The sequence below is a fragment of the Pleuronectes platessa genome, chromosome 17 (genome assembly GCF_947347685.1).
Source record: "Pleuronectes platessa chromosome 17, fPlePla1.1, whole genome shotgun sequence".
Lineage (NCBI taxonomy): Eukaryota > Metazoa > Chordata > Actinopteri > Pleuronectiformes > Pleuronectidae > Pleuronectes > Pleuronectes platessa.
Genome location: NC_070642.1, coordinates 12,556,183 through 12,694,550, shown reverse-complemented (window position 1 = coordinate 12,694,550; position 138,368 = coordinate 12,556,183). Strand labels below are relative to the sequence as shown.

Sequence of the window (138,368 nt, the reverse complement as noted above, 5' to 3'; positions counted from 1 at the left end):
TCTTACTGTTACACAAACATACACTGAATATGGTGGTGGACATGTGAGAGCAGCATGGAGATTCAATCTGACAGATTTCAGTATGAAGATGGCTGCTCCTCACTGTGCTTTTTGTTGTGTTTGTCTGAAATAATATAACTATCATAATTCAATGTGCTCTATGGGTTTCTATGCTTGGTTGCTTCTTGGTTATATAGACTGTATACAGAGATGGGTGACATGAGTGCTCCACCTGGTGGCTGGCTGCAGTATAGGTTAGACAGTCTGCCTCCTACATGTTAGTAGATGGCAACTGGCTGAAATGACAAAGTCAAAGAACTCGTCAAATTCATTTTATCTCAAAGAGGATATTTGTTCATCTGCTGCTATAGAAACTTGGAATTGGTCAAGTGTGTGTGATATTAGTACTGAGGCTCCATCCCCTGATTCCTGCTGCACAGACTCTGGCTCCTTATTATGTTATTGGTGCAAGATGGCATAATTTGGGGGGTTTGGTCGGGGGTCTGGTGGTCGGTAGGCTGGACTGAGCACCAAGCATTCTATTCTGTTGTCACTTAAGTGAGGATAACAACAGCTGAACCATATCTGTCAACGACTCAAATCCCTCTTCATCCATCTTCCGTAAGAGACGGAGATTCCCACGTCGTACATTCAGAGATGTCAGTGGAGAGACAGAGCAGAGAGAGGAGCAGCCATGCATCACACTCGCTGCCAAACACCGCAGACTGGCAGGAGGAGAGAGTTTCTCTCTGACATTTAGAGACTGGTGATAAAGCGAAAGGGCAACAGGAGTTGAAAGGGCAACAGGATAGAGTGACAGAGTCAATGTAAGACAAGTAACATTTCTATATATCATACTTTCAAAGAATAAACTTACATCTTGCTGTAAGTTCAGGATGAGCCCCCGGTAAATGTAGGGTGTGTCTGTATGCGTCTGTGTGTGTGTGTGTGTGTGTGTGTGTGTGTGTGTGTGTGTGTGTGTGTGTGTGTGTGTGTGTGTGTGTGTGTGTGTGTGTGTGTGTGTGTGTGTGTGTGTGTGCGTGTGTGTGTGTGTGTAACAGGCTCAATGTAAGTGATTTTAATAACTGATAATAACAATGACTCAATTTAAAGAGCAAATTTCTAAACAGATTTACAAGGTTGTACACAAGTTAAAAATGAAGAATTGAGACAAACCACAGAAAACATGAACCAATATCAACCATAACCTCTTTGTTTTGGATTTGAACCTCGTCTCATTAAACTGTGAAGCGGCCTCAGGTGTCCACATAGGCAGAAACTAACAGAGAAGAGGATTGCTGAGGCCTCCACTTCCTCCTATTCCTTTTCCACTTCCTCTTCCTTCTCCTCCTCCTCTTCCTCCAGGTGTCTATAATATTGTTTTACTTTATGGTTTAACAATTAAAATAACATATGTATGTGGCATGTGTTAATTCTCAGGACAGGTGTTTTATATATATATATATATAATAATAATTTATATATGAAAGAGTAATAAATATATATATATATCGCTTTTAAATCTATTTTTAAGTTGCTTCAGGATGCGTCCAGCTCTTCTGGCACCAGGTGCGTCTAGACAGACCTGGGCACAGACTGTTTATCCACCAGGTGACAGACTTGATTTCCTCACACACTGGGACAAATCTGGACAGGAGAATGTCAGTAGTTCTTATAGGCTGGTGAATGTTTGGTATTTAAAATATGTCTTCTTTAAATGATTGAAATCTCTGGGCTGGGTATTTTCTGTAGAGTCCCTGAGGAGTGTAAAGCTGTAAGGTGTAGTAGGTTCTGCTAATCTCAAAGAGCCTGTTGATGCCTGATTTGAAGGTGCTCCGCAGAGGCTGCGACACCTGCGGAGATGGGACTACTTAATGTTGAGGTATTAGCTGCGTAAAGACGGGGCAGGGCTTGGACACATCATCATTACCTGGAGGGTTTCAGGGCTTTCTTTCTTTTCGGTCCCGGGGCCAGAAGAGCAGGGAGGCTACATGGATTGGTGGACTTGGTTGGCAGCGTGTATTGCCCTGCTCTGGATCTTGTGCTTCATAGACGGTAAGAGGAGAACAATTGGAGGGCTTGGAAGCTTTTCAGGAACTATATCTTATGGCGGAAACAGAATTCATTCAATTGAGTTTTACAGGATAAAATAAATGGACTTTATCTTTTCGAATACATGCAAATTAGGAAACTTTTATATATATTTTTTCTCGGTACAAAACGGTTCATTTTTCAGTTGTCCAATCATGTCAACGGATACATGGCGCACAGGGACCTTCCTTTACGCACGTTTCACGCAAATAAGCTTTACTACTGAAATTTTTTAAAGTTGAAAACTAAGAGGGTCTCATTTATTGTGTGGCAGAAAAATTGTGGTTTTCTTTAATGTGGAAATTTAAAATACTGTAAAATACAACTATACTAACTATATAGTAACTAAATCACTGCAAGACATAATCTTGAGATAAGTGGTAGTGTAATGGATTGAGAAAAGATTTCATGTTGTATTACTGGTTAAATACTTTTGTTCAGGGTTATTTTTTTAGAGGGTGGCTCTTGTGCATCCTGTATGCGTAAAGACGCGCTCTCTATGCGTGCTGAGGTGATGGCTGCCTGTGAACAGCCTTTAATCCAGACATCTTAAATACCTTTTGAGATTTAGGGCTCTTTATGCTTATTGAAATGTGGAAATTTCAGAGAAAACAACTGGATTTTACGCTGCATTGCAGTAATGAACATTTTCTGATTGTGTTTATTTGACGAGAGGATGGATCCTTTGTGCGTAAAACAGGTGATAGCTGGGCCCACATGGCTGGTGAATAGACTTTAATCTAGACGCTGTTAGTAATGGTTGTTGACATTAGCCACGGTGTTAAATTAGACTCCGGGTGACCCTGTTACCCTCTTATCCCCAGGAAACGCCGTGCTTGAGCTGCGGCTGCTCTTCCATGCGCTGACCAAAGCCGCTTGTCACCTGTACCTGGCCCTGCTGCCGCTGCGCCGCGCCGCCTCCCACTTCGCCGACTTCGCGCGGTACCTGGTCAACCATTTCCAGCACACCCCCAGCCCCACCGGCTGCCTCCCCCATGTCCAGCCCCCGGCCAAGAAAGGCACGCTGCACATGCTGGAGGGCATGTGCGTGGTTTGCGAGACGGTGCCCAACCTGATGGGCGCGGCGCTCAGCCTGGGAGCCGCGTTCTGCCACATGATGCAGGGAGGCTTCTACGTCCTGGCGGCGACGCTGCGCACCATCCAGGTCAACCTGTTCTCCCAGATGAACGGCGAGAAGGACAGATGGGACAAGGAGCGGGTCCGAGCCAAGGAGTGCGAGAAGAAGCTCAACTCTCGAGTGCTGGAATACATCTCGGTGTTCTGCCAAGACCCGGTCAGCGCTTTACGCATCAAGGTCGACGTGCCACCCGTGTATAGATAATCTTTGACCAGCAATTCACCACTAAAATGGCACATAATGAGGCCTTTTCTCCAAACTACTGAGGGTCACAGGTGCAGGGATGCAGAGATGTGACAGGAGGTTGACCTCTGACCTGAGGGAATGGCTCCAACAGAGTCAGAGAGGAAATTATGTTCTAGTGCGGGAAAGATGGAAGAATCCTTGGTGCAATTTGTTACAACTGTTTTACCTATTTATTGTGATGTAACAAAGTTAAAATAAACATCTCAAACTAAGTGATTTGTCATCATTATTGTAATTAGACCTTTAACGCTACATGAATTTGTACATAGTTGAGTTGTTATTATCTAATTGCACTGACTATCTCAGGATGTCAATCAATAATTAATCAAAGACAGAATGTTACAAATATATTAAGACAAGTAAGTTAGTCATTCAGTATGTCAAAGTAAGAAGCCCAGAAAAACACTTGTGTCTTTCTAAAAATGTCCTTCTTTCTGATTATAGCCATAAAGAAAATCTGCATAATGTCACTTTTTGGCATTTAATCTTAGCCCTGTTCTTTTAGACAAGTTAGGGTTGAGAACGAGAACCCAGAGACCGATTGGAAAGCAGCCAAGTTACGTATCCTGAATCGATAGATTTTGTCTCAGCAGTTGTATTGGTGATGGCTGCAGGAAAGGCACAGACCGAAGGCGAGGAGGAGGTACAAAGATGTGATGACAGGAAGGGTGAAAAGGGTCGAGCAGGGGTTAACAGGACTGTGGGCTGATTCCAGAAGATGGATCCGTTCCAAATGGAGACTAAAGTCTTGCGTCAGGTGTCGTCTGGAGCATCTGGGGAGGGATTTTCCCAGCTACAGTGAGAGAGGAGAAGAACAATCCCTCAGGCTGCTGTTTGTGTGGCGTGGTAAACAAAGTTAAGCCTTTTGAAACGGCTGCCAGGTAAACTACAGCAAAATACTCAAATGCAAAACCTCAAAATACACGAAACAGCTTCTTTATCTTCTTTTAAATCCCACAACTTACAAAGCACGTCTCCAATCTTTCTGACGGCAGCTTCGTTCACAATGAATTCGTTCTCCTCGGAGCTGTGATGAGAAAACAGGATACAGAAAGTTAATGTGTGTAACTCCGCCCATCAGCTTCTCAACCACTTCAGAAAATGAGCTTAAAACCAAACAGACTCTCAGGGGCTGATCTCATTACTCACGCCCTGGACTTTGTCACAGCCTCCAGCCGCCGCAGGGCCAGCAAAAGGTTTTTCTGGGTGTCCGATGAGAGGGCCTCATAAGTGTCCAGCTCACCTGCGAAACAAACACACACGCTTAGCAGCTGGAGGTGGCTGGAGAGGTCAGAGGTCGTTTCTCATGCTTTCTGTACTTACCTGAGAGGATGAGCCTTGTAGCCAGGCTTCTCACCGCAGCTAGGAACTGTTTCTCTGTGAGCACCTGATCGCCTTCTTCACAGAGGTACCTGAGCATCACCTGCATATAAAAACACACTTCATCAAGCAGAGGATCATAAACTGACAATGTCAACTGTGGGTCTAAGAGAGTTTTCAAAAGATGACAGGAAAGGATTTAAATTGTTATTTTCAACTACCGAGATTAAAAATGAGAAATTATACATTGTGGTGCTGTCAGACAGAAAAGGCGTGACCCAAAAAAACCAAACAACATTTGTCAGTGACAGAGGGAGAGTCTATTCATTATTATTTATTAATTAATGTATTGCTAAACTTTACTTTGCAAATACCAGCTTTAAAATGCACTGGATTTAAAGACTAAAATATTGTCCATTTAAAATGAGATTAGAGCCTATAAACTAGACCTACTAATGACCAGATTAAGAAACTAGTCCAATGTAACTTTCTGTTAAATTCAAGCTCTACATTCTGCTTTAAACCCTACATCATATATTTATCTACAGTTATTCATTCATTTTTGCGGACCTGAAAGTTCTTACTTTGTAATATACTGTCTAAACTAAATACATGATCCACGAGAAGGAAATGTTCTGCATTCAAATAAATTAAAAAGTTTTAATTTCAAAGGATAATCTGCACTCTAAATTTAAAAACAGTCTTTTCTACACAATCTTTCAAATATAATGAATTTGATCTATGACCATGATGTGGAAAAATATCAGCGATGGAAGAAGTGAAAGGACCTGGTATGAATCTATGAAGGGTTGAATGAGAGCCCGCAGGAACGATAACGTCTCCATCCCCCCCGCTGAAGGCGTCACTTCCTGCTGGCTGATGTGGGCGGCTCCACATTTCTTCAGGAGGGAACACGCCTCCTCAAAATCCTGATTGACAGACACACACAAACACAATATCAGCTACCACACCTTAAAAAGCCATCATCCGAAAAAATAAGATTACTGGTTAATTGGTTTAACTAGATAACGTGGGATTCTATCAGCTGACCGGGGCCTAACGGGTCAGAGGTGGAGCTGTGAGCTAACATTTCATACATGATTTAAGAAGGCCATAATCCTCTCTGTCCCGAGATGCTCGGAGGAGGCTGAGCCCTGACAGATGAGCCGGTTACCTGAGACAACTCGCCCGGGATGGAGACGAACTCGTAGGAGAAGAGCTCCTGTAGGAAGCAGTAGAAGGCGAAGAGCTCGTCTGTGAACAGAACGGAAGATCAAGATGGAGCGCGAGGAAAAGCATACAGTATATGTAGAGTTTCACAGATCTGTCACGTCTGATCCTCACCCCTCTGTGTGCTCTCTGTGATGTGTAAGGCTGTGGCGACCAGGGCCGGACGCACAAAAACGTGCAGCGACTGATTCCTGTAGGAGGCCAGCATCAGCACCGCGGACGCCGTCCTCATCATCCTCTCCTGTGGGCTGATTGGATGCCTCCTCGCCGGCTCCTCCTCCTGAACCAGGTAGACACGCCCGGCTTTCTGATGAACTACAGAGCGATGGAGGGCCACGGCGGAGGACATCACGTCTGAGTCAGGGGTTTGTGCTGCAGAGAGCGATCACAACATTATCCGTCTTCTATAGGCTGGAGTTACACAAGGTGTGGGCAGGAATCAGGATAGTAAATGTACATGTACACGTGTGTGTGAATCTTCACATGCTAAAGACGTGTAAAGTGAGACGGTGCGGCGGGGGCCACTAAGGATAAGTTCCTGTAAGTGCATTAATCCAGTGAACATCTCCTAAGTGAATCTGATCACTTGTGCCAACTCACATTCATCTAATCTGTCTGATCTACATCAGGCTGAGGGAGCGTTCAGAGACTCCAGGTGAGACGTTGCACTCTCTCTCCTTCCTCTGCATCTACCTTGTCTGGCTCGCTCCAAATGCAATATGTACGCCACCTATTGGTGACTAAAGGGACAAGAAAGTAATCCTCACAAAGGGCCCAGAGTGACACTGATCCCACTCATGTGATCTGGCTCGATGCAGCTCCATTTGCAGATATAAAGTTAAGTATATTTAACATATTTCTTAACCCTTAGGGCTCCTTTGAAATAAATAATAAATAATAAACAATTAATGACAAATAATCATATCAACACCTTTGTCACAAAAATGTCAATTTTTTTTTAATTTCAATTAAGTATTTAATTAACCCACATAGGTTCAGATCTCTGCAACAAAACAAACTCCAGGGTTTTAACCCTTTAAATTGGAGAAAATTTCAGTTTTAAAAAAAATTATTAAAGCACAACATTTTTTATACTACATAATATTGGGATTTGTAATGGAGGGGTATCACAGCCTGGAAAATGTCACTGACTCGCATCTGGTTGGAACATGCAGGGGGCAGGATATGACGTCTAAATTCCACAGCACATAGACATCGACCCTGATCACCAATAACTCTTGAGTCTTCTTTCCTTTTCGAGAGCAACCGACTCAGACACAGACAGATGCGTTCTCACATACATCCCCTTCGTACCTCAGTGCACGTCTGAAAGCAGCTTCATGTTAAATCTCACCCACCAGGCCAGTTCAGACGAGCTCCGCAGTCCAGCACCAGCTTCCTGAGCCAGAGGGTTTTTCCAGTGAGCTGATGCCACAGCAGACCCTCCTCAGTTAGTGCTGTGATCGGAGCCTGGAGCAACATGCAGGCCATCAGAGACCACGGGCTGATCACAGAGCCCTCGTCCTGGACCCGCACCACAAGATGAGCCAGCCAGCTCACACAGGCCTGAGCCTCCTCAGTGGGCTTCTGAGGCAGATCCCTGTGAATAGCAACAAAGAGGGAGAAGAGGAGGGAGTGAGTAGGAGGGAGGACGAGACAAACAGACAAACAGACTATAGGTGCAGTTAGACAGCTTTTTCTGTTCGGCGGTTGTTGTTGAACTCTTTATATTTATTGACTTTTATCCTGTTTTACTTGTGTTTGGTTATTGGATTTGTGTTGTTTGCTCCTTGAGTTAAGTTGTGTTTTTTTTTCTGTGCTTTTTGAAACATGCACATCCAGTGAAACAATCTTTTGAAGGCTGCTGCATTAACATAACAAAACCAAACATTTGAAAATGAGAGAATCTATAAACCTTAAAAGCTTCTGTTATTAATAAATTATTTGCCAGTGACATTTCTGTCACCAGGAATCTTCCAAGGAGGTTCTGATAAAAGACGTTTGATTGTTTGACCATGACTTCTGCTTGTAGTGGTGTTTTTAGGACACCTCTCCCTTTCCATGTACTGAAACTTGTCGTCTGAGCCTGTTTTTTAAATATCTCCCGTGTTTCGTCTACATTTGGGTTCTCATCGTGCTCTGGATGTTAAAACATTTGAGTCAATATGAATCAGTCAAAAGACTTATTGTCACTTGAAGGTTAAACTCAATCTGTAACTTTCTTAATATAATAATTACAAAGCTAGTTAGAATATAATATTTGGATCTTTTCTGAGGGGGATTTACTGAAAATTCTCACAGTGTGAAAAGGGAATTTGAACTCTTAACCTCCTCATTTCTAAAATCCCATCTCACGCCCTGGATGCTGAGGGTGGTACACATGCAGATGTGGAAGAACATGTCAGACCTGGGTGTGAGGTTGTACTGGCAGCGGTTGATCTTGCCCTCACACATCTGTCTGACTGATATCGGCCGGCCGAAGTTCACATGCATGGCGCCGTAATCTTCCTGGAGCACTTTGGTGGACTTCAGCAGACTCTGCAGAATGAGAGAGGGAGAGAGAGAGAGAGAGAGAGAGAGAGAGAGAGAGAGAGAGAGGCTGGGAGTGTGTCACATGCATGTATAATCAGCTTTATTTACACATGACCCCTCTGAGTAGGAGTCACGTGGACTGATTGTTTGCAAAGGCAATAAATGGAAATCTTCAAGAAACAGGGACGCACTGTGGTGGTTTCTTTGGGCTTGGGGACGCCCAGCAGCTCGTGGGCATGCAGCGACTCCTCCAGCACCCTGTCGTAGCTGATGCTGATGGGAACCAGTGTGATGTCAAACACCTCACTCTTAAAGTAGGGCTCCAGCACCATGTGCATCATACCTGAACACAAACACACAGCGGGCAGATGCATAAAGGTGTATACAGTACGTGCACCTACTAACAAATACAAGCCGAGGGCCAAAGGTAATGGAATAAAAATATGAAATGAAAATAAAAAAACATTGTGCCATTTCGCCACTTAAATTTTATTTCTAAAGTTTTCAAATAATCATCAATGTACGCAGCGGTTGTTTACTGCAGAATAATTATATTTTTTCAGCTTCACGGGTCTGAGAAACTGTAACTTCTGATCAAACTAGAATGAACAACCTGCAGTTGAGGACATTATAAGAGGTCATCTTGACCTTTGACCCCTGACATCTATTCAATTTGAGTTCAAGTGACAACTGGTTAAAATATATAGAAATTCCCTAAAGGCAGACCTGAGATGTCACATTCGAGAGGCCAGAAGTATTGTGAGGCCACCGTGACCTTGACCTTTGACTTCCCACATTTGTTCAGTTAATCCGTGAGTTAACATTTGTGCCAAATTTGAATTTGTTCTCTTTTGTGAAGTCACTGAGACATTTAACCGTTGACCTGCAAACTCGAACCAACAAAGAAACTACCCTGAGACACACACCGAGTAAACATGTTAGACACTCACCTAACTTCGGCGTCATCGACTTCAGTGTGCGACTCCTCAACCCTTCCACGTAAAACTTCATGGGAGCGTATCCTGTCTACAGAGAGACATCAAACCGTTGGAGGCGTCTTTTGACAGCAGTTGACAAACACTTTCTAAAAGAGGAACCAGTTCGGTGCTACAGGCGGAGAAGAACGCCACATCTTACCCTGACAATGGTTTTGACATATTCTGATAGCACTGCCCAGTACAGTTTGTCAGAGCCGATGGCGCGGCGGATGAAAAACGCCCCAGAGCGCCGAAGTATCTCTCCCACCATCTTCATCTCTGCAAGACCTTTACGGGAGAACAGAGAATTGACCGGAGGTATTGTGATATGAGCGTATGTGACCTACGCCTACTACCTATGCTCTGTTGTTTCAATCCTAATAGATACTTGCGAATTACTGAAGCGATAACAGGAACAGGGATGTCGTAGGTGAACAGGATGTAGGAGATGACTAAGAAGTCCAGGTAGCTCTTGTGATTGGGCATCAGGATGACAGGCGTCTCCTGGGTGGCTTTTTGGAGCTGTGGGGACAGAGGAATCAAAAACACAGATGAAGTGTTGTGTCATTGGCGGTTTGTGAGGAAAGTTGTCCATTCAGTGATTGGTCCTGACCATGCTGAGGCCCTCCATGTTGACGTAGATGCTGCTGAAGAGCCTCTTGGCCACCTTGGTGATGGTGTAGCTCATCAGCCGGAGAGAGCTCAGCTGCAGGTTTTGAGACATTTCCTCCAGAAGCCTGCGAGCCTGTTCCCTCACCTCCACCACCGACGACCCCGTCTCCGTGGCTATCTGGGCAGGGGGTCAGGGAGGAGACTCCATGATGCTTCAGCTGCAGAGTGAAACTTCATGTTTTGTTTTAAATCGAACAGTCTCACCTCCTCGGCCACGTAGCGTAGATACTGAGACTCCAGCACGGCTTTGTTGAGCTTGGCCGTGGAGCAGCGCGGCCCTCCTTGGTAGGGATGCAGGTTAATGGTCCTGAGGGCATGGCCGAGGTCGTAGCTGCGCCTCCTCTCCTCCAGGATATCCACAAACTCCTCCCCGTGATCCATCTTTGCTCTGCCTGAAGCTGTGTCCTGAACGGAGAGGAGACGTGCTGATGTTAAAGTTGCTCCCTGGATTCTCTATTTTCCTCTCTGCTTCCCCCACTTATGGCTGTTACTGGTTAGTTATCCTGATTATATTTCATCCTTCTATACATTTCATTATTGGTGGTTCTTTGTCCTGAATAAATAACACAATTAGAATAAAGACATGTTTTTAGAGGTTACGTTGATGTGGATCCGAATAAAAACCAGCAACACAGACTTTCAATTTCTATTTAAAGGGGACATATTATGAAAATTCCACTTTTGTAGTGCCTCTACACTTTAATTTGGGTATCTGGCGTGTCTACTAAAAACTCTGGAAAAAAACAACTCCCGCGATTTGTTGTGGTTCCTCTATGTCAGAAATGATAAGCTAGATGGCGTCGAATGGGATTCCGACTGGAAAATACGTCACAGTCTCACTACGTGGCCTTGGAACCCCCCTCACCATCATCTCACCGGCCCGGCTCCGTCGGCACCGTCTCCCCGGGGAGAGGGTAGAGTGTGTTAGCCAGGCCGCTTCTCCCCGGAGCCGGTGAGATGATGGTGGGGGGTGGTCCAAGGCGGACCCCGGGCTGACACTGCCGACACTGTGCATTAGGGTGTAGCTCAGATCCTGCGAAAAGCGTTTCGTGTACCGGGGGTCTCCGCCTCGAGGATCGGCATGTTTATGCGGCCACTTAAGGCCGAATTATAGTACTGCAACTGCAACTGCGGCTGGCAGTTGCATCGATTGACTCGTTTTGGTTTATGGTTCCCCAAGGGTTGCTTGTGTTACAAAGCAATTCCCCGCCAGGACACTAGGCGGAGTAACGTGTTTTGTCGAAGACAACCTTAGAGACGCCTTCTTTCTTCTTCGTTGACTGTTTATTTATATCCCCACTCCGGCTCCTCATAGCCTTTTTCTGGCGGACAAATCCGCCAGTCAGTGACGGTTTATACAAGTGGTCATACTTTCGGGTCTCTTCTGCCAAACGCTCTTCTATTTGGTCCATATTCGTTCTTCTAAATCTTCAGTGGTTTCTGCCGGTATTATGGGGCATGAAACCCGAAATGCGACTCCGGAAAGGATGTAGTTAGCAGACCAATCACAGCCTTGCGGGCTGCGTGAGGCTTGCGGAGCTTTGACGTATAGTTAGAAAAATTGGCAGACGCACTCAAGCCGCAAATGGGGGTACGCAAGACACACAAGGGGCTCTTGCGTGTCTTGCGTGCCTACGTAAAATCCGACTATAAATCAGCCTTTAGCTGTCTGAGGGGTAGCAGCAGCGAGCTAGCTAGCTAGCAGCAACTTAGATCGAAATCTACGAGAGGGCAGCTCACTGGGAGCATTAGAGACTTCCCTGCGGTATAGCCGGCTCAAGTATGCAGCGAGTTAACAGGCGGCAAAAGCGACATGGGGAGCGGCGGTGACACGGTGCGATCCGGGCTGTCTGAGGCAGCGACGTTAGCTGATCCCAGCCACTATGTCATTGCATCAGCAGATCCGCCGCTGTCTCGGACGTCCCCGCATCGCACCGTGTCTCCGCCGCTTCCCCGGCTACACCGCAGGGAAGTCTCCAATGCTCCCAACGCATGCAAGCCGCAAGGGGCACGTTGCGTGTCTTGCGTGCTTGCGCGCCTGCGATAAATTCGACTATAAATCGGCCTTCAGTGGCCGCATAAACATGCTGACCGTCGAGGCGCAGACCACGGGACACCTCTAAAGGCCGAATTATAGTCCTGCGACTGCAACTGCGGAAGGCCACGCAGTTGCATCGACGGACTCGTTTTGGTTTATGCTTCTCTAACGTGTGGCGCGTGTTGCAACGCAATTCACCGCCAGAACACTAGGCGGAGTAACGTTTTTTGTCGAAGACAAAACACACAAAGAAGAGACGTCTTCTTCTTCGTGGACTGTTTATTTACGTCGCCAGTCAGGCTCCTCATAGCCTATTTCTGGCGGACAAATCGGCCAGTCAGTGACGGGTTATACACGTGATCATACTTTCGCATCTCTTCTGCCAAGTGCTCATCTATTTGGTCCATATTCGTTCTTCTAAATCTTCCGTGATTTCCGCGTATTATAGGGCATGAAACCGGAAGCTAGACTCCGGACGGGATGTAGTAAGCAGACCAATCACAAGCCTTGCGGGCTGCGTGAGGCTTGCGTCGCTTTGTCGTATAGTTTGAAAAATTGGCGGACGCCCGCAAGCCGCCAGAGGGCACAAAAGGGGCGTGTTGCGTGTCTTGCGTGCATGCATGCATGCGTACAACCCAACTATAATTCGGCCTTAAACGTTGACTCAACAGTGTGAAAGGATCCTGCTGCTGCACCAGCTCCAGCTCCCACTGCTCCCACTGAGGCTGCACTGGGGCACTGGAGCTGTCGCAGGCAGGCTCTGGCCCACCTGACTCTGGTTCAAAACAATATGGTTGCAAGATTGTATATTCGTCTCCAGTAGCCATATTTCTGAAGGGGTAATGGATAGCTAAAATCTGGGCACTTGCATCTCGTGAAGGAGGGAGGAGGGGATGGGGGGCAGGGCACTCAAAACAGGTCAGTCTGAGGAGGGCTGTATTAGACAGGGTAAAAAGGTGCTGTTTTAAATTATCCTTGTGGTATTTTGACAAAAGTATGTTATTTCATTTAGACCCCAAGGAACCATATCAACTTGTGGTAAAATGGGTATAAGGTGGGTCCTTTAAGTATCAAGTTCAAACATAAGAAAAAACAAGCCATTATTTGGTTATTAATCAATATTAGTATAAATAAAATCAGTCTTTGAAGTGACATTCCGTATAGAACTGTTCTACATCACCATTAAACATGGCAGTTATAGAACCGTGAGAAAAGTTATTTTTCTGCATATTATGGCTTCACCTGGAGATTTGAGTATCTCTCCGTAGAATGATTTAGGGCTCGGCCATAAACCTATATCAATAATTATTGCAACATAATTTTCATAAATAGCAATAGCAGACTTTAACGTCAATAATAAAATACTACATTTATCTTGATAATTATCAATATCAACTGATGTGTAACAAATTAATCCTCCAGAGCAAATTCATTGAGATTTACATTTTCACTGAAGGAGCAGACATCTTGTGTTCAAAGGTTTCTCTTTTGAAATTGAAAGAAAAAGCTTATCCATAGGGCATAGATTTTAGAGGAAGTAACAGTAGGTTTTGAAAAGTCTGCAGCTACTTAAGATGTAACAAGTGATCTGCAGGACAACAAACTGTGTCTTACCGTGTGCGTCATTCTCCTTCACACTAACGAACACAAAAACAAACACTCACAAACACACTGACAAAGACGCGCCGGGTCATGTGTCTCTGTCCTCGTCCCTTTCAGTTTCCCTTTCTTAAGATTCCTTCCTCCTCCGCACCCCGTGTTGGCTGCAGGCTGCAGCAGAGCCCTGGGGTCCAGGCCAATGATGTCGCTGGGATTTAGAAACTCCTCCTCCTCCATATTGTAAATGTTCAGCCCCCATGACCTCTAATAACCCCCACATAACATTTAAAGTTTAAATATAAATACATTATTAGTCACGACAAAAATGACCAAAACATACATTTACAATCATATTAATAATAATAATAGTCCTGACCATAATAATAATACTTTTAACCTTAATAATAATAATAATAATAATAATGCACATGCACGTACTGTGCACAACCAACTAATGTTTGTATACAAACTGCTTATACATAAGTTAGATTCTGATATCCACAGTTGCTGAGATGAAATATTAATTATTTTCAAGTTGGTAATAAGATAATAATAATGGCAGTGAATCTACATAACTATTAACCAAATTAATTGTTAATTAATTCATGAATTAAGCAAAAGGTCATGAGAATGAATTGTTGAGGAAGAAACCGAGGCTGGAAACATGAGGCCTGATCCGATCAGCCTGCATCCCACATGAACACATTGAAGAAACCGGTTATTGCTCTTCAGTCTGATTCAGTGTTTATGAAAGTGGATAAACCATCAATGTTATAAAAAGGTAAATGAATTAACCGACACTTGTTGTTGTTCCAAGGCATTTTTATTGAGTTTGAAAAACAGATTTAACAGTGAACCGGTCGATAGAGGGATTGAGCAAATTATCGATCCTGTTCACAGTTCAGGCAAAAAATAAAACACTTTGAGGCTATTTTTAGCTCTTTCATATAAAGAATAATATCAGCATAGTAAAGCGTTATATACAAACTCTCATAATCTACAGGTGTACTCTTAGCACTGACGATCAGGTCAGCGATGTAGGACATGTGGACAGCTGCAGCTCAGTCGCACCGTCAGTCACTCCGCCCGCCAAGAAGTGGCTCAGCAGGCCTCAGGAGGTCAGCTGCTGGAGCCGGGACTCTGCGGAGGAGTCGTTCCCTGATGATCCACCCGGGGGAGCTGATTCCTCCAGAACGTGAAGTGGCTGTAGGTGTCCGAGCAGACACTCAATCTTGATCTTCTCTGCTTTCTTCTCGATAACCTCCCTGTCAAACACACACACAAACACACACACACACACACACACACACACACACACACACACACACACACACACACACACACACACACACACACACACACACACACACACACACACACACACACACACACACACACCAAGAGAATGTAACAACAACCAGCACAACACAACAGCCCTAATGTCACAGAACAGGCTGCTGGGGCTCAGAAGGACGGGGCCGACAGGAAGCATGGTGCCTCTCTCATTGACCCAGTGCAGGTAACCTCTGGTCATGTCAGCCATGCTGAAGGCTCGAGCTGAGCAGTACAGGTAAATCCCATCTGAACCAAGATGGCGGCTCCCCTTGTCTACAACTGAGCAAAGACTCTTTCAGTAATTGAACTATCATTTTTATGCCTAAAAAAAAAAAAAAATTCACCTCAAAACACCGCAAATGTTTTAAAATTATCCTTTGAATGTTACCTTTTCTCTTAGATGGAGAGTCAGACTTGCCAAGCGGCCGCGGCAGCACCTCCTCCAGGTCGGCCATCATACGAGCAGGGGCACTTTCCACCGTCACCACCTGCGACTCTGAGGGGACGGTCTGAGAATCCTTCCTCGTGGATTCTGACTCCATCCCAAATGTGACAATCATCTGTTTTTCGCGCCGTACCTGGTCAACCATTTTCAGCACAACCCCAGCCCCTACGACTAACTCCCACATGTCCAGCCCCCGGCCAAGAAAGGCACGCTGCACATGCTGGAGGGCCTGTGGTGTGCGAGACGGTGCCCAACCTGATGGGTGTGGCGCTCAGCCTGGGCTCTGCGTTCTGCCACATGATGCAGGGAGGCTTCTACGTCCTGGCTCATCTCTCGAGTGCTGGAATACATCTCTGTGTTCTGCCAAGACCCAGTCAGCGCTTTACGCATCAAGATCGACGTGCCACCCGTGTATAGATAATCTTTGACCAGCAATTCACCACTAAAATGTCACAAAATGAGGCCTTTTCTCCAAACTACTGAGGGGTCACAGGTGCAGGGATGCAGAGATGTGACAGGAGGTTGACCTCTGACCTGAGGGAATGGCTCCAACAGAGTCAGGGAAGAAATTATGTTCCGGTGCGGGAAAGATGGAAGAATCCTTGGTGCAAATTGTTACAACTGTTTTACATATTTATTGAGATGTAACAAAGTTCAAATAAACTTCTCAAACAAAGTGATTTGACATCGTTATTGTAATTAGACCTTGATCGCTACATGGACGTTGGTTCATAGTTGAGTTGTTACTAGGGATGCACCGATATGGAAATTCTTGGCCGATACCGATACTGATATATGTTTATTTTGTTTTTGTTGTTATTCATTCACCCTTTTGTGCCAGGAAAATAATTAAATAATTATTTAAAAAGCAGCACAAATTCAATCAGATTTATGAAACAATCTTTGGTTTAATTAAACTTTATTTAACGGAGACATATTATGCCCATTTCATCACAGTTGATATGGTTCCTTGGGGTCTTAATGAAATGTCCGTAACATATTTTGGTCAAAATACCACAAGGATCATTTAAAACAGCACCGTTTACCCTGTCTAAAACAGCCCTCCTCAGATTGACCTGTTTTGAGTCCCAACAGCTACTGCGGCCGCTTACCCGCGCTTCATTGAATTTCTTCACTTTGACATTCAGGGCACTGGGCAGAAATCACATCGCGTCAACACCCACCGTGGGCCTTCGCGATGCTTTGTTTTAATTAAACAGTCGGATTCCCCTGGTCCGCACCGGTTCTAAGTCAGCTGCTAGGCGCCAGCTGAGGCGCACCGCCGGAGGGGGCCCCCCGCGTGAACGGAGGGTTCCCCCAGTGGGCGCCGTAACTGAGGTGATCCGCGAGAAAGGCCCGACACGCGTCCAGAGTCGCTCCCGCCGAACCTCTTCAACGGCGACGCTGTGAGGCGCCGCGGACGAGGACCTCCGCCCCCAAAAACCTCGAGGTGTACCCACATGAGCTCCGGCGGCGTGGAGAGGGGGGCGACTGCTCTCCCAGCCGCGGCATGTGGCCAGCGGTTTTACCACAAGTACCAATGAACATCGGCCAATGATAACGGTGAAAGTCAAGTCTATTACCGATACGCCGATATCAGTAAATGGGGCAAATACCGATATATCGGTGCATCACTAGTTGTTACTATCTAACTGCATCTACTATGTCAGCATGTCAATCAATAATTAATCAAAGACAGAAGGTTACAAATATATTAACACAAGTTAGTCATTCAGTATGTCAAAGTTAGAGGCCCAGAAAAATCCTTGTGTCTCTCTAATAATCAGCAATAATGTAAATTTTTGGCGTTTTTTCTTAGCCCCTGTTCATTTAGACAAGTTAGGGTTGAGAACGAGAACCCAGAGACCGATTGGAAAGCAGCCAAGTTACGTATCCTGAATAGATAGACTTTGTCTCAGCAGTTGTATTGGTGATGGCTGCAGGAAAGGCACAGACCGAAGGCGAGGAGGAGGTACAAATATGTGATGACAGGAAGGGTGAAAAGGGTCGAGCAGGGGTTAACAGGACTGTGGGCTGATTCCCGAATGAGGATCCGTTCCAAACGGAGACTAAAGTCTTGCGTCAGGTGTCGTCTGGAGCATCTGGGGAGGGATTTTCCCAGCTACATTGAGAGAGGAGAAGAAAAATCCCTCAGGCTGCTGTTTGTGTGGCGTGGTAAACAAAGTTAAGCCTTTTGAAACGGCTGCCAGGTAAACTACAGCAAAATACAAAAATGCAAAAAACCTCAACAGACACAAAACAGCTTCTTTATCTTCTTCTAAATCCCACAACTTACAAAGCACGTCTCCAATTGTTCTGATGGCAGCTTTGTTCACGTTGAATTCGTTCTCCTCGGAGCTGTGATGAGAAAACAGGATACAGAAAGTTAACGTGCGTAACTCCGCCCATCAGAGGTGAATACAGCTTCTCAACCACTTCAGAAAATGAGCTTAAAACCAAACAGACTCTCAGGGGCTGATCTCATTACTCACGCCCTGGACTTTGTCACAGCCTCCAGCCGCCGCAGGGCCAGCAAAAGGTTTTTCTGGGTGTCCGATGAGAGGGCCTCATAGGTGTCCAGCTCACCTGTGAAACAAACAGACACGCTTAGCAGCTGGAGGTGGCTGGAGAGGTCAGAGGTCGTTTCTCACACTTTCTGTACTTACCTGAGAGGATGAGCCTTGTAGCCAGGCTTCTCACCGCAGGTAGGAACTTTTTCTCTGTGAGCACCTGATCGCCTTCTTCACAGAGGTACCTGAGCATCACCTGCATATAAAAACACACCTCATCAAGCAGAGGATCATAAACTGACAATGTCAACTGTGGGTCTAAAGCAGCGTTTTCAAAAGATGACAGAAAATGATTTAAATTGTTTATTTCTGTTACCGAGATTAAAAATGAGATGTTAATGCAAATACCAGCTTTAAAATGAACTGGATTTGAAGACTCAAAAATATTCCCATGTAACTTCCTATTTAATTAAAGCTCTAAATTCTGCTTTAAACCCTAAATCATATATTTATCTATAGTTATTCATTCATTTTTACGGACCTGAAAGTTCTTATTTTGTAATATACTGTCTAAACTAAATACATGATCCACGAAAAGGAAATGTTCTGCATTCAAATAAATAAACAAATTAAAATTACAAAGGATAATCTGCACTCAGTGATTCTGAAATTAAAATTGTATTTTCTGCACAATCTTCCAAATAAAAAAGCCTGAATTTGCTCTATGACCATGATGTGTGAAAAATATCAGCGATGGAAGAAGTGAAGGGACCTGGTAAGAATCTATGAAGGGTTGAATGAGAGCCCGCAGGAACGATAACGTCTCCACCCCCCCCTCTGAGGGCGTCACTTCCTGCTGGCTGATGTGGGCGGCTCCACATTTCTTCAAGTGGGAGCACGCCTCCTCAAAATCCTGATTGACAGACAAACACAAACACAATATCAGCTACCACACCTCAAAATGCCATCATCCATACAAATAAGATTACTGGTTAATTGGTTTAACTAGATAACGTGGGATTCTATCAGCTGACCGGGCCTAACGGGTCAGAGGTGGAGCTGTGAGCTAACATTTCATACATGATTTAAGAAGGCCATAATCCTCTCTGTCCCGAGAGGCTCGGAGGATGCTGAGCCCTGACAGATGAGCCGGTTACCTGAGACAACTCGCCCGGGATGGAGACGAACTCGTAGGAGAAGAGCTCCTGCAGGAAGCAGTAGAAGGCGAAGAGCTCGTCTGTGAACAGAACGGAAGATCAAGATGGAGCATGAGAAAAACATATTGTATATGTAGAGTTTCACAGATCTGTCACGTCTGATCCTCACCCCTCTGTGTGCTCTCTGTGATGTGTAAGGCTGTGGCGACCAGGGCCGGACGCACAAAAACGTGCAGCGACTGATTCCTGTAGGAGGCCAGCATCAGCACCGCGGACGCCGTCCTCATCACCCTCTCCTGTGGGCTGATTGGATGCCTCCTCGCCGGCTCCTCCTCCTGAACCAGGTAGACACGCCCGGCTTTCTGATGAACTATGGAGCGATGGAGGGCCACGGCGGAGGACATCACGTCCGGGTCAGGGGTTTGTGCTGCAGAGAGCGATCACAACATTATCCGTCTTCTATAGGCGTGAGTTACACAAGGTGTGGGCAGGAATCAGGATAGTAAATGTACATGTACACGTGTGTGAGGATCTTCACATGCTCAAGACGTGTAAAGTGAGACGGTGCGGCGGGGGCCACTAAGGATAAGTTCCTGTAAGTGCATTAATCCAGTGAACATCTCCTAAGTGAATCTGATCACTTGTGCCAACTCACATTCATCTAATCTGTCTGATCTACATCAGGCTGAGGGAGCGTTCAGAGACTCCAGGTGAGACGCTGAGTGACACTGATCCCACTCATGTGATCGGGCTTGATGCAGCTGCATTTGCACTGAATTCATTCACTGATATAAATTTAAGTATATTAAACATATTTCTTAACTATTAGGGCTCTTTTAAAATAAATAATAAATAATCATATCAGCAGCTTAATCACAAAAAATGTCCTCTTCCTTAAACTCAAATAAAACACTATATACATTTCCTTTATATGTATATCAATTATTTATCAATTTCAATTATTTAATTAATCAATTAACCCACATCAGTTCAGATCACTTCAACAAATTTCAGTATTTTAACCTTTGAAATTGGAGAACATTTCAGTTTTTTAAATAATATATATATATATATATTTAAACACACACAAAAAAATGATACTCTACGATATTTGGATTTCTAATGGAGGGGTCTCACCCACAACATCTCACCCACCAGGCCAGTTCAGACGAGCTCCGCAGTCCAGCACCAGCTTCCTGAGCCAGAGAGTTTTTCCAGTGAGCTGATGCCACAGTAGACCCTCCTCGGTTAGCGCTGTGATCGGAGCCTGGAGCAACATGCAGGCCATCAGAGACCATGGGCTGATCACAGAGCCCTGGTCCTGGACCCGCACCACAAGATGAGCCAGCCAGCTCACACAGGCCTGAGCCTCCTCAGTAGGCTTCTGAGGCAGATCCCTGTGAATAGCAACAAAGAGGGAGAAGAGGAGGGAGTGAGCAGGAGGGAGGACGAGACAAACAGACTATAGGTGCAGTTAGACAGCTTTTTCTGTTCGGCTGTTGTTGTTGAACTCTTTATATTTATTGACTTTTATCCTGTTTTACTTGTGTTTGGTTTTTGTATTTGTGTTGTTTGCTCCTTGAGTTAAGTTGTGTTTTTTTCTGTTCCTTTTGAAACATGCACATCCAGTGAAACAATCTTTTGATTTTTTAGGACACCTCTCCCTTTCCATGTACTGAAACTTGTTGTCTAAGCCTGTTTTTAGAATATGTTCCGTGTTTCGTCTACATTTGGGTTCTCATCTTGCTCTGGATGTAAAACATTTATGAATCAGTCAAAACAATTATTGTCAGTTGAAGGTTAAACTTATACTTATGTGCATCTGTAGTTGGTGTGTTTTTCCGAGGAAAATCCACAACCATAGGACCTGCTGCCTGAGGTTGGAAGGTTGATCCAAAGTTTAGGGGCCCTAACAGCAGGCTTTGTGTCCTTTGGTTTTCAGCCATGATTTCAGCACCGCTTTACCAGAAGATCAGTAATATTGTGTCATTCTAAGTTATTTAAAATATAATATTTGGATCTTTTCTGAAGGGGATTTACAGAAAATTCTCACAGTGTGAAAAATGGAATTTGAACTCTTAACCTCCTCATTTCTAAAATCCCAGCTTACGCCCTGGATGCTGAGGGTGGTACACATGCAGATGTGGGAGAACTTGTCAGACCTGGGTGTGAGGTTGTACTGGCAGCGGTTGATCTTGCCCTCGCACATCTGTCTGACTGATATCGGCCGGCCGAAGTTCACATGCATGGCGCCGTAATCTTCCTGGAGCACTTTGGTGGACTTCAGCAGACTCTGCAGAGTGAGAGAGGGAGAGAGAGAGAGAGAGAGAAAGAGAGAAAGAGAGAGTGAGCGTCACGAGCCAGAATAATCAGCTTTATTTACACATGACCCCTCTGAGCAGGAGTCACGTGGACTGATTGTTTGCAAAGGCAATAAATGGAAATCTTGAAGAAACACGGACGCACTGTGGTGGTTTCTTTGGGCTTGGGGACACCCAGGAGCTCGTGGGCGAGCAGCGACTCCTCCAGCACCCTGTCGTAGCTGATGCTGATGGGAACCAGTGTGATGTCAAACACCTCACTCTTAAAGAAGGGCTCCAGCACCATGTGCATCATACCTGCACACAAACACACAGCAGATGCATAAAGGTATATACGACTAGACTAGAATGAACACCCTGCAGTTGAGGACTTTATAAGAGGTTTTCTTGACCTTTGACCCCTGATGGATTTCCATGACTTTTTGATAACTTTAAGCCAAATTTCCATGACTGAACATTTTGGGAAATCTCTGTGTATACGGGAAAAAGTGACAAAATGTAGCATTCAAACTAACAATGAGAATTCCAAGGCATATAGTATACCTTAAATGACACAAACCCAAGTATGCCTGTTTGTATTTTGAGCCTATTTCTTTAAAAGCATATGAATTTAATTTTAAAACTCAGCGTAAATTAATGAACGACATGAAAATACAAATATAACAAATTCCTATGACTTTTCCCAAAATTTTGGGAGATTATTTTTTCCCATGACTTTTCCAGGCCTGGAAAAACACATTTTAAAATTCCATGACTTTTCGAGGTTTTCCATGACCGTACGAACCCTTGCTAAAGGCAGACCTGAGATGTCACATTCGCCACCGTGACCCTGACCTTTGACTTCCCACATTTGTTCAGTTAATCTGTGAGTTAACATTTGTGCCAAATTTGAATTTGTCCTCTTTTGTGAAGTCACTGAGACATTTAACCGTTGACCTGCAAACTCGAACCAACAAAGAAACTACCCTGAGACACACATTGAGTAAACATGTTAGACACTCACCTAACTTCGGAGTCAGCGACTTCAGTGTGCGACTCCTCAACCCTTCCACGTAAAACTCCATGGGAGCATATCCTGTCTACAGAGAGGACATCAAACCGTTGGAGGCGTCTTTTGACAGCAGCTAACGAACACTTTCTAAAAGAGGAACCAGTTCGATGCTGCTGACAGAGAAGAACGCCACATCTTACCCTGACAATGGTTTTGACATATTCCGATAGCACTGCCCAGTACAGCTTGTCAGAGCCGATGGCGCGGCGGATGAAAAACGCCCCAGAGCGCCGAAATATCTCTCCCACCATCTTCATCTCTGCAAGACCTTTACGGGAGAACAGAGAATTGACCGGAGGTGTTGTGATATGAGCGTATGTGACCTACAATGCTCTATTGTTTCAATCCTAATAGATACTTGCGAATTCCTGCAGCGATAACAGGAACAGGGATGTCGTAGGTGAACAGGATGTAGGAGATGACTAAGAAGTCCAGGTAGCTCTTGTGATTGGGCATCAGGATGACAGGCGTCTCCTGGGTGGCTTTTTGGAGCTGTGGGGACAGAGGAATCAAAAACACAGATGAAGTGTCGTGTCATTGGCGGTTTGTGAGGAAAGTTGTCCGTTCATTGATTGGTCCTGACCATGCTGAGGCCCTCCATGTTGACGTAGATGCTGCTGAAGAGCCTCTTGGCCACCTTGGTGAGGATGTAGCCCATCAGCCGGATAGAGCTCAGCTGCAGGTTGTGAGACATTTCCTCCAGAAGCCTGCGAGCCTGTTCCCTCACCTCCACCACCGACGACCCCGTCTCCGTGGCCATCTGGGGAGTGAGTCAGGGAGGAGACTCCATGATGCTTCAGCTGCAGAGTGAAACTTTTCAGCACGTTTTGTTTTAAATCGCACAGTCTCACCTCCTCGGCCACGTAGCGTAGATACTGGGACTCCAGCACGGCTTTGTTGAGCTCAGCCGTGGAGCAGGGCGGCCCTCCTTGGTAGGGGTGCGGTTTGAAGGTCCTGAGGGCATGGCCGAGGTCGCAGCTGCGCCTCCTCTCCTCCAGGATATCCACAAACTCCTCCCCGTGATCCATCCTTGCTCTGCCTGAAGCCGTGTACTGAATGGAGAGGATGTTAAAGTTGATGTTTGACACCTTTAATAGAAGTTCCCTGGATTTTCAATTTTTCCCTCTCCTTCCCCCACTTATGTTTGTTATTGGTTAGTTACTTTCACATGTTATTGTTAATACATTGACATGTATCTCGTCCTGCTCTACATTTCCTTCTTTGTAGTTTGTCCTGAATAAATAAACACAATTAGAATAAAGACATGTTTTTAGAAGTTACGTTGATGTTGATCCATTTAACAACCAGCAACACAGACGACTAATATTTCAATTTCTGATTAACTATCAGGTTCAAACACTCTGAGAAAAACAAGCCATTATTTGGTTATAAATCAATATAACTATAAATAAAATCAGGGTTCTAACAGAGTCATTGAAGTTACTTTCAGTATAGAACTGTTCTACATCACCATTAAAATGAAGGTTATAGAAACGTGAGAAAAATTACTTCAGCAAGATTCTGCATATTATGGCTTCACTTGGAGATTTGAGTATCTCTCTGTAGAATGATTTAGGGCTCGAGCATAAAACAATATCAATAATTATTGCAAAATTATGTTCATAAAAAGCAATAGCAGTCTTAAAAAGTCAATAATAAAATATGACATTTATATTGATAATTATCAATATCAACTGATGTGTAACTGTAGAACAACTGAATCCTCCAGAGCAAATTCATTGAGATTTACATTTTCACTGAAGGAGCAGACATCTTGGGTCCAAAGGTTCAACTTTTGAATTGGAAAGAAAAGGCTTATCCATAGGTTATAGATTTTTCTAAGTGAGAGGCAGTATAGGAAAAAAGGAAAAAAGATCAAATCCATTCTAATAACTAGGGCTACGTTGTAGCACTTGCGGGCCCGAGCACCCGCACGTTGAAGCCTGTTGCGGTCGGTGGAGAGAGCGATCGATGACCAAGCGCACATCATCGATCGAGCATGCACTTCTCCACAATAAATGCGTTTTGCGCTCTGCGGCAGTAGGATTGCCAGTAGGTGGCGCCATCACTATTATTACGCACAGACATCTATTTATCTGTTCATGTAGGCGCTCTGATGTAGCGTGAGCAATTTTGTGTCAATCGGACAATGTTAACACAACTTAATATTCACACTGATCAGTAGGTGGCGCTATGACCCTGAACTAATATTTATATGTGGAGCTGTTCAGATTAGTATTGTGATCATAGGTCAGTAGTTTGGAGCCGGTTGAATAATTCAGAGTGGATTAACAAAGTACTTCCTGTTTCCTGGCGAATCAGTAGGTGGCGCTATGACACTGAGGAAATATTGACACATAGAGCTGTTCAGGCTTGTACTCTTATCATGTGACAGAAGTTTGGTAGTAATAGGACAATGCACAGTGGAGTTATGATAACATCGTGTCCTTTGGCGAAGGATGATCCTTCGCCGCACCTCAATGTTTAAATGGTTTGAGGAAATGTCACAATTCTGACCTTGATTCAATGACTTGACTGAGCTCATTTGAGCTGTATATCGTAAAGCAGCCAGGAGCAGTTCATCAAAGTATAAAACATGTCACTTCCTGTAGCCACCAGGGGGCGCTGTAATTTCAAGTCATAATTTCTGTGTAGATGTCATCAGGATGGCACCCTTGTCTTACATGTCTAGTTTGGACTCGATTGGACAATGTATGTCCGAGATACAGAACCTCGTGTTTTGATGGCGTTTAATCAAACTCAAGACGCCACGCCACGGTCACACGGTGTGACGAAAGGTCAATCTCTTAATCACTTTTTATCTCCATCTTGTTGTGATGGCACTGATCTTAATTTGAAGTTAATCTGATGAAAGCCCTGGGACAAGTGCATCAAGTAAAAATGTGGAATATGGAAAAAAAATGGCCACTTAATCCAAAATGGCGGCCTCCCTGTTTGGTCAAGCATACCTATCCAAGATATTTTTTTGTTTGTTATGAAACGACACATGTCCCGATAGATTTGTATAAATGTCGGCCATCGTAGTGCCGGGGTTGCCCTATAGGGGGCGCTGGTCAGTTTTTTTGCCACGCCCATTTCTTAAAACCATATGAATATCTTCAGGGGGGGGCTGTTGTTACACACATGTAGTTTGAGAGAGATAGAATCATGAACACTGAAGTTACAGCAATTTCGTGTTTCACGGCGAGTTGATGAAATTTAATGCCACGCCATTCATATGGCGTTTGACGAAAAGTCACGGTAATCTTATGTCTTCATTGTCAATGTCTTGGGACCCATTTGATACAGTTTGACATGGTTGAGGTCAGTGGATGAGGAGAAATTCATCCAAGTGTAAGACAAGCAAAAAACAAGACATTTCCTGTTGCCACCAGGGGGCGCTGCGGTTTTAAGTCATCATTTATGCATAGATGTCATCAGGCGGGGACTATTGTTTTACATGTCTAGTTTGGACTTGATTGGAACATGTATGTCCGAGATACAGATGCCCGTGTTTTGATGGCGTGTAACCAATTTTTAACGCCATGCCACGGTCACACGGTGTGATAAAAAAAAAATCCCTCAATCATTTTTTATCTCCATCTTGTTGTGATGACACTCATCTGAATTTGAAGTTGATCTGATGAAAGCCCTGGGACAAGTACGTAAAAGTAAAAATGTGGGATATTGCCAAAATGGCCACTAAAAGCAAAATGGCGGACTTCCTGTTGCGTTTTTCATAATGCTCCATGAGACTTTTTTTCATGACTGGTCACGATACACCTATATCCAGATTTTGATGAAAATCCGTTATGTGGAAACCTAGGGGCTGGTTCCAGGGGGCGCTGTAGAGCCATTTTGCCACGCCCAATTCCAATTACTCCAGAATACTAAAATATCCGCAGACCTTGAATTTCCTGCAAAGTTTCATAACTTTTTGAGCATGTCTAGACCCTGAAAAAGCCCCTCAAAGGGAAATAATAATAATAACTAGGGCTACGTTGTAGCACTAACGGGCCCGAGCACAGGCAATTTCAAGTCTGTTGCGGTCGGGGAAGAGAGAGCGATCGATGACCAAGCGCACGTCTCTGCCTTGCTTGCGTTTTAAGCTCTGCAGCAAGAATAAACGCTTCACTTCCTGTAGCCAGCAGGTGGCGCTAGGATTTTAAGTCATGGTGTCTTTGTAGATGTCATCAGGTCGCGACTCTTGTCTTACATGTCTAGTTTGGAGTTGATTGGACCAAATATGTCCAAGATACAGACGCTCGTGTTTTGATGGCGTGTGATCAGACTTTGACTCCACGCCATGGTAAGAGTTTAGTGTTTTCCTATTTTGTAACAGGTAAAAATAGCAGTTAAATGTCAACAGTTGTCTTTATTGTCGTTCTATTATTTAATAAATGCAACAAACTATAGTTTTTATATATATATATATAACTTTATAACCTGTGTTATCAATAATGTTGTGCGGCACCAGACAGCTTTAAATTGGGGGAAGAGTGGTCAAGCACAGGCAATTTCAAGTCTGTTGCGGTCGGGGAAGAGAGAACGATCGATGACCAAGCGCATGTCTCTGCCTTGCGTGCGTTTTAAGCTCTGCAGCAACAATAAACGCTTCACTTCCTGTAGCCAGCAGGTGGCGCTAGGATTTTAAGTCATGATGTCTTTGTAGATGTCATCAGGTCGCGACCCTTGTCTTACATGTCTAGTTTGGAGTTGATTGGACCAAATATGTCCAAGATACAGACACTCGTGTTTTGATGGCGTGTGATCAGACTTTGACTCCACGCCATGGTTAGAGTTTGGTGTTTTCCTATTTTGTAACAGGTAAAAATAGCAGTTAAATGTCAACAGTTGTCTTTATTGTCGTTCTATTATTTAATAAATGCAACAAACTATAGTTTTTATATATATTGTATGACTATATATATATATATATATATATATATATATATATATATATATATATAACTTTATAACCTGTGTTATCAAATATGTTGTGTGGCACCAGACAGCTTTAAATTGGGGGAAGAGTGGTCGAGCACAGGCAATTTCAAGTCTGTTGCGGTCGGGGGAGAGAGAACGATCGATGACCAAGCGCATGTCTCTGCCTTGCGTGCGTTTTAAGCTCTGCAGCAACAATAAACGCTTCACTTCCTGTAGCCAGTGGCGCTAGGATTTTAAGTCATGATGTCTTTGTAGATGTCATCAGGTCGCGACCCTTGTCTTACATGTCTAGTTTGGAGTTGATTGGACCAAATATGTCCAAGATACAGACACTCGTGTTTTGATGGCGTGTGATCAGACTTTGACTCCACGCCATGGTCAGAGTTTGGTGTTTTCCTATTTTGTAACAGGTAAAAATAGCAGTTAAATGTCAACAGTTGTCTTTATTGTCGTTCTATTATTTAATAAATGCAACAAACTATAGTTTTTATATATATTGCATGACTATATATATATATATATATATATAACTTTATAACCTGTGTTATCAAATATGTTGTGCGGCAACAGACAGCTTTAAATTGGGGGAAGAGTGGAGGAAATAGTAAAGGTTGCCTACCCCTGCCTTAGGTGACAATTTGTGCCTTGGTCAAACCATGATCCTACACTGCCCTCTAGTGACTTAATATTGCGGTACAAGTAGGTTGTGCCGGCAATATAAAGCCACTAGAGGTCAGTATAAGACCATGAAACACATACATGGTTGAAATGAAAACAGGTCTTTTCATTTTGCACATCAAGATTTTAAGCCTCACCACGGTCACACGGATTGATGAAAAGTTTAAATTTTGATAACTTTAGATCTTCATCTTGTTTTGTAGAGTCTCATCTAATTTTTAAGTTGATCTGATGAAAGCTCTCCGAGTAGTACATAAAAACATAACACGTCTTAAAAACAAGACATTTCCTGTTGCCACCAGGGGGCGCTGTGATTGTAAGTCACAATTTCTGCAGTGATGTCTTCTGGTCGCGACTCTTGTCGTATGTGTCTAGTTTGGACTCAATTGGACAAACTATGTCTGAAATATGGAAGCTTGTGTTTTGATGGCGTTTCATCAAACTTTAACGCCACACCACGGTCAGACGGTTTTGCTAAAACGTAATCCTTCAATAACTTTAGATCTCCAATTTGTTGTGATGACGATCGTCTAAATTTGAAGTTGATCTGATGAAAGCTGTACGACAAGTACATCAAAGAAAAAATATGGAATATGACCAAAATGGCCACTAAAGTCAAACTGGCGGGCTTCCTGTTGCGTTATTCATAATGCACTGATGGACTTTTTTGTGCATCTAGTCATGATACACAATAGTCTTTGTTTTTTTTGAAGATCGGTGAATGTTAAATGAGGGGCTTTTCCGTAGGTGGCGCTCTTGAGCCATTTTGCCACGCCCTTTTCAAAATACTCCAGAATACGTAAATTTTCGCCGCCTTCGAATTTACTGCAAACTCCTACAACTTTTTGAGCACATTAAAGCCCTCAAAAAGCCAATTCATTTAAGCTAAGAAAAATAATAATAATAATAATAATAATAATCATTTCAATTTCAATAGGGCCTCCCACCGATTTCGGTGCTCGGGCCCTAATAATAATAATAATAATAACTAGGGCTACGTTGTAGCACTTGCGGGCCCGAGCACCCGCACGTTGAAGCCTGTTGCGGTCGGTGGAGAGAGCGATCGATGACCAAGCGCACATCATCGATCGAGCATGCACTTCTCCACGTTGCATGCGTTTTGCGCTCTGCGGCAGTAGGTTTGCCAGTAGGTGGCGCCATCACTATTATTACACACAGACTTATAGATCTGTTCAAGTAGCCGCTCTGATGTAGCGTGAGCAGTTTCGTGTCAATTGGAAAATTTTACCACAATGTAATTTTCACACTGATCAGTAGGTGGCGCTATGACCCTGAACTAATGTTTATATATGGAGCTGTTCAGATCAGGATTGTGATCATAGGTCAGAAGTTTGGAGCCGGTTGGATAAGGCAGTGTGGATTAACAAAGTACTTCCTGTTTCATGGATAATCAGTAGGTGGCGCTATGACACTGAGGAAATATTGACACATAGAGCTGTTCAGGCTTGTACTCTTATCATGTGACAGAAGTTTGGTAGTGATAGGACAATGCACAGTGGACTTATGAAAACATCGTGTCCTTTGGCGAAGGATGATCCTTCGCCGCACCTCAATGTTTAAATGGTTTGAGGAAATGTCACAATTCTGACCTTGATTCAATGACTTGACTGAGCTCATTTGAGCTGTATATCTTAAAGCAGCCAGGAGCAGTTCATCAAAGAATAAAACATGTCAATTCATGTTGCCACCAGGGGGCGCTGTGATTTCAAGTCATAATTTCTGTGTAGATGTCATCAGGATGGCACCCTTGTCTTACATGTCTAGTTTGGACTCGATTGGACAATGTATGTCCGAGATACAGAACCTCGTGTTTTGATGGCGTTTAATCAAACTCAAGACGCCACGCCACGGTCACACGGTGTGACGAAAGGTCAATCTCTTAATCACTTTTTATCTCCATCTTGTTGTGATGGCACTGATCTTAATTTGAAGTTAATCTGATGAAAGCCCTGGGACAAGTGCATCAAGTAAAAATGTGGAATATGGAAAAAAAATGGCCACTTAATCCAAAATGGCGGCCTCCCTGTTTGGTCAAGCATACCTATCCAAGATATTTTTTTGTTTGTTATGAAACGACACATGTCCCGATAGATTTGTATAAATGTCGGCCATCGTAGTGCCGGGGTTGCCCTATAGGGGGCGCTGGTCAGTTTTTTTGCCACGCCCATTTCTTAAAACCATATGAATATCTTCAGGGGGGGGGCTGTTGTTACACACATGTAGTTTGAGAGAGATAGAATCATGAACACTGAAGTTACAGCAATTTCGTGTTTCACGGCGAGTTGATGAACTTTAATGCCACGCCATTCATATGGCGTTTGACGAAAAGTCACGGTAATCTTATGTCTTCATTGTCAATGTCTTGGGACCCATTTGATACAGTTTGACATGGTTGAGGTCAGTGGATGAGGAGAAATTCATCCAAGTGTAAGACAAGCAAAAAACAAGACATTTCCTGTTGCCACCAGGGGGCGCTGCGGTTTTAAGTCATCATTTATGCATAGATGTCATCAGGCGGGGACTATTGTCTTACATGTCTAGTTTGGACTTGATTGGAACATGTATGTCCGAGATACAGATGCCCGTGTTTTGATGGCGTGTAACCAATTTTTAACGCCATGCCACGGTCACACGGTGTGATAAAAAAAAAATCCCTCAATCATTTTTTATCTCCATCTTGTTGTGATGACACTCATCTGAATTTGAAGTTGATCTGATGAAAGCCCTGGGACAAGTACGTAAAAGTAAAAATGTGGGATATTGCCAAAATGGCCACTAAAAGCAAAATGGCGGACTTCCTGTTGCGTTTTTCATAATGCTCCATGAGACTTTTTTTCATGACTGGTCACGATACACCTATATCCAGATTTTGATGAAAATCCGTTATGTGGAAACCTAGGGGCTGGTTCCAGGGGGCGCTGTAGAGCCATTTTGCCACGCCCAATTCCAATTACTCCAGAATACTAAAATATCCGCAGACCTTGAATTTCCTGCAAAGTTTCATAACTTTTTGAGCATGTCTAGACCCTGAAAAAGCCCCCCAAAGGGAAATAATAATAATAATAATAATAATAACTAGGGCTACGTTGTAGCACTTGCGGGCCCGAGCACCCGCACGTTGAAGCCTGTTGCGGTCGGTGGAGAGAGCGATCGATGACCAAGCGCACATCATCGATCGAGCATGCACTTCTCCACAATAAATGCGTTTTGCGCTCTGCGGCAGTAGGATTGCCAGTAGGTGGCGCCATCACTATTATTACGCACAGACATCTATTTATCTGTTCATGTAGGCGCTCTGATGTAGCGTGAGCAATTTTGTGTCAATCGGACAATGTTAACACAACTTAATATTCACACTGATCAGTAGGTGGCGCTATGACCCTGAACTAATATTTATATGTGGAGCTGTTCAGATTAGTATTGTGATCATAGGTCAGTAGTTTGGAGCCGGTTGGATAATGCAGAGTGGATTAACAAAGTACTTCCTGTTTCCTGGCGAATCAGTAGGTGGCGCTATGACACTGAGGAAATATTGACACATAGAGCTGTTCAGGCTTGTACTTTTATCATGTGACAGAAGTTTGGTAGTGATAGGACAATGCACAGTGGACTTATGAAAACATCGTGTCCTTTGGCGAAGGATGATCCTTCGCCAAACATCAATGTTTACATGGTTTGAGGAAATGTCACAATTCTGACCTTGATTCAATGACTTGACTGAGCTCATTTGAGCTGTATATCTTAAAGCAGCCAGGAGCAGTTCATCAAAGTATAAAACATGTCACTTCCTGTAGCCACCAGGGGGCGCTGTAATTTCAAGTCATAATTTCTGTGTAGATGTCATCAGGATGGCACCCTTGTCTTACATGTCTAGTTTGGACTCGATTGGACAATGTATGTCCGAGATACAGAACCTCGTGTTTTGATGGCGTTTAATCAAACTCAAGACGCCACGCCACGGTCACACGGTGTGACGAAAGGTCAATCTCTTAATCACTTTTTATCTCCATCTTGTTGTGATGGCACTGATCTTAATTTGAAGTTAATCTGATGAAAGCCCTGGGACAAGTGCATCAAGTAAAAATGTGGAATATGGAAAAAAAATGGCCACTTAATCCAAAATGGCGGCCTCCCTGTTCGGTCAAGCATACCTATCCAAGATATTTTTTTGTTTGTTATGAAACGACACATGTCCCGATAAATTTGTATAAATGTCGGCCATCGTAGTGCCGGGGTTGCCCTATAGGGGGCGCTGGTCAGTTTTTTTGCCACGCCCATTTCTTAAAACCATATGAATATCTTCAGGGGGGGGCTGTTGTTACACACATGTAGTTTGAGAGAGATAGAATCATGAACACTGAAGTTACAGCAATTTCGTGTTTCACGGCGAGTTGATGAACTTTAATGCCACGCCATTCATATGGCGTTTGACGAAAAGTCACGGTAATCTTATGTCTTCATTGTCAATGTCTTGGGACCCATTTGATACAGTTTGACATGGTTGAGGTCAGTGGATGAGGAGAAATTCATCCAAGTGTAAGACAAGCAAAAAACAAGACATTTCCTGTTGCCACCAGGGGGCGCTGCGGTTTTAAGTCATCATTTATGCATAGATGTCATCAGGCGGGGACTATTGTCTTACATGTCTAGTTTGGACTTGATTGGAACATGTATGTCCGAGATACAGATGCCCGTGTTTTGATGGCGTGTAACCAATTTTTAACGCCATGCCACGGTCACACGGTGTGATAAAAAAAAAATCCCTCAATCATTTTTTATCTCCATCTTGTTGTGATGACACTCATCTGAATTTGAAGTTGATCTGATGAAAGCCCTGGGACAAGTACGTAAAAGTAAAAATGTGGGATATTGCCAAAATGGCCACTAAAAGCAAAATGGCGGACTTCCTGTTGCGTTTTTCATAATGCTCCATGAGACTTTTTTTCATGACTGGTCACGATACACCAGTGTCTAGATTTTGGTGAAAATCGCTTATGTGGAAACCTAAGGGCTGGTTCCAGGGGGCGCTGTTGAGCCGTTTTGCCACGCCCATTTCCAAATACTCCAGATTACGTAAATTTTCACCACTCTCTAATTTACTGGAAAGTTTAAAAACTTTTTGAGCACGTTGAAGCCCTCAAAAAGCCAATTCATTGTTCGGAGAATAATAAGAATAACTAGGGCTACGTTGTAGCACTAACGGGCCCGAGCACAGGCAATTTCTAGTCTGTTGCGGTCGATGAAGAGAGAACGTTCGATGACCAAGCGCTAGTCTCCGCATTGCATGCGTTTGCGCTCTGCGGCAAGGATGATTGCTCCACTTCCTGTAGCCAGCCGCTGGTGCTGAACTAGAGGTAAGTAACCTTCAAACTATACAACATAACCTATTGCTTTATCTATCATCATATGCTTACATGCCTCAAGTTTTGTGTAATATGTAATTGTTATAAAAGTTACCGTTTATTTATCACGTCTAATGAACAGATTGAAGCAAGTTAACTCCACAGTCTTGTTTTGGTTGTGACTTTATTTATTTTTTTAATAAGTGACTATCAATACGCTACACGTGTACGTTGCATGTGATAATAACTGTTTCACCATTATTCTGATACAGGCTGATATATCCACCATTACTATTTTCACATTGTTAATTTAGTCTGTCATGGAGTTGTAGAGTCAATTAGACAGTATAGATAAGATTATAATGTCCACACATCAGTGTTGTAAACACTTCTCCAGTTAATTATATAATTATGTTTTCACACTGAGGGAAGTGGAGAGACTTGATGTGGACTGTTATCAACAGCTCTGTGGGAGATCATCACCTTGAATATTACAGATGAGGTAGAAAGACATTTTATCTATGTGTATAATGTTGTATTTCTTTCTCACGTTTTATCAAAAGCGATTTAAAGTATGTGCATTTAACCATTAGGATACAAACCCAGACCCCAGTACATTGGTTCTATCTGAAATATGTGGTGCTTCATACACAACACAAAACATTCATAACAGTGCGCTTCTGCTCCTCATTAATGCAGCTCCTGATGTCCTCAGCAGCAACATGGTGGAGATCTGCAGCGTCATGCTGGTCAACTGGAAGACAACTGATCAAGATTAAAAGATTAAGATTAAGATCCATTTATTCGTCCCAAACAAATGCACAGACATGCAAAGGCACACTCATGCAGGTAGGGAAATTTAATCTCTGCTTTTTACCATCTGGTGCAGGACACACAGAGCAGTCAGCGACCATGTACGGCGCTCGGGGAGCAGATGTTTGGGGAGTGAGGTGCCTTGCTCAGGGGCACTAGAGAGGGTAGGGAGACTTTTGGATTTTTGGACAGATCAATCCAGGTTCGTCTTTTAAGTACAGATGGCCTGCGAATGTCATGGAGTTTTACAGTGAATTAGACAGTTTAGATATGATTTTAATCTCCAAACATCAGTGTTGTAAACAGTTCTCAAATTAATGATATAATTATGTTTTCACACTGAGAGAAGTCGAGAGACTTGATGTGGACTTCTATCAATAGCTCTGTGGGAGATTGTCACCTTGAATATTACTGATGAGGTAGAAAGACATTTTATCTATTTATACAATGTTGTATTTCTTTCAGTACTTTTATCAGAAGGGACGTAAAATATGTACATTTAACCATGAGGATACAAACCAAGACCACAGTACAACGGTTCTATCTGAAATCTGTTGTGCTTCATACACAACACAAAACATTCTTTAACAGTGAGTTTTTTCATCTTCATAGATGAAGAACTGCAGCACCTGATGTCCTCAGCAGCAACATGGTGGAGATCTGATTTGATACACTTTAGATAAGAACCCAGTGTTTTATATTTCTGCTTTGTCATAAGAGACAGAACATGGTCATCACAGCTGTGTCCTTCAGGCTCGTCTGTCCCTAATAAAATGATAGGAAACATGAAAGTATGTCATAATTATAGAGAAAGAGTTACATATGAACAAAGTGTGTATTCTTATTTTCGGTGGATATTCAACTATGTATTTGAATATGCTTTTGGATTAAAACGTGCACTACCATGACAATGAATGTTTAGTATGGAGCTATTTCACATTAAAAGTATTGCATTATAATTTAACACATTATGTATTATGTGCAATACTTTGTAAGTAATGAAAACAGGTCTGTCCCTGGAGTCAGTGTTCAGTCTGGTTGGATTCAAGTTGTGTCTCACGCTGGACATCCTAGAGGAACATTGAACACAAATACACAGATATGTTAAGTCATACATGTGCCATGTTATCTGCTTAACAGACTTTTACATGGTAATAATAAAATATTAATTCAAAGTTAATCAGATCATAATCATTTCAGCTTAGGAAATAGGTAGTGCATATTAGCCTACAATTCTGTATGACACTGTCTGTTCTAGTAAAGTTACAAGGCTATGATTTACTCATATTTAACAAAAGAATTCAGTGAAGTCTGTCTGAGATTAACGATTTAAATACTGAAGGTGGGAGACACGGTTACTTTTCACTGTAACACGTTACAACACTACTCTGAAGAAAGAGCTTTAGGACACGTAATGCTCCTTTGAACAGCTGCTCTTGCAATGCAGATGTGACTTTAAACACTCAGGTTTCTCAGGTTTCAGTTAGCATCGCTAGCCCGCTAGCGCAGCTAACTTACAAGCCGACACACAGTCTCCTGTCTCAGAGTCATCCGCATAAAGTAACGCTTATATCTGCTGGGTGGACCCGCTCATGTCGTTTCATGTCGGTGTTTGTCGGTAATAACCCCAATCGAATCGCAGGACAGTTACTGCACCCATGCGAAGATATTGTTTAGCCTCGGGGCTAGCGCAACTATGCTAACAAGTTGCTTTAACACACGCTGCAAATCACTTCTAACAGATCGAAATAAAATAGTTAACTTCACTTACCACAGAAACGAGAGAGCAGTCGCCTTTTACGTGTCCGTCAGATGAACAAGCAGAACAGCAAACTGTGCTACTGATTCGATGTGTGAGTGGACCATCACCACAGACTCAGCTCTTACTGAAGGAGATTGTCATGATGCGTTCACTTGCAGCTGTGTTAAATTGCGTTTCGTTTTTCATGTCGAGATGATGACCTCAGCTGCCAAGCAGTTAATCATCATGATGAAAAGTCACAGCAATCTTATGCCTACACTATCAATATCTTGAGACCCATTTCACACAGTTTGAAATGGTTTCGCAAAGTGGCTGAATAGAAATAACTCCAGGTGTGAGTTGACCAAAACAATGCGGTCTAATGATGCGTTCATGGTAACTCCGTTAAAATGAATTTCGTTTGTCATGGTGAGCTGATGAACTTTGATGCCCCGCCATTAACAATCCGCATGATGAAAAGTCACAGTAATATTATGCCTACATTATCAATATCTTGAGACCCATGTGACAAAGTTTGACATGGTTTAGCACAGTGGCTGGGGAGAAATAGATCAAAGAGTAACACCTACCAAAACAAGACATTTCCTAATGCCCCCAGGGGGCGCTGTCCTTTTAAGTCATGATTTCTAGGTAGATGTCTTCCGATCGCGACTCTTGTCTTATGTGTATAGTTTGGACTCGATTGGACAAAATATGTCCAAGATACAGAAGGCCGTGTTTTAATGTTATTCATCAAATTTTAAGGGCACGCCACGGTCAGACGGTGTGGTGAAAAGTGTTTTTTTTGATAACTTTACATCTTCATGTTGTCTTGAGGAGACTCATGTAATTTTTAAGTTGACCTGATGAAGGCCCTACGACAAGTAAATCAAAGTGTAAGACGTATAAAAAAAAAACATTTCCTGTTGCCACCAGGGGACGCTGTGATTTTAAGTCACGATTTCTGTACCGATGTCTTCAGGTCGCAACTCTTGTCTTATGTGTATAGTTTGGACTCGATTGGACAAAATATGTCCAAGATACAGGAGCCCGTGTTTTGATGGCGTTTAATCAAACTTTGAGGCTACACCACGGTCAGACGGTTTTGCGAAAACTTAATCCTTCAATAACTTTAGATCTCCATTTTGTTGTGATGACGATCGTCTAAATTGTAAGTTGATTTGATGAAAGCTGTAGGAGGAGTACTTAAAAGAAAAAATATCGAATATGACCAAAATGGCCACTAAAGTCAAACTGGCGGGCTTCCTGTTGCGTTATTCATAATGCACTGATGGACTTTTTTGTGCATCTAGTCAAGATACACAATAGTCTTTGTTTTTTTTGAGGATCGGTGAATGCGAAATGAGGGGCTTTTCCGTAGGTGGCGCTATTGAGCGGTTTTGACACACCCGTTCCCAAATACTTCAGAATACGTAAACTTGCGCACATTTCTAATTTACTGTACACTTTAGAAACTTTTTGAGCACGTTAAAGCCCTCAAAAAGCCAATTCACTGAGCGAAGAAAAATAATAATAATAACTAGGGCTACGTTGTAGCACTAACGGGCCCGAGCACAGGCAATTTCAAGTCTGTTGCGGTCGGGGAAGAGAGAGCGATCGATGACCAAGCGCACGTCTCTGCCTTGCGTGCGTTTTAAGCTCTGCAGCAAGAATAAACGCTTCACTTCCTGTAGCCAGCAGGTGGCGCTAGGATTTTAAGTCATGGTGTCCTTGTAGATGTCATCAGATCGCGACTCTTGTCTTACATGTCTAGTTTGGAGTTGATTGGACCAAATATGTCCAAGATACAGACGCTCGTGTTTTGATGGCATGTGATCAGACTTTGACTCCACGCCATGGTCAGAGTATGGTGTTTTCCTATTTTTTAGCAGGTAAAAATACCAGTTAAATGTCAACAGTTGTCTTTATTGTCGTTCTGTTATTTAATAAATGCAACAAACTATAGTTTTTATATATATTGTATAACTATATATATATATATGAATATATATAACTTTATAACCTGTGTTATCAAATATGTTGTGCGGCTCCAGACAGATTTAAATTGGGGGAAGAGGGGACGAAATGGCTTTTTCAATAGTTACATTTTGTGTCTTGATCAAACCATGGTGTTACACTGACCTCTGGTGCCTTAATATTGGCACTACAGGTGTAATTCAATATTAAGTCACTAGAGAGCAGTGTTGGACCATTAACTACAGACATGGTGTTTTCATTTTGTTTATCAAATTTATAAGCCTCACCACGGTCACACAGATTGATGAAAAGTTTAAATTTTGATAACTTTAGATCTTCATCTTGTTTTGTACACATGCATCAAATTTTTACGTTGATTTGATGAAGGCCCTACGAGAAGTGAGTCAAACTGTAAGACATAGAAAAACAAGACATTTGCTGTTGCCACCAGGGGACGCTGTGATTTTAAGTCACGATTTCTGTACCGATGTCTTCAGGTCGCAACTCTTGTCTTATGTGTATAGTTTGGACTCGATTGGACAAAATATGTCCAAGATACAGGAGCCCGTGTTTTGATGGCGTTTAATCAAACTTTGAGGCCACACCACGGTCAGACGGTTTTGCGAAAACTTAATCCTTCAATAACTTTAGATCTCCATTTTGTTGTGATGACGATCGTCTAAATTGTAAGTTGATTTGATGAAAGCTGTAGGAGGAGTACTTAAAAGAAAAAATATCGAATATGACCAAAATGGCCACTAAAGTCAAACTGGCGGGCTTCCTGTTGCGTTATTCATAATGCACTGATGGACTTTTTTGTGCATCTAGTCAAGATACACAATAGTCTTTGTTTTTTTTGAGGATCGGTGAATGCGAAATGAGGGGCTTTTCCGTAGGTGGCGCTATTGAGCGGTTTTGACACACCCGTTCCCAAATACTTCAGAATACGTAAACTTGCGCACATTTCTAATTTACTGTACACTTTAGAAACTTTTTGAGCACGTTAAAGCCCTCAAAAAGCCAATTCACTGAGCGAAGAAAAATAATAATAATAACTAGGGCTACGTTGTAGCACTAACGGGCCCGAGCACAGGCAATTTCAAGTCTGTTGCGGTCGGGGAAGAGAGAGCGATCGATGACCAAGCGCACGTCTCTGCCTTGCGTGCGTTTTAAGCTCTGCAGCAAGAATAAACGCTTCACTTCCTGTAGCCAGCAGGTGGCGCTAGGATTTTAAGTCATGGTGTCCTTGTAGATGTCATCAGATCGCGACTCTTGTCTTACATGTCTAGTTTGGAGTTGATTGGACCAAATATGTCCAAGATACAGACGCTCGTGTTTTGATGGCATGTGATCAGACTTTGACTCCACGCCATGGTCAGAGTATGGTGTTTTCCTATTTTTTAGCAGGTAAAAATACCAGTTAAATGTCAACAGTTGTCTTTATTGTCGTTCTGTTATTTAATAAATGCAACAAACTATAGTTTTTATATATATTGTATAACTATATATATATATATGAATATATATAACTTTATAACCTGTGTTATCAAATATGTTGTGCGGCTCCAGACAGATTTAAATTGGGGGAAGAGGGGACGAAATGGCTTTTTCAATAGTTACATTTTGTGTCTTGATCAAACCATGGTGTTACACTGACCTCTGGTGCCTTAATATTGGCACTACAGGTGTAATTCAATATTAAGTCACTAGAGAGCAGTGTTGGACCATTAACTACAGACATGGTGTTTTCATTTTGTTTATCAAATTTATAAGCCTCACCACGGTCACACAGATTGATGAAAAGTTTAAATTTTGATAACTTTAGATCTTCATCTTGTTTTGTACACATGCATCAAATTTTTACGTTGATTTGATGAAGGCCCTACGAGAAGTGAGTCAAACTGTAAGACATAGAAAAACAAGACATTTGCTGTTGCCACCAGGGGACGCTGTGATTTTAAGTCACGATTTCTGTACCGATGTCTTCAGGTTGCGACTCTTGTCTTATGTGTATAGTTTGGACTCGATTGGACAAAATATGTCCAAGATACAGGAGCCTGTGTTTTGATGGCGTTTAATCAAACTTTGAGGCCACACCACGGTCAGACGGTTTTGCTAAAACTTAATCCTTCAATAACTTTAGATCTCCATTTTGTTGTGATGACGATCGTCTAAATTGTAAGTTGATTTGATGAAAGCTGTAGGAGGAGTACTTAAAAGAAAAAATATCGAATATGACCAAAATGGCCACTAAAGTCAAACTGGCGGGCTTCCTGTTGCGTTATTCATAATGCACTGATGGACTTTTTTGTGCATCTAGTCATGATACACAATAGTCTTTGTTTTTTTTGATGATCGGTGAATGCTAAATGAGGGGCTTTTCCGTAGGTGGCGCTATTGAGCGGTTTTGACACACCCGTTCCCAAATACTTCAGAATACGTAAACTTGCGCACATTTCTAATTTACTGTACACTTTAGAAACTTTTTGATCACGTTAAAGCCCTCAAAAAGCCAATTCACTGAGCGAAGAAAAATAATAATAATAATAATCTTTTCAATTTCAATAGGTCCTCTCACCGATTTCGGTGCTCGGGCCCTAATAATAAGAATAATGCCTACAATTTCAATAGGGCCTCTCACCATTCGGTGCTCGGGCCCTAATAATAATAACTAGGGCTACGTTGTAGCACTTGCGGGCCCGAGCACCCGCACGTTGAAGCCTGTTGCGGTCGGTGGAGAGAGCGATCGATGACCAAGCGCACATCATCGATCGAGCATGCACTTCTCCACGTTGCATGCGTTTTGCGCTCTGCGGCAGTAGGTTTGCCAGTAGGTGGCGCCATCACTATTATTACGCACAGACATATATATCTGTTCATGTAGGCGCTCTGATGTAGCGTGAGCAATTTTGTGTCAATCGGACAATGTTAACACAACTTAATTTTCACACTGATCAGTAGGTGGCGCTATGACCCTGATCTAATATTTATATGTGGAGCTGTTCAGATCAGTATTGTGATCATAGGTCAGTAGTTTGGAGCCGGTTGGATAATGCAGAGTGGATTAACAAAGTACTTCCTGTTTCCTGGCGAATCAGTAGGTGGCGCTATGACACTGAGGAAATATTGACACATAGAGCTGTTCAGGCTTGTACTCTTATCATGTGACAGAAGTTTGGTAGTGATAGGACAATGCACAGTGGACTTATGAAAACATCGTGTCCTTTGGCGAAGGATGATCCTTCGCCGCACCTCAACGTTTAAATGGTTTGAGGAAATGTCACAATTCTGACCTTGATTCAATGACTTGACAGCTCATTTGAGCTGTATATCTTAAAGCAGCCAGGAGCAGTTCATCAAAGTATAAAACATGTCACTTCCTGTAGCCACCAGGGGGCGCTGTAATTTCAAGTCATAATTTCTGTGTAGATGTCATCAGGATGGCACCCTTGTCTTACATGTCTAGTTTGGACTCGATTGGACAATGTATGTCCGAGATACAGAACCTCGTGTTTTGATGGCGTTTAATCAAACTCAAGACGCCACGCCACGGTCACACGGTGTGACGAAAGGTCAATCTCTTAATCACTTTTTATCTCCATCTTGTTGTGATGGCACTGATCTTAATTTGAAGTTAATCTGATGAAAGCCCTGGGACAAGTGCATCAAGTAAAAATGTGGAATATGGAAAAAAAATGGCCACTTAATCCAAAATGGCGGCCTCCCTGTTTGGTCAAGCATACCTATCCAAGATATTTTTTTGTTTGTTATGAAACGACACATGTCCCGATAGATTTGTATAAATGTCGGCCATCGTAGTGCCGGGGTTGCCCTATAGGGGGCGCTGGTCAGTTTTTTTGCCACGCCCATTTCTTAAAACCATATGAATATCTTCAGAGGGGGGCTGTTGTTACACACATGTAGTTTGAGAGAGATAGAATCATGAACACTGAAGTTACAGCAATTTCGTGTTTCACGGCGAGTTGATGAACTTTAATGCCACGCCATTCATATGGCGTTTGATGAAAAGTCACGGTAATCTTATGTCTTCATTGTCAATGTCTTGGGACCCATTTGATACAGTTTGACATGGTTGAGGTCAGTGGATGAGGAGAAATTCATCCAAGTGTAAGACAAGCAAAAAACAAGACATTTCCTGTTGCCACCAGGGGGCGCTGCGGTTTTAAGTCATCATTTATGCATAGATGTCATCAGGCGGGGACTATTGTCTTACATGTCTAGTTTGGACTTGATTGGAACATGTATGTCCGAGATACAGATGCCCGTGTTTTGATGGCGTGTAACCAATTTTTAATGCCATGCCACGGTCACACGGTGTGATAAAAAAAAAATCCCTCAATCATTTTTTATCTCCATCTTGTTGTGATGACACTCATCTGAATTTGAAGTTGATCTGATGAAAGCCCTGGGACAAGTACGTAAAAGTAAAAATGTGGGATATTGCCAAAATGGCCACTAAAAGCAAAATGGCGGACTTCCTGTTGCGTTTTTCATAATGCTCCATGAGACTTTTTTTCATGACTGGTCACGATACACCTATATCCAGATTTTGATGAAAATCCGTTATGTGGAAACCTAGGGGCTGGTTCCAGGGGGCGCTGTAGAGCCATTTTGCCACGCCCAATTCCAATTACTCCAGAATACTAAAATATCCGCAGACCTTAAATTTCCTGCAAAGTTTCATAACTTTTTGAGCATGTCTAGACCCTGAAAAAGCCCCCCAAAGGGAAATAATAATAATAACTAGGGCTACGTTGTAGCACTAACGGGCCCGAGCACAGGCAATTTCAAGTCTGTTGCGGTCGGTGAAGAGAGAACGTTCAATGAGAAGCGCTCGTCTCTGCGTTGCATGCGTTTGGGCACTGCGGCAAGGACTATCGCTTCACTTACTGTAGCCAGCAGGAGGCTCTATGAACTAGAGGTAAGTAACCTTGAAACTATACTACAACAAAACCTATTGCTTTATCTATCATCATATGCTGACATGCCGCAAGGCTTTTTTAATATAAAACTGTTATAAAAGTTACCGTTTATTTAACACGTCTAATGAACAGATTGAAGCAAGTTAGCTGCAGGGTCGTATGTTTGGTTGAGACTTTATGTTTTATTATAATAAGTTAATATCAATATGCTACACGTGTAAGTTGCATGTGATAGTAACTATGTTTCACCATTATTCTGTTGAAGGCTGGTATATCCACCATTACTATTCCCACCGCGTTTATTTAGCCTGTCATGGAGTTTTAAAGTGAATATGACAGTTTAGATATGATTATAATCTCCACACATCAGTGTTGTAAACAGTTCTCAAATTAATTATATAATTATGTTTTCACACTGAGGGAAGTGGAGAGACTTGATGTGGACTGTTATCAATAGCTCTGTGGGAGATTATCACCTTGAATATTACAGATGAGGTAGAAAGACATTTTATCTATTTTTACAATGTTGTATTTCTTTCAGTACTTTTATCAAAAGCGACTTAAAATATGTGCATTTAACCATTAGGATACAAACCCAGACCACAGTACAACGGTTCTATCTGAAATCTGTTGTGCTTCATACACAACACAAAACATTCTTTAACGGTGAGTTTTTTCATCTTCATAGATGAAGAACTGCAGCACCTGATGTCCTCAGCAGCAACATGGTGGAGATCTGATTTGATACACTTTAGATAAGAACCCAGTGTTTTATATTTCTGCTTTGTCATAAGAGACAGAACATGGTCATCACAGCTGTGTCCTTCAGGCTCGTCCGTCCCTAATAAAATGATAGGAAACATGAAAGTATGTCATAATTATAGAGAAAGAGTTACATATGAACAAAGTGTGTATTCTTATTTTCGGTGGATATTCAACTATGTATTTGAATATGCTTTTGGATTAAAACGTGCACTACCATGACAATGAATGTTTAGTATGGAGCTATTTCACATTAAAAGTATTGCATTATAATTTAACACATTATGTATTATGTGCAATACTTTGTAAGTAATGAAAACAGGTCTGTACCTGGAGTCAGTGTTCAGTCTGGTTGGATTCAAGTTGTGTCTCACGCTGGACATCCTAGAGGAACATTGAACACAAATACACAGATATGTTAAGTCATACATGTGCCATGTTATCTGCTTAACAGACTTTTACATGGTAATAATGAAATATTAATTCAAAGTTAATCAGATCATAATCATTTCAGCTTAGGAAATAGGTAGTGCATATTAGCCTACAATTCTGTATGACACTGTCTGTTCTAGTAAAGTTACAAGGCTATGATTTACTCATATTTAACAAAAGAATTCAGTGAAGTCTGTCTGAGATTAACGATTTAAATACTGAAGGTGGGAGACACGGTTACTTTTCACTGTAACACGTTACAACACTACTCTGAAGAAAGAGCTTTAGGACACGTAATGCTCCTTTGAACAGCTGCTCTTGCAATGCAGATGTGACTTTAAACACTCAGGTTTCTCAGGTTTCAGTTAGCATCGCTAGCCCGCTAGCGAAACTAACTTACAAGCCGACACACAGTCTCCTGTCTCAGAGTCATCCGCATAAAGTAACGCTTATATCTGCTGGGTGGACCCGCTCATGTCGTTTCATGTCGGTGTTTGTCGGTAATAACCCCAATCGAATCGAAGAACAGTTACTGCACCCATTCGAAGATATTGTTAGCTTGCTTGTTAGCGAGCTAGTTAGCCTCCGGCGCTAGCGAAAAACAAGCCGACACACAGTCTCCTGTCTCAGATTCATCCTTATAAACGAACGCTTATCTCTGCTTGGTGGACCTGGGTTCATGGCGGTTGTTTCGGTAACAGCTGGCATTCGCATCGAACCCGTTGATATACACTGAGCTGGTATGTAGCTCCCGGATTAGCGTCCCGTAGCTATCACGGCTGATTCAAAGGCACCCTGCGAATCACATCGAAATAAAATACTTAACGTGACTTACCACAGAAACGGAGGCGCAGACATCGTTACCGTGACCGTCAGGAGAAGGAGCAGAACATCAAATTGTGTAATTTACCGGGTATGTGGGTGTAAGCCATTTCATGAGGCGTTCACGTGTAACTGGTGAAAGCCGAACTCACAACACACAGCACAGCTTACACTGTGACGTCACGTGAATTTCAAACATCTATATCGCTTAAACGAGGGAGTTAAAATAAAATACACCCCCCTCAGAGTTGTCATGAAGGAAGAACTTAGCGATTGAGACTAAAACCAAAGTTTGAGCAATGCTGTAAAAGGTTTAATTCTCCTCTAAAGTTGGCCACCCTGTAAACACAGTCTGTTAATGCATAGATAACACAAAGCATGGTCTGACACTGCCATCTAGTGACTAAATATTGCAGCACATCTGCCAGATATAGATGTTTTCATTCCTCAAACTGGAAGCCACACCACGGTCACACAGTATTATGAAAAGTTGCAATTTCGTTAACTTTAGATCTTCATCTTGTTTTGAACACATGCATCAAATTTTTACGTTGATTTAATGAAGGCCCTACGAGTAGTGAATCAAACTGTAACACATAGAAAAACAAGACATTTGCTGTTGCCACCAGGGGACGCTGTGATTTTAAGTCACGATTTCTGTACCGATGTCTTCAGGTCGCGACTCTTGTCTTATGTGTATAGTTTGGACTCGATTGGACAAAATATGTCCAAGATACAGGAGCCCGTGTTTTGATGGCGTTTAATCAAACTTTGAGGCCACACCACGGTCAGACGGTTTTGCTAAAACTTAATCCTTCAATAACTTTAGATCTCCATTTTGTTGTGATGACTATCGTCTAAATTGTAAGTTGATTTGATGAAAGCTGTAGGAGGAGTACTTAAAACAAAAAATATCGAATATGACCAAAATGGCCACTAAAGTCAAACTGGCGGGCTTCCTGTTGCGTTATTCATAATGCACTGATGGACTTTTTTGTGCATCTAGTCATGTCACACAATAGTCTTTGTTTTTTTTGAAGATCGGTGAATGCTAAATGAGGGGCTTTTCCGTAGGTGGCGCTCTTGAGCCATTTTGCCACGCCCTTTTCAAAATACTCCAGAATACGTAAATTTTCGCCGCCTTCGAATTTACTGCAAACTCCTACAACTTTTTGAGCACATTAAAGCCCTCAAAAAGCCAATTCATTTAAGCTAAGAAAAATAATAATAATAATAATAATAATAATCATTTCAATTTCAATAGGGCCTCCCACCGATTTCGGTGCTCGGGCCCTAATAATAAAAATCCTTACAGATTCAATAGGGCCTCTCACCATTCGGTGCTCGGGCCCTAAATATAGATCTCTTCTTGTAGGTGCTCTGATGTAGCGTGAGCAATTTTGTGTCAATTGGACAATGTAAACACAACTGAATTTTCACACTGATCAGTAGGTGGCGCTATGACCCTGAACTAATATTTATATGTGGAGCTGTTCAGATCAGTATTGTGATCATAGGTCAGTAGTTTGGAGCCGGTTGGATAATGCAGAGTGGATTAACAAAGTACTTCCTGTTTCCTGGCGAATCAGTAGGTGGCGCTATGACACTGAGGAAATATTGACACATAGAGCTGTTCAGGCTTGTACTCTTATCATGTGACAGAAGTTTGGTAGTGATAAGACAATGCACAGTGGACTTATGAAAACATCGTGTCCTTAGGCGAAGGATGATCCTTCGCCACACCTCAATGTTTACATGGTTTGAGGAAATGTCACAATTCTGACCTTGATTCAATGACTTGACTGAGCTCATTTGAGCTGTATATCTTAAAGCAGCCAGGAGCAGTTCATCAAAGTATAAAACATGTCACTTCATGTTGCCACCAGGGGGCGCTGTGATTTCAAGTCATAATTTCTGTGTAGATGTCATCAAGCCGGAACTCTTGTCTTGCATGTCTAGTTTGGACTTGATTGGACCATGTATGTTCGAGATACAGATGCTCGTGTTTTGATGGCGTGTAACCAAACTTTAACGCCACGCCACGGTCACACGGTGTGAAGGGAAAAAAATCCCTTAATCACTTTTTATCTCAATCTTGTTCTGATGACACTCATCTGAATTTGAAGTTGATCTGATGAAAGCTCTACGACAAGTAAACCAAAGTAAAAATGTGGAATATGGCTAAAATGGCCACTAAATCCAAAATGGCGGGCTTCCTGTTTAGTCTAGCATATCTATCCAAGAGACTTATTTGTTTGTTATGAAAAGACACATGCCCAAATCGATTTTTGTACATGTCGGCCAATTGTAGTGCCGGGGCTGCCCGTTAGGGGGCGCTAGTCAGTTATTTTGCCACGCCCATTCCTTAAAACCATATGAAAATCTTCAGGGGGGGGATGTTGTTGCACACATGTAGTTTGAGTGAGATAGAACCATGAACACTGAAGTTAAAGCAATTTCGTGCTTCACGGCGAGGTGATGAACTTTGATGCAACGCCATTAATATGGCGTTTGACGAAAAGTCACAGTTATCTTATGCCTTCATTATCAATGTCTTGAGACCCATTTGATACAGTTTGACATGGTTGAGATCAGTGGATGAGGAGGAATACATCCAAGTGTAAGACAAGCAAAAAGCAAGACATTTCCTAGTGCCACCAGGGGGCGCTGTGATTTTAAGTCATTATTTCTGTGTAGATGTCATCAGGCCGGGACTCTTCTCTTACATGTCTAGTTTGGACTTGATTGGACCATGTATGTTCGAGATACAGATGCCCGTGTTTTGATGGCGTGGAACCAAACTTTGACGACACGCCACGGTCACACGAAGTGCCGGAAAAAAATTCCGTTGATCATTTTTTTTCTCAATCTTGTTGTGATGACACGCGTCTAATTTTTAAGTTGATCTGATGAAAGCTCTACGACAAGTACATTAAAGTAAAAATGTGGAATTTGGCCAAAATGGCCACTAAATCAAAAATGGCGGGCTTCCTGTTGCGTTTTTCATAATGCTCCAAGAGACTTTTTTCTATGATTATTCACGTTACACCAGTGTCTAGATTTTGGTGAAAATCGCTTATGTGGAAACCTAAGGGCTGGTTCCAGGGGGCGCTGTTGAGCCGTTTTGCCACGCCCATTTCCAAATACTCCAGATTACGTAAATTTTCACCACTCTCTAATTTATTGGAAAGTTTAAAAACTTTTTGAGCACGTTGAAGCCCTCAAAAAGCCAAATCATTGTTCGGAGAATAATAAGAACTAGGGCTACGTTGTAGCACTTGCGGGCCCGAGCACCCGCACGTTGAAGCCTGTTGCGGTCGGTGGAGAGAGCGATCGATGACCAAGCGCACATCATCGATCGAGCATGCACTTCTCCACGTTGCATGCGTTTTGCGCTCTGCGGCAGTAGGTTTGCCAGTAGGTGGCGCCATCACTATTATTACGCACAGACATATATATCTGTTCATGTAGGCGCTCTGATGTAGCGTGAGCAATTTTGTGTCAATTGGACAATGTTAACACAACTTAATTTTCACACTGATCAGTAGGTGGCGCTATGACCCTGAACTAATATTTATATGTGGAGCTGTTCAGAATAGTATTGTGATCATAGGTCAGTAGTTTGGAGCCGGTTGGATAATGCAGAGTGGATTAACAAAGTACTTCCTGTTTCCTGGCGAATCAGTAGGTGGCGCTATGACACTGAGGAAATATTGACACATAGAGCTGTTCAGGCTTGGACTCTGACCATGTGACAGAAGTTTTGTAGTGATAGGACAATGCACAGTGGAGTTATGATAACATCGTGTCCTTTGGCGAAGGAAAATCCTTCGCCGCACATCAATGTTTACACGGTTTGAGGAAACGTCACAATTCTGACCATGATCTAATGACTTGACTGATCTGATTTGAGCTGTATATTGTAAATCAGCCAGGAGCAGTTCATCAAAGTATAAAACATGTCACTTCCTGTAGCCACCAGGGGGCGCTGTAATTTCAAGTCATAATTTCTGTGTAGATGTCATCAGGATGGCACCCTTGTCTTACATGTCTAGTTTGGACTCGATTGGACAATGTATGTCCGAGATACAGAACCTCGTGTTTTGATGGCGTTTAATCAAACTCAAGACGCCACGCCACGGTCACACGGTGTGACGAAAGGTCAATCTCTTAATCACTTTTTATCTCCATCTTGTTGTGATGGCACTGATCTTAATTTGAAGTTAATCTGATGAAAGCCCTGGGACAAGTGCATCAAGTAAAAATGTGGAATATGGAAAAAAAATGGCCACTTAATCCAAAATGGCGGCCTCCCTGTTTGGTCAAGCATACCTATCCAAGATATTTTTTTGTTTGTTATGAAACGACACATGTCCCGATAGATTTGTATAAATGTCGGCCATCGTAGTGCCGGGGTTGCCCTATAGGGGGCGCTGGTCAGTTTTTTTGCCACGCCCATTTCTTAAAACCATATGAATATCTTCAGGGGGGGGCTGTTGTTACACACATGTAGTTTGAGAGAGATAGAATCATGAACACTGAAGTTACAGCAATTTCGTGTTTCACGGCGAGTTGATGAACTTTAATGCCACGCCATTCATATGGCGTTTGACGAAAAGTCACGGTAATCTTATGTCTTCATTGTCAATGTCTTGGGACCCATTTGATACAGTTTGACATGGTTGAGGTCAGTGGATGAGGAGAAATTCATCCAAGTGTAAGACAAGCAAAAAACAAGACATTTCCTGTTGCCACCAGGGGGCGCTGCGGTTTTAAGTCATCATTTATGCATAGATGTCATCAGGCGGGGACTATTGTCTTACATGTCTAGTTTGGACTTGATTGGAACATGTATGTCCGAGATACAGATGCCCGTGTTTTGATGGCGTGTAACCAATTTTTAACGCCATGCCACGGTCACACGGTGTGATAAAAAAAAAATCCCTCAATCATTTTTTATCTCCATCTTGTTGTGATGACACTCATCTGAATTTGAAGTTGATCTGATGAAAGCCCTGGGACAAGTACGTAAAAGTAAAAATGTGGGATATTGCCAAAATGGCCACTAAAAGCAAAATGGCGGACTTCCTGTTGCATTTTTCATAATGCTCCAATAGACTTTTTTCTATGATTAGTCACGTTACACCAGTGTCTAGATTTTGGGGAAAATCGCTTATGTGGAAACCTAGGGGCTGGTTCCAGGGGGCGCTGTTGAGCCATTTTGCCACGCCCAATTCAAATTACTCCAGAATACTAAATTGTCCGCAGACCTTGAATTTCCTGCAAAGTTTCACAACTTTTTGAGCATGTCTAGACCCTGAAAAAGCCCCCCGAAGGGAAATAATAATAACTAGGGCTACGTTGTAGCACTTGCGGGCCCGAGCACCCGCACGTTGAAGCCTGTTGCGGTCGGTGGAGAGAGCGATCGATGACCAAGCGCACATCATCGATCGAGCATGCACTTCTCCACGTTGCATGCGTTTTGCGCTCTGCGGCAGTAGGTTTGCCAGTAGGTGGCGCCATCACTATTATTACGCACAGACATATAGATCTGTTCAAGTAGGAGCTCTGATGTAGCGTGAGAAATTTTGTGTCAATTGGACAATGTTTCCGCAACTTAATTTTCACACTGATCAATAGGTGGCGCTATGATCCTGAACTAATATTCATATATGGAGCTGTTCTATTCAGGATTGTGATCATAGGTCAGTAGTTTGGAGCCGGTTGGATAATGCAGAGTGGATTAACAAAGTACTTCCTGTTTCCTGGCGAATCAGTAGGTGGCGCTATGACACTGAGGAAATATTGACACATAGAGCTGTTCAGGCTTGTACTCTTATCATGTGACAGAAGTTTTGTAGTGATAGGACAATGCACAGTGGAGTTATGATAACATCGTGTCCTTTGGCGAAGGAAAATCCTTCGCCGCACATCAATGTTTACACGGTTTGAGGAAACGTCACAATTCTGACCATGATCTAATGACTTGACTGATCTGATTTGAGCTGTATATTGTAAATCAGCCAGGAGCAGTTCATCAAAGTATAAAACATGTCACTTCCTGTAGCCACCAGGGGGCGCTGTAATTTCAAGTCATAATTTCTGTGTAGATGTCATCAGGATGGCACCCTTGTCTTACATGTCTAGTTTGGACTCGATTGGACAATGTATGTCCGAGATACAGAACCTCGTGTTTTGATGGCGTTTAATCAAACTCAAGACGCCACGCCACGGTCACACGGTGTGACGAAAGGTCAATCTCTTAATCACTTTTTATCTCCATCTTGTTGTGATGGCACTGATCTTAATTTGAAGTTAATCTGATGAAAGCCCTGGGACAAGTGCATCAAGTAAAAATGTGGAATATGGAAAAAAAATGGCCACTTAATCCAAAATGGCGGCCTCCCTGTTTGGTCAAGCATACCTATCCAAGATATTTTTTTGTTTGTTATGAAACGACACATGTCCCGATAGATTTGTATAAATGTCGGCCATCGTAGTGCCGGGGTTGCCCTATAGGGGGCGCTGGTCAGTTTTTTTGCCACGCCCATTTCTTAAAACCATATGAATATCTTCAGGGGGGGGCTGTTGTTACACACATGTAGTTTGAGAGAGATAGAATCATGAACACTGAAGTTACAGCAATTTCGTGTTTCACGGCGAGTTGATGAACTTTAATGCCACGCCATTCATATGGCGTTTGACGAAAAGTCACGGTAATCTTATGTCTTCATTGTCAATGTCTTGGGACCCATTTGATACAGTTTGACATGGTTGAGGTCAGTGGATGAGGAGAAATTCATCCAAGTGTAAGACAAGCAAAAAACAAGACATTTCCTGTTGCCACCAGGGGGCGCTGCGGTTTTAAGTCATCATTTATGCATAGATGTCATCAGGCGGGGACTATTGTCTTACATGTCTAGTTTGGACTTGATTGGAACATGTATGTCCGAGATACAGATGCCCGTGTTTTGATGGCGTGTAACCAATTTTTAACGCCATGCCACGGTCACACGGTGTGATAAAAAAAAAATCCCTCAATCATTTTTTATCTCCATCTTGTTGTGATGACACTCATCTGAATTTGAAGTTGATCTGATGAAAGCCCTGGGACAAGTACGTAAAAGTAAAAATGTGGGATATTGCCAAAATGGCCACTAAAAGCAAAATGGCGGACTTCCTGTTGCGTTTTTCATAATGCTCCATGAGACTTTTTTTCATGACTGGTCACGATACACCTATATCCAGATTTTGATGAAAATCCGTTATGTGGAAACCTAGGGGCTGGTTCCAGGGGGCGCTGTAGAGCCATTTTGCCACGCCCAATTCCAATTACTCCAGAATACTAAAATATCCGCAGACCTTGAATTTCCTGCAAAGTTTCATAACTTTTTGAGCATGTCTAGACCCTGAAAAAGCCCCCCAAAGGGAAATAATAATAATAATAATAATAATAAAAATCCTTACAGATTCAATAGGGCCTCTCACCATTCGGTGCTCGGGCCCTAACTAGGGCTACGTTGTAGCACTTGCGGGCCCGAGCACCCGCACGTTGAAGCCTGTTGCGGTCGGTGGAGAGAGCGATCGATGACCAAGCGCACATCATCGATCGAGCATGCACTTCTCCACGTTGCATGCGTTTTGCGCTCTGCGGCAGTAGGTTTGCCAGTAGGTGGCGCCATCACTATTATTACGCACAGACATATATATCTGTTCATGTAGGCGCTCTGATGTAGCGTGAGCAATTTTGTGTCAATTGGACAATGTTAACACAACTTAATTTTCACACTGATCAGTAGGTGGCGCTATGACCCTGATCTAATATTTATATGTGGAGCTGTTCAGATCAGTATTGTGATCATAGGTCAGTAGTTTGGAGCCGGTTGGATAATGCAGAGTGGATTAACAAAGTACTTCCTGTTTCCTGGCAAATCAGTAGGTGGCGCTATGACACTGAGGAAATATTGACACATAGAGCTGTTCAGGCTTGTACTCTTATCATGTGACAGAAGTTTGGTAGTGATAGGACAATGCACAGTGGACTTATGAAAACATCGTGTCCTTTGGCGAAGGATGATCCTTCGCCGCACCTCAACGTTTAAATGGTTTGAGGAAATGTCACAATTCTGACCTTGATTCAATGACTTGACTGAGCTCATTTGAGCTGTATATCTTAAAGCAGCAAGGAGCAGTTCATCAAAGTATAAAACATGTCACTTCCTGTAGCCACCAGGGGGCGCTGTAATTTCAAGTCATAATTTCTGTGTAGATGTCATCAGGATGGCACCCTTGTCTTACATGTCTAGTTTGGACTCGATTGGACAATGTATGTCCGAGATACAGAACCTCGTGTTTTAATGGCGTTTAATCAAACTCAAGACGCCACGCCACGGTCACACGGTGTGACGAAAGGTCAATCTCTTAATCACTTTTTATCTCCATCTTGTTGTGATGGCACTGATCTTAATTTGAAGTTAATCTGATGAAAGCCCTGGGACAAGTGCATCAAGTAAAAATGTGGAATATGGAAAAAAAATGGCCACTTAATCCAAAATGGCGGCCTCCCTGTTTGGTCAAGCATACCTATCCAAGATATTTTTTTGTTTGTTATGAAACGACACATGTCCCGATAGATTTGTATAAATGTCGGCCATCGTAGTGCCGGGGTTGCCCTATAGGGGGCGCTGGTCAGTTTTTTTGCCACGCCCATTTCTTAAAACCATATGAATATCTTCAGGGGGGGGCTGTTGTTACACACATGTAGTTTGAGAGAGATAGAATCATGAACACTGAAGTTACAGCAATTTCGTGTTTCACGGCGAGTTGATGAACTTTAATGCCACGCCATTCATATGGCGTTTGACGAAAAGTCACGGTAATCTTATGTCTTAATTGTCAATGTCTTGGGACCCATTTGATACAGTTTGACATGGTTGAGGTCAGTGGATGAGGAGAAATTCATCCAAGTGTAAGACAAGCAAAAAACAAGACATTTCCTGTTGCCACCAGGGGGCGCTGCGGTTTTAAGTCATCATTTATGCATAGATGTCATCAGGCGGGGACTATTGTCTTACATGTCTAGTTTGGACTTGATTGGAACATGTATGTCCGAGATACAGATGCCCGTGTTTTGATGGCGTGTAACCAATTTTTAACGCCATGCCACGGTCACACGGTGTGATAAAAAAAAAATCCCTCAATCATTTTTTATCTCCATCTTGTTGTGATGACACTCATCTGAATTTGAAGTTGATCTGATGAAAGCCCTGGGACAAGTACGTAAAAGTAAAAATGTGGGATATTGCCAAAATGGCCACTAAAAGCAAAATGGCGGACTTCCTGTTGCGTTTTTCATAATGCTCCATGAGACTTTTTTTCATGACTGGTCACGATACACCTATATCCAGATTTTGATGAAAATCCGTTATGTGGAAACCTAGGGGCTGGTTCCAGGGGGCGCTGTAGAGCCATTTTGCCACGCCCAATTCCAATTACTCCAGAATACTAAAATATCCGCAGACCTTGAATTTCCTGCAAAGTTTCATAACTTTTTGAGCATGTCTAGACCCTGAAAAAGCCCCCCAAAGGGAAATAATAATAATAATAATAATAACTAGGGCTACGTTGTAGCACTTGCGGGCCCGAGCACCCGCACGTTGAAGCCTGTTGCGGTCGGTGGAGAGAGCGATCGATGACCAAGCGCACATCATCGATCGAGCATGCACTTCTCCACAATAAATGCGTTTTGCGCTCTGCGGCAGTAGGATTGCCAGTAGGTGGCGCCATCACTATTATTACGCACAGACATCTATTTATCTGTTCATGTAGGCGCTCTGATGTAGCGTGAGCAATTTTGTGTCAATCGGACAATGTTAACACAACTTAATATTCACACTGATCAGTAGGTGGCGCTATGACCCTGAAGTAATATTTATATGTGGAGCTGTTCAGATTAGTATTGTGATCATAGGTCAGTAGTTTGGAGCCGGATGGATAATGCAGAGTGGATTAACAAAGTACTTCCTGTTTCCTGGCGAATCAGTAGGTGGCGCTATGACACTGAGGAAATATTGACACATAGAGCTGTTCAGGCTTGTACTCTTATCATGTGACAGAAGTTTGGTAGTGATAGGACAATGCACAGTGGACTTATGAAAACATCGTGTCCTTTGGCGAAGGATGATCCTTCGCCAAACATCAATGTTTACATGGTTTGAGGAAATGTCACAATTCTGACCTTGATTCAATGACTTGACTGAGCTCATTTGAGCTGTATATTGTAAATCAGCCAGGAGCAGTTCATCAAAGTATAAAACATGTCACTTCCTGTAGCCACTAGGGGGCGCTGTAATTTCAAGTCATAATTTCTGTGTATATGTCATCAGGATGGCACCCTTGTCTTACATATCTAGTTTGGACTCGATTGGACAATGTATGTCCGAGATACAGAACCTCGTGTTTTGATGGCGTTTAATCAAACTCAAGACGCCACGCCACGGTCACACGGTGTGACGAAAGGTCAATCTCTTAATCACTTTTTATCTCCATCTTGTTGTGATGGCACTGATCTTAATTTGAAGTTAATCTGATGAAAGCCCTGGGACAAGTGCATCAAGTAAAAATGTGGAATATGGAAAAAAAATGGCCACTTAATCCAAAATGGCGGCCTCCCTGTTTGGTCAAGCATACCTATCCAAGATATTTTTTTGTTTGTTATGAAACGACACATGTCCCGATAGATTTGTATAAATGTCGGCCATCGTAGTGCCGGGGTTGCCCTATAGGGGGCGCTGGTCAGTTTTTTTGCCACGCCCATTTCTTAAAACCATATGAATATCTTCAGGGGGGGGCTGTTGTTACACACATGTAGTTTGAGAGAGATAGAATCATGAACACTGAAGTTACAGCAATTTCGTGTTTCACGGCGAGTTGATGAACTTTAATGCCACGCCATTCATATGGCGTTTGACGAAAAGTCACGGTAATCTTATGTCTTCATTGTCAATGTCTTGGGACCCATTTGATACAGTTTGACATGGTTGAGGTCAGTGGATGAGGAGAAATTCATCCAAGTGTAAGACAAGCAAAAAACAAGACATTTCCTGTTGCCACCAGGGGGCGCTGCGGTTTTAAGTCATCATTTATGCATAGATGTCATCAGGCGGGGACTATTGTCTTACATGTCTAGTTTGGACTTGATTGGAACATGTATGTCCGAGATACAGATGCCCGTGTTTTGATGGCGTGTAACCAATTTTTAACGCCATGCCACGGTCACACGGTGTGATAAAAAAAAAATCCCTCAATCATTTTTTATCTCCATCTTGTTGTGATGACACTCATCTGAATTTGAAGTTGATCTGATGAAAGCCCTGGGACAAGTACGTAAAAGTAAAAATGTGGGATATTGCCAAAATGGCCACTAAAAGCAAAATGGCGGACTTCCTGTTGCGTTTTTCATAATGCTCCATGAGACTTTTTTTCATGACTGGTCACGATACACCTATATCCAGATTTTGATGAAAATCCGTTATGTGGAAACCTAGGGGCTGGTTCCAGGGGGCGCTGTAGAGCCATTTTGCCACGCCCAATTCCAATTACTCCAGAATACTAAAATATCCGCAGACCTTGAATTTCCTGCAAAGTTTCATAACTTTTTGAGCATGTCTAGACCCTGAAAAAGCCCCCCAAAGGGAAATAATAATAACAAGTCATAATTTCTGTGTAGATGTCATCAAGCCAGAACTCTTGTCTTGCATGTCTAGTTTGGACTTGATTGGACCATGTATGTTCGAGATACAGATGCTCGTGTTTTGATGGCGTGTAACCAAACTTTAACGCCACGCCACGGTCACACGGTGTGAAGGGAAAAAAATCCCTTAATCAGTTTTTATCTCAATCTTGTTGTGATGACACTCATCTGAATTTGAAGTTGATCTGATGAAAGCTCTACGACAAGTAAATCAAAGTAAAAATGTGGAATATGGCTAAAATGGCCACTAAATCCAAAATGGCGGGCTTCCTGTTTAGTCTAGTATATCTATCCAAGAGACTTATTTGTTTGTTATGAAAAGACATATGCCCAAATCGATTTTTGTACATGTCGGCCAATCTTAGTGCCGGGGCTGCCCGTTAGGGGGCGCTAGTCAGTTATTTTGACAGGCCCATTCCTTAAAACCATATGAAAATCTTCAGGGGGGTGATGTTGTTGCACACATGTAGTTTGAGTGAGATAGAACCATGAACACTGAAGTTAGAGCAATTTCGTGTTTCGCGGCGAGTTGATGAACTTTGATGCCACGCCATTAATATGGCGTTTGACGAAAAGGCACAGTTATCTTATGCCTTCATTATCAATGTCTTGAGACCCATTTGATACAGTTTGACATGGTTGAGGTCAGTGGATGAGGAGGAATACATCCAAGTGTAAGACAAGCAAAAAACAAGACATTTCCTGGTGCCACCAGGGGGCGCTGTGATTTTAAGTCATTATTTCTGTGTAGATGTCATCAGGCCGGGACTCTTCTCTTACATGTCTAGTTTGGACTTGATTGGACAATGTATGTTCGAGATACAGATGCCCGTGTTTTGATGGCGTGGAACCAAACTTTGACGACACGCCACGGTCACACGAAGTGCCGGAAAAAAATTCCGTTGATCATTTTTTTTCTCAATCTTGTTGTGATGACACGCGTCTAATTTGTAAGTTGATGTGATGAAAGCTCTACGACAAGTACATTAAAGTAAAAATGTGGAATTTGGCCAAAATGGCCACTAAATCCAAAATGGCGGGCTTCCTGTTGCATTTTTCATAATGCTCCGATAGACTTTTTTCTATGATTAGTCACGTTACACCAGTGTCTAGATTTTGGGGAAAATCGCTTATGTGGAAACCTAAGGGCTGGTTCCAGGGGGCGCTGTTGAGCCGTTTTGCCACGCCCATTTCCAAATACTCCAGATTACGTAAATTTTCACCACTCTCTAATTTACTGGAAAGTTTAAAAACTTTTTGAGCACGTTGAAGCCCTCAAAAAGCCAATTCATTGTTCGGAGAATAATAAGAATAATAATAATAAGAATAATGCCTACAATTTCAATAGGGCCTCTCACCATTCGGTGCTCGGGCCCTAATAAAAATCCTTACAGATTCAATAGGGCCTCTCACCATTCGGTGCTCGGGCCCTAATAATAATAATAATAAAAATCCTTACAGATTCAATAGGGCCTCTCACCATTCGGTGCTCGGGCCCTAACTAGGGCTACGTTGTAGCACTTGCGGGCCCGAGCACCCGCACGTTGAAGCCTGTTGCGGTCGGTGGAGAGAGCGATCGATGACCAAGCGCACATCATCGATCGAGCATGCACTTCTCCACGTTGCATGCGTTTTGCGCTCTGCGGCAATAGGTTTGCCATTAGGTGGCGCCATCACTATTATTACGCACAGACATATATATCTGTTCATGTAGGCGCTCTGATGTAGCGTGAGCAATTTTGTGTCAATTGGACAATGTTAACACAACTTAATTTTCACACTGATCAGTAGGTGGCGCTATGACCCTGATCTAATATTTATATGTGGAGCTGTTCAGATCAGTATTGTGATCATAGGTCAGTAGTTTGGAGCTGGTTGGATAATGCAGAGTGGATTAACAAAGTACTTCCTGTTTCCTGGCGAATCAGTAGGTGGCGCTATGACACTGAGGAAATATTGACACATAGAGCTGTTCAGGCTTGTACTCTTATCATGTGACAGAAGTTTGGTAGTGATAGGACAATGCACAGTGGACTTATGAAAACATCGTGTCCTTTGGCGAAGGATGATCCTTCGCCGCACCTCAACGTTTAAATGGTTTGAGGAAATGTCACAATTCTGACCTTGATTCAATGACTTGACTGAGCTCATTTGAGCTGTATATCTTAAAGCAGCCAGGAGCAGTTCATCAAAGTATAAAACATGTCACTTCATGTTGCCACCAGGGGGCGCTGTGATTTCAAGTCATAATTTCTGTGTAGATGTCATCAAGCCGGAACTCTTGTCTTGCATGTCTACTTTAGACTTGATTGGACCATATATGTTCGAGATACAGATGCTCGTGTTTTGATGGCGTGTAACCAAACTTTAACGCCACGCCACGGTCACACGGTGTGAAGGGGAAAAAATCCCTTAATCAGTTTTTATCTCAATCTTGTTGGGATGACACTCATCTGAATTTGAAGTTGATCTGATGAAAGCTCTACGACAAGTAAATCAAAGTATAAATGTTGAATAGGGCCAAAATGGCCACTAAATCCAAAGTGGCGGGCTTCCTGTTTAGTCTAGCATATCTATCCAAGAGACTTATTTGTTTGTTATGAAAAGACACATGCCCAAATCGATTTTTGTACATGTCGGCCAAGCGTAGTGCCGGGCTGCCCGTTAGGGGGCGCTAGTCAGTTATTTTGCCACGCCCATTCCTTAAAACCATATGAAAATCTTCAGGGGGGGGATGTTGTTGCACACATGTAGTTTGAGTGAGATAGAACCATGAACACTGAAGTTAAAGCAATTTCGTGTTTCACGGCGAGGTGATGAACTTTGATGCCACGCTATTAATATGGCGTTTGACGAAAAGTCACAGTTATCTTATGCCTTCATTATCAATGTCTTGAGACCCATTTGGTACAGTTTGACATGGTTGAGGTCAGTGGATGAGGAGGAATACATCCAAGTGTAAGACAAGCAAAAAACAAGACATTTCCTGGTGCCACCAGGGGGCGCTGTGATTTTGAGTCATTATTTCTGTGTAGATGTCCTCAGGCCGGGACTCTTGTCCTACATGTCTAGTTTGGACTTGATTGGACCATGTATGTTCGAGATACAGATGCACGTGTTTTGATGGCGTGGAACCAAATTTTGACTTCACGCCACGGTCACACGAAGTGACGGAAAAAAATTCCGTTGATCATTTTTTTTCTCAATCTTGTTGTGATGACACCCGTCTAATTTTTAAGTTGATCTGATGAAAGCTCTACGACAAGTACATTAAAGTAAAAATGTGGAATTTGGCCAAAATGGCCACTAAATCCAAAATGGCGGGCTTCCTGTTGCATTTTTCATAATGCTCCAATAGACTTTTTTCTATGATTAGTCACGTTACACCAGTGTCTAGATTTTGGGGAAAATCGCTTATGTGGAAACCTAGGGGCTGGTTCCAGGGGGCGCTGTTGAGCCATTTTGCCACGCCCAATTCAAATTACTCCAGAATACTAAATTGTCCGCAGACCTTGAATTTCCTGCAAAGTTTCACAACTTTTTGAGCATGTCTAGACCCTGAAAAAGCCCCCCGAAGGGAAATAATAATAAATATATCTGTTCATGTAGGCGCTCTGATACAGCGTGAGCAATTTTGTGTCAATCGGACAATGTTAACACAACTTAATATTCACACTGATCAGTAGGTGGCGCTATGACCCTGAACTAATATTTATATGTGGAGCTGTTCAGATTAGTATTGTGATCATAGGTCAGTAGTTTGGAGCCGGTTGGATAATGCAGAGTGGATTAACAAAGTACTTCCTGTTTCCTGGCGAATCAGTAGGTGGCGCTATGACACTGAGGAAATATTGACACATAGAGCTGTTCAGGCTTGTACTCTTATCATGTGACAGAAGTTTGGTAGTGATAGGACAATGCACAGTGGACTTATGAAAACATCGTGTCCTTTGGCGAAGGATGATCCTTCGCCAAACATCAATGTTTACATGGTTTGAGGAAATGTCACAATTCTGACCTTGATTCAATGACTTGACTGAGCTCATTTGAGCTGTATATCTTAAAGCAGCCAGGAGCAGTTCATCAAAGTATAAAACATGTCACTTCCTGTAGCCACCAGGGGGCGCTGTAATTTCAAGTCATAATTTCTGTGTAGATGTCATCAGGATGGCACCCTTGTCTTACATGTCTAGTTTGGACTCGATTGGACAATGTATGTCCGAGATACAGAACCTCGTGTTTTGATGGCGTTTAATCAAACTCAAGACGCCACGCCACGGTCACACGGTGTGACGAAAGGTCAATCTCTTAATCACTTTTTATCTCCATCTTGTTGTGATGGCACTGATCTTAATTTGAAGTTAATCTGATGAAAGCCCTGGGACAAGTGCATCAAGTAAAAATGTGGAATATGGAAAAAAAATGGCCACTTAATCCAAAATGGCGGCCTCCCTGTTTGGTCAAGCATACCTATCCAAGATATTTTTTTGTTTGTTATGAAACGACACATGTCCCGATAGATTTGTATAAATGTCGGCCATCGTAGTGCCGGGGTTGCCCTATAGGGGGCGCTGGTCAGTTTTTTTGCCACGCCCATTTCTTAAAACCATATGAATATCTTCAGGGGGGGGCTGTTGTTACACACATGTAGTTTGAGAGAGATAGAATCATGAACACTGAAGTTACAGCAATTTCGTGTTTCACGGCGAGTTGATGAACTTTAATGCCACGCCATTCATATGGCGTTTGACGAAAAGTCACGGTAATCTTATGTCTTCATTGTCAATGTCTTGGGACCCATTTGATACAGTTTGACATGGTTGAGGTCAGTGGATGAGGAGAAATTCATCCAAGTGTAAGACAAGCAAAAAACAAGACATTTCCTGTTGCCACCAGGGGGCGCTGCGGTTTTAAGTCATCATTTATGCATAGATGTCATCAGGCGGGGACTATTGTCTTACATGTCTAGTTTGGACTTGATTGGAACATGTATGTCCGAGATACAGATGCCCGTGTTTTGATGGCGTGTAACCAATTTTTAACGCCATGCCACGGTCACACGGTGTGATAAAAAAAAAATCCCTCAATCAGTTTTTATCTCCATCTTGTTGTGATGACACTCATCTGAATTTGAAGTTGATCTGATGAAAGCCCTGGGACAAGTACGTAAAAGTAAAAATGTGGGATATTGCCAAAATGGCCACTAAAAGCAAAATGGCGGACTTCCTGTTGCGTTTTTCATAATGCTCCATGAGACTTTTTTTCATGACTGGTCACGATACACCTATATCCAGATTTTGATGAAAATCCGTTATGTGGAAACCTAGGGGCTGGTTCCAGGGGGCGCTGTAGAGCCATTTTGCCACGCCCAATTCCAATTACTCCAGAATACTAAAATATCCGCAGACCTTGAATTTCCTGCAAAGTTTCATAACTTTTTGAGCATGTCTAGACCCTGAAAAAGCCCCCCAAAGGGAAATAATAATAACTAGGGCTACGTTGTAGCACTAACGGGCCCGAGCACAGGCAATTTCAAGTCTGTTGCGGTCGGGGAAGAGAGAGCGATCGATGACCAAGCGCACGTCTCTGCCTTGCTTGCGTTTTAAGCTCTGCAGCAAGAATAAACGCTTCACTTCCTGTAGCCAGCAGGTGGCGCTAGGATTTTAAGTCATGGTGTCTTTGTAGATGTCATCAGGTCGCGACTCTTGTCTTACATGTCTAGTTTGGAGTTGATTGGACCAAATATGTCCAAGATACAGACGCTCGTGTTTTGATGGCGTGTGATCAGACTTTGACTCCACGCCATGGTAAGAGTTTAGTGTTTTCCTATTTTGTAACAGGTAAAAATAGCAGTTAAATGTCAACAGTTGTCTTTATTGTCGTTCTATTATTTAATAAATGCAACAAACTATAGTTTTTATATATATTGTATGTCTATATATATATATATAACTTTATAACCTGTGTTATCAAATATGTTGTGCGGCACCAGACAGCTTTAAATTGGGGGAAGAGTGGTCGAGCACAGGCAATTTCAAGTCTGTTGCGGTCGGGGGAGAGAGAACGATCGATGACCAAGCGCATGTCTCTGCCTTGCGTGCGTTTTAAGCTCTGCAGCAACAATGAACGCTTCACTTCCTGTAGCCAGTGGCGCTAGGATTTTAAGTCATGATGTCTGTGTAGATGTCATCAGGTCGCGACCCTTGTCTTACATGTCTAGTTTGGAGTTGATTGGACCAAATATGTCCAAGATACAGACACTCGTGTTTTGATGGCGTGTGATCAGACTTTGACTCCACGCCATGGTCAGAGTTTGGTGTTTTCCTATTTTGTAACAGGTAAAAATAGCAGTTAAATGTCAACAGTTGTCTTTATTGTCGTTCTATTATTTAATAAATGCAACAAACTATAGTTTTTATATATATATATATAACTTTATAACCTGTGTTATCAATAATGTTGTGCGGCACCAGACAGCTTTAAATTGGGGGAAGAGTGGTCAAGCACAGGCAATTTCAAGTCTGTTGCGGTCGGGGAAGAGAGAACGATCGATGACCAAGCGCATGTCTCTGCCTTGCGTGCGTTTTAAGCTCTGCAGCAACAATAAACGCTTCACTTCCTGTAGCCAGCAGGTGGCGCTAGGATTTTAAGTCATGATGTCTTTGTAGATGTCATCAGGTCGCGACCCTTGTCTTACATGTCTAGTTTGGAGTTGATTGGACCAAATATGTCCAAGATACAGACACTCGTGTTTTGATGGCGTGTGATCAGACTTTGACTCCACGCCATGGTTAGAGTTTGGTGTTTTCCTATTTTGTAACAGGTAAAAATAGCAGTTAAATGTCAACAGTTGTCTTTATTGTCGTTCTATTATTTAATAAATGCAACAAACTATAGTTTTTATATATATTGTATGACTATATATATATATATATATATAACTTTATAACCTGTGTTATCAAATATGTTGTGTGGCACCAGACAGCTTTAAATTGGGGGAAGAGTGGTCGAGCACAGGCAATTTCAAGTCTGTTGCGGTCGGGGGAGAGAGAACGATCGATGACCAAGCGCATGTCTCTGCCTTGCGTGCGTTGTAAGCTCTGCAGCAACAATAAACGCTTCACTTCCTGTAGCCAGTGGCGCTAGGATTTTAAGTCATGATGTCTTTGTAGATGTCATCAGGTCGCGACCCTTGTCTTACATGTCTAGTTTGGAGTTGATTGGACCAAATATGTCCAAGATACAGACACTCGTGTTTTGATGGCGTGTGATCAGACTTTGACTCCACGCCATGGTCAGAGTTTGGTGTTTTCCTATTTTGTAACAGGTAAAAATAGCAGTTAAATGTCAACAGTTGTCTTTATTGTCGTTCTATTATTTAATAAATGCAACAAACTATAGTTTTTATATATATTGCATGACTATATATATATATATATATATATATAACTTTATAACCTGTGTTATCAAATATGTTGTGCGGCAACAGACAGCTTTAAATTGGGGGAAGAGTGGAGGAAATAGTAAAGGTTGCCTACCCCTGCCTTAGGTGACACAATTTGTGCCTTGGTCAAACCATGATCCTACACTGCCCTCTAGTGACTTAATATTGCGGTACAAGTAGGTTGTGCCGGCAATATAAAGCCACTAGAGGTCAGTATAAGACCATGAAACACATACATGGTTGAAATGAAAACAGGTCTTTTCATTTTGCACATCAAGATTTTAAGCCTCACCACGGTCACACGGATTGATGAAAAGTTTAAATTTTGATAACTTTAGATCTTCATCTTGTTTTGTAGAGTCTCATCTAATTTTTAAGTTGATCTGATGAAAGCTCTCCGAGTAGTACATAAAAACATAACACGTCTTAAAAACAAGACATTTCCTGTTGCCACCAGGGGGCGCTGTGATTGTAAGTCACAATTTCTGCAGTGATGTCTTCTGGTCGCGACTCTTGTCGTATGTGTCTAGTTTGGACTCAATTGGACAAACTATGTCTGAAATATGGAAGCTTGTGTTTTGATGGCGTTTCATCAAACTTTAACGCCACACCACGGTCAGACGGTTTTGCTAAAACGTAATCCTTCAATAACTTTAGATCTCCAATTTGTTGTGATGACGATCGTCTAAATTTGAAGTTGATCTGATGAAAGCTGTACGACAAGTACATCAAAGAAAAAATATGGAATATGACCAAAATGGCCACTAAAGTCAAACTGGCGGGCTTCCTGTTGCGTTATTCATAATGCACTGATGGACTTTTTTGTGCATCTAGTCATGATACAAAATAGTCTTTGTTTTTTTTGAAGATCGGTGAATGCTAAATGAGGGGCTTTTCCGTAGGTGGCGCTCTTGAGCCATTTTGCCACGCCCTTTTCAAAATACTCCAGAATACGTAAATTTTCGCCGCCTTCGAATTTACTGCAAACTCCTACAACTTTTTGAGCACATTAAAGCCCTCAAAAAGCCAATTCATTTAAGCTAAGAAAAATAATAATAATAATAATAATAATAATCATTTCAATTTCAATAGGGCCTCCCACCGATTTCGGTGCTCGGGCCCTAATAATAACTAGGGCTACGTTGTAGCACTTGCGGGCCCGAGCACCCGCACGTTGAAGCCTGTTGCGGTCGGTGGAGAGAGCGATCGATGACCAAGCGCACATCATCGATCGAGCATGCACTTCTCCACGTTGCATGCGTTTTGCGCTCTGCGGCAATAGGTTTGCCAGTAGGTGGCGCCATCACTATTATTACACACAGACTTATAGATCTGTTCAAGTAGCCGCTCTGATGTAGCGTGAGCAATTTTGTGTCAATTGGACAATGTTAACACAACTTAATTTTCACACTGATCAGTAGGTGGCGCTATGACCCTGATCTAATATTTATATGTGGAGCTGTTCAGATCAGTATTGTGATCATAGGTCAGTAGTTTGGAGCCGGTTGGATAATGCAGAGTGGATTAACAAAGTACTTCCTGTTTCCTGGCGAATCAGTAGGTGGCGCTATGACACTGAGGAAATATTGACACATAGAGCTGTTCAGGCTTGTACTCTTATCATGTGACAGAAGTTTGGTAGTGATAGGACAATGCACAGTGGACTTATGAAAACATCGTGTCCTTTGGCGAAGGATGATCCTTCGCCAAACATCAATGTTTACATGGTTTGAGGAAATGTCACAATTCTGACCTTGATTCAATGACTTGACTGAGCTCATTTGAGCTGTATATCTTAAAGCAGCCAGGAGCAGTTCATCAAAGTATAAAACATGTCACTTCCTGTAGCCACCAGGGGGCGCTGTAATTTCAAGTCATAATTTCTGTGTAGATGTCATCAGGATGGCACCCTTGTCTTACATGTCTAGTTTGGACTCGATTGGACAATGTATGTCCGAGATACAGAACCTCGTGTTTAGATGGCGTTTCAATCAAACTCAAGACGCCACGCCACGGTCACACGGTGTGACGAAAGGTCAATCTCTTAATCACTTTTTATCTCCATCTTGTTGTGATGGCACTGATCTTAATTTGAAGTTAATCTGATGAAAGCCCTGGGACAAGTGCATCAAGTAAAAATGTGGAATATGGAAAAAAAATGGCCACTTAATCCAAAATGGCGGCCTCCCTGTTTGGTCAAGCATACCTATCCAAGATATTTTTTTGTTTGTTATGAAACGACACATGTCCCGATAGATTTGTATAAATGTCGGCCATCGTAGTGCCGGGGTTGCCCTATAGGGGGCGCTGGTCAGTTTTTTTGCCACGCCCATTTCTTAAAACCATATGAATATCTTCAGGGGGGGGCTGTTGTTACACACATGTAGTTTGAGAGAGATAGAATCTTGAACACTGAAGTTACAGCAATTTCGTGTTTCACGGCGAGTTGATGAACTTTAATGCCACGCCATTCATATGGCGTTTGACGAAAAGTCACGGTAATCTTATGTCTTCATTGTCAATGTCTTGGGACCCATTTGATACAGTTTGACATGGTTGAGGTCAGTGGATGAGGAGAAATTCATCCAAGTGTAAGACAAGCAAAAAACAAGACATTTCCTGTTGCCACCAGGGGGCGCTGCGGTTTTAAGTCATCATTTATGCATAGATGTCATCAGGTGGGGACTATTGTCTTACATGTCTAGTTTGGACTTGATTGGAACATGTATGTCCGAGATACAGATGCCCGTGTTTTGATGGCGTGTAACCAATTTTTAACGCCATGCCACGGTCACACGGTGTGATAAAAAAAAAATCCCTCAATCATTTTTTATCTCCATCTTGTTGTGATGACACTCATCTGAATTTGAAGTTGATCTGATGAAAGCCCTGGGACAAGTACGTAAAAGTAAAAATGTGGGATATTGCCAAAATGGCCACTAAAAGCAAAATGGCGGACTTCCTGTTGCGTTTTTCATAATGCTCCATGAGACTTTTTTTCATGACTGGTCACGATACACCTATATCCAGATTTTGATGAAAATCCGTTATGTGGAAACCTAGGGGCTGGTTCCAGGGGGCGCTGTAGAGCCATTTTGCCACGCCCAATTCCAATTACTCCAGAATACTAAAATATCCGCAGACCTTGAATTTCCTGCAAAGTTTCATAACTTTTTGAGCATGTCTAGACCCTGAAAAAGCCCCCCAAAGGGAAATAATAATAATAACTAGGGCTACGTTGTAGCACTTGCGGGCCCGAGCACCCGCACGTTGAAGCCTGTTGCGGTCGGTGGAGAGAGCGATCGATGACCAAGCGCACATCATCGATCGAGCATGCACTTCTCCACGTTGCATGCGTTTTGCGCTCTGCGGCAGTAGGTTTGCCAGTAGGTGGCGCCATCACTATTATTACACACAGACTTATAGATCTGTTCAAGTAGCCGCTCTGATGTAGCGTGAGCAGTTTCGTGTCAATTGGAACATTTTACCACAATGTAATTTTCACACTGATCAGTAGGTGGCGCTATGACCCTGAACTAATGTTTATATATGGAGCTGTTCAGATCAGGATTGTGATCATAGGACAGAAGTTTGGAGCCGGTTGGATAAGGCAGTGTGGATTAACAAAGTACTTCCTGTTTCATGGATAATCAGTAGGTGGCGCTATGACACTGAGGAAATATTGACAAATAGAGCTGTTCAGGCTTGTACTCTTATCATGTGACAGAAGTTTGGTAGTGATAGGACAATGCACAGTGGACTTATGAAAACATCGTGTCCTTTGGCGAAGGATGATCCTTCGCCAAACATCAATGTTTACATGGTTTGAGGAAATGTCACAATTCTGACCTTGATTCAATGACTTGACTGAGCTCATTTGAGCTGTATATCTTAAAGCAGCCAGGAGCAGTTCATCAAAGTATAAAACATGTCACTTCCTGTAGCCACCAGGGGGCGCTGTAATTTCAAGTCATAATTTCTGTGTAGATGTCATCAGGATGGCACCCTTGTCTTACATGTCTAGTTTGGACTCGATTGGACAATGTATGTCCGAGATACAGAACCTCGTGTTTTGATGGCGTTTAATCAAACTCAAGACGCCACGCCACGGTCACACGGTGTGACGAAAGGTCAATCTCTTAATCACTTTTTATCTCCATCTTGTTGTGATGGCACTGATCTTAATTTGAAGTTAATCTGATGAAAGCCCTGGGACAAGTGCATCAAGTAAAAATGTGGAATATGGAAAAAAAATGGCCACTTAATCCAAAATGGCGGCCTCCCTGTTTGGTCAAGCATACCTATCCAAGATATTTTTTTGTTTGTTATGAAACGACACATGTCCCGATAGATTTGTATAAATGTCGGCCATCGTAGTGCCGGGGTTGCCCTATAGGGGGCGCTGGTCAGTTTTTTTGCCACGCCCATTTCTTAAAACCATATGAATATCTTCAGGGGGGGGCTGTTGTTACACACATGTAGTTTGAGAGAGATAGAATCATGAACACTGAAGTTACAGCAATTTCGTGTTTCACGGCGAGTTGATGAACTTTAATGCCACGCCATTCATATGGCGTTTGACGAAAAGTCACGGTAATCTTATGTCTTCATTGTCAATGTCTTGGGACCCATTTGATACAGTTTGACATGGTTGAGGTCAGTGGATGAGGAGAAATTCATCCAAGTGTAAGACAAGCAAAAAACAAGACATTTCCTGTTGCCACCAGGGGGCGCTGCGGTTTTAAGTCATCATTTATGCATAGATGTCATCAGGCGGGGACTATTGTCTTACATGTCTAGTTTGGACTTGATTGGAACATGTATGTCCGAGATACAGATGCCCGTGTTTTGATGGCGTGTAACCAATTTTTAACGCCATGCCACGGTCACACGGTGTGATAAAAAAAAAATCCCTCAATCATTTTTTATCTCCATCTTGTTGTGATGACACTCATCTGAATTTGAAGTTGATCTGATGAAAGCCCTGGGACAAGTACGTAAAAGTAAAAATGTGGGATATTGCCAAAATGGCCACTAAAAGCAAAATGGCGGACTTCCTGTTGCGTTTTTCATAATGCTCCATGAGACTTTTTTTCATGACTGGTCACGATACACCTATATCCAGATTTTGATGAAAATCCGTTATGTGGAAACCTAGGGGCTGGTTCCAGGGGGCGCTGTAGAGCCATTTTGCCACGCCCAATTCCAATTACTCCAGAATACTAAAATATCCGCAGACCTTGAATTTCCTGCAAAGTTTCATAACTTTTTGAGCATGTCTAGACCCTGAAAAAGCCCCCCAAAGGGAAATAATAATAATAATAATAACTAGGGCTACGTTGTAGCACTTGCGGGCCCGAGCACCCGCACGTTGAAGCCTGTTGCGGTCGGTGGAGAGAGCGATCGATGACCAAGCGCACATCATCGATCGAGCATGCACTTCTCCACAATAAATGCGTTTTGCGCTCTGCGGCAGTAGGATTGCCAGTAGGTGGCGCCATCACTATTATTACGCACAGACATCTATTTATCTGTTCATGTAGGCGCTCTGATGTAGCGTGAGCAATTTTGTGTCAATCGGACAATGTTAACACAACTTAATATTCACACTGATCAGTAGGTGGCGCTATGACCCTGAACTAATATTTATATGTGGAGCTGTTCAGATTAGTATTGTGATCATAGGTCAGTAGTTTGGAGCCGGTTGGATAATGCAGAGTGGATTAACAAAGTACTTCCTGTTTCCTGGCGAATCAGTAGGTGGCGCTATGACACTGAGGAAATATTGACACATAGAGCTGTTCAGGCTTGTACTCTTATCATGTGACAGAAGTTTGGTAGTGATAGGACAATGCACAGTGGACTTATGAAAACATCGTTTCCTTTGGCGAAGGATGATCCTTCGCCAAACATCAATGTTTACATGGTTTGAGGAAATGTCACAATTCTGACCTTGATTCAATGACTTGACTGAGCTCATTTGAGCTGTATATCTTAAAGCAGCCAGGAGCAGTTCATCAAAGTATAAAACATGTCACTTCCTGTAGCCACCAGGGGGCGCTGTAATTTCAAGTCATAATTTCTGTGTAGATGTCATCAGGATGGCACCCTTGTCTTACATGTCTAGTTTGGACTCGATTGGACAATGTATGTCCGAGATACAGAACCTCGTGTTTTGATGGCGTTTAATCAAACTCAAGACGCCACGCCACGGTCACACGGTGTGACGAAAGGTCAATCTCTTAATCACTTTTTATCTCCATCTTGTTGTGATGGCACTGATCTTAATTTGAAGTTAATCTGATGAAAGCCCTGGGACAAGTGCATCAAGTAAAAATGTGGAATATGGAAAAAAAATGGCCACTTAATCCAAAATGGCGGCCTCCCTGTTTGGTCAAGCATACCTATCCAAGATATTTTTTTGTTTGTTATGAAACGACACATGTCCCGATAGATTTGTATAAATGTCGGCCATCGTAGTGCCGGGGTTGCCCTATAGGGGGCGCTGGTCAGTTTTTTTGCCACGCCCATTTCTTAAAACCATATGAATATCTTCAGGGGGGGGCTGTTGTTACACACATGTAGTTTGAGAGAGATAGAATCATGAACACTGAAGTTACAGCAATTTCGTGTTTCACGGCGAGTTGATGAACTTTAATGCCACGCCATTCATATGGCGTTTGACGAAAAGTCACGGTAATCTTATGTCTTCATTGTCAATGTCTTGGGACCCATTTGATACAGTTTGACATGGTTGAGGTCAGTGGATGAGGAGAAATTCATCCAAGTGTAAGACAAGCAAAAAACAAGACATTTCCTGTTGCCACCAGGGGGCGCTGCGGTTTTAAGTCATCATTTATGCATAGATGTCATCAGGCGGGGACTATTGTCTTACATGTCTAGTTTGGACTTGATTGGAACATGTATGTCCGAGATACAGATGCCCGTGTTTTGATGGCGTGTAACCAATTTTTAACGCCATGCCACGGTCACACAGTGTGATAAAAAAAAAATCCCTCAATCATTTTTTATCTCCATCTTGTTGTGATGACACTCATCTGAATTTGAAGTTGATCTGATGAAAGCCCTGGGACAAGTACGTAAAAGTAAAAATGTGGGATATTGCCAAAATGGCCACTAAAAGCAAAATGGCGGACTTCCTGTTGCATTTTTCATAATGCTCCAATAGACTTTTTTCTATGATTAGTCACGTTACACCAGTGTCTAGATTTTGGGGAAAATCGCTTATGTGGAAACCTAGGGGCTGGTTCCAGGGGGCGCTGTTGAGCCATTTTGCCACGCCCAATTCAAATTACTCCAGAATACTAAATTGTCCGCAGACCTTGAATTTCCTGCAAAGTTTCACAACTTTTTGAGCATGTCTAGACCCTGAAAAAGCCCCCCGAAGGGAAATAATAATAATAACTAGGGCTACGTTGTAGCACTTACGGGCCCGAGCACAGGCAATTTCAAGTCTGTTGCGGTCGGTGAAGAGAGAACGTTCAATGAGAAGCGCTCGTCTCTGCGTTGCATGCGTTTCGGCACTGCGGCAAGGACTATCGCTTCACTTACTGTAGCCAGCAGGAGGCTCTATGAACTAGAGGTAAGTAACCTTGAAACTATACTACAACAAAACCTATTGCTTTATCTATCATCATATGCTTACATGCCGCAAGGCTTTTTTAATATAAAACTGTTATAAAAGTTACCGTTTATTTAACACGTCTAATGAACAGATTGAAGCAAGTTAGCTGCAGGGTCGTATGTTTGGTTGAGACTTTATGTTTTATTATAATAAGTTAATATCAATATGCTACACGTGTAAGTTGCATGTGATAGTAACTATGTTTCACCATTATTCTGTTGAAGGCTGGTATATCCACCATTACTATTCCCACCGCGTTTATTTAGCCTGTCATGGAGTTTTAAAGTGAATATGACAGTTTAGATATGATTATAATCTCCACACATCAGTGTTGTAAACAGTTCTCAAATTAATTATATAATTATGTTTTCCAACCGAGGGAAGTGGAGAGACTTGATGTGGACTGTTATCAATAGCTCTGTGGGAGATTATCACCTTGAATATTACAGATGAGGTAGAAAGACATTTTATCTATTTTTACAATGTTGTATTTCTTTCAGTACTTTTATCAAAAGCGACTTAAAATATGTGCATTTAACCATTAGGATACAAACCCAGACCACAGTACAACGGTTCTATCTGAAATCTGTTGTGCTTCATACACAACTCAAAACATTCTTTAACAGTGCGTTTCTTCTCTTTATAGATGAGGAACTGCAGCACCTGATGTCGTCAGCAGCAACGTGGTGGTCAACACGTGGACGACTGCATCATCATCAGAAGCTACACAACACTTCTAAATTCCTCCCTTAAATAAAGATGGCCTGCAACTGTTTAGTGGTAACAGTCATTGCTCATTGTCATGGATAACAATTCATTTCTATCTTTATTATGGTTGGTTAAAATAATAAAAACTTATTACAACAATGTGTATCTTTTGCTTTCTGATTTGATACACTTTAGATAAGAACCCAGTGTTTAATATTTCTGCTTTGCCATAAGAGACAAAACATGGTCAATTGGTCATCACAGCTGTGTCCTTCAGGCTCGTCCGTCCCTAATAAAATGAGAGGAAACATAAAAATAATCAGATCATAATCATTTCATCTTAGGAAATAGGTAGTGTACATCATTTTCAAATTCTCTATGAACACTGTCTGTTCTAGTAAAGTTACAATATATTATATCCACCATTACTATTCCCACCGCGTTTATTTAGCCTGTCATGGAGTTTTACAGTGAATATGACAGTTTAGATATGATTATAATCTCCACACATCAGTGTTGTAAACAGTTCTCAAATTAATTATATAATTATGTTTTCACACCGAGGGAAGTGGAGAGACTTGATGTGGACTGTTATCAATAGCTCTGTGGGAGATTATCACCTTGAATATTACAGATGAGGTAGAAAGACATTTTATCTATTTTTACAATGTTGTATTTCTTTCAGTACTTTTATCAAAAGCGACTTAAAATATGTGCATTTAACCATTAGGATACAAACCCAGACCACAGTACAACGGTTCTATCTGAAATCTGTTGTGCTTCATACACAACACAAAACATTCTTTAACAGTGAGTTTTTTCATCTTCATAGATGAAGAACTGCAGCACCTGATGTCCTCAGCAGCAACATGGTGGAGATCTGATTTGATACACTTTAGATAAGAACCCAGTGTTTTATATTTCTGCTTTGTCATAAGAGACAGAACATGGTCATCACAGCTGTGTCCTTCAGGCTCGTCCGTCCCTAATAAAATGATAGGAAACATGAAAGTATGTCATAATTATAGAGAAAGAGTTACATATGAACAAAGTGTGTATTCTTATTTTCGGTGGATATTCAACTATGTATTTGAATATGCTTTTGGATTAAAACGTGCACTACCATGACAATGAATGTTTAGTATGGAGCTATTTCACATTAAAAGTATTGCATTATAATTTAACACATTATGTATTATGTGCAATACTTTGTAAGTAATGAAAACAGGTCTGTACCTGGAGTCAGTGTTCAGTCTGGTTGGATTCAAGTTGTGTCTCACGCTGGACATCCTAGAGGAACATTGAACACAAATACACAGATATGTTAAGTCATACATGTGCCATGTTATCTGCTTAACAGACTTTTACATGGTAATAATAAAATATTAATTCAAAGTTAATCAGATCATAATCATTTCAGCTTAGGAAATAGGTAGTGCATATTAGCCTACAATTCTGTATGACACTGTCTGTTCTAGTAAAGTTACAAGGCTATGATTTACTCATATTTAACAAAAGAATTCAGTGAAGTCTGTCTGAGATTAACGATTTAAATACTGAAGGTGGGAGACACGGTTACTTTTCACTGTAACACGTTACAACACTACTCTGAAGAAAGAGCTTTAGGACACGTAATGCTCCTTTGAACAGCTGCTCTTGCAATGCAGATGTGACTTTAAACACTCAGGTTTCTCAGGTTTCAGTTAGCATCGCTAGCCCGCTAGCGAAACTAACTTACAAGCCGACAAACAGTCTCCTGTCTCAGAGTCATCCGCATAAAGTAACGCTTATATCTGCTGGGTGGACCCGCTCATGTCGTTTCATGTCGGTGTTTGTCGGTAATAACCCCAATCGAATCGAAGAACAGTTACTGCACCCATGCGAAGATATTCTTAGCTTGCTTGTTAGCGAGCTAGTTAGCCTCCGGCGCTAGCGAAAAAGAAGCCGACACACAGTCTCCTGTCTCAGATTCATCCTTATAAACGAACGCTTATCTCTGCTTGGTGGACCTGGGTTCATGGCGGTTGTTTCGGTAACAGCTGGCATTCGCATCGAACCCGTTGATATACACTGAGCTGGTATGTAGCTCCCGGATTAGCGTCCCTTAGCTATCACGGCTGATTCAAAGGCACCCTGCGAATCACATCGAAATAAAATACTTAACGTGACTTACCACAGAAACGGAGGCGCAGACATCGTTACCGTGACCGTCAGGAGAAGGAGCAGAACATCAAAGTGTGTAATTTACCGGGTATGTGGGTGTAAGCCATTTCATGAGGCGTTCACTTGTAACTGGTTAAAGCCAAACTCACAACACACCGCACAGCTTACACTGTGACGTCACGTGAATTTCAAACATCTATATCGCTTAAACGAGGGAGTTAAAATAAAATACACCCCCCTCAGAGTTGTCATGAAGGAAGAACTTAGCGATTGAGACTAAAACCAAAGTTTGAGCAATGCTGTAAAAGGTTTAATTCTCCTCTAAAGTTGGCCACCCTGTAAACACAGTCTGTTAATGCATAGATAACACAAAGCATGGTCTGACACTGCCATCTAGTGACTAAATATTGCAGCACATCTGCCAGATATAGATGTTTTCATTCCTCAAACTGGAAGCCACACCACGGTCACACAGTATTATGAAAAGTTGCAATTTCGTTAACTTTAGATCTTCATCTTGTTTTGAACACATGCATCAAATTTTTACGTTGATTTAATGAAGGCCCTACGAGTAGTGAATCAAACTGTAACACATAGAAAAACAAGACATTTGCTGTTGCCACCAGGGGACGCTGTGATTTTAAGTCACGATTTCTGTACCGATGTCTTCAGGTCGCGACTCTTGTCTTATGTGTATAGTTTGGACTCGATTGGACAAAATATGTCCAAGATACAGGAGCCCGTGTTTTGATGGCGTTTAATCAAACTTTGAGGCCACACCACGGTCAGACGGTTTTGCTAAAACTTAATCCTTCAATAACTTTAGATCTCCATTTTGTTGTGATGACGATCGTCTAAATTGTAAGTTGATTTGATGAAAGCTGTAGGAGGAGTACTTAAAACAAAAAATATCGAATATGACCAAAATGGCCACTAAAGTCATACTGGCGGGCTTCCTGTTGCGTTATTCATAATGCACTGATGGACTTTTTTGTGCATCTAGTCATGATACACAATAGTCTTTGTTTTTTTTGAAGATCGGTGAATGCTAAATGAGGGGCTTTTCCGTAGGTGGCGCTCTTGAGCCTTTTTGCCACTTCCTTTTCAAAATACTCCAGAATACGTAAATTTTCGCCGCCTTCGAATTTACTGCAAACTCCTACAACTTTTTGAGCACATTAAAGCCCTCAAAAAGCCAATTCATTTAAGCTAAGAAAAATAATAATAATAATAATAATAATAATCATTTCAATTTCAATAGGGCCTCCCACCGATTTCGGTGCTCGGGCCCTAATAAAAATCCTTACAATTTCAATAGGGCCTCTCACCTTTCGGTGCTCGGGCCCTAATAATAAAAATCCTTACAGATTCAATAGGGCCTCTCACCATTCGGTGCTCGGGCCCTAATAATAATAATAATAATAATAAAAATCCTTACAGATTCAATAGGGCCTCTCACCATTCGGTGCTCGGGCCCTAATAACTAGGGCTACGTTGTAGCACTTGCGGGCCCGAGCACCCGCACGTTGAAGCCTGTTGCGGTCGGTGGAGAGAGCGATCGATGACCAAGCGCACATCATCGATCGAGCATGCACTTCTCCACGTTGCATGCGTTTTGCGCTCTGCGGCAGTAGGTTTGCCAGTAGGTGGCGCCATCACTATTATTACACACAGACTTATAGATCTGTTCAAGTAGCCGCTCTGATGTAGCGTGAGCAGTTTCGTGTCAATTGGAAAATTTTACCACAATGTCATTTTCACACTGATCAGTAGGTGGCGCTATGACCCTGAACTAATGTTTATATATGGAGCTGTTCAGATCAGGATTGTGATCATAGGTCAGAAGTTTGGAGCCGGTTGGATAAGGCAGTGTGGATTAACAAAGTACTTCCTGTTTCATGGATAATCAGTAGGTGGCGCTATGACACTGAGGAAATATTGACACATAGAGCTGTTCAGGCTTGTACTCATATAAAGTGACAGAAGTTTGGTAGTGATAGGACAATGCACAGTGGACTTATGAAAACATCGTGTCCTTTGGCGAAGGATGATCCTTCGCCGCACCTCAATGTTTAAATGGTTTGAGGAAATGTCACAATTCTGACCTTGATTCAATGACTTGACTGAGCTCATTTGAGCTGTATATCTTAAAGCAGCCAGGAGCAGTTCATCAAAGAATAAAACATGTCAATTCATGTTGCCACCAGGGGGCGCTGTGATTTCAAGTCATAATTTCTGTGTAGATGTCATCAGGCCGAAACTCTTGTCTTACATGTCTAGTTTGGACTTGATTGGACCATGTATGTTCGAGATACAGATGCTCGTGTTTTGATGGCGTGTAACCAAACTTTAACCCCACGCCACGGTCACACGGTGTGAAGGGAAAGAAATCCCTTAATCATTTTTATCTCAATCTTGTTGTGATGACACTCATCTGAATTTGAAGTTGATCTGATGAAAGCTCTACGACAAGTAAATCAAAGTAAAAATGTGGAATAGGGCTAAAATGGCCACTAAATCCAAAATGGCGGGCTTCCTGTTTAGTCTAGCATATCTATCCAAGAGACTTATTTGTTTGTTATGAAAAGACACATGCCCAAATCGATTTTTGTACATGTCGGCCAATCGTAGTGCCGGGGCTGCCCGTTAGGGGGCGCTAGTCAGTTATTTTGCCACGCCCATTCCTTAAAACCATATGAAAATCTTCAGGGGGGGGATGTTGTTGCACACATTTAGTTTGAGTGAGATAGAGCCATGAACACTGAAGTTAGAGCAATTTCGTGTTTCGCGGCGAGTTGATGAACTTTGATGCCACGCCATTAATATGGCGTTGGACGAAAAGGCACAGTTATCTTATGCCTTCATTATCAATGTCTTGAGACCCATTTGATACAGTTTGACATGGTTGAGGTCAATGGATGAGGAGGAATACATCCAAGTGTAAGACAAGCAAAAAACAAGACATTTCCTGGTGCCACCAGGGGGCGCTGTAATTTCAAGTCATAATTTCTGTGTAGATGTCATCAGGATGGCACCCTTGTCTTACATGTCTAGTTTGGACTCGATTGGACAATGTATGTCCGAGATACAGAACCTCGTGTTTTGATGGCGTTTAATCAAACTCAAGACGCCACGCCACGGTCACACGGTGTGACGAAAGGTCAATCTCTTAATCACTTTTTATCTCCATCTTGTTGTGATGGCACTGATCTTAATTTGAAGTTAATCTGATGAAAGCCCTGGGACAAGTGCATCAAGTAAAAATGTGGAATATGGAAAAAAAATGGCCACTTAATCCAAAATGGCGGCCTCCCTGTTTGGTCAAGCATACCTATCCAAGATATTTTTTTGTTTGTTATGAAACGACACATGTCCCGATAGATTTGTATAAATGTCGGCCATCGTAGTGCCGGGGTTGCCCTATAGGGGGCGCTGGTCAGTTTTTTTGCCACGCCCATTTCTTAAAACCATATGAATATCTTCAGGGGGGGGCTGTTGTTACACACATGTAGTTTGAGAGAGATAGAATCATGAACACTGAAGTTACAGCAATTTCGTGTTTCACGGCGAGTTGATGAACTTTAATGCCACGCCATTCATATGGCGTTTGACGAAAAGTCACGGTAATCTTATGTCTTCATTGTCAATGTCTTGGGACCCATTTGATACAGTTTGACATGGTTGAGGTCAGTGGATGAGGAGAAATTCATCCAAGTGTAAGACAAGCAAAAAACAAGACATTTCCTGTTGCCACCAGGGGGCGCTGCGGTTTTAAGTCATCATTTATGCATAGATGTCATCAGGCGGGGACTATTGTCTTACATGTCTAGTTTGGACTTGATTGGAACATGTATGTCCGAGATACAGATGCCCGTGTTTTGATGGCGTGTAACCAATTTTTAACGCCATGCCACGGTCACACGGTGTGATAAAAAAAAAATCCCTCAATCATTTTTTATCTCCATCTTGTTGTGATGACACTCATCTGAATTTGAAGTTGATCTGATGAAAGCTCTACGACAAGTACATTAAAGTAAAAATGTGGAATTTGGCCAAAATGGCCACTAAATCCAAAATGGCGGGCTTCCTGTTGCATTTTTCATAATGCTCCAATAGACTTTTTTCTATGATTAGTCACGTTACACCAGTGTCTAGATTTTGGGGAAAATCGCTTATGTGGAAACCTAGGGGCTGGTTCCAGGGGGCGCTGTTGAGCCATTTTGCCACGCCCAATTCAAATTACTCCAGAATACTAAATTGTCCGCAGACCTTGAATTTCCTGCAAAGTTTCACAACTTTTTGAGCATGTCTAGACCCTGAAAAAGCCCCCCGAAGGGAAATAATAATAATAATAAAAATCCTTACAGATTCAATAGGGCCTCTCACCATCCGGTGCTCGGGCCCTAATAAAAATCCTTACAATTTCAATAGGGCCTCTCACCATTCGGTGCTCGGGCCCTAATAATAATAATAAGAATAATGCCTACAATTTCAATAGGGCCTCTCACCATTCGGTGCTCGGGCCCTAATAATAAAAATCCTTACAGATTCAATAGGGCCTCTCACCATTCGGTGCTCGGGCCCTAATGAAAGAACTGTATCTTTAAAACACATATGCCAAGGCAAAAAAAACAAACACTGACACATTATCTGCAGTGTTTTGTACCTTGACCTTCTAATGCTGAGTGAGCGCTATTTGGCAACACGAACTTCTAATAATGTCAGCAACAGCAGCACTGTTCTTCAGCTCTGCTCAGATCTGAGTTCAGTCGCCTCAGACCACAACAAGTCCCAAATTAGCTTCTACCTAATAATAACAGTCACTAGTAGGTTTTGAAAAGTCTGCAGCTACTTAAGATGCAACAAGTGATCTGCATGAGAACAAAGTGTGTCTTACCGTGTGCGTCGTTCTCCTTCACACTCACACTCACGCACACACACACACACACACACACTCACAAACACACTGGCAAAGGCGCGCAGGTGCATGTGTCTCTGTCCTCGTCCCCTTTTCGCTCTCTTTAGATTCCTTCCTCCTCCGCACCCCGTGGTGGTTGCGGGCTGGAGCAGAGCCCTGGGGTCCAGGCCAATGGTGTCGCTGGGATTAAAAAACTCCTCCTCCTCCATATTGTAAATGTTCAGCCCCAATGACCTCTAATAACCCCCACATTACATTTAAAGTTTAAATATAAATGCATTATTACTCAAGATAAAAATTACAAAAAACACAAATTTACAATCATATTAATAATAATAATAGTCCTGACCATAATAATAATAATAATTTTAACCTTAACAATAATAATAATAATAATAATAATGCACATGCACATGCACGTACTGTGCACAACCAACTAATGTTTGTATACAAACTTCTTTTACATAAGTTAGATTCTGATATCCACAGTGGCTGAAATGAAATATTAATTATTTTCAAGTTGGTAATAAGATAATAATAATGGCAGTGAATCTACATAACTATTAACCTAATTAATTGTTAATTAATTCATGAATTAAGCAAAAGATCATGAGAATGAATTGTTGAGGAAGAAACCGAGGCTGGAAAGATGAGGCCTGATCCGATCAGCCTGCATCCCACATGAATACATTTAAGAAACAGGTTATTGCTCTTCAGTCTGATTCAGTGTTTATGAAAGTGGATAAACCATCAATGTTATAAAAAGGTAAATGAATTAACCGACACTTGTTGTTGTTCCAAGGCATTTTTATTGAGTTTGAACACACAGATTTAACAGTGAACCGGTCGATAGAGGGATTGAGCAAATGATCGATCCTGTTCACAGTTCAGGCAAAAAATAAAACACTTTGAGGCTATTTTTAGCTCTTTCATAGAAAGAATAATATCAGCTAATTCAAGCGTTTTAGACAAACTCTCATAATCTACAGGTGTAGTCGAAGGCACTGACAATCAGGTCAGTGATGTAGGACATGTGGACAGCGGCTCACATTAATGACCTCATATTGTGTGTGGTGTTGAAAGAAATAACAATTCTTCTTCCCATGTCTGTAACTTTAATACCAAGGCCTGCTGCCCTCTTTACACTGGCTTGAGTCTGATGAGGATTTCCAGAGTCAGGTTTTACTTTGAGTCCTATTCTCGAAGGAATGGCAGTAACAACACAGTCAAGGAACCAACGGCGAGCGAACATTTTCACGTCAGTCGGTTGCTCGTCGTGTCATTTATCACAAAAAGTGGAAAACACAAGTGAGAGGATCACTGGTTTGCCTATAAATAAATTCAAAGACACTTAGCGAAGGCTGCCGTGGAAATGACATTCTCAACAAAACGACATGATGTAGCAACTCCTCTTAGAGACACAGAGAAATCTCATGGCTGTGACCTTCATAAAGATTGTGCTTCGTTGTTTTCTCAGCATTGTCTCGACAATACACATTCATTCAAACCATCTTCATAACAAACGTTCTTTTGTCGGGTACTCAAGCTACATAGAAGCTTATCTACAGTATATTGTGTGATTTAATACGTTGTAACCTCCTAAATTACTAATACTGATTCCTTTCAAACAGAATAACAAGTGCTGTATATATTCCTATAATGTGAGACCAGCTTGCATGTATATATCCTATTAACAGTCTCCAAGTTCAGAGTAAGAAAATAAATTCTACATGTTTAAATAACTTTCTTTTTGAAGTCTGGATGAAGCGCCTATTGTCTGTTAATTATTTGTCCGTAAATCGAAAGTTCATCTACTGAAATAATCAACAATCACTCCAAAATAATATGTGCTAAGCTGCCTGAATAAATAAAGATTCTTTCTCATATACATACAGACGACACCGGAGGCCATCTTTTCATCAAAGTGCTCTGACGTCCACATTGTGCATTGTGAGACTATTGCAGCAGAATGGCCGACTACTCAGACGCCCCACGGTGTCATAAAAATCTACAAAAAAATCCATATCACACACACACGTAACCATCACTGTCCACATGACAGCTGCAGCTCAGTCGCACCGACAGTCACTCCGCCCGCCAAGTAGTGGCTCAGCAGGCCTCAGGCGGTCAGCTGCTGGAGCCGGGACTCTGCGGAGGCGTCGTTCCCTGATGATCCACCCGGGGGAGCTGATTCCTCCAGAACGTGAAGTGGCTGTAGGTGTCCGAGCAGGGGAAGTCCGAGGAGGAGGCGCGCATCTTCAGGGGGAACACGTGGTCCACCACCTCCCCGAGACGTACGTACCTGGAGAGAACCGAGAGTCACACACGATACATGATTAAACTCAACATTTCATGTAAAGTAATAAGAACGTTTCCCCCAGTGGAGGTGATGTACAGTGGACGCAGGACTTACGATGAGATGTTGGTCTTGGCGTGCTCCTGCACCAGCTCGCCTTTGGGGTTGACTGTAAAGATCCTGTTCAGTGGTACTCCTACTTCTTTGTAGGAGTATACATCCTACAAATATACAAGAGGAGTAGGATTCAATGTTAAAATAATTCACATCTCATTTAAACAGATATTTAACAATCTGCATGAATATTTAATCATATATAAATCTTCTACCCAATACTATCAATTGTACTGTTTGTATGATGTGTTTGTGTGTGTGTATGTGTGTGTGTGTGTGTATATGTGTGTGAGTGTATGTGTGTCTGTGTGTGTTTGTGTATGTGTGTTTGTGTGTGTTTTTGTGTTTGTGTGTGTGTGTGTGTGTGTGTGTGTGTGTGTATATGTTTGTGTGTGTGTACCGTCGGTCTGTTGCCAAACGCTGCATAGAAAGGCTGCTTGTTGGGGTAGAAGAGGTTCTTGATGTCAGTCAGACACTCAATCTTGAACTTCTCTGGTTTCTTCTCGATTACCTCCCTGGCAAACACACACACACCACGAGGATGTAACAAGAACCAGCACAACACAACAGCCCTCGTGTCACAAAGAGCCATGAAAGGTGCATTTGAAGAAATGTGTGCCTGTGTGGATGTGAGACCTGTGCAGAGCTGAGAACAGGCTGCTGGGGCTCAGAAGGACGGGGCCGACAGGAAGCATGGTGCCTCTCTCATTGACCCAGTGCAGGTAACCTCTGGTCATGTCAGCCATGCCGATGGCTCGAGCTGAGCAGTACAGGAACTTGTAGCCGTTTCTAATGGAGACATATGATCAGCTATGGTTGTAAATACTTCCTCACATTTTTATTTATAAAACCATCTTGCAACTTCTCCCTTTATGCATTCTGTAAATTCTTTTTTAAAACTCGATAAAAACAATGAGTGGTGTGTTTACAGATGAGTGCTTACTGGCTGACTTTGTGGTAGAGGTGTGCGATGCCCTGGTGGGTCCAGTCTTTTCCCAGCGTGGGCAGGATGTGACCCAATGTGTCGGACCTGGAGACAAACACAAGTGATATTTGAGAAAGTGATTTATTATACTTTATAGTTAGATTAAGCCGAGCGGCTTGACAGTCTACTCACTTTAACCTTTCAAATCAAAATGGAAAAAAGTGCCTCATTATCGACAATGAATAAAAATGAAAAATGACTATTGTGAAAAGATTATTTTCATTCTGCTGAATCCTCACATCCATTAGAAGGTCATTTAGGTCCATATGAACATATATCATCTATTTTCACTTCAAACTAAGAATACTATAGCAGCATTATAGACGCAAACGTATAATATATATATATATATATATATATATATATATATATATATATATTTATACCTGTATATTCACTGACCTGGTGATGGTTCCATCTATGTCGGAGATAATTATCTTGTCGTCCCAGTTCCAGAGGTAGATGGTTCCCTGACAGCGAGAGGTTCCCTGGTACTGAGTGGTCACACTGAACACTACATTGTTCGGCCCATCCTGCAGCTGGAGAGACTCCTGTGTGTGTGTGTGTGTGTGTTTGTGTGTGTGTGTGTGTGAGAGAGAGATAGAGAGAGAGAGAGAGAGAGAGAGAGAGAGAGAGAGAGAGAGAGAGAGAGAGAGAGAGAAGGACGGACAAGAGATGAGAATGATAAGTGATATATGATGCTAAACAGATTGATTCTCCGCTTCAAAAAAAGCTTCTCACCAGCTGCTCTGATGTGAGTCGCAGGGTTTTCTTATAAGACACGCCCCCTGATGCCAGCCCTGGCTCGGATTGGACGCTGGTAGAGGTCTGGTTGGCTGCTCTGAGGTCTTCATCACTTGAAGAAGATTCTTCTTTGTGCCTATTTTCAGAGTGAGAGGTTGATATTTATAGGACGTGTCACGAGCAAGGCTGTTCAGTGTTTTATTTTTGTCTGGATTATTTATAGACTTCTTACCTGCTTGTCATTGTCCCAGGCTGCTCAGCAGAGCCACACGCCCCACACTCCGACATGGAATCCTACAGGAGAAAAAACGGTGTTAATCAATGTAAAACTGCATTTTTCATTTTCTGCAAAAGTAAAAGTCACTAGTTTGTGATGTCTATGGCTGCAACAAACCAAAAAGAGCAACAGAAACATTTCTTTCATGAACAGAAAATGTAGAAAATACCGATTTGTTGCCGCTGTTCCTGCCTCTCCAGGAGAACCACCACCTCCCCCCTCTCTTGGGCATCTTCTCCTTCATGATGTTTTCCACTGCAGCCTGGAGCAGAGCACACACACACACACAACCAAACACACACCCACACACAAACAGCCACAACCAACACAACACCATAAATAAAAATACTTAAAAAAATGAAACCCAACCACAAATCAACAAACACTAACTCAGAAACAAAGATGTATCTGCAGCTGAAATGAAGATAATAAAGAAACGTGAGTGAGAGAGGGCATGTGTGTGTGTTTGTTTGTGTGTGTGTGTGTGTTTGTGATGGGGGGGGGGGGACTCTGACGTACAGAGCTGTAGTCCAGCACACTGGTCAGATAACAAAGAAGAAGGTCAAAGGCCGAGCAAATGTAAGTGAGGCATGCAAACTAAATAACGGATGAATGGATGAAGCGATGAAATTGAGAAGGAGGGAGCGATAAAATAAAAGGAAGGAAAACAGAGCAGAACAAAGTTTAACTCGAGTTCCCAAAGAGAGCAGATTCAGAGGAAGTTTGAGGTTGAAATAACAACATTTAAGATGTGCGATCAGGTTACACTTGATATTAAGCACCCTCCTGAATAGATGAAGGAGACCTATGTGTGTTAAAATACAGATATACATGATGCAGTACCAGTTTTAGCCCAAAGAGGGGGTGGTATGCAGGTACAACAACCAGTATCTGTGTCATGTGTGCATATTGATTTCTTACCTTTGGCAGAGGTTTCTGAAAGGCCTGCATCGCCAGCATAAGGGGAGCCGCAGAGCTCCAGTTATAGTACCTGAGGGAGCATACCAAAATATATTTATATCATTTCTATGAACACTGCTGCAACTTTTTTTCTCACTCGTTCAAAGTGTGCACGTCTTACTTGGAGCCGATTTTTACAACCAAGTTGGGGTCGTCGATGAGGGAGGGGTTCTCTGCGAACTGCTGGTAAGAGATGATTTTCTCGTGGAACTGCTCTGTGAACACACACAAACACACACACACACACACACACACACACACACAGGTCAGGTTCATGTCAGGGTGTGTGACATTTAGCCGAGAGTCCTGCACAGGGTCAGGTACAATTAACATTTGTTTAACGTGTAAAAGACCATGTAAATTCACCTGTACGATTGAAAAGTTAAATAAACCAGGGCGGGCAGCAGGTGGGAACTTAACGAAATCAGAAATTGAAATTATTGTGCAATATTTTTATTTGTAAATCAGTTTATATAAAACCTAGTCACCCCCAAGGATGCATCTTATTGTGAAAGCCTAGGACAGAAAAGGTCAGCTCAAATATCAAGTCGAGGAGCGGGACATATGTTACCGGATCTTGGTGGGTCTTGATTTGACTTGAAGATAATTAGAAGTAACGGGTCAAGTCTCTTGCAAAATAAAACGGATCCTTCCAGGACTCTGATCTAGCTTGCTGTCATCCCTCCGTCAGTATGAGAAGCTTACCTTTTGTGATCTCCCTGTTGTCAGTGAGGCCTCCACACAGAGAGATGGCGATGGACGGCAGGTCTGACATGAGGTCGCAGTAGCTGTCCATGCCGCTGTCTCCTCCAGAGCTGAGCGACTGCGGGGACTGACTGGAGCTGTGGAGGCCCGGGTCTGAGATGCTCCTCACGGCTGCACCGCCGTCACTGCGAGAAGATATAATTGCGTTAAAACTTATATCACGTAAACATTAGTGCGTCTCTGTGTATGTGTGTGTGTGTGTGTATACGTACCTCTTAGGGAAGTAAAGTGCTGCCACTTCAGGCTCGAGATCTGTGATGTCATCCAGGTAAATCCCATCTGAACCAAGATGGCGGCTCCTCTTGTCTACAACTGAGCAAAGACTCTTTCAGTAATTGAACTTGGAAAACAATTAACCTTCATGCTTTTTATTGATCATGTGCATGACTAAAAAAACTAATTGATTCACTTCAAAACACCACAAACTTTTCCGCAATATGGGGTTCAGCGATTATGAGTAACTGTCATTCAAATTCCACTGAGCTTTATTGCAGAAGGAGCTTTACATACATTACACCCTCAGCTAATGAAATGATGGCTGCTTAGATAATGTGTTTTTGTGTTATTATAATGTTTTTAAATTCTCCTTTGAATGTTACCTTTTCTCTTGGATGGAGAGTCAGTCTTGCCAAGCGGCCGCGGCAGCGCCTCCTCCAGGTCGGCCATCATACGAGCAACCACACTTTCCACCGCCCCCTCCTGCCTCTCTGATTCGACGGTCTGAGACTCCATCCTCGTGGATTCTGACTCCATCCCAAATGTGTCCATCGTCTGTTCTGTGACGACCGTGTCCTCCGACATCAGCAGCTGAAGCGCTGATGTTTCACACGGGGCCTCTGAAGACGTCTCATGAGTAATCACGCGGAAATGGGTGCTGTCAGACACGGGGATGGATACGGGACACACTAGTGGAGGGTCGGACCTCATTTGAAGGAAGGACGGCTGCAAGAAACAGAATGATGTTGACATAACAATAAAAACACTGAAACATGTACTAACTGAACCACAATATTGTTGTTCTGTGTGTGCACGGGGGATGCTGGTTACCCTGGCGGCCTGTGGCAGCTCCCCCCACGCCCAGTGCATGGCTGGATTCTGGTTGTCCGCGTCCGACGGCTTGGTCAACAATTCAGAGTCACTCTTTGGGGACGTGGGACGAGAGTTTCCAGGGCTGAGAGAGGAAGAGACGAAAAAAGGGGATTGACTCCTTCTCAATTGTCAGCAGAGGAGTTTGCCGTTCTTTGTGTTCTCCCCCAGCGAGTCATGTTTGGCGTCACAACATAAGTGTGCACCACGGAGACCAGTGGTGAGCAGTTACAATGATCGTTATAAAAGTCTAGACTGCCCGAGTAGAGAGGAAGAATAAATTAGCGCGTTCACCCAGGAGTCATGTTTCAATCCTGAGTCTGTAAGAACCTGTGTTTACTAGTGAGTCAATTGTAGCCAGATGTTAGCGGCTATTACTGATTTTTTTTTAAAAAGGGGGCTTAAAACATCTGTTTTCGCTCCATCTAATTGTAGGTGTGTGTACATGTCTGCTTGTGTGGGTCGGGCACCTGTGGATGGGACTCCACCCTCCATCTGAGTGGGTGTAGATTCCAGCCTGTTTGTAGGAGCCGCTGGTCGAACCGACGATTGTCTCGTCTCTTAAGACATCCCGAGAAGAAGACCTGGAAAACACACAACACACCCGGAAAAACATCATGTAACGATCCATGTGCAATTCTTTGTTTTGTATTGCGTCTTGTATTTTGTGCAGGGCTATAATTAACCCTCCAGTTTTTACCTATTTCCCAGAGCAAGTTTTAAGACCCACATAAATCTTGCCTGCCATGTCATGCAGCCACAGTTCAGTGAGATTTATACTGAGCTCTAAAGATGTTTGAATGTCATGTGAGTCGATCTGTTCTCCAAGAGAATGTTTACCAGGGATATTTTAGACAAAAGAATAAATCCTTAAAAAAAAATAGAGGTAGAAACTAGGAGCTCATGTTTTCATCTGCGTCTGTCTGTTAGCTAGCAGGATTAATGCAAAAAGGACTTAGCGGATTACCGTTAAACTTGGTGGAAGGATGTATTACTGGTGAGGAAAGAACCCATTCATAATTAATATAGAATAATTCCAGGATCTTAATCCAACATGCTTAGGAGATTCATATTTATTTATTTATTATTTATATTAACAAATCTGGATCTAGTGAATGTAAATGTGGTTTCATGTGTAGACTGTCGGGTCTAAGTGGAGGGATGAGCTCTGCTGAGTGACAAAGCAGACATGTCTTTGCTAACGCCACATTTACAATCATCTTATTCCTCATGGGCCAATAACTGTATTCACTGTGACCCACATGAAACATGATGGTGTTGTTTTCTTACAGTAGAGAGCAGCAGAGATGAAAACAACTCAGGGGCTCGTTTTACAACTGCTGCTGTATCCATTCATGATGAGTGGACCAACCGCATACAATACGACTCCTATAGCTGCGTGCCTGACCTACTTACTGCGCATGCTATAAGCCATTTTGGATCCAGTGCTCCGATGCACAGCGGAGGCCAAGTTTCACTTATTCACATGTTACACCAGCCGCGCATATGTGTGTCCACATATGTTAGCTGGGGCCATTCACAAAAACGCCCCCACACACACAATGACGATGTTTCCTCTTTTCATACTTGAAGCTTCCTCTTTCACATCCAGTGGTAATCACAGGGCTGACGGGGGGGGGGGGGGGGGGTTCTGTAGGGTTTCAAGTGCTTTCTCAGTGTGTAAGTGGCATCACCACAGCTGGAAGCCTCTGTTTCTCCAGGCCGCGGCTCCTCTACAGCTGCTCTCCAGGCTCATTCCAGTGATAAATTGTACTTTTTATCTCGACACCTCCCTGTCCTCCCTTTCCCTGGCTTCCTTACTCTGTCACGTGTAAAGCTTTTTCCTCTTTGCCACACTATTATTACTCACTTGTGTCTGTTTGTGGCTTTGCTTGTAAACAGGATTATGCAAAAACTTCAAGACTGATTTCAACTAAACTTGGTTGAAGGATGGGGCCTGGACCTGGGAAGAAACCAATACATTTTTGTGTGTTATCAGATTTCTAACAAATTGTCAGAAATCTGAACCCTGGCCTTTCTAGTTGGCTTATTTTGCGTTGCTGTACAACACTGTTACTTCTCTTGAGTATATAGACACAGTTAGGTAAATACATGTTCATTTGTTTTTCATGTCCATTGTTTAGGACTATGTTTTGTGACCAATAAGGGGGCGGCTGTGGTTTAGTAAGAAGAGCAGAGTGTCTCTCCTCTTCCTCACCTGTTGCTCTCCATCTCCGCGCATTCGTCGGAGCTGATGTCTATGGTGAACATGTCCTCGTCTCCGGAGTAGTCTCCGCTCTCCTCCCTCCTCACGTTGTCCGCCCGGGCTTTCCTCCTCCGCTTCCTCCTCTTCTTCATCATCCCGCCGCCGGGCTCCCCGTTGCTCCCTGCGGAGCCCAGCGTCAGCACGGGCGGCCCAGAGGTCTTCCCCATCAGGGAGGAGCTCCTGAGAGCGGCCCCGTCCGACATGATCGGAGAGGTGGCCAGGTAGGAGGGAACCACTTCCTGTTGGAACGGGAAATAGAATTCAAAGAGTGTTTTTCTTTGAAATTTATATAATATAATTTCACTTCAACAAAGAGATGCACTGAATTTAACCCTAAATACTACCAACATATATAAACATATAGATATTTCAAGTAAATGAGCCTTTCTATGGTGGGAATCACAGGGGAGATATCAATATTAATTTCTTAGTCTTAAGGTTTTGATAATGACAATTCAGGAATATATTATATATTGTATACATTGGCCTATGTATTGGCATTGATAATTTTAAACTCCCTAGTACAGTATCAGCATCGACCCCCGAGAAATACATTATAGTCGGACACATTCTGAAATAATGGAAAGGTCCTGCACTGATAAAACCTTTATATGCTTTTGAACTCTTTTAGCAAACAAGTTGGGTTGTAAAACTCCTGCTGAAATACTACTCTTGTTGCGTTGCTAGTGGTCCGAGACAAATATGCACAGACACTGCCAAACGGTTTGCTGAAGGAATTCATCAGCAAATCCAAACCAGTGTTAAACCCAACTGTTTATGTAAGAAGAGTTTTTTTCCCTCCTTCTAGGAAAGGAAAAGTCTTTCCAGGAGTCAGAGCAGGGGAAGTATAACTCTGTGTGTGTGTGTGTGTGTGTGTGTGTGTGTGTGTGTGTGTGTGTGTGTGTGTGTGGGTGTGTGTGTGTGTGTGCAGACGTATGGAAAGAGGCAGACAGAGAGAAAGAGAGAGAGAAAAAAGAGAGGGAGAGGAAAAACTGAGCAACAACCGTATGATTAGTGGCCCGAGAATGCTCGCTAACGTTTTGTTTCCCTGTTCCAAGAAAAAAGAATTCAAAGAAACAGAGCTCCTCCCCTCTCCTTTCTATTCCATCGTCTGGTAATAATAATCGGACACCCCTCTAGGGACATAAATCAGCCACTTCCCCTCGCTGGAGCCGCCATCGTTGGTTCTACACTTGTTTATGTTTTTCAGCTGCACACATCCTCACGTGCACACGATAGCAAAATGAAAGTGTGCGTGACGTGGCTCTTTAAATCTGTGACCAAATGCAAACACTGGAAGCAGCGGCTTTCCAAGGCCTGATTAAAACTGGCTACTTCTCCCGTGAATTGTAAACCGATCTTTGATCTGTTCTCCCTAGATTCTCATTTGAGGACTTCTGACTTCATCTGTTTAACTTGTCAACCATTCCTCCAATAGCCAAGTTCAAAACATCCTTTACATTTCTCTATACGCATATTTCAAGGGACTTCCTCTCTTGGTCTATCCTCGATCTTAAGGCCACGGCTCTCAGGTCAGAGAACCTGGGTTACTCCTGCAGTGACGACTCTGACTCGCTGATGAACAGGGGATTGCTGTTCAGCTAAAAGGGAAAGCAAGAAATTCCTGGCTGCGGTGCCAACCCTGCACACAGCGTGACCTTGTTCAAACTACTATGGCCCCGTTGGCAGGAGAAAGGTAGATTGGACAACATCTCTCAGTTGTAAACATGGGTGTGTCTGGGTTTCAGGGCATCAGAGGGTGGACAGTGATGTTTGAAATGTTTTCTTTGCAAATTTTGTTTTCATTCGAATCGTCATGCACCACTGACATGTCATATAGGCACATGAATCGAGACGGATATAACAGACAAGACATTTGGAAAGTATAACAGCACTCAGGGCAGTTTTTCATTTAGTGCAAAGGATGGTAGTTCCGTTTCAAATTTAGATGACTTGGCAGCACTCTGACCAGATGCCCTAAGCACGGAGTCTAGATTCAAAAGGGCCGGACCTTTTCCTGTATGTCTTTCCCCGCATTTCCTGTCCAGCTTCCCTATTACTATCTAAAAAGACCATGACTAAAAGTCCTCATAGTCCCCTTAAATTCAATCAAGTTGCACCAACAACACATTTATAGATATCAGTCCCCTAAATGTGACTGTTCCTTTATCCAGAACCATATATTATTCTCTGGGAAATTTATGAAAATGTCAAAAAACGTTCTATCTTGCAAAGTTAAACATACTGGAGCTGTCTCCTGATCTAGATCTGCCCCAAAATATCTAATGGGTTCTTCCCTGACCCATATTGCATCCTTCCACAAAGTGACGTGTAAATCCGTCAAGTTGATTTTGCGGATTTTTGATCCCAAACAAACATACAACCCAACCAACAAACAGACAGGTTTGTTGGTTGTACACAGAAGAGAACACATCATAACATGCAGCACAGAATTGCCGCCATCTTAAGTTGAAGGAGAACTGTTCTCCATACCTGATCGTTTTCTGTTTCTTGCACGAAGAACGCCTCTCCATTGTCCCCGAGCTTCATGTGCATGTCCACCGGTTCCCCATTGATCTCCATGTCAACCTGAGGTGGGACGAGAATTCAAAAGTTGAGCAGCCTAGAATGATTCCCTTCCACCTTAAAGGCCAATCCCTTTGTGTTTCCATCTGGTTACCACTTTCTCCAGGGACCGGAGGACGCCCATCTTGCCGAAGCGAACGTGGAAGGGCGAGCACTGCAGCGAGCCATCGGGCTGCCTCACGACAATGACGTCAATGCAGCCGGAGAGGGTGGCGGGATTGAGGCCCCGGTACAGCTCCTTGACCTGGACGAACAACTGTCCCACGTAGTTCATGGTCTGACGGGTCTGAGGGGGGGATGAAAAACAAGACAGAACAAGATATATTATTAAGAATTCAAACTATAAACATTGATTGGAAAAAAGGTTTACATGTGCCCCTTAAATAACCCAGTTATGATCAGTCAACACTGGGCATACAGTGGCCGTGCCTAAAACTCATTCAACCTTTAACGGAGGAGGTGTTTATTATCCAGCAGCTGTCGCGAATCCTTCAGTCTGTCAGTCAACCCGCTGAGGACACTTAGCTCTGCGTCACTGCAGTGGGATGAGGTGACTGGTATGACTGAGGAAAGAGGAGATGGGGGGCTGCTCTCTCCTTAGCACTTTGGTAATTTCTCCAAGGGTAGACTATGGCCCGCATACTGCTCTCTGACCCCCCCCCCCCCCCTTCTTTTACACTTCCCGATAAGTCTGGAAATCCTACACAACTGTTTTCCATTCAGCTAACCCCGGACAGCCGAGGTCAGAGGACGGACCGAGTCAGACATAATCTGTGTTCGTCGCCCGAAGGTGATCTAGACTCAGGGCGAGGCCTCGTGAAATCGAGAACACCTCGTCCCTGTTTACGGCGACTTCTCAGAAGAACTGTGAATGTCGTCTTTTTCAAGGAAATGGATCCACTTGTGTACACGCTTGACAAAGAGTGAGCTTTTGTACCACTAAGTCGGTCCATGTTGTTCAAACACTATACACAGTATTTGTTTCTGGACTGAAAGCTACAAAGTAACACAGTGTCTGCTTTACTTAGAGTTGGAGATTTCTCGTGTTGTCTTTTTGCTTCACTGGACACAATGGGACTTCTTCTACTACCCATCAGGATTGAGTAACGTCTGACTCGCGATCTAAAGATAGTTGTTGTTTGGTCACTGTCATTGAAATGTAATCAATCCCACAATGTCCTGAGAGGAGTGATGAAGTAATACTTCAACAAGAGAGATCTAAATCAGGGGCCGTAGAGGGGTCAAACTTTACAAAGAGGGGCCAATTATAGGTCTAACATCGTGTAAGCTCCTAATTCAGTAAGATGCACATTTAAGTTATACCTTTTTAACTGCTAGCTCTATAGCTTTGAGCAAAGATGAGTGTTTTCTTCAAAAAAAGCTTTGAAAATTTAAAATCTGATCAAATTCATTATAAGTATTGTTAGTAAGTTAAAAATGTTGGGTTTTGTTTTGTTTTTTAAAGACTACTAATAAGATTATGTCACTTCAGGGACCAATCAGATTTCAGCTGGGGTCAGTGCCCCCCTCGTCCCACCCCTGGATCCACCTTGGGAACAAACATGTTTCCCTTGGTTGTAACATGTCTCCATGTTCTTTGTTATTTCACCACATACACATTACACGATAATAACTGCATACAGGCATATAGGCACATTCCCCAACTTCTCCATTCCAGTCCTAATCTTGTGCTCAAGTGCGTTGTCTCGTTACCCCTCCAATTACTTCACAGTGAAAAATCCCATTTGTTTACCATTAAAAAAAACATGTTTTAAACAAGGAAGAGCGTCGGACCTTGACCTTGCCTCAGTTAGCCCCCCAAAATGATTACAGAGCATATAGGCTTTGTACAGTTGGAATGAGGATAAGCCACCATGTGAGAAGGCCCCTTATAGAAAAATTAGAGCCCTAATTTTAGAGCAGTGGGTGAATGTGAGAGGACGCGACCATGTCTGGGTATTGAACAGGACCTGAAGGCCACCTTCACTGCATGCAATTATCAATTTTGTGTTTCGCTGAGGCTCTGAGCTGCAAAGCTGACAGCTGATTTTCAAAGCGGTGGAAATCTGGTGTGATACAATGCCACACTACACGCTGCTGCTGCTGCTGCTGCTGAGCCTCATCCAAAAATAGATTGTCTTGTGTTGTAGGTGAGACGTAACAAGAGGAACAATGTCTCACAGCACACAGAGACTACTCCTGCCGACTGGGTAAAATCACATATTTCCCTCAACTTCACTCAGACTGTGAGTAAACCCCACTGTTCTGTAAGGCCAGTGGTTAGCTGTGGTATGCTCATTAGTTTAATGGATTTACAAGCTGCAGTTATGAAGATTTGTACTTGCAGGATGGAATCTGGCCGGGCCACTCATCCCATCATGTGTTGCAGACAAAGTCTTCCTCATACTAGTACACAGGCATAACACATACACCTCAGAGAGTAGAATCTACACATAGCATGAACACTACAAAATAAAAGCATAAACTTGGACATGGAAAATGTATCTTAATAATATTTATTTCTATCAAAAAGACTCACATGGTAATATATGTACTGGGCGGTATTAATTATTCAACCATCGCTTCAGTTTGTCCAACAACATTTTTAAAGGGAAATAAATGGACTACTTGTATGTGAGTTGCTGACTCACATTCACCCCAGGGTGTGTAGGTGGAAAACGTTATTAATGAATGATGAATGATAAACGACTACAAAGACACAGTATTGATCATGTGTGTGAAAACCGAGTAGATCAAGTCCATTGCCACACACACAGTAAATACACAGAGCAGGCTCCTACCTTTAACAGCTGAGTGTGCAGACAGACACGCAGAGGCAGGAGGCGAACACCATCACAGCAAACCCATGATAGAGGAGCAGTTTCCCCGCAGAGGTGACAGAAACCTGACGAGCTGTCACCGGCCAATACAAGCGGAAAACAACACGGACTATTTCAGCCAAAGCTACGCTGGTGTCTCCCTCTGACTGTGTCCCTCCGCCTCCCTCTCTCTCTCTCTCTGTCGCTCACTCTCTCTCCATTTCTCTCTCTCTCTCTCCCTATGTTTGTCTCAGGGAGTCCATACCGTCTATCGTCTTGTCAGTGGATGACATCACTCCGTCCGCCGACCAATCAACGCTAGGCTGTTGAGTTGAAAAATCCATCGCTTCGGGTGCCACAGTGGCACCAAACAGCAGCCACTCGCTTCCTGTTTCATCCAAATGAATACATTCTCTTAGTGTATTTGTAGTAATTTATGTAAGCTACAACCAAGGGAATAAATACAAAACCACTTTTGAGTTAAAAAAAATTAAATTAGAAGCCCTGAAATATGTTTTAAATGTATTCTTTTTTTACATGGTTTCCTTTTTGCTGTCTTTGTTTTATTTCGTCATGCTCAGTCTATACGTTTTACGATGTGAATTATCTATATATAAGCCATGACACAGGAATGCTGACCTCACCAGGCCACCTGAGGAAGGGGGTTTCAGCAGCAAGGGGGGGGAGTGGTCGGTTCTCTACGTCAGCGTCTGGAATCAGCGAGTCAGTGAGCTGATCTTTCTGACCAATCACAGCTCCGCATGGTGGCACATGCGATGTTAGCAGATGCAGCCTGAGTCAGTGTGGTTTGACAGAGCTGAACAACAGTGAAACCAGTAATACTCAGTTAACACACACACATATATATAAATAGATATAGATTTTCTACTTTTGTACATTTACTTGAGCTAATATTGTATGTTTATTAATTTATAACTTTTTGTTATCACATTGCTTATGTGCCTGTGTGTTTGCTCTCTCTTTGAGCGTCCATGCATGCATTTGTGCGTGTGTGTGTCTGTGTGTGTGTGGGGGGGGGGGGGGGGGGGGTGCACGCCTGTGTGTCCTGTTCCCTCTTTAGGACTTGTCTTAGTATAAACAATGATTCATCATCCATCGGACTCAATTCAATACCTTGGTTAAGCTTAGGGCTTTAAATGTGAGTTGTGGTTAAGTTAAGGTAATGGGTGAATCATGGTGAAGGTGAGGACTAAGCATTTGATTAAAATCTCCACAATGAATGGAAGTCAATGCAAGGTCCTAATAAGGATAGCTGCACAAACTTGTGTGTGTGTAAGGAGTGAGAACAAGGCCCCAAATCCTCACAGTAAAAAAACTCTCTTTTCATGTAGGACCCCTTGGCAACAGTCCAAAGTATTTCATGACGGATAAAAGCCCCGAGTGCAGCTCTTCTTCAAGTGTCAGTTCAGTGTGTGTGTGTGTGTGCGCGTGCATGAGAGCGTGCACAGGGGGTAATTGTTTTTCCAGGCTGTAGAGCAGCAGCAGTCTTTGGGCAAAACCCGTAGAGAAAGAATGTGTGTCTTTGTTTAGTTTTTTCATCACAGTCCATCAAAGCTGAGCCCTATGGTCGTTACGCTGCTGGACTCTTGTGTGAAATGTCCAGTCTGGCTGTTCTGGTGACACTTTTGTGAATTAGGTTATTAAAGTAATGAGGGAAAAGCCAACCGATACAACAATAAAGGCATTCATGAACTAGAACTTGAGTTTGCATGTTGATTACTTGTGTAACAAGAAGTGTATGTGTCACGGTGATGGATCTGCTGCCTTTGCGTGTGCTGTTCCGTCTTGAGGTGCATTTGTGTGTGTGTGTGTGTATGTACATGTGTGAGTGTGTGTTTTGCCTTATGCGACCTTGCTCATTCATTATATTTACTTTCAGTACCGGTATGCTGCCTGGGAAGTTTGTCTCGTAGAAACTGCTGACCCTGCACCAACCTGCAGCCTCAGTTGACATTGAGCAGTTTAACGACTGGGGACATTTTTGGAACCCTAATTCCTTTCGCTGAATAGTAAGTTAGGTGATATAATGTACCATCACATGCTTTTCACTTTTGTTCATCGAATCATGTCTAAAATCAAGGCCTGTTAGTTGCTTGATACACTTTATGAGGTGTGCTCTGTAACATTCTATCCTTAATTGCAAATTTGAGACACATACCATGACATTTAAGTGCTACCAGTGATAAGTCTGTACTGGCACTGCCGCATAGACACACTGTCCCCACATCACTCCTCAGAGTCACTGGACTCTCCAAGGATAGATGAACCCCCCCCCCCCCCTTCAGCTGGCCTCCCCGATAGGTTTCTGAGAAGGAGCCAGTTTTACCAAGAACACTTGAACTCAGACGATGTGCTCTGGACACAAAACAGCACATGATGGCAATTTGCTTTTTTTGACATGTACGGTCATGGGCATAAGTGGTCTCGCACGACGAGAAACCAGCTGACATATGATCCTCTCCACCACATTTATCAGCAGATTTGTACTTATAACCTGACTGCTCCCTTCGCACCATTACACTGTTGTAGATACTTGACACTTAAATCTCCCAAAAATAGGGATGTCTTAATGATATTTATTCGACCTTCATAGAAGAACCTTTTGACTTCTGTGCACCACCACAACATCCAACCAGTCAACATTTAACTAACGTCTCTCATTGATTGCTTTTAAGCTGTTAAAATGTTCCAATTTAAATAACCCGCTGGCTCTGTCACATTTTAATTCACACAATAATGCACTGACAAAGACTGAAACATCATCCTAACTTACCAAACAGTATGTACAAGTACTTGTCATTCTTTAGGGTTCTCATTTCATTTGGCTCAGCAAGGGTATGTTTGCGAATTCATTGCGTAATCTTGTGGTTTGATACCAAGCCATCTGACATCGAGGCCTCTGATTGGCTCAGGTCACTCTGGCCTGAGAGTCATAATACCTGACTGAAACATTAGCTGGTACAAGCGACACAGAGATTAAAAGAAAATAAACCTCTTCGTGCCCAATTAGTGAGATTATTAACATTTAAACCCTCCCTTGGGCATAATGCTGTATAGACTGGGAAGAGTAAAGGAAAAAGATAGGCACGTTTTTTGTTTATGAATCAAGATTTTAAATGCAAATACTAATGGGAGAAGTATAAGTTCACACTAAATTTAAGGGGATTTTCATTACAACTTCTGCAAATGACCAAATTTGAACACTGAAGTAAAAAGACTGGTCATTATGTACCACTTGAACGTTTTGTAACACTTTCATACCACTTGAAATGAAGAGCTCCCTGAAAGTTCTGCCTTTTTATTACAAAATATATTATGTATTTTAGCTTAGGGGGTGGTCGAAATATCTAAAAATCTATTCAAGACAAAAAATGTCACATCAGATGATGTCTTTAACTATCAAGATAAATTTCACATAATGCTTTCTATCAGGTTAAAGACTGATTTTTGCCCCTGAGGGAAGGTTGTGGTTTGAAACGTTTCTTCGTGACCAGAGAACGACAAACACTTGATAACCAGCTAGATTTGTTAAAAATCTGAGGTGGATCAATTATGTGTTATACCTCCTCACTGTGTTTACTCAATGCATTAGAGTTAGACTGATATATACATGTTGAACCGTAGTTACATTGCGATTGATTACACTAATATTGCGACAATTATTGACATCATTTTATTCCCAATGTGTATTTAGCCTCACATATATATATCTGGCCTTAACTATCTCAATGTATTTACTTCACCTTATGAGATGAATGAATCATTGTCAGCTTGTAGGACAAATGTGTGGTTTTAATCCAAGGTGCACACCCCTATCTCCCCCTTCACACCATCCCTCTTCTCTGGGGCAGATTGTCTTACAGGAGCGGGATTATAGAGACACACACTTGTACTCGGAACCAGTTACAGCACTTTTAAAAGTTGTCCCTATTATTTTTTATTAACGTCAAGCCTGAATAAAAACAGAGGATGAATATTGAATGACGCAAACTCAAATCTTTAGTCCAGCTCTGCTGTCATTGACAAAAGACAGCACTCAAAGACATTAGCACATAAAAGCATCAACGTTGACACATGCAGTGACTGAGGAACATTAAGGTTAGTTCTCCTCTGCTGTTATTTCATGCTCCTGTTCGTCTTCCACACATGCACAGGATTCCCAGTTCACTTTACCCAGCTCCAGGTGTTGTCAGCGGCATACTGGTCAACAGTCTCATCAAACTCTTCATCATCCTCTGCTGATGTCATGATTCCATTATATGTTTGATCCCAGGCTGTTGATCTATGGCCTCTCAGAGGAGGTCTATGTGTGTTTGTGTGTGGGAAACTCCACAAGTGCGGTCTTTGTCTGGAGGTTGCGTCTTCGCTCTCAGACCGAGTCAAGTGCCTGACTGCCGTGTGCCAGTGGACAGCGTCTCTGCTAAATTGACCTGAGCCCCCCCGGGTCAGAAACCTGAGAGGGTCCTGGAGGGGTCCTCCACCAGACCCTGTGACTCCTGAGGCATTTGAGGAGGGAAGGGGGGGAGGGGACGTGTGTTTAACAGAATGTATATTTGAGTGAACTTCCTCAGACGCAAGTAAACACATGCCAGACGGCAAATCAAGCCTTCACAGATCTCCCCCTGCTAATGCCAGTCAAAGCAGTGTGTTCAAGTGGTAACTATTTCCTTATGTAACACTGTGTTGTGGCTGACCCACCACTCAAATTCACGGAGCACCTGATGCAATGGTATGAGACTTACTGGTGCCCGATGACTCTGCCACTGACCGCTGCAATTAATACGACACTGTGTTTACTGATGAGTTTGAACTGGTGACCTTTGTAAGTTTCTGATGTCACTCTGCATCTGGGACATGAGGTCCGCTCATTTTTAAGCTGCACCGCCCTCCCCTGTTCACAGGAGGTAAATACAGCAGGTTTCATCATTGGTGCATGAAGATGCCTTCACTTGTCGTGTTAAAAAAAGTATCCTACAACTAAGTAGGTATAGAATAGTACAGCATTGTCAAGCTTCGTTTCCCTTTAGTTGTTATTTAAAACAAAAAATGTAGTAAAAAAAATTGCACCATTTTTGTCATGACCATTTCAGTGTGTCCATATGTCCACATACACCTCAGTTTTAGTCTTATTAGTTTTGTTTCAAATTTTGTTTTTTTATGTGGTGACAATAGTATGAAATTATCAGCTATTGCAGTGTCATCATTGTGTTACAAGAGAGGGTAATTGCAGTCAAATAAACGTATGAATTATGACAACAATAAAAAACCATTAAAAGCAAATACACATACACAAACACAATAAAATGCATATATAATATAAATAAATTATAACACGGTACTAATACGGCGTGTTTTTTCTCTGCGGTCCCTGAAGGCATCACGGTGCCTTCACGGTGTCCTCCTCCTGTCGCGTATTGATCCGTGCAGCCGCTGATCGGGAGCTTTTTCCAGGATGTATTCGGCGGAGTGTCGCTGCCTGTCCGTTGTTTCTGGCTAAAGGTTCCCGGCACTTGGAGGCTTTAATGTTCCGGGCAGCTCATTTAAAAACCATCGGCAAAGCGGGAACCGGCTGGTAGGTGGTCTTCGAAAATCACTGAGACGTAACATTTTGTTCACGTCCACTCCGGTGAATCAGGCTGGAGACGGAGCTAGCCGCGTTAGCCAGACTACAAGCTAGGCTACAAGCTAGGCTGCTCTGGAAGCGTTTCTTCTCGGCTGTTTATTTCGCGGCGACAGGCCTCAACACTCCCAGAAACTAACCCATCGAGTGTTTGTACCGAACGATGAGTTATCATCTTTCGATGTTTCACAGCCGGACGTCTGTCTTAGTGGGCACAGCTAGCTAGCCGGAAAAACGTTGCCTTTCAATGCTAACAACAACCAGAACCGCTAATTCGAGAAAAAGTCTTGCTAATTGTTTTAATGGCTGCGAAGTTAGCTAACAGCGTCCCTGTCGCGTATTGATTTTGGTGGATTCCTCAACGTAAGTACTAAGGAGTGATTTCGTCGCTTGATGGTCCCGTGGAGAGAGCATTACTGTGTTGTGTGTGTGCATAAATAATCACAGGGCTAATGTGAGTTTTCACAGCTAGCTACGTCCATCTTAAGTTGTTATTTTAAGATGGCTAGCTCTGCAGCTTAAGTTAGGAATGCTACTTTCACCGATCGCCAATAGCAAATAAGGATCACTTAAAAAATGTCAACGCTCCTTTTTTCTTACAGCCCTCTGTTCAAACAATCTCAGCCACAACTGCCTTGGACAAATTCTATCAAGATCTAAATATATATATATATCAAACAGGGACTAGTGAATTGCACACTCGGTTAAGGTAATAAACTAAGGAAACATTTGACAATGTAAACTAAATGTATGCAGTTTAACAGTACTGCAAAAACTAGCAGATAACCTGAGTGAAACAGTTTATATCATTTACATATGTCAGATCTCCTCACTCTGTTTGCTCAATGCTTTCATATTGTGGTGATATATACTGAATCTTTTGCTATACTGCGCAAGATGAAAGAGCCCAGCCACTAAAGTATTTGCCCAATAAAACTAAACTTTTTAATGCTCGTGAGGGTTTAAACGGTGCCCCTCTTTTTCCTCCACTTTCAGGCACTTTCACCGGACGATGGACGAGCTGGTCCATGACCTGGTGTCGGCACTGGAGGAGAGCTCGGAGCAAGCAGCTCGCGGCGGGTTCGGGGACGGAGGGGACCATGCTCTGGCAGTGGGCTGCCTGCTGAAGAGGCAGGCTCGGAAGCGGAGGGGCCGAAAGCGGCGCTCGGACAACCCGCACCCACCCTGGGAGACGGGCCACCTCAGCGAGGGCTCAGAGTCCAGCGTGGAAGAACATAAGGTGAGGCTGGGCGAGTTTTCAGGGTTAAGACCCTGTGTCAATAAACTGACTGAAGGGTCTTTAAGCAAAACACTTAAGACAGCCTTAGGACAGACTTAGAGTTTGTCTCACCCTGCTCTTTTGAGAAGGAAATGTAAAGAAAAAAAGTACAATAGGAGGGACGACATTGGTGTTGGTCTCTCTAGTGATCTTGTCGAAACATAATAAGAGATTTTCTCAGGAAACAGCAGGACAACATCAACAGGAGCTAATAACTAGAGTTCTCCCATCTGTTTCTTTGGCTGCTTAATAATTAAACTGACACTTGTTTTGTGTCCCAATTAAGTTGCTAAAAACTTAAGCTTAGCCCTTAATGTGGTCAGGTCTTATCCTTTGGTAACTAAGTAATTTGTCACCACACAAAGTGATGACTCTTTGTTGTCTTATGGGCATAAAGAATATTAGGACCATGATTCAATCCTTTTTTATGTTTATACAGATTTCCTCCCATCCAAATGTTTTGTTGACCAATTAATTTAGCCTCAGTCTGCTGTTGTTTATCCAAAGTGACATCCCTACACTTTTTTCAAGTATCTTATTTTAGCGCCAGCGTCACAGTCTATTATTTACCACATGAACATTTGTTGCAGGACTACCGTGCCAGTACAGGAGGCGTTTCTGCTGCCAACAGCCATGCCCGGGACAACAGTGACTCAGATGAACAGCTCGGCCCCAAACGGCGCACCCCCCTCACTGCCGACACGGGGCGAAGCAAGCGGCCGCTTTGGCCGGATGACCTGAGCGTCCTGGGGTCTGCAGAGGGAACTCGCAGCCTCAGGCGGCGGCGTAAGGTCAAACGTATGGCTGTAGACCCGCCTGCTGAACCAGAACCTTCATCATCCACCATGCTCGGGCCTCCACCTGTCCCCAAAGCCCGTGTGGGTGGAAGGCCACATAGACTGGGTATGAATGAGGACATGGCTGCCATGGAGCTGTGTGGCAGTGGTCAGGGAGGAAAGAACCGAGTGAAGAAGAGGAAAATGACCACGCACAGGATGGGAATGGAGGCCACAGATGAAGGGGTGGTGGTGGAGAGTGAGGACACCATCTCTTCCCCGATGGAAGGATCCAAAGACAAAATGGAGTTGGAGGAGCAAAAGGGGTCAGATGAGGACATGAGTGACAGGTGGTTAGTGTTCTCACTTTTTTTTTCTTTTTAATGCCTTGTGCTGCAGGACGCTTCTGCTTCTGTGCACTGAATGAACCAGTACGTGAGTGTACTGGTCTGTAGGACATCAGGTGAGGTTGCTTGTGAGCTAGGGCTTGTTCTACTCCAACTAGCAAAAACTCTCATATCAAGAGCCAGTGTAGAATTTTGGGTCATTAGCATCCTGTGTATTTATTCTTTGATCAGGAACTTCCTGGCTTAAACAAATTATATTTTTGCTAATATCAAACACATTTTTCAGGCCATCTTCCTTTTACAACTGCTTATGTTTTGAAAACATAAATCTGAGAATGTTGACTACCAAATTTAGTAGAAACCATATTTGTAAAAACAAAAATAAATGGTATTGATAGTAAAACTCATAGATGATATCCAGGATATCTAGCCCATGGTGTGCATGAGCTTTCAATTTGTTTTCTCAAGTAGAAAGTTTGTCTTCCTGTATTCAATGTCTTCATTTATATATTTTTCTATTCCTATTTCTGCTTTTTCCTATGCAGTGAAACCAGCAGTGTCAGTAACAGCAGTGACGGTGGCCTCTACACTAATGATGAAGGAAGACAAGGTAAAACTTACTCAGTCTTCTAAAAAATGATGGGTTGAACTGAAGAACCCCAACACCACTTGTGATTGGCTTGAGTGCAGCCTGAAAGTGCATTGGAACGTAACTAAAATGCATGTGAATTAGTGCTAATGAACCAGGGGTCTCTATCCTCCCTCCTCCAGCTGACGACGAGCAGAGCGACTGGTTCTACGAGGGGGAGCCGGGCTCTGGTTCGGGGCCCGGAGGTGCGTGTGGGATAGCGGGAGTGGTTCCCTGGTGGGAGAGGGAGACGGGGTCAGAGGAGCTGGACCTAGCTGACCCAGTCTTCAACAGCATCCTCACGGGATCCTTCCCACTCATGAGCTCTGGAGCACAGAGAGGTACAGAAGAAGCTCGTCTTTAAAGCTGCGGTATTATATTTATATGGTTCACATTTACAGTACAATCACATCACGAGGGTTGAAACACACCCTTACATACACTGTTATTGCAGTCTCACTCATGACCAGTAGGAGGCAAACACATCACACAGAATAATCAGCATTGATGCAATACAATGTTGCTGTGTAACTATAAAGAGAAACCCTCCACCTATAGTGCTGATGTTAACATGCAGCATCAAAGAGAAACAATACTGGCCAATTCTATTTTTTATTAAAGATTGAAAGTGGGTATGACATTTGGATTTTCTAATTATCTCTAATTAATGCTCTTGTTCAAAGTTATACACAGAAACAGGCAATTTCCCCCAAGTATTTGGAATACGCAATGCAGTATCTTCCCTGGCCACTTTACTGTGTAGCAGAAGTAATAAAACCAATTGGGATTTTTGTCTCCCATTAAATAAACCTGCCTGTAATTAATATCCCACTGGCCCCTCCCTTTGTTGTAACACGTCTAGTTTAATGGGACATGATGAGTCGTCTCTCATCCAACATGAGCTTTTCTCATAATCTCGCATTCATCAAACAAGTCAAATAATTTCATTAACTAGCACTAAAACATAACTTCTGTTGCCAATGAGCCGGTTCTGTGTTTGTCAGGTTTCCAGGCCAGACTGAGTCGTCTCCATGGCAACCAGCCGGCGTCTGAGGCGGGGCTGCAGGGCGGCTCCGGCCAGGGCTTCAGCGACAGACTGGGAAGACAAAGCCAGGACTCCCATGAGTGAGTTTCTGACTTTATATAAGTTTGTGTTGATTCTGACTGGTCTGTTTATATTCTTGTTCATATTGTTTATTTCCAGTTAGTTTTTTTATCTGCTCTAAAATGGTTGAGACTGAAAAAAGGCCGGTGCCACAGTTTTCCTTCTAAAATCAACTCTGGCATACAAGTTCTAAAATGAAGTTTGTAGACCAGATCAAATTTAAACAAAGTGGTGGTTCTGGTTCTTACAGATGATGACTGGACAGTTAAAGTCAATAGTAGTGATTGTGCCTCCTCTGCCTTTGAAACTAAAGTGTTGTTGAGTGCTGCCAGATTGTCTTGAGTTGAATTATATGTAATTTCTTTCTTTCTTTTGCACTTTACCTCACCAGTAGTACCAGAGGTAAAGCCACCAATTACATTCTTATGTCTTCAACAGGCCGTGGTTTAGCTCAAGCTCGAGGAGAGAACACGGACAGGTACTACCAATCAGCCAATTGGTTTTTCTTGGACACATCGGCTAGATTTTCGCATTTATGTTTTATGATATGTGCAGATAAGAAAACTTGCATTTACAGAATAAACAATAGAGTTTACGGTTAATATTTTACATACAATTTATGTTTGTTTTCATAATTTAAGTAAGACACGCACTGTATTTGTATTTTCTTTATTACATTTCTTTGTCGTAGAGATCATTGCTAAATTTGATTTATATGTGTGTATATATCTGCCAATATATCAGTATCTGAAGTGTTATTGCAACCATAACTTTCTAATTGCTGGAACATTAACTCTAGTTTACCCTCTACCTTCTTTCTACTCCACTTGCAGTTGCACTGGGACCCGCGGGCAGACAGGGGGCATCGGAGGAGCTGCTCAGTAAAAACAGCCAGCAGGTAAGAACCACATTTAAATTAAAACACAGATGATTTATGACCAGATTAATTTCCATTTTTAGCCGTATTTGTCTCTGCCGCAGTCTCGTAGACATAACTCCCTGTAGGTTTTCACATTGTTTGATGGTGGTTTTTCAGACAAACATTACGCTCTGTAGTGTTATTTGAGATCAGACTAATGCCCTCATATTTCTTTTCTTCTGACCGGCTGCTTCTGCAGACAGACCAGCGGGCACCTGGGCTCTCTGTGTACAGGGGATGTCAAGCGGAGGCGAAAAGCAGCCCCCCTCGGTTCCACTGCCCCCCCAGGTATTGGACGCACACCTAGCTACACCTAACACGCCATCTGGCACTTATTACCAACTGCCCCTTTCGTTGTAATTTTGGCTTTCGTTTTTGCTGTTGTTCCCTTCCCCCTGTTGGTAAAGCTCAGTATGTTTGCCAGCCTGCTTTTCTCCTCGCCGGCTGTCTCGCACATACGCTGATGCGAACACAGGGGACTGGGAGAAGAAGTGATGTTTTCAGTTCACATTTTTAAAAGGGTTAATTGAGATAATCTTTAAATTGCTTCCTCCTCATCTTCCTCGCCTTCATTTTTGAACCCAGTTTTAGCTCCAACCCCCCTTTGCGCCTAAGCTTTGTTGGACAAGTGTCAGCTGGCTTAGACATGCTGTTAGAGCCAAAATACTGGATTAGCTCTTAGCAAACTAACACTTGTGTACCAGCGTCCCCACCCCCCCAAAACCACCCTCCTGGGCTGGTTGATGCTCGTGGAGGAGGAAGGTGGCAGCAGCAAAACCTAATGGTCACATTTTATATATGTTAATTTACAGCTTGACACCTGAATTATACACAGTAGCTTGAGTGCAGGTGTAAGATCCTATTTTCTGCCTAATCCCTGACCCTACACGCAATTGTAAAATTAGAACCAGAAAGCACACAAAAGAGAGATTAGACGGCCACCAAAAAAAAACAAATGGTATATAAATGATTTGGTCCTCTGTAACTGTGGTTACTTAGAAAATGTAATAAAACCAGTTTAAAGCACCTATTGACTTTTGTTGATACAGTCAGTTTGGAGCAGGTCTTTTTCTGTCATATAAGTCAAAGCAAAAAAGATGCCTATCACAACTGAGAAGATGGAACTCTTGAATTTTTTTGTACATTTATCTGTAGAACAAACAAATTTATAATTGCTTAATTATCAAAATATACCTGACTGACTGTTGCAGCTTTACGTTTTAATGCTATTAATTGTAATCGATCATAATTGAAAAATGTATCACAATATGAGATTTGTGCGAGTCTCCATCTTTTCTCACCTGTCACCTCTACTTTCAGTAGTGGTTGGAGAGAACGCTCCTCCCCTCCCAGACTCCAACATGGGGAACCGCATGTTGCAGAGCATGGGCTGGAGCCCGGGGATGGGCCTGGGTCCAGGCGGAAGGGGCATGACCGAGCCCATCCGGGCCACACAGAGACCCAAAGGAACAGGTCTAGGTTTCAACTGATCGACTGGCGTCCGGATGCTGAACCTGAAGAAGACTGGGACGAGACTTTCCAGGAGCCACAAGTAGAGACGGAGATGAACCACTGCTTGGGCTGATAAACTTTAAAGAAAAAAAATGTCCAGAATAATCCAGATGTGAGTCCCAAGAGAGGGAGTGAGGCTTGTCCCAGAAACAGTCTGTGCTGAAAGAGAAACTTTCCCATATTGGGGAAACTGCAAGAAGCCTGTGAAAGTGAAAGACTGCAGCTGAGCTGGAGATAACGCTTCTTGCAAACACGTCCTGTCAAGAAACTCTACATTGGAAGAAATGAAATGACATAATGCCTCATTGTTGGTGTGTTCAGCGGGCACACTGCCTCCGCCCTGTTACCTCAGACCGGCCTCAGACTCGGGGGTGTTGTTCACCATTGACAGAGAGCAGCTGTGAAGATACTGCAGTTTGTTTTCAGTTAGTGAAATAATGATGAATGGCTATTTCCATATGTTCCGGAAGAATTTTGGAATCAGAGACTGTTTGACTAGATCATACCTCGAGATTTCTTGGGTTTGCATTTATTGTGATGAAGTAAGGCTACACTGTATGGATGTGTGTTTCCCCATCAATTTTATAGTTCATTTAATGGAGGAAGTCATCAGATTTATTTTCTAACTCTCCCCAAAATAAGAAAAGATAAAAAAAATCATGAACACAGATTTCTGTAAGCACGTGCAGCTGTGTCTGCTGCAGGTTTCTGCTGATGTGTATGAAGAAAACACATCTGTGGTTGAGGTGTATTATCCTGACTGTTTGTACTGAGCATGCAGTATTATCCTACCACGGCCATGCAGACGTTACAAAGGCTGTTCATCAAAATAACTCTCTGACAGTCAGGTTAAGAATCTCAGTGTTTCTATCAGAGACTGAATAAAAATGGCTCGTTGCAGTTTCTGCAGAATTTGACAAAATGGCATATTGAAGGACTACATAATCACGGTTCATAGGTGTTTTACTTGTTTTGCTTGATTATCAGACCTTTTGTCATGACTGTGGGTGAGTACAAACTGTAGTTCTCATCAAATCGGATGGAAAAACTGTGGATGTGAAGGACCTTAATACAATTAAAGCAATAGAGGAACCACGATTTGAGTGAACTCTTATTTCTTTTTGTCGGCAACAGCCAGTGGCCGCAGGTATCATCTTTCCGTGTTGTACGTCTCATTCTCATGAACACAATATCCAGAACGCCTTGTATTTATTCAAACTCAAAGTTTGTGTATGATTTTGAAGGTCGAAGGTTAAGGTCGCTGTGACTTCACAACATTTTTTCTGCTTGTGAACTTAGCTTCAAGGAACTCAGGGAATCCTTTCAAATTTAGTGCAAATAGTAATTTGGACTCAAGAATGAACAGAATAAAGTTAGTTTGTCCGAGGTCAGGGTTGCATCAGCTTAGTTTTCATATTGGCTTTCCATTATAAATTGGTCTGAATAGTATTTTGAAATAGATTCAAGCCCAGCGGAGTTATTGATGGAAATATAAGTTAGAAATTGTACAGGAAATTGCACTGTAGCAGAACTATTTTCTTCCAATCATGTTGGCTTCTATAGAAAGCATGGAGCAAAATTGCAAAATTATATATTTTTTGGTTATTTTTGCTCATGGTCAATGACTCATTTGAGCATTTATTTCACCGAGAGCCCAACAGCTCCTGGATTTTCCTTTTTAGGCCGATGCATATGGTGCAATAACCAGTTTTCCAATTTAGCAACAGGGGGGACTTTTCAAAATAAAATAGCTTATTAGGGTTTGATTTACTTATCAGTATGTCGGTTACAAATGTCCGGACTGCAGCCCTGATCCGATCAAAAATGTTTATTCTCTCATCTTCTTTTCGCAGCAGACTTGTTGACTTATCATAGCAGGACAACCTGACTTGATAACAATAAGGATGGCGCAGGTCTCTCAGTGAGTCAGCACCACAATCTGTACAAGGACATAAGCGTATTAAAATAAATACTCCCATGAAAAAGATCCGTAGCCGAATGAGTAGCAGTGAGTTCAGTCGATTTTTGCCCTGGGTTTCGCCTCTCAGGCTACAAGGTCATACAGCCTGATTAAAGTTATTTCATGTTTTTCTTCTCAAATTTTCTGGATAAGGGAGTGACTAAAAGGTAACCCCTCTGTATTTAAGAATAAAATCCATATTACCATAAACAATTTGGATTCTTTAAATATGTAAAAAAAAAAGAAAAGTTTTTCAGTAAAATATTTGCACAGCGTTTTATTTTACAGATGAAAAATAAACTGTTTCTGAATAACGACAGATAAATCTTACCCTTCTGCAATATCTGCTTTGTTATTGGCCAATATTTAAACCAATATCAATACTGTTATATGATGAAATCAATCAATTACCTCATATCGACCGTGCTCCAATTTTCAATCACCCCTTAAATGTCAGGAACTCAGTTTGGGGTTTGTGGTCGATGATTATTTCCTGTCAGTCTTATTTTTCACTCTGAAACAAAATACTTTAAAGTGAACCTGTTGAAGTACATTTTTATGTTCATTGTGAATGAAGCTGGTTTCATTTCCAGTCCTCCTGACACCCATCGATTAAACAGACGACAAACCAGGAAAAGTCTGGGTGCTTCTGGGACAGCACACACACGCACACACTAACACACACACACACACACACACACACACACAGCGCTCTTAAATAAATTCTTTAGCCATAACTGCTCATAAGAACATGCCCTTAAACAACTCCGTCAACACATGCATCACATCAATGTGCTGACTCAACAACACTGAAACATGATGCTCTCTCTCTCTCTCTCTCTCTCTCTCTCTCTCTCTCTCCCCCCCTCCCTCCCTCCCCTTTACTCTCCCTATTTCTCCCATCCTTGCGAGGCTGCAATAGAAAACCCTCCTCTATCCATGTGTCCTCTACGCTCCCTTCAACTCACCACCTCCCTCTGCATATGAGGGAATGCTGGACGTGTTCTGCACACACACACACACACACACACACACACACACACACAAACACACTCCCCCCCACCAACCCTTTCTCTTAGACACACTTTTTTTGTGTCTGACACTCTCTCTCAGGACTCCCCTGCGAGCCAAGCCAAGCAGGCAGGCAGGTAGGTAAACTCAGCACTGGATCAGAGTGAGATGCTGAGAGGAGGAGAGAGAGAAAGGGGGGAATGTGTGTGTGTGTGTGTGTGTGTGTGTGTGCTGCTGCTGCTGCATCGCTGAGCTACAGAGACCGGAGGCAAGGAGAGCTGGAGCGTTTGTCCTTGAGACTGACTGACTGACTGCAGCTGTAGAGCGGAGGAGCAGCAGCCAGTGGATGAAACTGACCGTGAGTACTGGGCTACAGCAAGAAGAGGAGAGCATGGGGAGAAGTAGATGCAGGTTTATTTTCTCTTAATTGCAGCAAATGGACTGTTGTGGTTTTGTTCCTGTCTGCCTAAAAACAGTCCAGTGTTGGGTTTGAATGGAAACAGAGATGTGTGTGTGTGTGTGTGTGTGTGTGTGCTCCTGACCAGGTAGAGGTCTGCTCTGCTCCCAGGTGAACTCATCTCTCAGGCTTTTATCGGCTGCCATCGATACCTGAACCTATATTTGGGACTTTGTGAGCAGTTCAGCAATTTCTCAGTTTGTCCGCAGCAGCGTCCAGTTTCTTTGTGTGTGTGTGTTGTACAGGGATGTCAGTAAACACAACATTACTGTACATCGCTGCAGCTCGGCCCCTGCTCTCCTCGCTTCACTCTCCCTTATCTCGGGTTCTGTTGACAGATCGATAGTTATGCATCTATAATTGGAAGTCATCGTTTCTGGCGACCCTGCAAAGCGACTCATTACCATGTGTAATCTTGCAGAAAATTACATTTTGACCGGTGTACCTCGGCCCTACCGGGAGTCGCTGGACTGTGCCGCGCTGTGGCTAACTGGCCGAGGGTGGGATTACTTGGGAGAGGACCCCCCCCCCCTAAAGCCTGGAGAAGGGTGGGGTTGAGGGGGAGAGTGGGGGCCTCTCTTGTCAAATCTCCCCTTAAAGCCTGGAAATCCTTGCAACGCCCCTGGATGCAGCCATATGATGAGATGAGGAAGGACGGGAGGGAGTTATTACGCAGAATTTCCGTGAGAGACAAAAAGAAGGACACAGAGAGAAAAGAGGGAGGAGAAGGAATCGGCGTTTGTCTCTCTCCGTGTTGTGGGGAGGGTTTGGTGAGCTGATACCGGCTCACCTGTGGAGCTGCTGACAGAATGTCGGGGGGGGGGGGGGGGGGGGGGGGGGGGGGATGGAGAGATAACAAGAAAGCAAACATTTTGAACAGACAACGCTGAGGTGATATCAGCAGTGTGTGTGTGAGCTGCTGACTCCAAGGATTCAGTGTGTGTTTTGACCATACTGGTGGCTCCTTACCAGGTGTGTGTGTGTGTGTGTGTGTGTCTGTCTGTCTGTGTATAAGGGGGTTCACTTGAGTATTAGTATTATATCTGTTACACACATTAAATAGATATATTATCTATATATTTATAGAGACCAAACAAAAGAAAGTTGCTAGATTAGGTTTGCATTTAAAGCCTACAGTCAAGTTAAAGAACAGAAGTATTAACAGCAAAATTTATTTAAAATATCATAAGTAAAAATACTACTCCTATTGAACATTCTATATTATTTTATTAGATTGCTTATTCTGATTCATAATTGCTAATTTTACTGTTGTAGTTGGTGCAGGTGGAGCATTTTTAACTTTCTCCAGTTTGGTAGATGAGTCGATCATTATCCCAACACTGTGTCAAGGGTCACAACATAAACCAACGGATGACAAAAAAATGTGAGGATTTGAAAGAGGAATTATTTAGTTTTTTTCTCTAATTAGCTATTTTTGTGTGGAATGTTGGATACATTTAGGTCTTTGGACCTCAAACTGTTTGATTTAAATGATACTTTCGCAAAGTTGACATAGTAAATATTTAATCTCTGGACTACTACACAAGCTAAAAAGGTTAAGTACCTCTGGTTCCCGGTGCAATGTACTGAAGCAGACTTATGAAGCTGTAGAAAATGGAAATTCCTAAGACGCCTTATTTGGGTCTACTAAGATAAACTGCTGCAGTTAGGTGCAAAATAAAAAATGGAGAAAACTCAAGAGGAGCAACAGAGAATGGAGAGATCCGTCCTCCAGGATGAACAGACATGGAATAGATGAATAGACAAGAATAACAAAATAACAACATTAAGAAACAGAATGACGGAGAACATGTCGGTTACTGGTAATAAGCCTCCTGTTCAAATCATCTAGAGTTTGGTGAACTGAGGCCTCCGTGGTAAAACACATTCTTATGTCAGGACAGGCTTGGGTTCACAATCACATTAAGAACGTTTTGCCGCATAAGACGACGACACAAGAGGACACAACACCCTCCAACAAACTCGACTCTTTTTAAACTAAAGTTCCATCAGAGTCCTGAGTCAGCCCTTATCGAGCTTGTGGCGAGCACCAGGCTTTGTGAGAACCTGCTGTGAATGCCAGAGAAAGTCCTCCACTAGGGGGCAATGCAGGCAAGTTATTAAACTAAGTACACCCGGAGGCTGCCATCGCATAGTTTTAGTCTCAAATAGTCATAAAATGATCCCAAATTACTTGTACTGAAACCCTGATCGCCTGAGAGCCTTCCCTGTGCGTATATGTTTCCCCCGACTCACTTCCTCCCCAGTGGGACGGTAGGATCTAAAGATAAGTGAAAACCATTTGATGACCATTGACCCACTGAGGAGCAGCAGCAGGTCCCAGTGTCTCTAAGTGACATTTCTATGGTCATGTTGCGTTAAGCTTCTCCCACAAGATTTCTAAGATTTCTGGCATGAACGTGTGTGTGTGTATGAGCGAGTGTGAGTGTGTGTGACCTCTGATCCCTGCACAGTGTGCCACAGATCGATGCAATGAAACCAATCCTGTTCCTAGTGCTCATCTGTCAGTCCATCATTTAATGCATCATTTCCCTCCCATCCACCTGCAGTATGTTACCACATCAAACTGTTAAACATATAGATTGAAGATTTCACTCTTTCTATATCATTACAGATCTCGTTTTTCTCTTTCGACATATCTACATCCTTTTCTCTTTCTCTCCCTGCTGCCTCCCTCTCTTTCTACCCCCTTTTGTAACCCATTTATGTGTCGGAGAGGGTGTGTGTGTGTGTCGCAGCAGCGAGACAATGGTGTTTGCACACAGTGTCAATAGTCTTTCCCTCTGTCTCAGTAATTGATGGATGACTGGGAGTCAAGCATAAACTAAGCAGATTACACTCACTAGAGCTGAGGACTGATGCTAGTGTGTGTGTGTGTGTGTGTGTGTGTGTGTGTGTGTGTGTGTGTGTGTGTGTGTGTGTGTGTGTGTGTGTGCGTGCTTGTGCATGGTGGAGTGGGGTGGGAGTTACAGTGACTGTCCAGTTTTGGAAGTCAATTCGACAGCTGTCCCCTGGAGGATGAGATTTTGTGGCTATGAGTTTAGGGGATTGTAGAAGAAAAGGGGTGAACACACACACACACACACCCACACACACACACACACACACACACACACACACACACACACACACGTCCCTTGTCTTCAGAGAAAACTGGATGCATCTGGTGTTGGGTCAATAGCTGGCAGCAGCTGGGTGCTGTGTTATTGAACTCCTGTCTTCAGTTCGGCCTCGACGGTGTAAAAATAGTTTTGATGTTTAACTGTAGCCTCGTGTGTTCGGTTTCATTTGCTGCATTTAACTCGTTTCTGGTTCTTTTTCGTCTCTGGATCTTGTTTTGTCTCATGTCTTCATCCTGTGTGCTGAGTTTACGGTCTGCTTTTGTTGGGTGTTTTGGTGCTTTTGATGTTTTTATTTATTTTTCTTAAACTGCCATAACTTTGGCATTTCTCGTTACCTATTGATCGTCACATATACAGACACAATATATCTGCTATAAATTACATAACAGACAAACGCCAAGTGAGAACATAACCTCCTTGGTGGAGGAAACAATTTATCAGTCTGGCTGTGGATATATATATATATATATACAGCTAGACTGTTAAATTGTCCTTTCGTTGCTTTATATCAACATGAACGGATTATAGTTGAGTTTTGAGCTGTTGTTGGAACAAAATAAATAAAAGTAAAAGAATTACCATATCCTGGGGCAGCTGTGGCCGCTTGTCCATTAAGCAGAATGGTCGTGGGTTTGATTCTTGGCTTTTCCAGTCCACATGTGGACCCCACATTGATTTGGATGTGTGTGAGAACAAAGTGCTTTATGAATGGGTGAATGTATACTGTGATGTAAAAGGGTTCCAGGGGTTGTTTTAGAAAATTCTGTCTATTTTAGTAGCTGAGACGTTTCACCTAAAACCATCAACGTCAACTTCATGATAGAGAAAGTCTCATGCTTATCCGTTCTTGTAAACATAGCTAATAGTTTAGTAGTTTATTTAACACTTCTCTACTCTCAATTTATTAATCCTGCTCTCGTTTGATGATAATTCTTCATTCGACCTTTTAAGTTCAATGAGTGTAGCTGAAGCTCTTTAGTTCACTTCCTCTCAGGAGATAATCAGGGAAAATAAACTGTTCTCTCCTTCAAGTGCTTCACCTGACGCCATCATGGCCGGACTCCAGTGTGCCGCACTATTGTTGTGCTGTGTGAAGACGGCTCAGCTGGTGCCAAGGAAAATATCAACCGCTGATAAATAACGAATTAATCGCTGTTGTAATTTCAACACGCACTTTTCCACAGATAAGAGCCACTTCTCTTAACATCAACATCCAGTTTCCTCAATGGTTTATAGAAGATAATGTTTTCAAGTGATACATTAACTTTAGATCTGATACGATACGAGCACTCTGTCTGGCTTTTTGTATTTTTTACGATTGAGATAAAAGCATCTGACTCTTTATCTGTGCTTTTTTTTGTATTTTTACATGTGCCACCTCCTCTGTTTGCACATGCTTGCGTCCATGTTTGTTTGCACGTGTAGCATGTCTGAGTGTGGCCCGCTTTAATTCGGTGTGTGTTTCTCCTGGCCGGGCGTTTCATGTCGGTGCATAATGAGATAAGGCCCGCTCCACGCAGTCTGCTGTCTGGCACTTTATCTGGCCAGAAGATTAGCACAGGTGATTTCATTCCTGGAGGCCGGTGAGGCCTGGGGTCAGCTCGGAGCAGGACGTCACGTCGATGACAGAGGGAGCGACGGAGCGAGACTGACATGGCGAGGACTAAACTCCCTTTGACATGTGTACGGCTGAAGTGTGGCTTCAAACTGTGATTCATCTGGGGAATTTTCCGACTGAGGATGGTTGTTCTTGCATCGCCATATGTTGGGAGACGCGGGGAGCCACTTTTTCCTCTGTTCACTGAAGGATGTTTGACAAATCTGGAAAGAAAAACACAAAAACAATGTTCACTATTATTCTCTGTGTTTAGATTTCCTTCACTTTTAAATCGCTGGGATTTTCTGACCTTGCATATGAAACTGCATATTCCACATCCGCGTTTTGTAAATTCTTCATTCAGAACCAGATACATGATCCTGATCCAATAATCTACATGTATTAATTACAATACTGCACCATACCCATCATTTATTCAATGCACTCCCATGCACTCACACATACACCAGTATATAACGCTGGGGCCTTTTGATCGCGATACCAAGTTTGTAACCTTAACTGACTTCCAGCTTTTACATTTATCGGATCTAATCAGCTGTGGCCCTGTGCCTGATGTGGTGCTTTTCGCCTTTCGCTTACAACGCACACGTGCACGCAAACTTAGAAGCACAGTAAGTAGTACCTGGCACTATGCACGATGGAAAACAAGGAGACCAGGGCAACGTTTAGAGATGAATTTCATTCTTAAATCTGAAATATATTAAATAGTAGCATTAATTAATACCAGTCCTGACACAGTAATTCACTGAATACACTAATGAATCGTGTACTTTCTCCTGTGTGAGTTACAGTCGGAGTTTGCGGCTGAGATTCTGTGCAGCCTGTGGTCACTAGGTCCTGATCCACTTAACAGACAGATCCACATCCGACCAGCAGATCATCCACAATCCCTCTCTGTGCAGACACACAAACACACATTTGCACACAAACAAAACCACACTTACAGTGAGGGGGTGTTGAGATATGTTCAGTTTCCCTCTTTTAAGGGATAGTTCACTGAAAAATGAAAATTCACTCATGGAGTGCTTGAGTCCGGAGAACACAGGCAAAAAAAAAATGGTGTAACTGACTTTTTGTTTAGTGGAATATAAATGTCATGGCTTGCATACACTTGGCAGTATGGAGGCATGTTATGTTTTATCCCCATTTATTGTACTTGTACTGGATTCGGCTGCTCCAAAAGTTTACGTCTGAGACTCCAGAAGCATTTGATGGACTCAAACACTTTCATCCACCCCTCCATCGGCATAGTGCTGAGTAGATAATGGGCGAATTTTCATTTTTCAGTGAACTATCCCTTTAAAGGTCACAGGTCAAATACCAATCCAGATGGTGACCTGGTACATTAAGCTTGATTAAGGACTTTGAGGATAAAATATGAAACAATTCTTTATTGAAATGTCTTAAAACAACGTATGTTATATATTTTGCCGACTTTTGTTCTTACATTATCCAAATTTATTTGCCTGAGACACCGTGAGGAGGATTTTCATCAGCAATGGTCATGAAGACCTCCCATGATCTTATGCTGCTTCACGATATCGCCAAACTAAGTCTTTTGTTAACGTTTTGATTGCGAGACCCTCTAGTGGCCGAAGTTACATGCTGTGCCTTTAATTTATCATTTGTTTGTGGATTGACTCCCAATAAGCATTGGATGTGATTAATTTAACTGACAACAACATTTATCTAATTATTTTTATCCTTAGAACCCTTTTAGATCACATTACAGATTTTCAGTAGGGGAAATATATAATTGTAAATTAAATTACTCTTATAAATGTGTGTTTTGGGGAAATAGATGAGATACTTTTTGAAATATTTCTATATATTTATACATTTAGCGGTACGTAATGTCTATCAATCCATCCATTATCTATACAGAGAGGTGGGTGATATGTCGCCAGTCAATCACATGGGAGATGATCATGTTTCGTGTGTTATTTTATATCAGTTAATATTACAAAACAAGCTGCTAATAAGTTACAATTCACCTTCTCCTTTCTTGTGCTAAGAACTTAAACCAGTTAAACTACCACATCCCCACTTGTCATACAGTATTATCCACCTGCCCCAGGGAGAGGCTGCCTCTCATTGGCTCAGGGTCGCAGCCAATCAGCTGCCAGCTCTGCCTTGTGGGAGGAAGCCCCATTCAAATGTGTGTGACTGTGTGTGTTTCACGAGGGCTGGGGCATTGCTGGGAGACCCTTGTCACAACAGACCGGACTTCAAAGAGGAACAGCTGGCCTGAGGCTGCTAGTGAGAAGTGCGAGTGGTAAGAGGACAGGGAGACAGTGGGATACAGCACGAGAGAGAGAGAGAGAGAGAGAGAGAGAGAGAGAGAGAGAGGGCAGTAGATGGAGACAAAGTTTGGATTCAGAATCAAGAGAAAGTGAGAAAAGCAGAGGCTGTAGAGGAGAAGGAGCAGAGACCAGATAGGAGATCAAGAGAAGTCAGGACAGAAGCGGACGTCCCCCCCGGACACAACCTTTCTCTCTTGTCCAGGGCATGGTGGCAGAGTGCACATGGATCTAGTCGACCTCTACCTCCCAGAGTGTTTCACCTACCACTCTGACACAGAGTAAGTCCTCTCTCGTTGACTCCACAGAGGATGATGGGAGCACTCTCACCTGAGCCAGTGTCTCACAGGTTCAGTATCGATGACTGACAGCTCCTCTGTGATGTGTGGTCTTTGTGTGTGTTTACTTTAGTCTCATAATATACTTCAGATATTCTGTATTGCTGTGTATCAGTGGGTTTATAGCCATGCCTGACACATCTGTGTAAACTCCGGCAAGTATTTATCACGCAGGAGACTTGAGGTGTGAGATTTCAGTTTGATAAGAGCGTGACGGAGAACAAAAATCTAAAAGTGTTCAAAGAGAGAACTTATCTGTATCATCATTTTCTATTTTTACAATATTCGTTCTTCAGTCATTATGATTTACTGTCTCCTTGTTTCCTTCAGAGGAGTTTAAGGTCTTTTCCTAGTTCTTGCAGCTCTACGCTGTCCTACTGCTGATGATATTTACTCATCATTAATTAATCTATTGATTCCTAATGATTCACTCTATTGATCATGAAATCTGAATTAAATCTCATTTATTTTTATTAAGCCCAAGGTCATGTCTTTAAGTGACTTATTTGATCCGACCAGCTGTGCAAAACCTGGAGATATTCAGTTTGCAGTGAAGGAAGAATTCTCACAACTCGGGCTACGCAATAAAATATGAATAATTATTGCAACAAAAACAACAAAAGTCTAATATATCAATTTATTAAGAGGGATACAATTATTATAATTGCTGCATCAAAATCAAATCGTCATTGTCTGCCCATAAAGAAGATTTTGAAACCAGCACCTTCACTCAGGAGCAAAAAGGTGTCTTTCAATTTAACAGAAATAATAATGTGACATTTATCTTGATATTAATAGACTCTTTTATCTTGTCATCATTTTTGGCAACATCTCGTGAAACTGCATAGTGTTTGGCAGGTTTGCTTAATTAATGTCTCCAACTACTAATAGATGATCAACATTGTTCCTGAATACTTCTCCGTGTGTTTTATCTCTGCTGAGGTGCAACTAAATGTAAATTAGAAATTTCCCGGGGGGGGGTTGGAGGTTTGTATGCGTTACTTACAATTGTCATTGTTCAGAGTGTTTGTTTGTTTGTTTGTTTGTTGATAGTGATGGCAAGAGGGTACAACCGGGGGGGAGGTTGGCCTAGCTCATCCAAAGAAATCTTCCCCCGGCAGAAATGGCGACTCGAACTAAAAACTACAAAGCAAAAAACGAAAGCCTGTGAAAAGATGTGAAAGCGGCTGTGTGATCACCCAGAAACTACCTTTTTCTTTTTTTGATTGCCTCTCTTCACTGTAATCATAAAAGCCATCATCACGGCTGCTCTTTTATCAGCGGTGCCATAATCACGCTTTCCTCACGGGAACAAAAGCTCATCGAGCGTTTCAGGATTCAAAAATGTACTTTACCGGGGGAGGACAGTGCGAAACTGACGAGGGCCCCCAAAAAAAAAACTGAAAAAAGGAAGCCACAAGCCGAGTAGACATTTGGATGCGCCCGTCGGCTGATTGCCGGTGACAGATGCAACCAGATAAAGAAAAGGAGGAAAAGGCGGTGACGGCTGCAGATGATCCCCCTGTATGGCACGCTATCCATGTTTACAGAGCCTGCGGGCCCCGCTCCAGTCGCAGGCACCTCAGCTCCCGGCTAACAGCTTCGTCCAAAGCCTGGCTAAGGCTCTTACAGCAGGCTGGGGGTGCCACTGATCCCTGCTCATCTCCTACTGGCTCATTAGTTGAAAAAAAAAAAAAAAGAGGAGAAAAACTCAGACCCCACTGACCTACATAACTGCTCCTCGGGGTTGGATTAGAGGTTGAGCCAAAAGTTCAGTCCTCAACAGTTTGCAGGTGGAATCTTTGTGTCTTATTGTCACTTATTCTTTTAGTTCGGGTTTAGATTTGCCTTCACTCCCATTTTATTTATATGTGTTGGTCAGTTCCCTCCTATTTTGTGCGTTTCTTTCCCTCCCTGTTTCCCTCCCTCCCTCCCTCCCAGTGGGTCATTGTCCGCATTATGACTCCGCTCATTTGAAAGTGAGTGTTGCCGTCTCTCCCTTTCTCTTTCGACACCCTCAGGTTAATGAGCCACAGGACTGCCCCTTTCCTTTTCTCTCTTTCTTTCCCTCCCTTCCCCACTTTCTCGACACTCATTCTCTCTGTCTGCCTCTCTTGTGATTTCCTCCACGCCTCTCCCCTTTCCGCCTCGCCCCTCGTCGTTTCACGCTGCATCTTGGCCTTTGTTGCCGAGGTGCAATTAGACTTGTGTTGGATACTGGCGCACAAAGGGAGCAAGGTATGATCACTTTGACAAATCCGCAGACACCCAGACGCACAACTCCCGCTCGGGTTCGTCTGCGCTGCGTGAGGCTGCAGCCACGGTCCCTCGATGGGCTTTGATGTGGAGTTGTAGATTAGTAATCTGTCACAGTGAATATCACATCACATCTGATCGCCCACCCCCCACCGACTCTAATGCCATTTCATTATGAAGGCAGAACCTCAACGCCGCCCCCCCCCCTCCTCTGCCTCCCCTTGATGCATTATAATGGGTGAGCACAAAGTATATCTCACTCCGCACCTGTCACACTTGACACGGCATTATTGACGGCCGTGATTGAGAGGCAGTAAGGGCACCAGTGAGTCATTTTAAAAGGAAACTGAAATCTCTTCACTGTACTGTTTTTATGGTCTTCAAAGTGGATTGGAGAAAATGAAGATGGAGGGAGGGAGCGACGGAGCAAATGGCATCATGAGGCCGTTTCATTGGTTGATGACGATTCAGGTTGGGGGGCAGAAGACTTGAATCTTCTCTTGATGAAAGCAACACCTCAGCCACTTGGAAAGTTTCTAGCTTTGTTTGTAGAGTGAATATTACTCTGTCGCCATTTAGGGACTTGGTACACTTCCATGTGTTATAGGTGAATTTCGATAGGGTGTCCACTTACTGGAAATTCGTACATATTAACATATTACCCCCCTCCCCCTGTTTAACACAACATTAAACTATGCCGCATTCTGTGCAATGTCTTTCTTCCTGGCAACAAATGACCCAAGTTTGAAAATTGCGTGTTTGTCCTTGCCCATCCGTAACGTCACCAACATGGCGACCACTGAGAAGTGAGAAGTGTTTCACGCTCAGCCTTTTGACTATTTTGTCCTCTCCACGTCCGACTTACCTTTGGCAGGGGACCAGAAACATGTCTCCAATTGAATGCTAATGTTTCCATGTGTGCAAATAATTCAAAGTTTGCAAACGTTTTCACCTTAACACCTTTATAAGGGGAAGACATGTCACTTCTCGGTTTGGAGCTTTGTTTTTCAGGGTCTGTAAAGTGACCAAAACGTACATTTACACAGTTTCGATGTCTTGAGCTGCTTGGTTTTCCTATACATACGTTTGCTTCTTATCAGTGTGTCTCTTATTGTGTGTCTGCCTGTCTGTCTTTTGTGGGTTTGTAGAGGGGTCAAGAGCGCGTGACCATGGTTTACTCAGGGGGTGGTTAAAAGCAGCCAGTGTCTTTGCCTACCAAATGACTGGTGGCTGAGAGAGCGCCGATTTACATGGCAGGAAGCAGACCGACTCGGACGTCAACGTCACCGAACCGAGATTAGATTGGGGAGACGTATAGTGGTGTGCGGTCACTGTGTGTTTGCGTGTGTGTGGGGTTTGAGTATCTCTGCATGTGGGCGCGTGCGACAGACATGGAGAGGGAGGGAGACAGCAGGGGGTTTTAAAGTTGGCCTGGCGACTACAAGTATGTGTCGGGGTGTTTATGAAGACGCATGCTTTAAAATGTGTCTGTAAGTGTGTGCGTGTGTGTATGTGTGTTTGTGTTTGTGTGCAATGAACTTGTAGCATCTATGATTTTTATTTTAACGTCCACACGCGAACGTCTGACACCATGATGTGTGTCTGTGGGGTGGGGTGGGGTGGGGTGGGGGGGGGGCAGATCACATGCCTGCGAGCCCGCCGCACGACTCAGCTGGTTTCAGATGTCTTTCTTCTTCTTGTGACAGAGGGAGGGAATTTTTTTTGATTTGCCATGTAAATGAAATGGCGCTGAAAATGTTATGGTTATAGTGCAAAAGCGTTTGTTCTCGTCTCATTGAATTCACTCGTCCGATGCCTCCAGATATTCCGACAATAAAAGAGTTAACTGCTAACTGTTGTAGCGTTTGACAGGCGATGACAGACGAGTAACTGACACAAAGAGACAATAGGGAGCGGAGAAAAAGCAGAGGGCGAGAGACGAGTTTGTTTGGATTGAATATAATGGTGAGAATCGTGCGGATGATTGCAGGTTTGGTTTATTTGCCTAGGTTTGCTTAAGCAGTCAACTTCTCTGAAAACAAAGCAGTGTAATGCACAGCAGCTTTGCATATGTGGGAAATCACAAACGGCTGGTTTAGAAAAGGCCGGGACGACTGGATGCATAGATGAAGGCATGAAGAGACGGAGAGGTGGAGGTGGAATGGTTGCCCTTAAAGGGCTGAGCTTTCTGAGCCGGTGTAGTTCTGTTTGTTTTTTGAAAAGGCCCATATGAGGCCGTAAATTAATGATAATGATTTCTCTAAGCTGCTTATTACTTTACGTGATTACTATCTGTGCAAATGGTGCCTGACTTAATAAAACTAATCACAGCCCACAGGCCGGAACTACCGGCCATTAATATTACTGTAATGACTGGACCAAGGTGACTCATTATGGAAAGCTGACCTGAAAGCCTCTCTTGCCATCGTGAATATCTTTTACAAGAAGGTGCGCACGCAATCTCATATCTTCTTTTCCCCACTGCAGACACCTGGGCAGGATGTCAGTGAGGGGCTTGGACCCCACCTGTCCCACCTCGATAAAGTGTGAGCCCTCCAGCCCGAGCCCCAGCTCCCAGGGAGACGTCAGCCCGGCCCAGCCCAGCCCGGGAAGCTCCTCGTCGGATACAAACTCCAGCTACGGGCCCCTGACAAATAAGGTCCTCGGTCACAGCAATGCGCTGGACTCCCCCAGCCTCTACGGTCACACGGCGCCGTTGGCCAACAATGGAGGAACAAACAGGTTGGTGTTTACAGCGTGTCAATCCCATATTTTGTGTGTTTTTGCTCCATTGAAGGTGTCAAATGAGAGCACTTGTCTTCCTGTTTCTCTCATCCAGGAGGTTCATTGAAGAAGAGGCCCAAGTGAAGTGTGAGTTCATGCTGGGCTCGGTGGCCAAGCGGCTGTGTCTGGTGTGCGGTGATGTGGCCTCAGGTTACCACTACGGCGTGGCGTCCTGTGAGGCCTGCAAGGCGTTCTTCAAGAGGACCATCCAGGGTGAGAGAGAAACCTGCCGTGTTTTACGCTTGGTTCACAGAGTTTGTTGGACGTGGCTGATGAGGCCTCCCTGCATCGTGTAAACCTGTTTTTCGAGCAACACGGTGCAGATGCAGTCGGACCATGAGCGTCTGTTTTGGTATAAACAAGCCCGATCAGTTAGCTCAAAGCTTCCACCTCTCAAACTGCACGAAGGCTTTAAATAAGACCTGTTTGCAAACAGCTGATATGCAGTTAAACTTCCGGCGTGTCGTGTATACAGTCAACATGTTTGAGTTTGGACTTTAAAGCCTCCGATAACCTATATGGCGCTGAATGTGCGTGCATTAGCAGCAGGGGAGCAGTGGGAGTGTGTTCCGAAGGGATTGCATCCTGTGCGGTGTTGGCTCGCGGCCCCGGGTCGAGGACCTGGCAGGGGAAGGCTGAGTTTAGGCCTCCAGGAGTTGGCTACTGTACCAGGGTTCAGGGGGCAAACGGGTTGAGCGGCTGTTGGATCAAACAGTCGGATCTAGTGTCTGGCTCATCAGATGCTTCCTGTTTCTGATGGAGGGTGGCAGCTGAGAGCGCCTGTACCTGGCTGAATGCTATTGGCTTAACCTGCTCAGTCGGCTGCCAAAGTGTGTTCCCAACACCTAATTACTCCTAATTACGTAGGAATTCAATGCAGAGCGAACCATACACTCAAAGTGTTTTGAGAAGCACAAATCTGAATTATTGCCCCATTTTCTACCACCATTCTCAAAACATGTGTTTCTATATTCTCTCTTCTGTTCCAGGTAACATTGATTACAGCTGCCCAGCGTCCAATGAATGTGAAATCACCAAGAGGAGAAGGAAATCCTGCCAGGCCTGTCGATTCGTGAAATGTCTGGGCGTGGGCATGTTGAGAGAAGGTCAGCAACACACTAATCTCACTCTCAGACGTCGGTTGGAATATTGTTTGGGTTGCCTTTTTCCCCCCAGGATTGATCCGTTGGTAGACCTGGCAGAAGTTTAAATCTCATTCTTTAGACGGCTAAGATAAAGCAGGCAGAGGGCGAAAGGTAATACAGCCAATCTCTTTGTTGTGCATTCCTGGAAACAATACCCCGATTACCAGCTGAGATTCTCCTAATGTCTCACCTGATAAACCGCCGATGGCACATAGTGTAGCTGTGTAAACCCCAGTGAAACCTAAAACTTCTGACAATTAAACTCCGGGCCCTTGGTGGCAGCTGTGATTTGTGTGGAAGGTGTGTGTATGTGCAGTAAACAGGGCCCAACAATGCATCGACGTGTTAACAGCTCTTTGCTTCGCCACTGTTCCTTCAGAAATAACTTCTGGAAATCTGCCAGTGTGAGCGTGTGTATGCATGTGTGTGTGTGTGTGTGTGTGTGTGTGTGTGTGTGTGTGTGTGTGTGTAGGTGTGTGTGCCACTCTTCAGACGCCAGGGAGTTGTTGCTAGGGGCTCCTACAACAAATCTTATGTTGGTTTCTCAGAATTTTTATTATGTCAAGTTGTTGCACAAAATTAATCTATTTAAATCGAGATGTATATTATAAGTTTTGTTTACATGTTTTTGAAGTTGATTAAACTCATTAGTTAGTAATTTAGTAATTTAAAAGTAATTGATATATATAGGATTAAAATAATTTTGGGAAAGACAAATATATATATGACTAAGTGTGTAACGTATTTTAAAACACTCCAGCCAACCAAACTATTTTACAATCCGAAATTTTTTATCTGAAATGACGAGGGCGACATGGAGACATTCCACAGAGTCAGTCACAGCGGTCAGGTGCTCCTCTCGTCTGACTGTGTGCCTGACTGGTGACATATTGTTGTCCAGATTTAGAAGTGACTCAAAAAGGAAAACATTAGCGACCTCCTACTGTGGCGGCCACTTGTTGCCTGCTGTGTGGGGCCGAGAGAGGATAATAAGGAAAGGAACAGGGCTGATAAAAAAGTGTCTGCGTGTGTGTGTTATCTGTGGTGGGACTGGGGGATAGTAAATGTAAAGATGAAGGATTTTATTTGTTGTCAGGATCAGAAAAACCCACCGAAGAGGAAGGAAATCTCGCCAGTTGCTTTCTGGCTGTAAGTCAGCAGCTTGTTGGTGTAATAACAAATTGGGAAAATTGGACAGCACAGTTAATTCTAAAGGTTTTTTGGTACCATTGAGTTTTCACAATTGTCTGCAAACCATATGTCTCTTTTGGAGCCGTGTATAGGAGTTTATGTCAGAATGGACTTCCATAATTCCTCCAGCTCTCCAACCTCTCAAAGCACTGGTCATGAGCTCAAACTTGTAATTATATTTACAAAGATGAACACAATATAATACAAACACACACCAAAATAGCACATTGCAAGAGAATGATTGAAAAAGCTGACTGCCCAAATGCAAATCCAATGCATATGCAGCGACTATCAATAAAAGAATAGTAGACGCACAATGTCATGTTTTCTAATAGAAATGGACGAACAATAACGATAAAGCCAGCGCGCCGAGCTTATAGGGAAGTACTTAAAACTCGAAACCTGATTTAAATGAAGAATATGTGAAGGAGTGCTTCGTTGGTGCCAGCACAAAAGTGAAGTAGCTCTTGTCACAGGGAGGATTATTATGTGGCACAAAATATGAAAAAAAAGACAGCATTAAATCAAGGACTTGTTTACAGCTTGTTTGATTGTCTTGGCCTGTCGAGCTCTGGCGCAGCCTCGCCGCCGTGTCCCCAGTTCTCGGCAATTACTTTTGTGACAATGATCACGACGGATAAAACTGACGGCCACAACTCGGAAAATTAGATCCCGGTCGTAATAAACTGGAATGATCCTTTAATGCCACCTACTCATTTTCTAAACACATAGGAGCATCTGTTTATTGCTGTTGTGTGCGTTGAAGGCTGTACACACGGAATGTTTAGTTTGTGCACACGAGTTGGATTAAACACGTCAGTCTGCGCTCACATTCATGCAAACACCACTGTGTTTTATCGTGAGTGTGTCTTTTCGTTTGTGTGTGCCTTTTTTCTGAATTAGCTGCTTTTAATAGGGTAGGGGCATCAATAGCATCCCGCTCCACCTCTCCCCCCCCCCCCCCCCCGTCCTCCCTTCTCCTAGCCACCCTCTTCGCTGTCCCTCCCCCCTCGTAAATTCCTCCAGATGCCTTTTGGGATTCCTAGACCTCCGTGAAATGCGAACTGCCCCTCGTAACTCCCGTCGTAAGCGCCCTCGTAACGCGCTTCATCGTGTCTCATAATGCCCCCTCTTCCCAGGAGAGGTGGCTGTAAAGGCTGAGACAGAGGAGCCGTGAGCTTTAATGGGGGGACTCAGAGCCATATTAAATACACAGCTCAAAGACATATAGACCCCAGGCCGGATTTGATTAAACCCCTGCTTAGTGGCCATTTCTCCAGTTGCCGTCGCTCCAAAGGGTTAAGGGAAATGTGCAGGTTAACAAAATGTGTGCAATATTTAAAAAAAAAATATTGTTGCATTGTATATTTCTTAGACAAAATGGGGTCGGTGCAGCAATCACAGCCTCCTCCCGTCGTCTCGCCGTCTTGTCTCATCCCCACATCCTGTTGGCTATTTGGTCTCAGGTGTGATAATCCTGCTGTGTTAATCTGCATTCTGAGAAACGCATCAGAACACCGACAGAGGTACTATGTGTCCTTTTCGCTGCCAACTTTCCAAATCTCCTTTCATGTGCCGACCACAAGCTGCGCACGGGGAAAAAATTGACCGCACACCGGCGTTGGTGACCGCCATGCGTCCATTTGTCGCAATATCTGAGAAGCGTGGGATTGTTTATAGTAAACGCATGCTGGTGGTGGCAGCGGCAATAATGGACCGCCTGATCCTGGATGAGTCAGGATCCACGTCCGGATGTCCAGCTGTACAATGTGCACTTTGGGAACTTGTAAAGCTCCTCGTGTGAACATCCAGACGCCCTCAGAAGAAGGCTGAGTGATGAAAGAGGCAAAAAATAGATCAACGTCTTGGTAGTCTGTCTTTATCGACCTCTGATGGGCCGTATTGAAGACCAGGGAGGAGGTGTGTGTCTGTTTTGTTATCCACCGCAGCTATTCTTGGCCTTTTGGTTGTCAGCACATTTCACTGTGAAGAGTTACACTTAGATCTAATGTGTGTGTGTGTGTGTGTGTGTGTTTGAATAACTGTCAGCTCCAAGCACACACAAATACACCCGTATGAAACGCACGTTTTCTAATCATGGAGTTTGATTTAATCCGGTGTTTGCCAACAGTTTGCGTTAAATCTGATGACAACACACAAGTAAGTCCCTCAGCCCTCATTACACACCTCAGAGTGACACCTGCCAAGTACCCGGGCCAATCAACACTTACTATTTGCCCCTTGTGTGTCGGTGGAGGGTCAGAGAGCACTGGGTTTACCTGAGCAATCTCTCCTGTAATACCCCACTAATCTCCTCCAGTGCCTTTTCTATCCTTCCTCTTAACCCCAGAACTGCCAACTCATTTCTTTCCCCATCAAACCTGATAACTAAACCAAATGTGACGCACAGAAAAATTTGGAAATAAGATCGTCTTCAATCAATCTCTTGATAATGTGTAATATTTTTCTTGGTTGCAATTAGTGCAACTTTACATAGCACCCCAGCACGTGACTTTTCCTTTCTTGGGCTGTCTTAGTTAGTTAGTTATCTATCTACCAGGATTAATCACTGTCTGACCATTGGACTTTAGGCTTCCAGATTTTTTCTGGAGGTTTTCAACTAATTCATAAAGTCTCTGTCACGGAATTAGTTAATTTAGAATGGCGCTCAAAGGAGTGGACACCTCAATCAAGGCCCAACAACCACTCAATAAACCACAGTTAAATTAGAGTTAGGGTTATTTCAATTGAGTATCTTTTTCTGGGGCTTTCTACAATCATGAAAAGTCTCTGAAAGCTATACTGACAGTAAACCAGCCATGCCCTCTTCAAACCAGTTAATAAACCTAGACTAAAATACAGATCTGTAGCCAAACTGCAACCCCATCATGTCAAAGTGAAGACCTCCAACGGACTTATAAAAATCAGGTTTCCATAGAGTGTCAAAACATGGAAGTGTGCTGTCCTACCACATCTGAGCATGACATTTTATATGGAAGGGCTGTACTGGCTTACACCAAAGGTCACAAGCCACTCATTCTCACACCATCACATTGTTATGAGCCGGCACCTCTTTCCACCCTTCCTCTCTCCTGTCTCTGTTCACGATCCATTAATTAATAAAGCGGAAATTCCTCTAATTCTGCTTTACAAACCAACGACGCAAAGAACGAAGGACCTGCCCATAAACTGCTGCCACCCCACAAAACATTTTACATGCCTGATTAAAAGGACATTATGGTATTAAATGCCGCGGACGCTGATGCATGCGCTCCATAAATACCCGTAAGTAAGAATAAGTACAGGAGGCTGCCGTCTCAAAGGAATGGAGGATCATTGCGAGGTGTCAAATGGGAAAATAATACCCCCGGAGTGTCTCTCACAGGCGCATGTGCCATTATGGATCTATTCAGGGGCACTATGGCCATTTACACTGTGTAGATCAGGTAACCCAACACCACTACTAAAGGCTTCCTGAGTCACGTTCGCACCGGCTGGACACGTGCATTTTCTTTAGAGAAGCACTTGGCGACTGTGACTTTCAGCTTCTCGAACAGACCTATTCACACACACAGACACACACACACACACTTAAATCCCCCTTCACCATGGCGATGAGGTGTCCACAATTCTCGTTAAGATGAGCAGTTGTCATCAGCCGGGTGTCGTGTTACAGGATGCGTGCTGCCGCGCCGACATCAGACATGAGTCCTTCTGTCTCCTTGGGACCGTCGAGACATGCGAGCAGATGAGTGGCCATCACCTCTTTCCAATGGCTGATGACCCATTCCCTGTCATCACGGTCTTTACTGATAAAATAAATATCATTGGGCCTGCACGCCAAACCTGACGAAGACCCAAGCGGAAATGAAAAGTACTGTTTCAATAAATGTGCTATTTGGAGTCACTGTGGCTCAGGGGTATGGGGAGGGTCGGTGGTTCAATCCCCGGCTCCTCCAGCCCGCGTTCTGAAGTGTCATTCATTTACCTTATTCATTTTTGCTGATGAAATATCATGAATTATGACTCTTGCCTGCTAATTTGCCTTTTTTTATCAAATACATATTTTTCTTAATATTTAAAAAATACTAGATTCTTTCAAGAAGAAGTTACTGAATTTTTTTATTTTGCATGTGATACATGCTAATCCAGCCTGGGGTCCTTCTGTGTGGAGCTTGCATGTTCTCTCTGTGTACAGCGGCTTCCTCCCACCGTCCAAAGACATGCAGATTGAGGTTGGGTTAATTAAAGAGTCTTAGTTGCCCCAGGGTGGTTTGTCTGTATATTGACTCTGCGATACTCTGGCCACGTGTCCAGGATGTTACCCACCTCTCGCCCAGTGTCAGCTGGGATTGGCTCTCGCCCCTTTACAGGATAATAGATAAAGGATGCATGGCTAAATATGACATGCTGTACTGTTGTGCCTCATTAACGTCCTCTGTGTTTGTGTTTCCGTAGGTGTGCGTCTGGACCGGGTGCGAGGCGGCAGACAGAAGTACAAGCGGAGAATAGATGCAGAGAACAGCCCCTATCTGCACCCACAGAACGGCCTGCCCCAGAAAAAAACATGTAGGCGCACAAACAAAGCTTTATCTTAACTGCGGTGCACATATACATGAGTGCAACACATAACTGTTAAGCACTCGGCCCACCTTAATGGATTAGTTTATTGCAGACGTGACAGGCTCTTATTTTATCTGTGTTGTGAGTTCCAAACAGTTCAGTAATGTTTCTCCGTGATGTTGTCTGTCACAGCGCTGAATCATTTTTATGGCCGGTCTTTGCTAATGAGCTGGCGTAAATCAGAGCCCACTGAGATATTTGAAATGAGAAGTGGGAGGTGTTGAATTGGCTGTGATGAACTTCGCGTCTACTTTGCACTTGCAAAGGCTAAACCCTGTGGTCCTGTGGAAACCCCGTCGGTGCGGTACCTGTATCTCCAAAACATCAACTTTTCATGAGTTTAGAAGAAAACAAGTCCCATTTTCACGTAGTCTTGCGGGGTTTTGTTTTAACCTAAACTTTTTAATCAACTCCCGTCTCACTGGGATGGGACATTAGAGTATTGAATGTTTTAACTCTTTAAGTGACGTTAAACTTTGGGCCGAAGTGCCTCTTTCCGAAATTTCACAAATGCCTTTGGATCACATTGATGTGAAGCGTTACTAACTGCAGCTAAAACACCTATGCAGCCCCCCCCCCCCAGACATGGAGGGGCAGGAGAGGAAGGGGGACGTCTATAAATGGCAGATGTGATGGGCTTAGGGGGTTTGGTTTCGTCATAGATTTGAAAATGATCCCAGCTTCTCAGTTTCCGACAAACACTCGCTGGTGGTGGTGGGTGTTGATCTCTTCAAACGGTCGAGTCTACCAAAGCAATGGCCCCTCAATTCCAAGATGATGTGAAACACTAGGTGGCGTAATGAGCCATGTTCAACCCATGATATTAAGACCAGCACTTATTAAGAGTCATATGATGTAGTTTACAGCTCAAAAATCCCATTTAAGTGCAGCATTTCTTTAATATTGTTCTTATGTACAAATTGTGTGACTGGATACATTGGTTGTGTGTCTTCTCTCTTTCCCTGTCGTTTAAATGACACCTTGACCCTGTGGAGATTGCTTCGATCCAATAAAGATGGTTTACGATAATAAATATCCGTCCTCTCTCTCAGTCTCTATCGGCGGCGCGGTGGAGAACAAGGTGGTGTCTCTGCTGCTGGCGGCCGAGCCCGAGGGCATCTTCGCCATGCCGGACCCCACTGTGCCCGAGAGCGACATCAAGGCGCTGACCACCCTGTGCGACCTGGCTGACCGGGAGCTGGTGGTCAACATCGGCTGGGCCAAACACATCCCAGGTACCACAGCAGGCTGGAGTCCTCAGTCACTCACTCACTCCGTCAGTCAGTCAGTCAGTCAGCGGTCCAGTTGTTCGCTCTCACATCCAACACACACACACACACACACACACACACACACACACACATTCGCTCCCATTAAGTCTATAATCAGATCAGAGGAGGAGATTCTTGGTACGGGTGGTTGCCAAGATGCTTGCTGGATGCCCAGAGGAGAGAGAGGAGGGCAAGTTAGTGCAACTGTGTGTTGTCTGTCAGTGTCTGTCCTCTGTGTGTGTGTGTGTGTGTGTGTGTGTGTGTGTGTGTGCGCGGGCCGTGCCGTGCCCTTGCCAAACACTGTGTGCTCCTAATATATCAACCAGATGACCAGCGGCCACCTGGACCTTTTAATTCATTTCCTGGGATGCAGCCGTCTCCCTGTGCTGTTTGAATTACGGAAATCCTCCTAACACTTGCAGCAGCAGAAGGGACGTCCAGATCTTTTTTTTTTTTTTGTACTTCGGATGAGAGGGTGGAAAGGAGAGGTGAAGAGTATTCTGACGGCTTAGTGGGATTAAAACGCTGGTATGCAGGGATGTTGATGGTCGGACGCGGTTGGCAGGCGCAGCAGAGGTTTACAGGTTTAGTTTGGAGACTCGGAAACTCTTTCCACACTATTTGTACATGGTGTGTTTGAGGATCTCCTTTACCTGTGAGCTGCTCTGAATCAAGAAACTAATTATCTCTCCGACGCAGATTGATCAAGAGTAGAGTTGCCTTTGGGCGCAGTGACACATATGCAGTCAGTAAGCCCTCAGCTCCCGATCACTTCCGATCTGTGCGAGCAAGGAAGCGAATACAAAACATTAGCTTCCTGCGGCAAGCGAATCCGCAACGTGGAGTTCAACTTTGGTGAACTTAGACCCACCATATTCACTGTGCATTCGATGTCATGTGACCGTGCCCTTACAGGAGACTTGGGGGAATTAATCACACAATATATGTGTATAAACTACATGTGTTTATTAGTATTAGTTCAAAGAGGATTGGTTCATTAATCAGTCAATTAAATTACAATTTGTTTGTATTGATCACCAGTTAGTGCTGTAATCAACAGTTGCTTCATGATTGGTTAATCTGCCAGTCAGCATTCAAGTTTATGAAATACCGGGAAATACTTTAAAAGTTTATAAAGCTAAGAAAAGCAGCAGATTCTTGAATTTGTGGGAGTTCTTGAGAGTGTGTATGTTTTTTTTTTTCGTTGTGTAGGCTTATAACATGGTGTAAATTACGCCATTCCGAGTCGAATATGAATGTTAGGACTTGCGGACATGTGGATGACACCACACAAGCAGGTTGGAGGCATGTTGTGTGTATTTTCTGTAGTTTTTTTTGGTCCGAAGAAGAGGTCCCAGTTATTTAAATTATTTAAACGGACCTTGTTCAAATCCACAGAACTTCATTTTAAATGAGTGTCCACTGCAATGTTTCCAAATATTTTGAGTTTTGAGGAAATAAATAGGGGTTTGAACCATGAATCCCAAAACAATATGATTGATCGTCAATTCGTCATAGTTCAAACTCTAGCGTTGAAAAAGACTAAGAGACATTTTCTCCTGTCTCAATTTCTGCCCTTCGTGTTTTGCTCCAACTGAAGCCCTGACTGCTTTATCAGCCCAGGTTATCCACACCCAAAACACCACCCGGGAAACACCTGGCTTTTTTGTTGATGTCCTGTCTCTGAAATGCTTACAAAACAAACAAAGCAGGTGTGTGTGTCTGTGTGTGTGTGTGTTTGTACTATATTTGTCCCTGTGTTGCTTCCTACAAAGTGGACATGAAGAAACTGTTGGAGTGTGTGTCCTTGTCTGGTGTCCCTCATCAGCATTTCCATTGTTCTTTTCTGGGGTTTTTTTTTTAAAGGAAGAGGAGAAAAGAACCCCCCCCCCCCTTTCTTCCTCGTCCTCCCCCTCCCCTTGTCCCCCCCCCCCCCCCAGGCTGTAGCTGTCAGCCTCTCTCGTCGGCTCTTTACTGTCAGTGCACGAGACAGACGGAGTCCGACTGATGGGTGTATTTGTAGCCCTTTGCCAGTGGAGGGGTTGAGCTGAGGAAGAGGAGCGGCGGTGAGAGGCAGAGACCCACCTGAGGGGGAGAGAGGAGGGGAGAGGGAGGGAGGAAGGAAGGGACAGGAAAGACATGTTTTCATCCAACTGTCCATTGTCGCATCTTATCCAAACTTTCAAAATGACACAAAAATAAAGTAAAACTCAACAAAAGGGTGAACGTCCATCAGGCGACTTATGGCAAATAAATTTGATAAAGGATAAAAAAAGAAAATAATAAATATCTACTTTGGGATAAGTTAATTTTTTTATATTTCTTTTATTGCTAAAAACAAATAATTTTCAAAAGGGTGCTGCTAATTTTCAGATTTATCTGAGGACATTGCATGATGACTGAACAACTTTAAACTAAAAGATTCAAGAAATCTTCACTGAACAGAAATAAAAACAAAAACTGTAGAGGTCTATAACACACATGAATTTAGAGTAAATAATACAGCTTTAAATAGATGCTATAAAATATTAAAATAGCAAAAAAGTTAATAGAGATAAATATGTAAAGCCTAAACAAGGAATTGAAATAGGGACAGACAGAGCTAGGGACAGTGTTCAAAAGCAAAACTAGTAAATACGTTTAATTCAGTTTAAAACAAAAAGACAGAGGCAGATCGAGAGGAAAGGGAGGAGCAGAAAGACAGAAGTGGGAAACATGAGAGTGACCTGACAAAAAGGGACAGTAGCATCATTCAAGAAACAGGTTGACGCGGTAAAAGAGACAAATAAACAAAGGTACACAGAAAAGACAAAAACATAGAGAGAATGTGTATTTAAACAGAAAAAAAAAGACCCCTGTCCCCTCCTAGCAGCGTAATGGCGATGTCACATCGGCTCCGGATGAGTGGCAGGGCACATGGCCCTCCTCGCTATGAGAACCAGGGTCCTAGGCGAAGTGGCCCGGGCCATCTGAGTTCTCAGCCCGAGGGGAGGTGAGTGTGACGGGGCTACTGTCCTGGCTGCTCCCCCTCTTCCTCTGTGTCGGCTCGCATCAGGCAGATTGACAGTGACGTGTTCTGAAGTCTGAGGGCCAGACTGGCAGATGAGCTGGCCGAAGACCAACTGCCCTCTTTGCTTTTGGCCTTAGTCTGTGCTGCGAGTTGGCCGTCGAATGTGAGTGTGAGAGCGGCTTTGTGTTGTTGTTGTTGATAAGACACAACGAACGCTGGCAACGCAATTCTGCCCAAATGTCAACATGCCTCATTGCCCTCGGTGTCCTTTTCTCGGTCTCCGGAAAATACGCTCTTTTCTCTTTATTGAAGGGTTTAACTCGTATATGACCTTCCAATCAATCAATGTATTGCCTGAGATTTCATCACACTGGCCCCATCACACACACAGACACACACATTCACACAGGTCCCTGTCCCTGATCGATGGTCCAGTGCCAGAATACCGATCCCTATCGACCAATGAAACCGTGCACAGGCAGCATTTCCAATCAATCAGGGAGCGATAGTGGGGAAATGGGGGCCACTGGTGTTCCCGTGGTGATTGTAAAGAGCAGCGAATCCTGATAACAATCACTGATGGTGTCAGAAAACACAAACGTCAGCCCCTCCCCCCCTCACTCCGTAAAATCATCTTTTTAATTACCGTAAACGTGCATGTGAGTGTGTGTGTGTGTGTGTGTGTGCAGGTTTATGTGGAGAGGGTGATCAAGTTTAATCATACTCCTGTGGGGTGTAATTGTCAATCAAAGTAGGTGTGTCCCACAGAGAGTGATTAAATCCACCACCCGTTCACTCCTGTCCTTTGTTTTGCCCTTTGCTTGAAATAAATCATTCTGCCACAAACACATTCTGCATTATCCGGGATATTTAACATATAGTGTGTAGCAATTCGACTTGTGTTGTTTATATTTTGTTGATTTGTGTACGTACATTATCCAACATGCTTCCAACAATGTTCATTACCAGGGAAATTCACTGTTTTATTTAAGGCAACAAGACGCTTCATTTTGGTCGTCTTTTGATTTAGCTGCATCTGCTTCATCCATCGCTTTGCCCGTAAGTGCTTTAGCTTTCAGGGCAAACCATGTATTATGTAGGGGAAGCACACTGCGAACCAGTTATCCAGGCGGGTGTTTAACCTTCCACTGTTTGTTTTGGTCACCGTAATGGATCACGATTATTCATTGCCATTTCCTCCGATTTATATATAAAATGTATTCATTATAACCCTCTGTGGTATCTCTAAGTGGTTCTTTGTATCCTCTCTGTTTTTAGGGTTTCCCTCCCTCTCACTCGCAGACCAGATGAGTCTACTGCAGAGCGGCTGGATGGAGATCTTGATCCTGCGAGTGGTGTTCCGCTCGCTGGCCTTGGAGGACAAGCTGGTGTACGCCGAGGACTACATCATGGACGAGGAGCAGTCGAAGCTGGCGGGCCTGCTCGACCTTAACAACGCCATCCTGCAACTGGCGAAGAAGTACAAAACTATGGGGCTGGAGAAGGAGGAATTTGTGGTCCTCAAGGCCATCGCACTCGCCAACTCAGGTATCGTCAGGGATCTTTGACTTACCTTTTTTCATTTTTATTTACCTGCACTCTTGTGTATTTGGTTCTAAAGCATATTTTAATTCTTATTCCATCTCTTCTGCTAGACTCCATGCAGATCGAGGACTCAGAGGCAGTCCAAAGACTCCAGGACGTCCTCCACGGGGCCCTCCAGGATCACGAGGCCACCCACCACCCGGAGGACCCTCGACGCGCCGGCAAACTGATCATGACCCTGCCCCTCCTCCGTCAGACGGCCGCCCGCGCAGTCCAGCACTTCTGCAGCATCAAACAGGATGGCCGCGTGCCTATGCACAAACTGTTCCTCGAACTGCTGGAGGCCAAGGCCTGACCTGAGCAGAGACAGTGATCAGCAAAGTGAAGGATAACGGGTAACGGTGGGGTGTGACGCCATGTATTTGTCCATTTCAGCTTGCATTTTAAAGGAAGGTTTTGAATTTGCAGGAAGCAGCTGGAATATATTTTTAGAGCCACACCCCTCCAACCCCCAGTGAGCGTTTGGAAAAGCAGTCATATTTGCATTTAGTGTCTTGACGCCATTGGACCTTTGTCATCTGTGCTGTTTCGTGACATTAATCTAAGCTGCATCGAAGGCCGATGGCAGATGACCAGACAGCGTAAAAGCAGGAGAAATCGCCTTCTAGAGATATTTACAGTTACATGCCAAAAGTAGAGCTTCTTTTGTCAAAAGACCACCTGATACTTGAAGATCCTTGTGGATTATTTCATCCATCTTGAAGCCTGTTAATATGCATTCTAGTGCATTTAGAGCCTTTTTTGTGTAGAAAAGGGAAACAGAGGTTCAGTAAGGCTGCATCCACTTTGCTGCGTTTTCAGTTACGCCTGGCATCCACACTACTGCAGAGTTTTAAAATGGAGAGTTTGGGAACACTGCTTACCCCATTTTAGCTTGAAAACTCCCGTACTGCATTTTAGCATAGACAAGCAGGAACAGAGTGTTTCGGAGTTTCATGCCATAGCCTTCGCTGATTGGTCAGGCTCCAATCACATGACCTCCTCCTAGAAGAAAAACATTTAGCATTAGCCTCAGCTACCAGTGTAGAACACCACATAGAAAATCGACCACAAGCTTACCCTGTAGTGCAGATTAAATTAGAAGACAAAATATTTTTCGAGAAATTTGCAACAATTGGTATGTCCAGCAGGATCTAACCGGGGCACGCTTGCCTTCTTGTGAACACCAGCACGTATATGCCCAGTGGTCACGTGATGTGTGTTTTGAGGCATCTTATCAAAGATGAAATCTTTAGTGGAGTGAAAAGGCTCATGTGGACAGAGGTTGTTTGAAAACGTAGCAGTGTGGATGTAGCCCAAGTCTTGCCAAAGAGTAAAGACTCGTACTATGGAATAATACCAGCAAACGTCCACAGCATTATAACGTGGCCTGTAAGACATTCACATAACCGGCATCCCTGCTCTATCATGCATTGCAAAAATATCTATCCAGTGTCTGCATTCATATATATATAGACGATCAAACGGGAGGGGCTGAGCTATCAGCGTCTCATATAACAAGATAACCGGCCTCCTGTTCAGGGAACGAGTACGTAACATGTCATAATACAACGGTACAACAGTAATGTGATATTTATTTAAAAGTGGCTCTATTCTTTTGCTGTTTTTTTTTTTTTTTTGTATTAACTATTGTGGCATTAATATAACAGAGTAGATTAAAGCAATTACAGTGGATGATAATTTTTTTAAGATTTTTAAATGATATCGTTGTAAGATAATTTTTTTACTAGCTTCTCTGCTGCAGCACTGGTATCTACGTGTACCATATCATTAAGAATCGAGACTACATGATTATAAGTGGAGTCTGTACTTGAACTTGAAGATCCATAATGTCGTAGGGATGTGTAGACCCATAGATATAACTTTAACTATGTAATAAAATGGCTGCCATATTGTATAATCTGGATTTTGGGAGGCGCTCTGTGTCCATTCTATGGTAGAAATCGATGTGTAGTAGGAAATTTGTGCACTATTTTTGCTTTTAGCGACAAGGTGTTGGGGTAAACTGGTGATGGCGCTGTGCTAACCTAGTGTGTTTTGTGTGAAGAGTAGTTCTATATGAAAATGTGTCCTTTTCTGCACATATTAAATGAAGGGATTAAACTCGGAAGGAAGGAATCTCAGTACATTTCAACAAATAGCTGCGCTCCCTATTTTACTCCTCAATGCAAAGTACTGTCACTATAAGGTACATATTTTTTGATGAGCGCAGTGATATGGCAGTTTTAAATGTATGTTCTGTACATTTTGCTGTATATACGTCATGTCCTATGCCAACAGAGATGTTTAAAGATGCAAATAAGCTTTGTTTTGGATGAGTTGTGCCGTGCTATTTCATTCTCAGGTGGATTCTTGGGCAATAAAGATGTTCCCCATAATGAAAAGCTCATAGTATGTCAGAGTGTCGTCTTTCTGGATAAAGAGAAGAGGTGGTGGGTGGGTGGGGGCTTTGAATCAAAGGCATTAAGAGCTGGTATGTAGGGGCGGTGTATTCTGCATGGTCTGACAATGGGCTGTCATTTCCAAGTAAAGCCCATTATGTCACATTCAGGCCACGAGAGCAGCTGGATGGAGATTTATAATTAACAACTTTAATATAATGAAGTCTAACAGTTGCTCCAGGGGGCGCTGGTCATCAGATGCCTGCTGAGGGAGTCGCAGCCAACTCATCATATCATCATGTCATAATTCAACTTTTCTGCGTTTATAAGCAGCATTAGGATTCTTTATACATTGTTTATAACACGATATTAAATCCCTGTGAGCCGATGAAAGTTTATT

The 138,368-nt window shown here is 43.0% G+C and overlaps 5 protein-coding genes across 9 annotated transcripts; 2 read left to right on the top strand and 3 right to left on the bottom strand.

The window, feature by feature from the left end:
• Nucleotides 1-3,617: 3,617 nt before the first annotated feature.
• Nucleotides 3,618-14,014, bottom strand: LOC128459939 (dihydroxyacetone phosphate acyltransferase). Of its 2 annotated transcripts, XM_053444904.1 has the most exons (16): nucleotides 13,859-14,014; nucleotides 10,411-10,611; nucleotides 10,148-10,324; nucleotides 9,927-10,056; nucleotides 9,695-9,822; nucleotides 9,508-9,583; nucleotides 8,749-8,900; nucleotides 8,433-8,563; nucleotides 7,384-7,625; nucleotides 6,140-6,397; nucleotides 5,970-6,049; nucleotides 5,584-5,724; nucleotides 4,799-4,898; nucleotides 4,625-4,718; nucleotides 4,441-4,502; nucleotides 3,618-4,268 (listed from the first exon to the last, which is right to left on the bottom strand). In XM_053444904.1, the coding sequence occupies exons 1-16, from the start codon at nucleotides 13,868-13,870 to the stop codon at nucleotides 4,216-4,218; spliced, it is 2,037 nt and encodes a 678-aa protein (XP_053300879.1). In that variant the 5' UTR covers nucleotides 13,871-14,014; the 3' UTR covers nucleotides 3,618-4,215. The 2 variants fall into 2 exon arrangements, with proteins under 2 accessions (XP_053300879.1, XP_053300880.1); XM_053444905.1 differs by lacking the exon at nucleotides 10,148-10,324.
• A 3,051-nt stretch (nucleotides 14,015-17,065) lies between these two features.
• Nucleotides 17,066-79,900, bottom strand: LOC128459940 (dihydroxyacetone phosphate acyltransferase). The gene is made up of 16 exons (XM_053444906.1): nucleotides 79,750-79,900; nucleotides 23,514-23,714; nucleotides 23,246-23,422; nucleotides 23,025-23,154; nucleotides 22,803-22,930; nucleotides 22,615-22,690; nucleotides 21,757-21,908; nucleotides 21,453-21,583; nucleotides 20,446-20,687; nucleotides 19,460-19,717; nucleotides 19,291-19,370; nucleotides 18,906-19,046; nucleotides 18,290-18,389; nucleotides 18,116-18,209; nucleotides 17,920-17,981; nucleotides 17,066-17,745 (listed from the first exon to the last, which is right to left on the bottom strand). Exons 2-16 carry the CDS (start codon nucleotides 23,688-23,690, stop codon nucleotides 17,693-17,695), a joined length of 2,001 nt encoding a protein of 666 aa, XP_053300881.1. The 5' UTR covers nucleotides 23,691-23,714; nucleotides 79,750-79,900; the 3' UTR covers nucleotides 17,066-17,692.
• Nucleotides 79,901-80,573: 673 nt separating this feature from the next.
• LOC128460057 (phosphatidate phosphatase LPIN1) lies at nucleotides 80,574-94,966 on the bottom strand. Its single transcript, XM_053445073.1, has 20 exons — nucleotides 94,651-94,966; nucleotides 91,944-92,135; nucleotides 91,757-91,852; nucleotides 89,216-89,502; nucleotides 87,468-87,581; nucleotides 86,959-87,082; nucleotides 86,511-86,853; nucleotides 86,124-86,223; nucleotides 85,852-86,036; nucleotides 85,268-85,361; nucleotides 85,108-85,177; nucleotides 84,356-84,448; nucleotides 84,142-84,203; nucleotides 83,907-84,045; nucleotides 83,568-83,716; nucleotides 83,124-83,210; nucleotides 82,817-82,969; nucleotides 82,581-82,695; nucleotides 82,184-82,287; nucleotides 80,574-82,072 (listed from the first exon to the last, which is right to left on the bottom strand). Exons 2-20 carry the CDS (start codon nucleotides 92,121-92,123, stop codon nucleotides 81,898-81,900), a joined length of 2,670 nt encoding a protein of 889 aa, XP_053301048.1. The 5' UTR covers nucleotides 92,124-92,135; nucleotides 94,651-94,966; the 3' UTR covers nucleotides 80,574-81,897.
• A 5,104-nt stretch (nucleotides 94,967-100,070) lies between these two features.
• On the top strand, nucleotides 100,071-107,973 carry gpatch2 (G patch domain containing 2). 4 transcript variants are annotated; one of them, XM_053445608.1, is made up of 10 exons: nucleotides 100,071-100,261; nucleotides 101,306-101,549; nucleotides 102,179-102,714; nucleotides 103,257-103,321; nucleotides 103,483-103,680; nucleotides 104,344-104,464; nucleotides 104,883-104,922; nucleotides 105,278-105,342; nucleotides 105,563-105,651; nucleotides 106,687-107,973. In XM_053445608.1, exons 1-10 carry the CDS (start codon nucleotides 100,212-100,214, stop codon nucleotides 106,851-106,853), a joined length of 1,575 nt encoding a protein of 524 aa, XP_053301583.1. In that variant the 5' UTR covers nucleotides 100,071-100,211; the 3' UTR covers nucleotides 106,854-107,973. The 4 variants fall into 4 exon arrangements, with proteins under 4 accessions (XP_053301583.1, XP_053301581.1, XP_053301580.1 ...); XM_053445606.1 differs by having other exon boundaries at nucleotides 106,684-107,973; XM_053445605.1 differs by having other exon boundaries at nucleotides 102,179-102,717.
• Nucleotides 107,974-117,255: 9,282 nt separating this feature from the next.
• On the top strand, nucleotides 117,256-137,976 carry LOC128460558 (estrogen-related receptor gamma). The gene is made up of 8 exons (XM_053445795.1): nucleotides 117,256-117,645; nucleotides 122,446-122,700; nucleotides 122,798-122,955; nucleotides 123,732-123,848; nucleotides 129,537-129,647; nucleotides 130,754-130,936; nucleotides 135,261-135,530; nucleotides 135,638-137,976. Exons 1-8 carry the CDS (start codon nucleotides 117,590-117,592, stop codon nucleotides 135,880-135,882), a joined length of 1,395 nt encoding a protein of 464 aa, XP_053301770.1. The 5' UTR covers nucleotides 117,256-117,589; the 3' UTR covers nucleotides 135,883-137,976.
• Nucleotides 137,977-138,368: the final 392 nt, after the last annotated feature.

What these genes read in the sequence shown, in the direction of transcription:
- LOC128459939 (XM_053444904.1), bottom strand. An exon ending in TGTTATCGCTTCAGTAATTC is followed by an intron (nt 9,823 to 9,926) that starts GCAAGTATCTAT and finishes TCTCCCGTAAAG; the next exon opens with GTCTTGCAGAGATGAAGATG. An exon ending in AGCCCAAAGAAACCACCACA is followed by an intron (nt 8,564 to 8,748) that starts GTGCGTCCCTGT and finishes CTCATTCTGCAG; the next exon opens with AGTCTGCTGAAGTCCACCAA.
- LOC128459940 (XM_053444906.1), bottom strand. Translation starts at nt 23,690, where the DNA reads ATGGATCACGGGGAGGAGTTTGTGGATATCCTGGAGGAGAGGAGGCGC. An exon ending in GTCGCTGACTCCGAAGTTAG is followed by an intron (nt 21,909 to 22,614) that starts GTGAGTGTCTAA and finishes GTTTGTGTGCAG; the next exon opens with GTATGATGCACATGGTGCTG. An exon ending in TCCCGGGCGAGTTGTCTCAG is followed by an intron (nt 19,047 to 19,290) that starts GTAACCGGCTCA and finishes TCTGTCAATCAG; the next exon opens with GATTTTGAGGAGGCGTGCTC.
- LOC128460057 (XM_053445073.1), bottom strand. Translation starts at nt 92,123, where the DNA reads ATGAACTACGTGGGACAGTTGTTCGTCCAGGTCAAGGAGCTGTACCGG. An exon ending in CTCTACCACAAAGTCAGCCA is followed by an intron (nt 82,970 to 83,123) that starts GTAAGCACTCAT and finishes TGTCTCCATTAG; the next exon opens with AAACGGCTACAAGTTCCTGT. An exon ending in CGTTTGGCAACAGACCGACG is followed by an intron (nt 82,288 to 82,580) that starts GTACACACACAC and finishes GTATATTTGTAG; the next exon opens with GATGTATACTCCTACAAAGA.
- gpatch2 (XM_053445604.1), top strand. Translation starts at nt 100,212, where the DNA reads ATGTTCCGGGCAGCTCATTTAAAAACCATCGGCAAAGCGGGAACCGGC. An exon ending in CCAGCGTGGAAGAACATAAG is followed by an intron (nt 101,550 to 102,178) that starts GTGAGGCTGGGC and finishes CATTTGTTGCAG; the next exon opens with GACTACCGTGCCAGTACAGG. An exon ending in GAGGACATGAGTGACAGGTG is followed by an intron (nt 102,718 to 103,256) that starts GTTAGTGTTCTC and finishes TTTCCTATGCAG; the next exon opens with TGAAACCAGCAGTGTCAGTA.
- LOC128460558 (XM_053445795.1), top strand. Translation starts at nt 117,590, where the DNA reads ATGGATCTAGTCGACCTCTACCTCCCAGAGTGTTTCACCTACCACTCT. An exon ending in ACCTACCACTCTGACACAGA is followed by an intron (nt 117,646 to 122,445) that starts GTAAGTCCTCTC and finishes TCCCCACTGCAG; the next exon opens with ACACCTGGGCAGGATGTCAG. An exon ending in CCTGCCCCAGAAAAAAACAT is followed by an intron (nt 129,648 to 130,753) that starts GTAGGCGCACAA and finishes CCTCTCTCTCAG; the next exon opens with TCTCTATCGGCGGCGCGGTG.